The 144,179-nt window shown below is 46.4% G+C and overlaps 2 protein-coding genes and 2 pseudogenes across 2 annotated transcripts; 2 read left to right on the forward strand and 2 right to left on the reverse strand.

Annotated features, from left to right (window-relative positions):
• The first annotated feature begins 10,304 nt into the window (after positions 1-10,304).
• On the forward strand, positions 10,305-15,039 carry LOC109758852 (cytochrome P450 89A2-like; annotated as a pseudogene).
• LOC120967370 (uncharacterized) lies at positions 11,011-13,614 on the reverse strand. The gene is made up of 3 exons (XM_040393938.3): positions 12,357-13,614; positions 12,064-12,273; positions 11,011-11,974 (listed from the first exon to the last, which is right to left on the reverse strand). The coding sequence occupies exons 1-3, from the start codon at positions 12,819-12,821 to the stop codon at positions 11,774-11,776; spliced, it is 876 nt and encodes a 291-aa protein (XP_040249872.2). The 5' UTR covers positions 12,822-13,614; the 3' UTR covers positions 11,011-11,773.
• A 9,703-nt stretch (positions 15,040-24,742) lies between the features above and the next one.
• Positions 24,743-116,638, reverse strand: LOC109758851 (uncharacterized; annotated as a pseudogene).
• Positions 116,639-131,962: 15,324 nt separating this feature from the next.
• LOC109781675 (uncharacterized) lies at positions 131,963-132,436 on the forward strand. The gene has a single exon (XM_020340270.1). The coding sequence runs from the start codon at positions 131,963-131,965 to the stop codon at positions 132,434-132,436; it is 474 nt and encodes a 157-aa protein (XP_020195859.1).
• Positions 132,437-144,179: the final 11,743 nt, after the last annotated feature.

The raw sequence follows: 144,179 nt of genomic DNA on the forward strand, positions 1-144,179 counted from the left end.
TTGACAACAATTCCCATGTGTCCTCGGGAGCGCTTTGCTTTATATAAGAGTTCGTCCAGGCTTGTCCTTGGCTACAAAAAAGATTGGGCCACCTTGCTGCACCGTGTGTACTTTTTTTACTTGTTACCCGTTACGATTTATCTTATCACAAAACTATCTATTACCGATAATTTCAGTGCTTGCAGAGAATACCTTGCTGAAAACCGCTTGTCATTTCCTTCTGCTCCTCGTTGGGTTCGACACTCTTACTTATCGAAAGGACTACGACAGATCCCCTATACTTGTGGGTCATCAAGACTCTTTTCTAGCGCCATTGCCGGGGAGTGAAGCGCCTTTGGTAAGTGGAATTTGGTAAGGAAACATTTATATAGTGTGCTGAAATTACTGTCACTTGTTACTATGGAAAATAATCCTTTGAGGGGCTTGTTCAGGGTATCTTCACCTCGACCGGAAGATCAAAGAGTTGCTCCTCAACCTACAGCACCTACTAAAAATATTTATTATGAAATTCCTTCGGGTATGATAGAGAAACTGCTAGCTAATCCTTATGCAGGAGATGGAACATTACATCCCGATATGCACCTAATCTATGTGGATGAAGTTTGCGGATTATTTAAGCTTGTAGGTATGCCCGAGGATGTTGTCAAAAAGAAGGTCTTCCCTTTATCTTTGAAGGGAAAGGCATTGACATGGTATAGGCTATTGGATGATATTGGATCATGGAACTACAACCGATTGAAATTGGAATTTCATCACACGTTTTATCCTATGCATCTGGTTCATCGTGATCGGAATTATATATATAATTTTTGGTATATAATGTTTGGCCTGAAGGAGAAAGTATCGCTCAAGCTTGGGGGAGGCTTAAGTGAATGTTATATTCATGCCCCAATCATGAGCTCTCAAGAGAAATTATTATTCAAAAAATTTATGCTCGGCTTTCTCATAATGATCGATCCATGCTCGATACTGCTTGTATTGGTTCCTATATGACGAAGGATATTGAATTCAAATGGAATTTATTGGAAAGAATTATACGCAACTCTGAAGATTGGGAACTCGACGAAGGTAAGGAGTCAGGTATAAACCTTAAGTTTGATTGTGTTAAATCTTTTGTGGATACCGATGCCTTTCATGATTTTAGCACTAAATATGGACTTGACTCTGAGATGTTAGCTTCTTTCTGTGAATCTTTTGCTACTCATGTTGATCTTCCTAAGGAGAAGTGGTTTAAATATCATCCTCCCATTGAAGTTAAAGTAGTAGAACCTATTAAAGTTGAAGAAGAAACCATTGCTTATAATGTTGATCCTATTGTTCCTACTGCTTATATTGAGAAACCACCTTTTCCTGATAGAATAAAGGATCATGCTAAAGCTTCAACTGTGGTGCGTAAGAGTTTTACTAGAACACCTACACCCCCTGAACAAATTAAAGTCGAACCTAGTATTGCTATGGTTAAAGATCTTCTGGTTGATAATATTGATGGGCATGTTATTTATTTCTATGATGAAGCTGCTAGAATTGCTAAACCTGATATTAAAGATAAACATAGACCTGTTGTTGGCATGCCTATTGTTTTTTTTAAAATAGGAGATCATTGTTATCATGGCTTATGTGATGTGTGTGCTAGTGTGAGTGCAATTCCTTATACCTTATATAAAGAAATTATGAATGATATTGCACCTGCTGAGATAGAAGATATTGATGTTACTATTAAGCTTGCCAATAGAGATACCATATCACCAATTGGGATTGTTAGAGATGTTGAAGTCTTGTGTGGGAAAATTAAACATCCTACCAATTTTCTTGTTCTGGGTTCCCCACAAGATAATTTTTGTCCCATTATATTTGGTAGACCTTTCTTGAATAAAGTTAATTCTAAGATAGACTGCGAGAAAGATATTGTTACTATTGGTTTAGGAGATATGTCTCATGATTTTAATTTATCTAAATTTCGTAGACAACCCCATGATAAAGAATTGCCTAGTAAGGATGAAATTATTGGTCTTGCTTCTATTGTCGTACCTCCTACAGATCCCTTAGAACAATATTTGCTAGACCATGAAAATGATATGTTTATGAATGAAAGAAGGGAAATAGATGAAGTATTCTTTAATCAAGGGCCTATTTTGAAACACAATTTTCCTGGTGAAATCCTCGGAGATCCTCCTCCCCCCAAGGATGATCCCGTGTTTGAGCTTAAACAATTACCTGATACTATGAAATATGCTTATCTTGATGAAAAGAAGATATATCCTGTTATTATTAGCGCTAACCTTTCAGACCATGAAGAAAAGAAATTATTGAAAACTCTGAAGAAGCACCGTGTCGCTATTGGATATACTCTCGATGATCTTAAGGGCAATAGTCCCACTCTATGTCAGCACAAAATAAAATTGGAGAAAGATGCTAAACCAGTTGTTGATGATCAACCACGGTTAAATCCTAAGATGAAAGAAGTGGTAAGAAATGAAATACTAAAGCTTCTGGAGGCAGGTATAATTTATCCTATTGCTAATAGTCAATGGGTAAGCCCTGTTCATTGTGTCCCTCAGAAGGGAGGTATCACTATTGTTCCTATGATAAGAATGAATTGATTCCTCAAAGAATTGTTACAGGTTATAGAATGGTAATTGATTTTCGCAAATTGAATGAAGCTACTAGAAAAGATCATTACCCTCTACCTTTTATTGATCAAATGCTAGAAAGATTACCCAAGCATACGCATTTTTGCTTTCTAGATGGTTATTCTGGTTTCTCTCAAATACCTGTGTCAAAAGAGGATCAAGAGAAATCCACTTTTACTTGCCCTTTCGGTACCTTTGCGTATAGACGTATGCCTTTTGGTTTATGCAATGCACCTGCTACCTTTCAAAGATGTATGACTGCTATATTCTCTGACTTTTGTGAAAAGATTGTTGAGGTTTTCATGGATGATTTCTCCGTTTATGGAACTTCTTTTGATGATTGCTTAAGCAACCTTGATCGAGTTTTGCAGAGATGTGAAGAAACTAATCTTGTCTTGAATTGGGAGAAGTGCTACTTTATGGTTAATGAAGGTATTGTCCTGGGGCATAAAATTTCTGAAAGAGGTATTGAAGTTGATAAAGCCAAAGTAGATGCTATTGAAAAGAAGTCGTGTCCTGACCACAGACATGCTATGGGCCCTCTCGATAAGTAAGAGTGTTGAACCCAACAAGGAGCAGAAGGAAATGACAAGCGGTTTTCAGCAAGGTATTCTCTGCAAAGCACTGAAATTATCGCTAACAGATAGTTTTGTGATAAGATAAATTGTAACAAGTAACAAGTAATAAAAGTAAACAAAGTGCAGCAAGGTGGCCCAATCCTTTTTGTAGAAAAGGACAAGCCTGGACGAACACTTATATAAAGCAAAGCACTCCCGAGGACACGTGGGAATTGTTGTCAAGTTAGTTTTCATCATGCTCATTTGATTCGCGTTCCTTACTTTGATAATTTTTATATGTGGGTGGACCGGTGCTTGGGTGCTGCCCTTCCTTGGACAAGCCTCCCACTTATGATTAACCCCTCTCGCAAGCATCCGCAACTACGAAAGAAGAATTAAGGTAAACCTAACCATAGCATGAAACATATGGATCCAAATCAGCCCCTTACGAAGCAACGCATAAACTAGGGTTTAAGCTTCTGTCACTCTAGCAACCCATCATCTACTTATTACTTCCCAATGCCTTCCCCTAGGCCCAAATAATGGTGTAGTGTCATGTAGTCAACGTTCACATAACACCACTAGAGGAAAGACAACATACATCTCATCAAAATATCGAACGAATACCAAATTCACATGATTACTTATAACAAGACTTCTCTCATGTCCTCAGGAACAAACGTAACTACTCACAAAGCATATTCATAATCAAGATCAAAGGAGTATTTATTGTCATTAAGGATCTGAAAATATAATCTTCCACTGAATAAACCAACTAGCATCAACTACATGGAGTAATCAACACTACTAGCAACCTACAGGTACCAATCTGAGGTTTTGAGACAAAGATCGGATACAAGAGATGAACTAGGGTTTGAGAGGAGATGGTGCTGGTGAAGATGTTAATGGAGATTGACCCCCTCTCGATGAGAGGATCGATGGTGATAACGATGGCGATGATTTTCCCCTCCCGGAGGGATGTTTCCCCGGCAGAACAGCTCTGCCTGAGCCCCGGATTGGTTCTGCCCAGGTTCCGCCTTGAGACGGCGGAGCTTTGTCCCGAAAGCTTCCTTCTGATTTTTTCTAGGTCAAAACACACCATATAGCCAAAGATGGGCACCGGAGGCCCACAAGGACGGGGGGGCGCTCTCCACCCTTGTGGCTGGCTGGTGGCCCCCTCTGTATTTTCATCACCCAATATTTTTCATATATTCCAAAAAGATGCTCTGTGAAGTTTCAGGACTTTTGGAGTTGTGCAGAATAGGTCTCTAATATTTGCTCCTTTTCCAGTCCAGAATTCCAGCTGCCAGCGTTCTCCTTCTTCATGTAAACCTTATAAAATAAGAGAGAAAAGGCATAAGTATTGTGATATAATGTGTATAACAGCCCATAATGCAATAAATATCAATATAAAAGCATGATGCAAAATGGATGTATTAGACAGTGAAGCCGGTCACATCCTAGAGTGGGATCTTTGGGTATAAAACTTTTTCTTCGCGTGTGTCCCTTTGCGTTAAAACCATGGACAATCTTCATCATTTAACTAGATGTTCGGGTCAATATTCACTGTGAAGGGAGCAATTTCATGAAATTTTTCATAATCTTCTGACATGTCTGTCTTGTCCTCCGCTCCCACGATGTTTCTTTTCCCTGAAAGAACTATGTGGCGCTTTGGCTCATCGTATGATTTATTCGCTTCCTTATCTTTTCTTTTTCTCGGCTTCATAGACATGTCCTTCACATAGAAAACTTGCGCCACATCATTGGCTAGGACGAATGGTTCGTCTGCGTACGCAAGATTGTTGAGATCCACTGTTGTCATTCCGTACTGCGGGTCTTCCGTTGCCCGCCTCCTGTCAAATTGACCCATTTGCACCGAAACAAAGGGACCTTTAAATCACGTCCATAGTCAAGTTCCCATATCACCTCAATGTAACCATAATATGTGTCCTTTGTCCTATTGGTGTTTGCTGCATCAAAGCGGACGCCACTGTTTTGGTTGGTGCTCTTTTTATCTTGGGCGATTGTGTAAAATGTATTCCCATTTATCTCGTACCCTTTGAAAGTCAATATATTCGAAGATTGTAACTTGGACAGCAAGTACAACTCATCTTCAACAACGTCGTCATGCATGAGACGTGTCTACAACCAACCGGCGAAGGTCCGCGTTTGTTCACGTGTAATCCAGTCGTCAGACTGCTCCGGGTGTTTGGAGCGTAGAATATTCTTGTGTTCCTCGATATACGGAGTCACCAAGGAGGAATTTTGTAGAACTGTGTCATGTGCTTGAGTGAGAGAATGCACGTCCATACATATTATTGCTTTCGGTCCTAGCGTGCCTTTTCTATCCAGTTTGCCCTCATGCCGCGATTCAGGAACACCAATCGGCTTAAGGTCAGGAATAAAGTCAACACAAAACTCAATGACCTCCTCATTTTCATGGCCCTTGGAGATGCTTCCTTCTGGCCTAGCATGGTTGTGAACATATTTCTTTAAGACTCCCATGAACCTCTCAAAGGGGAACATATTGTGTAGAAATACATGACCCAGAATGGAAATCTCTTCGGCTAGGTGAACTAGGACGTGCATTGTGATATTGAAGAAGGATGGTGGGAACACCAACTCGAAACTGACAAGACATTGCACCAAATCATTCTCTAACCTTGGTATGATTTCTAGATCGATTACGTTCTGAGAGATTGGATTGAGGAATGCACATAGCTTCACAATAGCTAATTGAACGTTTTCCGGTAGAAGCCCCCTCAATGCAACCGGAAGCAGTTGCGTCATAATTAATCATGTGGCAGTCATGATACTTTAGGTTCTAGAACTTTTTCTCTGCCATATTTATTATTCCCTTTATATTCGACGAGAAGCCAGACGGGACCTTCATACTGAGCAGGCATTCAAGGAAGATTTCCTTCTCTTCTTTGGTAAGAGTGTAGCTGGCACGACCCTGATGTATGTCGTCTTTTCCGTTCATACGTTGTTGGTCCTCCCGTGCCTCCGGTATATCTTTTGTCTTCCCATACACGCCCAAGAAGCCTAGAAAGTTCGCATAAAGATTCTTCGTCACGTGCATCACATCGATTGCAGAGCAGACCTCTAGATCTTTCCAATAGGGTAGGTCCCAAAATATAGATTTCTTCTTCCACATGGGTGTGCGTCCGTCAGCGTCATTCGGAACAGATTGTCCGCCAGGACCCTTTCCAAAGATTAGTTTTAAATCCTTGACCATATCAAGTACATCATCACCAGTACGGTGGCGAGGCTTCTTCCGGTGATCTGCCTCACCTTTGAAATGATTGCCTTTCTTTCTTACGGGATGCCTGCTCGGAAGAAATTGACGATGTCCCAGTTACACATTCTTCTTACATTTATTGAAATATATATTGTCGGTATCATCTAAACAGTTCGTGCATGCGCGGTGTCCCTTGTTTGTCTGTCCTGAAAGGTTACTGAGAGCAGGCCACTCATTGATGGTCACAAACAGCAACGCATGTAGGTCAAATTCCTCTTGTCCGTGCTCATCCCACGCACGTACACCTTTTTCATTCCATGGCTGTAAGAGTTCTTCAACTAATGGCCTTAGGTACACATCAATGTTGTTGCCGGTTTTCTTAGGGCCTTGGATGAGCACTGGCATCATAATGAACTTCTGCTTCATGCACAACCAAGGAGGAAGGTTATACATACATAGAGTCATAGGCGAGGTGCTATGATTGCTGCTCTGCTCCCCAAAAGGATTAATGCCATCTGCGCTTAGACCAAACCATACGTTCCTTGCGTCATCTGCAAAGTCCCGCCACTTTCTCTCAATTTTTCTCCACTGCGACCCATCAGCGGGTACTCTCAACTTCCCATCTTTCTTACGGTCTTCTCTGTGCCATCGCATCAACTCGGCATGCTCTTTGTTTTGGAACAAACATTTCAATCGTGGTATTATAGGAGCATACCACATCACCTCGGTAGGAATCTTCTTCCCGGGGCGCTCACCCTCAACATCACCAGGGTCACCGCGGCTGATCTTATAGCACAATGCACCACATACTTGGCATGCATTCAAATCCTCGTACTCATTGCGATAGAGGATGCAGTCATTATGGCATGCATGTATCTTCTGCACCTCTAATCCTAGAGGGTAGACAGCCTTCTTTGCTTCGTACTTACTGTCGGGTAATTCGTTGTCCTTTGGAAGCATCTTCTTTAACATTATCAGCAACTTTTCAAATCCCTTGTCAGATACACCATTCTCTGCCTTCCATTACAACAATTCCAGTGTGGTGCCCAGCTTTTTCTTTTCCTCTTCGCAATTTGGGTACAACAATTTCTTGTGATCCTCTAACATGCGTTGCAACTTCAGCCTCTCCTTTTCACTTGTGCACTTTCTCTTTGCATCAGCAATGTCCCGACCAAGATCATCAGCGGGCTCATCTGATGCCTCTTCTTTAGCTTCTTCCCGCATTGCCGGCTCAGCTTCTTCCCCCATTGTTGTACCATCGTATTCAGGGAAACCATGGCTAGGATAGCTATCGTCATCCCCTTCTTCTTCGTTCTCTTCCATTAGGACCCCTCTTTCTCCGTGCTTGGTCCAACAGTTATAGCCGGACATGAAACCGAACTCAAACAAGTGGACGCGAATGGTTCTTGAGTTAGAGTAATTTCGATCATTCTTACAGTCAGCACATGGACAACACATAAAACCATCTGCCCGCTTGTTTGCCTCAGTTGTAAACAAAAAAGTATGCACACCCTTAATGAGCTGGGGAGAGCATCGGTCATCGTACATCCATTGTCGGCTCATCTTCATTACACAACACCGAAAAAACCAAATTAATATAAGTTCATACATAAAGTTCATACACACTTATTCTCATAAAACAACATACAAACTCTATAGCTAAAGCATTTAAATGCAACAACAAATGCGATCAAGATCACAACTAAGGTAACAATTGATCCAACATCATAATGATACCAAGCATCACTATCAATGGCATATTTTCAAATCATTCTAATCTTCAAGCGCATTGCATCCATCTTGACCTTGTGATCATCGACGACATCGGCAACATACAACTCCAGATTCATCTTCTCTTCTTCAATTCTATTCAATTTTTCTTTCAAATACTCATTTTCTTGTTCACCTAAATTTAACCTCTCGACAAGAGGGTCGGTTGGAATTTCCAGTTCACATACCTCCTAGATAAAAACATCTCTGTCACGTTGGTCGGCATAATTATCATAAACGTGAAATGCAACAAATAGTTATAAAAGAGAATATATACCACATCCGAATCATAAACCGGACGAGGGCCGACGGGGACGGATATCAAAACCATGCCACTATGTATAACAAACAACGTACGGGTAAGAAAATTATACAAGTAACTATAAATCTAAATCACACAAACATGATTTTTTTTATTAAAAAAATAAGAAAAAGAGGCTCACCAAGGTGGTGCCAGCGATGGGACGGTGCGGGCGATAGACGGTGGTTAGGACAGGGACGGGAAGGCACTAAGTAAACCACACCTAGATATGCAAACTAGGAGTTAATTTGAGCTCAAATTGCATACAAATTAATTAAACTACCACATATAATTACTACCAAAGTAAAACCCACAAATCACTATACTTATAGAGCATTGCAAGAGCTAATCTAGCAACGAGAGATAAAAGGACAAAGTTGCTAACCTTTGTGATCACTTGGATGGATGGGGGGCCTTCAAATCTTAAATTTTGGGCAAAATGAAGGATGAGCTCGAGCTTTGGGGAAGAACAGAGAGGAGAGGAAAGGGGAAGAACAGAGAGCTCGATCGTGGGCTGGACGAATGGTTTATGTAGGAAAACCTTTAGTCCCGGTTCATGACACAAACCGGGACTAAATGTGAGCTTCTAGTACCGGTTCGTGCCACGAACCGGAACTAAAAAGACCGTGGGGCCCAGCCTGACACCAGCCTGCCACCACCCCTTTAGTCCCGGTTCGTGTCACGAACCGGTACTATAGGTTCAACACGAACCGGGATTAATGATGCCCTCCCCCCTAGCCATTGGAACCGACACTAATGGTCACATTAGTGCCTGTCCGTTTACAAACCGGGACTAATGTATCTCACGTAAAGTAGTTTTTCAACTAGTGCATCCTTTCCTGGAGGGCGTCGGAGGTATCCATCCCCCACTCCCTTCCGCGTGCCGGGGGAAACCCTAGCACACGTCCGGGCAGCAGCATCTTCGGCGTCACATCCCTTCTTGGAGGTGCTTCTTGGTACGCGGTGGATTGGAGCCTTGGTCTGTGGTTGGTCGGTACCGAGGGCGCAGCGGTTGCGGGTCATCCGTGTTTTGTCGAGTTGTCGTTGTTGGCATTTGTTTCTTCTTCTTTGTTCTTTTCCTTTTCATTTGGGTTGGTTGTGCTACTCGCCTCAGCAATTGTTATGTGATCAGTGTTGGTTGCTTTGTAATACAAAGCGGGGAAACCCTTTTTGGGTGAAGGATCCAACCTCAAGACACACGAACTACGACCAGATCCGAGCAAATCCACCAAGGACAGATCCACCAAAGACATACCTCCACACGCCCAACGACGATGCTAGACACACCACGAGGATGGGGGCTTGACGAGGAGAACCTTATTCCATCTTCAGGGAGCCGCCGTCGTTTCTTCTTTCTGAGCAGGACACAAACCCTAACAAAACTCGAAGGAACACCTAAAAACAGAGCCCTTCCATCGGCAAGGGCAGGGATCCACCGCGCCGCCATGGCCCTAAGGCCACCGGAGATTAGGCGGAGAGATGGCAACGCCGGCGGGAGGCAGAGGAACCCTAAGCTTTTCTTAGGGGAGAAGGCGGCTGCGTGAGACGTGCCTGATTAATGCTAAAGCGCTAATCGTTGGGTTACACTGTAGTTAGTTTGGTGGTGATGTTACATATTGCACTGCGATTTGAATTATTGGTGACAAGACATGTCACCGTTGAATTATTGGTGGATGCCCCATCATACCGATCGACAAGGACAACTAAACTCCCGCCAAAACAAAAAAAGACAAGGACAACTAAACTGAAATTTTCTGTGCGTGCTGACATGTAGTGGCATATATAGACAAGAGGAAGTCGTAGCAGCTACAGGCCTACAGCTCAATTATATTCATCAAGCAACCATGCAAGGCCTACTCCTCTTGGCGCTCCCCTTGGTTCCTCTGGTCGTCCTCGCCGTGATCCGGCATGCAGGCCCGATCAAAACGCGCCTCGCCACCGTCATGTCGGCCCTAGCACCGAAGCTCCCCGCCGCCTGGAGGAAGCCAGTCTTCGTCAGCGACTGTGCCACGGCGTACCGCCTTCTCGTGCGCGGCAGCGCCAGCGGGTCCTTCTCCAACCGCCTGCCGTCCATGGCGCCCAGCGCCGTCCTGTCCGCCGGCCGGCACCACAACATCACCTCGGCGCCCCATGGCCCATTCTGGCGCGCCATCCGCCACAACCTCACCTCCAACCTCTTCCACCCGACGCGCCTCCACCGCTACGCCTTGGCGCGCCGCAATGCGCTCCGAGGTCTCGTGGCGGACCTCCGCGAGCAGCAGCAGCAGCAGCAGCACGGCGTGGTCCTCGCGGCGGAGAGCTTCCGTGACGCCATTTTCAACGTGGTCTGCACCATGTGTTTCGGCGACGGCGTTTACCCAGCCCTCGTACGCGCCATAGCCGATGCCCAGGACGACCTCGTCCACTACCGGAATCGCACCCTATGCCGACGGCCAGCCATGACAAGCCGTCGGGTCAGGCCTATGCCGACGGCCCCCGTCGGCATTGGGCCGTCGGCAAAATATCCGTCGGCGTAGCCAGGATGATCGTCGGCATAGAAAAGCCGTCGGCATAGACCCTATCCCGACGGTGGCCGTACATCTATGCCGACGGCCCTAGCCGTCGGCAACGTCATCGCCTAACGGTGGCCGCCGTCAAGTGCTGCCCAATGGCTTCTCGCCACGTGGCGAGACGCGGTTCAGCATGGGCGTGTCTATGCCGACGGCCTTGCCGTCGGCTTAGTTTGAAATTATGCCGACGGCTAGGCCATCGGCATAGACACGCCACGTGTCAGAAACTGGGCGCTCCTGGGGCAGGTCTATGCCGACGGCCTAGCCGTCGGCATAGTTTCAAACTAAGCCAACGGCTAGGCCGTCGGCATAGACGTGCCACGTGTCGGCCACTGGGAGCTCACGCCAGGCCTATGCCGACGGTCAAACTAAGCCGACGGCTAGGCCGTCGGCATAGACGTGCCACGTGTCGGCCACTGGGAGCTCACGCCAGGCCCAGGCCGTCGGCATAGATTCTGTCCAGTTTTTTTTTCTTTTTTCTGTTTCTTTTCAGCTCAATTCATTTGAATATATAACAAACAGCATATATAACAAACAGCATATACACAGCATCACACAACAAATTGGCATCGCTAAGAAGCATCGCAAAGCATCACACATATAAGTATCATCACCACAAAGCATATAAGAATCTCACAAACAACAATAAGATAAGAAACATCACAAGCATACAAGTATCATAGCATCGAGAACAAGCATACAAGTATCATAGCATCGAGAAAGGCTTAAGCGCCAGGACGTTGAGCACCGCGGAGGTCGTCACCGCCAAGACCGCCGAAGCCCAGGTCGTCACTGCTAGCGGCAGCGCTACCGCCAAGACCGCCTCCACGTCCGCCTCCGCCTCCGTCTCCGTGGATCGGAGTGGTCGGGCTCCGTGTCTCGGGAGTGTTGCGAAGACCACCGCCAACGGTAGATGCACCTGTTCCCTGGATGTTCAAAAGATATATTAACGGGATATAAGACTGTGTTGAAAGGCATGACATGCTTTGGGTGAATTGATTAGGGATGAACTAACCGGCGAGGGGCCAGCGTTCTGTGCCACAAACTCCTCAAAGGTCAGCAGCACTGGTTGTGCTGGAGGACCCTCTGCTGATGGCCATTGAGGACACCTGCCGGCCGCCATTTCCTGAAAAGTGTGCTGAATCTCGCGATCCCTCTGCTGATGGTATGCATGAAGGCGGTCGTGCCACGCCATGGTCTCCTGGCGTGTGTACTCCATGTAGGCCTACAGTATGACATGATGAGACTCATAAAACTACTAAATGCGGAAACAAAGGGAACAATGAAGATAAAAGGGAAAATACTTACAGTTTGCTGCTCCTGAAAGAGGGACAGTGACGGTGCACTGCTCATGCGCGTGCTCGTGCGCTGGCTCAGGGTCGGGTCGATCCGACGGAGCTGTGTGTAGGAGATAGACGGAGTGATCACAACATCGAGAACCACCACCCTTTCGTCCAGATCCGCCGCAATGGGGTCAGGTGTGTCAGGATGTAACGCCAGATACCCTTCGGAGTAGGCCTTCTTCCTCCCCACGGTCTTCTTGCCGTAGTACTTGGGCTCGCCAGGCTTGGGGTCCTTCCGCGTATGGGCGATCTCCCATGCCTGCATGTGTGAGAGCGGCCGCTTCAGTTTCTCCTCCTGCACCACCAAACAGAGGTTAGTCATACATAAGAAAGCAATGCCACCCGAGCGTCGCACCGGGCCCTCATACATGCGGGGTGGTGTGGTGGCATGTCCGAAGAGGCGGCACGCGTCTCCGGGGTGTGCCCCCATCCAAGTGACGGCGGCACTGCTTTGTGTGCAGGGGGCACACCGCGGAGCCCCAAGACGGGCGTCTACGCATGCCTGAACACTTTCACATATGCATTGGGACCCGTGCGATGTTTCGGTGACATAGCTACACCCCGAATCCCCCACCAACTAGAATTCCCTCCGTGTCGACCGTTTCCCCCCTCCGTGACACGGCGATAGCGACGTTCGTAACGGGGGGCAATCGATATACAATCAGGGTATGTTTTTTTAGATAAGGCATAATTATCTTATACAAAAACAAAAACTAAAATAAAGTAAAAATGAGAAAATAAAGTAAAAATAAAAAAATAGTATGCCGACGGCGAGGCCGTCGGCATACCTGTGCACACGCGGAGGTGCAGTCCCATGGATCGATGACGTGGCAGATGGGCCTATGCCGACGGCTATACCGTAGGCATATATTTGCCATAGGTAGTATAAAGCGAAATTTAAAATAAAACTAAATAAATGTATGCCGATGGCTAGGCCGTCGGCATATCTGTGCACACACGGAGGTGCAGTCCCACGGATCGATGACGTGGCATAGCACACGGATCGATGACGTGGCAGAGGGGTATGGGCCAGGTCTATGCCGACGGCACAGCCGTCGGCATAGGGCTGGCACGGGTGTGCCGACGGCCGCCGTTACGACCCGTCGGCGTAGGCTCAACGTCGTCAAACGGTCAGCGCTGACGGCAAGGGCTATGCCGACGGCCGCTCCTATGCCGACGGGCCCTGTAGGCGTACCTCGAGCGGTCCCGACGGCCTCATATATGCCGTCGGCCCCGTCGGCATATATGGATTTATGCCGATGGCTTTTCTACGCCTACGGCCTGCCCTTGGCCGTCGGCATAGCTGCATTTATGCCGACGGGTGCCGTCGACATAGATTTGGCCGTCGGCAAACGAAGTTTTTCTGGTAGTGACGTCGAGTCGTTGCCTGTGGTGCGCGTCTTCGTCTTCTCGGTGTTCCCGGTGACGGTGACCAGGCTAATCTACCGCAAGCAATGGAACGAGCTGGTCTCAGTACGGCAGAAGCAGGAGGATATGTATCTCCCGCTCATCGACGCATGTCGCCGCCGTTGCCGCTGCTCCGACGAGCCGCCGTGCTACGTCGACACGCTCCTCGACCTCGAGGTCCCGGTCAAAGACGACGACCAGGTGGCCTCTGTAGGTGTAGGCGGCTCTGGGTAGAACAAGAGGATCAGCGACGCAGAACTCGTAGGGCTGTGCTCGGAGTTCCTCGGTGCTGGGAGTGAAACCGTAGCCGCGGCAATCCAGTGGATCATGGCGAACCTGGTGAAGCGCCCAGACATACAGGAGGCTGTCTGTAGAGAGATCGACGATTCTATGGGCGCTGAGGCCGACGAGGTCGGCGAGGAGGTTCTTGAGAAGCTGGAGTACCTCAACGCTGTCGTCATGGAGGCTCTTCGGCTACATCCTACCACAGCTTTGGTGTTTAGGCAAGTAAGTGAAATCCTTAATACGGTACTCCCTCCGTTATAAGAAAGTAGTGATCTTATATTTCTTTACAGAGGGAGTAGTAGATAACAATTATTGCTACTCATGAGGTGCTTGAGAATCTAATTACTTTTCATTAACGAAGTCTAGCTAAGTTATCTTATGAAATATTTTGACTGCTGAGAAGGTAATGAAAGAAGATGACGTCGTTCTTGATGGCCGACGCATTGGAGTGGGCACCACGGTGATCTTTCCACTGGAGACTCTAGCGCGTGACAAGACGGTGTGGGCTGACCCCGATGTGTTCAAGCCGGAGAGATTCCTAGCTTCGGGAGGTGGAGAAACCATGAACCTCGTGGCAGCGGCAGGTAGCGCCCGGAAGATGAAGATGATGCCGTTTGGTGCCGGCCGGAGGATTTGCCCCGGCATGGGCGTCGCGATGCTCCACATAGGCTACTTTGTGGCAAATCTCGTGAGGGAGTTCGTGTGGAAGGAGGCAGAGGGTGAACACACCATTGATCTTCAGCCACACACCATCGTGTTGGTCACTGTCATGAAGCGGCCACTACGAGCTCATCTTTTGCAACGGCGATGGGACGCAAAAAATATAAGTTAATTATTTCTTGCAGGCGCTTTGCTAGGTGCAAGTTTGGTCTCTGAATGATTTCTATTTTGTACATAGTATAATGTACTTGTGTTGCTATGGGCTACATGCATATAAATGAATCGAATAAATGATTAAGGTCGTTGTTAAGGTCGAATCTCATTTTTTTGTCCAGGGTTCGGACATCAAACACGCGCCCACCACTACCGGACTCGGGCACTATGCCTATAGCCCAGGGCCGTCGGCATAGATCTATGCCTACGGCTGCCGTCGGCATATCCCCGTCGGCGTAGATCACGTCAGCGTAGTCTTGTCAGACCGTCGGCGTAGTATAGCCGTCGGCATAGGGGCCTATGCCGACGGCCGGGCGTCAGCCGTCGGCATAGTTTAGCCGTCGGCCGTGTTTTTCACCTGACGGCAACGGACGGCGCTGTCAAAAGCGCTAACGATTCACGGAATGCCACGTGGCAGAGGTATGCCGACGGCTTGGCTGTCGGCATACCTCTGCCACGTGGCACTCCCTGGTGCCTCCTGGTGGCAGGGCTATGCCTACGGCAAAGCAGTAGGCATAGATGAAATCTATGCCGACAGCTTTGCCGTAGGCATAGCCGTGCCACGTGTCATCCCCTGGTGTCTCCTGGCGGCAGAGCTATGCCTACGGCAAAGCCGTCGGCATAGATGCATAGCTGTGCCACGTGTCGTCCCCTGGTGCCTCCTAGCGGCAGAGCTATGCCTACGGCAAAGCCGTCGGCATAGATTTTTTTTGAAAAAAAATTTGAATTTATTTTTTGAATTTTTTTTATTTTCAAATTTCTGAATTATTTTAACCTCTAATCTCTAATCACCACCCCTCACCACTGCTCAATTTATCCTCTAATCTCTAATCACCCCTCATCATTCCAAATCATCTAACTTCCCGAACGGTCAACCATCCTCCCACTCCCCCAGCCTGAGCACGCTTAACTTCCGAATTCTATTCTCCCTCGTTTCCATGTCTGCACTTGTTGTTTTCCTGACAATAGTAAGACGTCAATCGTATTAACCCTCAGGAATTTAGCTTGAGCATGAAGTGACACATTTCACTGTTTGAGTTTGAAATTATTGTTTTAAAAAGCAATAATTATTTAGTAACACTAATATTTCTTGAATAATTAGTTTGACCACAGTTTGACCACAGTTTGACCACTGTTTGACCACTGTTTGACCACTGTTGACCAAAATTCAAAAAAAGTAAAATAATTATTTAGTAACACTAATATTCTAGAATAATTAGTTTGACCATAGTTTGACCAGACTGCACCACATTTTTTCCAAATATAAAGGGCAATCCGGGTAGAGGGAATTGTTCGGATACTTCTCCATCACCAAAAATTATGAAAAATTACCATCGTTCCTATAGCACATGTTCCCACGTCTTGTAAAAAACTCATGATTTTATCGCGGTCCGAATATTTAATAATATTCACGCCGCACCGTACCGCAGAACGTCTACTACTGTGTCATCGCCGTCCGTGAGGGGCGCCACACCCCGGAGACGCGTGCCGCCTCTTCGAACATGCCACAACACCACCCCCCATGTATGAGGGGCCGGTGCGACGCTCCGGTGGCATTGCTACCCCCCTAGGGCCCCCGTCCCGCCTAACCCTGGAGCGGTTGACCACGAGATCTAGCCCTTTGACTTCCCACGGGCGGGCTTTGACCAGTGGACCTCTCCACCCGGTTGTGTCAAGTCAGCACAGAGGGACACCTGGGAGCAACATCCGGGCCAAACCCACAGCTACATCCCCTCCGTGTAGACCCGACGCGTCCGTTTCCCCCCTTCAGGTGCCGGCGACGGCGCCGTCCGTGAGCTAGGAGGCCACGCCCCGGAGACGCGTGCCCGGCGTTTGCAACCGCCACAACACCTTCAGACTTGTGAGAAGCCGCGTACGCAAGATTGGCGGCATGCTAGCCCACGGAGGCCGCCGGCCACAGTCGTAGACATGCGAAGGGTAATCCGGGTAGAGGGAATTGTTCGGATACTTCTCCATAACCAAAAATTATGAAAAATTACCATCGTTCCTATAGCACATGTTCCCACGTCTTGTAAAAAAACTCATGATTTTATCGTGATCCGAATATTTAATAATATTCACGCCGCACCGTTAGCGCAGAACGTCTACTACTATGTCATCGCCGTCCGTGCGGGGGGCCACACCCCGGAGACGCGTGCCGCCTCTTCGGACATGCCACAACACCACCCGCCATGTATGAGGGGCCGGTGCGATGCTCCGGTGGCATTGCTACCCCCCTAGGGCCCCCGTCCCGCCTAACCCTAGAGCGGTTGACCACGAGATCTAGCCCTTTGACTTCCCACGGGCGGGCTTTGACCAGTGGACCTCTCCACCCGGTTGTGTCAGGTCAGCACAGAGGGACACCTGGGAGCAACATCCGGGCCAAACCCACAGCTACATCCCCTCCGTGTAGACCCGACGCGTCCGTTTCCCCCCTTCAGGTGCCGGCGACGGCGCCGTCCGTGCGCTGGGAGGCCACGCCCCAGAGACGCGTGCCGGGCGTTTGCAACCGCCACAACACCTTCAGACTTGTGAGAAGCCGCGTACGCAAGATTGGTGGCATGCTAGCCCACGGAGGCCGCCGCCACAGTCGTAGACATGCGAAGGGCAATCCGGGTAGAGGGAATTGTTCGGATACTTCTCCATGACCAAAAATTATGAAAAATTACCATCGTTCCTATAGCACATGTTCCCACGTCTTGTAAAAAACTCATGATTTTATCGCGATCCGAATATTTAATAATATTCACGCCGCACCGTTACCGCAGAACGTCTACTACTGTGTCATCGCCGTCCGTGAGGGGGGCACACCCCGGAGACCTCTCCACCCGGTTGTGTCAGGTCAGCACAGAGGGACACCTGGGAGCAACATCCGGGCCAAACCCACAGCTACATCACCTCCGGGTAGACCCGACGCGTCCGTTTCCCCCCTTCAGGTGCCGGCGACGGCGCCGTCCGTGAGCTGGGAGGCAAGGCCCCGGAGACGCGTGCCCGGCGTTTGCAACCGCCACAACACCTTCTGACTTGTGAGAAGCCGCGTACGCAAGATTGGCGGCATGTTAGCCCACGGAGGCCGGCGGCCACAGTCGTAGACATGCGAAGGGCAATCCGGGTAGAGGGAATTGTTCGGATACTTCTCCATAACCAAAAATTATGAAAAATTACCATCGTTCCTATAGCACATGTTCCCAAGTCTTGTAAAAAACTCATCATTTTATCGCGATCCGAATATTTAATAATATTCACGCCGCACCGTTACCGCAGAACGTCTACTACTGTGTCATCGCCGTCCGTGAGGGGGGCCACACCCCGGAGACGCGTGCCGCCTCTTCGGACATGCCACAACACCACCCCCCATGTATGAGGTGCCGGTGCGACGCTCCGGTGGCATTGCTACCCCCCTAGGGCCCCCGTCCCGCCTAACCCTGGAGCGATTGACCACGAGATCTAGCCCTTTGACTTACCACGGGCGGGCTTTGACCAGTGGACCTCTCCACCCGGTTGTGTCAGGTCAGCACAGAGGGACACCTGGGAGCAACATCCGGGCCAAACCCACAGCTACATCCCCTCCGTGTAGACCCGACGCGTTCGTTTCCCCCCTTCAGGTGCCGGCGTCGGCGCCGTCCGTGCGCTGGGAAGCCACGCCCCGGAGACGCGTGCCGGGCGTTTGCAACCGCCACAACACCTTCAGACTTGTGAGAAGCCGCGTACGCAAGATTGGCGGCATGCTAGCCCACGGAGGCCGCCGGCCACAGTCGTAGACATGCGAAGGGCAATCCAGGTAGAGGGAATTGTTCGGATACTTCTCCATGACCAAAAATTATGAAAAATTACCATCGTTCCTATAGCTCATGTTCCCACGTCTTGTAAAAAACTCATGATTTTATCGCGATCCGAATATTTAATAATATTCACGCCGCACCGTTACCGCAGAACGTCTACTACTGTGTCATCGCCGTCCATGAGGGGGGCCACACCCCGGAGACGCGTGCCGCCTCTTCGGACATGCCACAACACCACCCCCATGTATGAGGGGCCGGTGCGATGCTTCGGTGGCATTGCTACCCCCCAGGGCCCCCGTCCCGCCTAACCCTGGAGCGGTTGACCACGAGATCTAGCCCTTTGACTTCCCACGGGCGGGCTTTGACCAGTGGACCTCTCCACCCGGTTGTGTCAGGTCAGCACAGAGGGACACCTGGGAGCAACATCCGGGCCAAACCCACAGCTACATCCCCTCCGTGTAGACCCGACGCGTCCGTTTCCCCCCTTCAGGTGCCGGCGACGGCGCCGTCCGTGAGCTGGGAGGCCACGCCCCGGAGACGCGTGCCGGGCGTTTGCAACCGCCACAACACCTTCAAACTTGTGAGAAGCCGCGTATGCAAGATTGGCGGCATGCTAGCCCACGGAGGCCGCTGGCCACAGTCGTAGACAGGCGAAGGGCAATCCGGGTAGAGGGAAATTGTTCGGATACTTCTCCATAACCAAAAATTATGAAAAATTACCATCGTTCCTATAGCACATGTTCCCACGTCTTGTAAAAAACTCATGATTTTATCGCAATCTGAATATTTAATAATATTCACGCCGCACCGTTACCGCAGAACGTCTACTACTGTGTCATCGCCGTCCGTGAGGGGGGCCACACCCCGGAGACGCGTGCCGCCTCTTTGGACATGCCACAACACCACCCCCATGTATGAGGGGCCGGTGCGACGCTTCGGTGGCATTGCTACACCCCCAGGGCCCCCGTCCCGCCTAACCCTGGAGCGGTTGACCACGAGATCTATCCCTTTGACTTCCCACGGGCGGGCTTTGACCAGCGGACCTCTCCACCCGGTTGTGCCACAACACCACCCGGTTGTGGTAGGTCATCCCATAGAAACACTTGGGAGCAACGTCCCCTCCGTATAGACCCGATGCGGCTGTTTCCGCCCTCAGATGCCGGCGGCGGACCGTCCGTGAGGGGGGCACACCGCGGACGTGAGGGGGTCACACTCCGGAGACAGGTGCCGGGCGTTTGCAACCGCCAGAAAACTTCTGTCGGCATAGCTGTTTTTTATTTTAATAAAATATAAGGACCTATATTCAAAAGAACATGACGGCACATTATTAATGTGCTCGAAAAAAATTCAAACTATATATATATATATATTCATAATCTATGGAAAAAATTACAAACTACATATATATTCATATAATACATAAAAAAAGCATAAAAACATATGTAAAAAAAGCAGAAAAACAAATGTAAAAAAAACACATATAAAAAAATAACTATGCCGACGGCATTGCCGTCGGCATATCTACGCCGCGGATCGGTGACGTGGCATGCGGAGATATGTAAAAAAAGCAGAAAAACAAATGTAAAAAAACACATATAAAAAATAACTAGAGACGGCAGGGTTTTGGGTGGGCGCTGTGCCGCGGATCGGTGAGGTGGCGCCTATGCCAACGGCTGCCGTCGGCATATCTACGCCGCGGATCGGTGACGTGGCATGCGGAGATATGCCGACGGCCGCCCGTTCCGACCGTCGGCATAGGTTTGACGGCGTTAGCAGCTGGTCACGGGCGGCGTCGCCGGGCCCACAGGTATGCCGACGGCTGATTTATGCCGACGGCTGCTGTCGGCGTGTCTGCATCTAGGTCGACGGTCGTTCTGTGCCGACGGCTGCCGTCGGCGTAGATCGAGGTAGCCCGACGGCCAGGATAAGCCGACGGCCAGGACTAGGCTGTCGGCATAGCTCCAAGTATGCCGACGGCTGCCGTAGGCATAGTTTTGGCCGTCGGGGTAGGACCGTTTTTCGGTAGTGCACGGGCTCCTAAAATTCAACCGTCTAGACAGTTCGGGCTCCCCAAATCTATCTCATGCTATCTTCAACACGCGGTCCCAACACAAAAACCGCACCCCCATGACACACCCTACCATTTTTCTGACGGACCCTCCCTTCCCGCTTGGTTTCTTGCCGTAGGGCGACATTTCTCACTGGAGCCCTCTCCTTTAAAACCGTTTGATGCCCACCTCACATTCTCTATGGAGCCATCTCTCCTTCACATTGTACTTCCCCACTGGCCACCAAGGAGGAGTCCCTCGCCAACCACCCCGCTCCCCTCCTACGAGTTCATGCCAATCTGCCACCGCCATCAAAGGGGGATGTCATCCCTCTGTAACTTCTTTGTAGCCCCCCTAACCCCCCCCCCCCCATGTAAATCATGTTTGCAATCTTAATATATCGATGAGGCGTTGCTGTATTCGCCCCCGAAAACAATCAGATCAGGTCATAGGTCCGTTGGATGGTGAAATGGATATTGACACCGGCTACTACTTAATCAGAGCAAGTTGTTGATCAGCTGATATAATGGTCATTATTTCACGAGTGAGTTCCAGCTTTTACCCCTAAGTTTGACATTTTTGATGCTAATTACCCCATTTTAGAGAATTTTATCCATTATACCCCATTAAACAAAGGTGTTGCCACCCATAAAAAAAGTGTTGCCACAATTTATCCTTTCCTATTTTTGTGAGTGTTCTGATATATGGGCCCCGATTATCAGGTCCCCGTGGCGTGCCACATTGACGGGTTTTTCCTTGGCGATTTTTCTGCAGACTGAACCGGTTCGCCAGCTTCTGCCGACTGGACCTGGCCGATGGCAAGCACACGCAGGCGCAGGTCCTCACTGATTTACAGGTCGCTCGAGTCCGATGCACCACGATCCCTTCCAATCCTACCACGCATATCTCACCTGAGTCTGTTGCGCCACGCTCGCCTCCAATCGCGGCACGCATCGCTCACCCCCCAGTCCCATGCACGGTCGCCCATGTCTGGCCCACCCCACTCGTCCTTCGTTCAGAGAGGGCAGGACGAACGTAGGCGCGGAGCGGCAGGCGACACTTGTAGTTAATGTTGGTGATCGTTGGAGCCGGAAGCAGCAACTGGCATGGCAATCTCCTCCCCTCTCATGCATGCCCGAATTTTCTGATTTTCACATCCGGTGGTTAGGCTTTTAGTTCTCTTGCAGTTCGGGATGCATATTAGATGGGTTCAGGACTTCAGGTCACTTTTTCTTGTTTTGAAGATCTGCCATGAGATGGCTGTACTTGATCACTGTAGCATATTATCAATGTGGAGAAGGTTTTGTGGATATAATCCTGAAACATGTATGTTTTTTCTTCAGTATTATCATAAAGCGACCTAATTTTTTCTTCAGTATTATCATAAACCGACAGTAAATTATGTATACCTGGATGGATCGGATTAGAACAAATGTATATATACTACTTTACTACTAGACTTACTATATGGTATCTTATTACCTTGTCAGTGTGAACATTGTCATTCCCTCAAAAAACAAGTATGAACAATGTTACTGACCAGTGCTTGACTGCTTGTCTACTTACCTCCATTGTACTCCCTCCGTCCCATAATATAAAAACGTTTTTTACACTACACTAGTGTCAAAAAACATCTTATATACTCCCTCCGTCCCATAATGTAAGACGTTTTTTTGACACTAGTGTAGCGTCAAAAACACTTTTATATTATGGGACGGATGGAGTACTGATGTTAAAAGGAACTTGAACTTTTCTATATATAAAATCAGAGCATTAGATAACCATATATCCGGAGGTAATAACATGATGAAAACACACAGTAATAGGGAAACTGTCTATAATTTGTCTGTGTGTAGTTCTGGCTTCTACTGAGACCTGAGAGTCACAAACAAGATTGTGTTTTTTGTGTGGTATCCTTAATCACCGATCCGAGAAGAAAATGTTGAAGAGGTGGCCATTTAGTTATTGCGTGCGCGGTTAGGCGACCAGTGCGTGCTCTACAGGCAAGCGTGGTGCGGGTCGGGACAGGCGCCAGGAGTGTGGTGCGCCGGTGCCACCGTGCGTGTGATTCACATCAGGCAGTCCGGTCGGGCGCAGCGGCACGGCCTGGTTCACATGAGGAAAAAAACTCCAGGAAAAAACCGACGACATGGCACGCCACATGGACCTGGTAATCGGGGCCTATAGATCGGAACACTCACAAAAATAGAAAAGGGTAATTTATGGCAACACTTTTGTTAAATGGGGTATAATGGATGAAATTTTCTTAAATGAGGTAATTAGCGTCAAAAATGTCGAACTTAGGGGTAAAAACTGCAATTCACTCTTATTTCACATGGTGCCACTAATGCCACCGTTGCAAAATTGCACAAGTATACCTAATATAGAGGCTTACGGGTCAGAAATGGGACCCTGAAAACGAGCACTAGACAAGCCTATATCTATATAAGATGCACGTACATATGCATTGCTTGAGCAACAACAACTTGTGTACTACACACTCCTCTCTATATGTATGTGTGCAATACAAAGGTAAGAAACAGATGATAGAACTTATCTGTCGATTCATGGAACAGGGACGGCTAGTTGTAACAGCAAAGTGTTTTAAGTAGTTCACTCCATCCTTGATCCGGCAAGAGCATCTGAGCTTCCATATGTATGATCATATCTGCAATAGGAAAAGCTTCTTCCTGAATCAAGCTCATCTCTAGAGAGAAAATCTTCTCCGCGAAACAATGGCATGTGCAGCAGAAGAAGCTTCTTGCAGAGTCAATGCCGTGTGCAGCAGAAGAAGCTTCTTCGTCGGTATAAAGAGAGGGGCAGCCCAGCGACTGTCACAGCTCACAGGCAAGAAGAAGAACCAGAACCAATGGAGGGGAAGAAGGAGAAGAGAGTGAAGCCTGCGGCCGTCTGCGTGCTCCTCGTCATCCTGCTGTCGGCGCAGCAGCAGCCGGCGGCGAACGCGGCGTCGGCGTTCTGCAAATGCTACGTCAGCTGCTACTCCGACTGCAGGCTCAGGCACCCCCGGCTGTTCTGCAAGCCGCTCTGCGGCGTGGTGTGCGCCCTGGGCGGCGGGTGCCCAGGGGTATGCGTGGAGGCCTCGGGCTGCGTCGTCGACGGCGAGCCGGACGCTGCTGATGCTGATGCGGCGGCGACCTGCGTGGAGCACTGCCGCAAGCTCCGCAAGGCCTTGCACGGTTAAAGCCGCCGGCTTTGGGGTTCATGATGTCTTGTCTCTTGTGTGGTGGAATAAATAAGTTGATATGTGAGTGTTGGAGATGGCACAGCATATATGAGAATTTGGTTGGTTGTCACTCGGATCAGTGAAATTTACTGTGTTCTTTGTGAAATATTGTAGTACTACACTGAAGAAAGCTTCTTTTGAGATATGTGAGAACCAGCAAATAAAAAGATGACCAGGTTCAGAGTTGCTCGATTTCACCTGCGTGAAAGAGGCTCGAAATCTCAACCTCAGGATCACTCACGTTTAGCTATGAGACCTACGCGCTGGAAACTGCGCCACCACCCCCTTGTTGTATTAGGGAGCCAAACGGAGCCCTGTATATTAATCTCTTGGTTCAGATAACGCAAAGGACCACTAAACATGCGATCAGGCTGCCCAAATCGGCTGGTTCTTCCATCGTTAAACCTAGAGTTGAATAAATGGAGAAAGGAACTACAGAAATAAACTGTCCGTTTACTTGTGCACAAATAGCACATGATAGTACACGGATCAGATGGAAAATCAAGATGGAGAGATCTTCCACTAGACATCAAATGAGCTCCAAAAAAAAAAAGAAACTCAGTGCTTCTGTAGATACTGGTGAGCAACTCTGCATCAACCACAGGCATCAGAGTGTCCACAGCTCATACAATATGCTAACTGAAGATAACCTGAGCGTTGGGTCACTCATGCCACCGCATCAATCACGACAGATCCTAGCACCAAGCGGAAATAATCTAAGTCGCAACTTAATATCTTAATAACCAATTTGGTACAGCACTGAGCGACTGCGGCTCGTCTTTGCGCTGATACAGATAGAACTAACTGTGCGCTTACTGGCGCAGCAGCTATGTCCGGGCCAAATCTTCCGTAAACAAGAACAGAAATTGGCACTAGTAAACTAGTAGTAGGTAGATCAGGTAGGCACCATAACTACGGGTTTCCATACAGAACCAATGGTGTGATTACAAAATATCATCAACGGGCGACTGCAGTAGAACCCTTCACGTCGAACAGAGATCCCAGCGGAGCAATCAAGCCCAGGCTCTGCATGATCTTGATCTGGCGCGCGCTACGCTACTCCGATCCCCCCGTGCCCCTGCTCTGGTGGAGTTTGGTCAAATCAGTGTGCGGAATTCATTCAGACAATCGTATTCACGAGTGCGGAGCGTCTACTTACAGGAGAAGAGTTGGGATCCTTGGTCTCCGGCTTTGCCGCCTTCCCCTTTCTAGGTTTCTTCTTCGCAGCACGGCTCGAGTCAGCCTCCAGCCCACTAGCGGCTTGCTTGGTGCTTATTAGTCCACCCTCTGTTGTCTCAGTAGCAACAGCAGCACCATGAGTCGCCTTCGCCTCGGTGGCTTCACAGTTTCGGGTAAGATCAAAATTGGATGGCTTCCGATAGTCTCTAGTTGTTGTATATGGGGCAGCACAACCCGAACTTAAACCTGATTTTCTAGCTGACTTGGTGCGGATCTGTGGGGACGAGACTCTTCCAATCCTAGTCGGAGGGGATTTTAACATAATTCGAAGGAGAGATGAAAAGAACAATGATAACTTTGATGGACGTTGATCCATGATGTTTAACATGATTATTGAGAGTCTTAATTTGAGAGAAATTGAGCTTACCGGTAGACAGTTTACATGGGCCAATTAATTGCCCACTCCAACTTATGAGAAGTTGGATAGGGTGCTCGCTAGCGTGGAATGGGAACAAAAATACCCACTTGTGCCGGTACACGCGATGCAGAGGGCGATCTCAGATTGCACACCATTACTTGTAGACTCGGGTGAGGCTACACATATTGCAAACAAGAATGCTTTCTCTTTCAAACTTGGGTGGTTCGAGAGAGAAAAGTTTTTGGAGATTATTGCACGTGAATAGGCAAAGCCTGTTAGTGGACAAACTAGTATTGAGAGATGGCAAAATAAAATTAGACATATGAGGCAGTTCTTGCGAGGTTGGGCTAGAAATGAGAGTGGCAAACAAGGAAAAGAGCGACTCACCCAATTAATTGAAGATTTAGATTTAAAAGATGAAGTTAACCTTCTTTCGGTGGATGAGCAGCGCTCTAAGTCCAAAGCTGAGCAAGCCTTACGAGCCCTTCTTAGAGAAGAGGAGCTCAAGTGGGCTTTGCGTGCTAAAGTACTTAAGGTTGTCCAAGGGGATGACAATACACAATTCTTCCATATGATCGCGAATGGTAAACATAGGAAGAAGAAAATAATACAGCTTGAGCAAGACGAGGGGACAATAGTGGGATACGAGAATCTGAAAGAATATATCTCTAATTATTATAAACAACTTTCTGGGCCTCCAGAAGTAAGCACGGTGTCCGTAGATGAATTTGTTGTGGGAGATATCCCTCAGCTCCAGGTAGAGGAGAATGATATTCTATCTGCACCGTTTACTGAGAAAGAGGTTCTGGATGCAATCTTACAAATGAAACCGAATAAGGCACCGGGACCAGATGGGTTCCAGCTGAATTCTATAAGAAATGTTGGCATATTATTAAGGATGATCTTATGCCTATGTTTCATGATTTCTTTAACGGTCATTTAGAGCTGTTTCATCTCAACTTTGGTATGATTACTTGTTGCCAAAGAAAGAAGAGGCAGTTCGGATTGAATAATTTAGACCAATATGTCTTCTTAACGTGAGTTTCCAAATATTCACAAAGGTGGGTACCAATAGATTGACAAAGATTGCTCACTCGGTGGTGCAACCGAGCCAGACAACGTTCATGCCAGGGTGACACATACTTGCAGGGGTGGTCGTTCTGCATGAAACGTTACATGAAATTCATTCGAATAAGCTAGATGGGGTTATCTTCAAAGTGGATTTTGAGAAGGCCTATGATAAAAGTTAAGTGGTCTTTCCTTCAGCAGGCAATGCGTATGAAAGGATTTAGTGAGCACTGGCGGAACCAAGTGGATTCTCAAGTCCAGAAGGGTAGTGTCGGAATCAAGGTTAACGATGATATCGGCCATTACTTTCAGACACACAAGGGATTGAGACAAGGGGATTCCATGTCTCCTCTCTTGTTTAATATAGTGGCCGAAATGTTGACCATTCTTATTGGCAGGGCTCTGGCATGTGGGCATGGTCTGAAGGAAATATGGCCTAGAGGCAATAATAAAATTATTATTTATTTCTTATTTCATGATAAATGTTTATTATTCATGCTAGAATTGTATTAACCGGAAACATAATACATGTGTGAATACATAGAAAAACAGAGTGTCACTAGTATGCCTCTACTTGATTAGCTCGTTTATCAAAGATGGTTAAGTTTCCTAACCATAGGCATGAGTTATCATTTGATAAACAGGATCACATTATTAGGAGAATGATGTGATTGACTTGACCCATTCCGTTAGCTTAGCACTTGATCGTTTTAGTTTACTGTTATTGCTTTCTTCATGACTTATACATGTTCCTATGACTATGAGATTATGCAACTCCCGATTACCGGAGGAACACTTTGTGTTCTACCAAACGTCACAACGTAACTGGGTGATTATAAAGGTGCTCTACTGGTGTCTCCGATGGTACTTGTTGACTTGGCATAGATCGAGACTAGGATTTGTCACTCCGATTGTCGGAGAGGTATCTCTGGGCCCTCTCGGAATGCACATCACTATAAGCCTTGCAAGCAATGTGACTAATGAGTTAGTTGCGGGATGATGCATTATGGAACGAGTAAAGAGACTTTCCAGTAACGAGATTGAGCTAGGTATGAGGATACCGACGATCGAATCTCGAGCAAGTAACATACCGATGACAAAGGGAACAACGTATGTTGTTATGCGGTTTGACCGATAAAGATCTTCGTAGAATATGTAGGAACCAATATGGGCATCCAGGTTCCGCTATTGGTTATTGACCGGAGACGAGTCTCTTTCATGTCTACATAGTTCTCGAACCCGTAGGGTCCACACGCTTAATGTTCAGTGACGATCGGTATTATGAGTTTATGAGATTTGATGTACCGAAGGTAGTTCGGAGTCCCGGATGTGATCATGGACATGACGAGGAGTGTCGAAATTATCGAGACGTAAAGATTGATATATTTGATGGCTATATTCGGACACCGGAAGTGTTCCGAGTGGTTTCGGAGAAAACCGGAGTGCCGGAGGGGTTACGGGAAACCCCTGGGTAAGTATTGGGCCTTAGTGGGCCTGAGGGGAGAGAGAGGGCAGCAGCCCAGGAGGTGGCGCGCCCCCTCCCGTGAGGAGTCCGAATTGGACTAGGGGAGGGGGGCGCGGCCCCTCTTTCCCTCACCCTCTCCTTCTCTTTCCTTCCCCCTTCCCTCTTCCTTGTTGGACTAGGAAAGGGGAGTCCTACTCCTACTAGGAGAAGGACTCCCCCTCCTTGGCGCGCCCCAAGGGCCGGCCGGGCTTCCCCCTTGCTCCTTTATATACGGGGGCAGGGGGCACCCTAGAACACACAAGTTGATTGTTCCAAGCCGTGTGCGGTGCCCCCCTCCACCATAATCCACCTCGGTCATATCGTAGCGATGCTTAGGCGAAGCCCTGCGTCGGTAGCAACATCATCACTGTCATCACGCCGTCGTGCTGACGGAACTCTCCCGCAAAGCTCTGCTGGATCGGAGTTCGGACGTCATCGAGTTGTACGTGTGCTGAACTCGGAGGTGCCGTGCATTCGGTACTTGGATCGGTCGTATCGTGAAGACGTACGACTACATCAACCGCGTTGTTATAACGCTTCAGCTTTCGGTATACGAGGGTACGTGGACAACACTCTCCCCTCTCATTGCTATGCATCACCATGATCTTGCGCGTGCGTAGATTTTTTTTTTTGAAATTACTACGTTCCCCAACAGTGGCATCCGAGCCAGGTTTATGCGTAGATGTTATATGCACGAGTAGAACACAAGTGAGTTGTGGGTGATACTAGTCATACTGCTTACCAGCATGTCATACTTTGATTCGGCGGTATTGTTGGATGAAGCGGCCCGGACCGACATTACGCGTACACTTACGCGAGACTGGTTCTACCGACGTGCTTCGCACATAGGTGGCTGGCGGGTGTCAGTTTATCCAACTTTAGTTGAATCGAGTGTGGCTACGCCCGGTCCTTGTGAAGGTTAAACCAACACTAACTTGACGAAGTATCATTGTGGTTTTGATGCGTAGGTAAGAATGGTTCTTGCTCAGCCTGTAGCAGCCACGTAAAACTTGCAACAACGAAGTAGAGGACGTCTAACTTGTTTTTGTAGGGCATGTTGTGATGTGATATGGTCAAGACATGATGCTAAATTTTATTGTATGAGATGATCATGTTTTGTAACCGAGTTATCGGCAACTGGCAGGAGCCATATGGTTGTCGCTTTATTGTATGAAATGCAATCGCCATGTAATTGCTTTACTTTATCACTAAGCGGTAGCGATAGTCGTAGAAGCAATAGTTGGCGAGACGACAACGATTCTACGATGGAGATCAAGGTGTCGCGCCGGTGACAATGGTGATCATGACGGTGCTTTGGAGATGGAGATCGAAGGCACAAGATGATGATGGCCATATCATATCACTTATATTGATTGCATGTGACCTTTATCTTTTATGCATCTTATTCTGCTTTGATTGACGTTAGCATTATAAGATGACCTCTCACTAAATTTCAAGGTACAAGTGTTCTCCCTGAGTATGCACCATTGCCAAAGTTCGTCCTGCCGAGACACCACGTGATGATCGGGTGTGATAAGCTCTACGTTCATATACAACGGGTGCAAGCCAGTTTTGCACACGCAGAAATACTCAGGTTAAACTTGACGAGCCTAGCATATGCAGATATGGCCTCGGAACACTGAGACTGAAAGGTCGAGCGTGAATCATATAGTAGATATGATCAACATAGTGATGTTCACCATTGAAAACTACTCCATCTCACGTGATGATCGGACATGGTTTAGTTGATATGGATCACGTGATCACTTAGATGATTAGAGGGATGTCTATCTAACTGGGAGTTCTTAAGTAATTTGATTAATTGAACTTTAATTTATCATGAACTTAGTACCTGATAGTATTTTACATGTCTATGTTGTTGTAGATAGATGGCTCGTGCTGTTGTTCCATTAATTTTAATGCATTCCTTGAGAAAGCAAAGTTGAAAGATGATGGTAGCAATTACATGGACCGGGTCCGTAACTTGAGGATTATCCTCATTGCTGGATAGAAGAATTACGTCCTGGAAGCACCGCTAGGTGCCAAACCCGCTGCAGGAGCAACGCCAGATGTTATGAACGTCTGACAGAGCAAAGCTGATGACTACTCGATAGTTCAGTGTGGCATGCTTTACGGCTTAGAACCGGGACTTCAACGACGTTTTGAACGTCATGGAGCATATCAGATGTTCCAGGAGTTGAATTTAATATTTCAAGCAAATGCCCGGATTGAGAGATATGAAGTCTCCAATAAGTTCTACATCTTCAAGATGGAGGACAATAGTTCTGTCAGTGAGCATATACTCAAAATGTCTGGGTATAACAATCACTTGATTCAACTGGGAGGTAATCTTCGGGATGATAGTGTCATTGACAGAATTCTTCAATCACTGCCAGCAAGCTACAAAAGCTTCGTGATGAACTATAACATGCAAGGGATGGATAAGACAATTCCCGAGCTCTTCGCGATGCTAAAGGCTGCGGAGGTAGAAATCAAGAAGGAGCATCAAGTGTTGATGGTCAACAAGACCACCAGTTTCAAGAAAAAGGGTAAAGGGAAGAAGAAGGGGAACTTCAAGAAGAACGGCAAACAAGTTGCTGCTCAGGAGAAGAAACCCAAGTCTGGACCTAAGCCTGAGACTGAGTGCTTCTACTGCAAAGGGACTGGCCACTGGAAGCGAAACTGCCCCAAGTATTTGGCAGATAAGAAGGATGGCAAGATGAACGAAGGTATATGTGATATACATGTTATTGATGTGTACCTTACTAAAGCTCGCAGTAGCACCTGGGTATTTGATACTGGTTCTGTTGCTAATATTTGCAACTCGAAACAGGAACTACAGATTAAGCAAAGATTGGCTAAGGACGAGGCGACGATACGCGTGTGAAATGGTTCCAAAGTCGATGTGATCGCCGTCGGCACGCTACCTCTACATCCACCTTCGGGATTAGTTTTAGACCGGAATAATTGTTATTTGGTGCCAGCGTTGAGCATGAACATTATATCTGGATCTTGTTTAATGCGAGACGGTTATTCATTTAAATCTGAGAATAATGGTTGTTCTATTTATATGAGTAATATCTTTTATGGTCATGCACCCTTTAAGAGTGGTCTATTTTTGATGAATCTCGATAGTAGTAGTACACATATTCATAATGTTGAAGCCAAAAGATGCAGAGTTGATAATGATAGTGCAACTTACTTGTGGCACTGCCGTTTGGGTCATATTGGTGTAAAGCGCGTGAAGAAACTCCATTCTGATGGACTTTTGGAATCACTTGATTGTGAATCACTTGGTACTTGCGAACCATGCCTCATGGGCAAGATGACTAAAACGCCGTTCTCCTGAACAATGGAGCGAGCAACAGATTTGTTGGAAATCATACATACTGATGTATGTGGTCCAATGAATATTGAGGCTCGCGGCATGTATCGTTATTTTCTCACCTTCACAGATGATTTGAGCAGGTATGGGTATATCTACTTAATGAAACATAAGTCTGAAACATTTGAAAAGTTCAAAGAATTTCAGAGTGAAGTGGAAAATCATCGTAACAAGAAAATAAAGTTTCTACGATCTAATCATGGAGGAGAATATTTGAGTTATGAGTTTAGTCTTCATTTGAAACAGTGCGGAATAGTTTCCCAACTCACGCCACCCGGAACACCACAGCGTTTTGGTGTGTCCGAACGTCGTAATCGTACTTTACTAAATATGGTGCGATCTATGATGTCTCTTACTGATTTACCGCTATCGTTTTGGGGTTATGCTTTAGAGACGACTGCATTCACATTAAATAGGGCACCATCTAAATAGATTGAGAAGACGCCTTATGAACTATGGTTTGGCAAGAAACCAAAGTTGTTGTTTCTTAAAGTTTGGGGCTGCGATGCTTATGTGAAAAAGCTTCAACCTGATAAGCTCGAACCCAAATCGGAGAAATGTGTCTTCATAGGATACCCAAAGGAGACTGTTGGGTACACCTTCTATCACAAATCCGAAGGCAAGACATTCGTTGCTAAGAATGGATCCTTTCTAGAGAAGGAGTTTCCTTCGAACGAAGTGAGTGGGAGGAAAGTAGAACTTGATGAGGTAACTGTACCTACTCCCTTATTGGAAAGTAGTTCATCACAGAAAACTATTCATGTGACTCCTACACCAATTAGTGAGGAAGCTAATGATGATGATCATGTAACTTCAGATCAACTCACTACCGAACCTCGTAGGTCAACCAGAGTAAGATCCGCACCAGAGTGGTATGGTAATCCTGTTCTGAAGGTCATCTTACTTGACCATGACGAACCTACGAACTATGAGGAAGCGATGATGAGCCTAGATTCCGCAAAATGGCTTGAGGCCATGAAATCTGAGATGGGATCCATGTATGAGAACAAAGTGTGGACTTTGGTTGACTTGCCCGATGATCGGCAAGCCATCAAGAATAAATGGATCTTCAAGAAGAAGACTGACGCTGACAGTAATGTTACTGTCTACAAAGCTCGACTTGTTGCGAAAGGTTTTCGACAAGTTCAAGGAGTTGACTATGATGAGACATTCTCACCCGTAGCGATGCTTAAGTCCGTCTGAATCATGTTTGCAATTGCCGCATTTTATGATTATGAAATTTGGCAAATGGATGTAAAGACTGCATTCCTGAATGGATTTCTGGAAGAAGAGTTGTATATGATGCAACCTGAAGGTTTTATCAATCCAAAGGATGCTAACAAAGTGTACGAGCTCCAGCGATCCATCTATGGACTGGTGCAAGCATATCGGAGTTGGAATAAACGTTTTGATAGTGTGATCAAAGCATATGGTTTTATGCAGACTTTTGGAGAAGCCAGTATTTACAAGAAAGTGAGTGGGAGCTCTGTAGCATTTCTAATATTATATGTGGATGACATATTGTTGATTGGAAATGATATAGAATTTCTGGATAGCATAAAAGGATACTTGAATAAGAGTTTTTCGATGAAAGACCTCGGTGAAGCTGCTTATATATTGGGCATCAAGATCTATAGTGATAGATCAAGACGCTTAATTGGACTTTCACAAAGCACATACCTTGATAAAGTTTTGAAGAAGTTCAAAATGGATCAAAAAAGAAAGGGTTCTTGCCTGTATTACAAGGTGTGAAGTTGAGTCAGACTCAATTCCCGACCACTGCAGAAGATAGAGACAAGATGAAAGATGTTCCCTATGCTTCAGCCATAGGCTCTATCATGTATGCAATGCTGTGTACGAGACCTGATGTGTGCCTTGCTATTAGTTTAGCAGGGAGGTACCAAAGTAATCCAGGAGTGGATCACTGGACAGCGGTCAAGAACATCCTGAAATACCTGAAAAGGACTACGGATATGTTTCTCGTTTATGGAGGTGACAAAGAGCTCGTCGTAAATGGTTACGTCAATGCAAAGCTTTGAAACTAATCCGGACGATTCTAAATCGCAAACTGGATACGTGTTTTTATTGAACGGTGGAGCTGTCAGTTGGTGCAGTTCTATGCAAAGCGTCGTGGCGGGATCTACGTGTGAAGCGGAGTACATAGCTGCTTCGGAAGCAGCAAATGAAGGAGTCTGGATGAACGAGTTCATATCTGATCTAGGTGTCATACCTAGTGCATCGGGTCCAATGAAAATCTTTTGTGACAATACTAGTGCAATTGCCTTGGCAAAGGAATCCAGATTTCACAAGAGAACCAAGCACATCAAGAGATGCTTCAATTCCATCCGCGATCAAGTCCAGGTGGAAGACGTAGCGATTTGCAAGATACATACGGATCTGAATGTTGCAGACCCGTTGAGGGAGTCCTGGACTAACGGGTCCTCGGGCGTCCGACTTGTTATCTATTGAGCCGGACTGATGGGTTGTGAAGACCGAAGACTATACCCGTGTCCGGATTGGGCTCTCCTTGGCATGGAAGGCAAGCTAGGCGACCGACTATGAAGATTCCCTCTTATGTAACCGACCTCATGTAACCCTAGATCTCTCCGGTGTCTATATAAACCGGAGAGAATAGTCCGGATAGGACAGATTCATTACAATCTACTCATAGGCTAGACCTCTGGGGTTTAGCCATTACGCTCTCGTGGTAGATCAACTCTTGTAACACTCATATTCATCAAGATCAATCAAGCAGAAAGTAGGGTATTACCTCCATAGAGAGGGCCCGAACCTGGGGAAACATTGTGTCCCCCGTCTCCTGTTACCATCGATCCTAGACGCACAGTTCGGGACCCCCTACCCGAGATCCGCCGGTTTTGACACCGACATTGGTCCTTTCATTGAGAGTTCCACTGTGCCGTTGCCAGGAGGGTTAATGGCTCGCCTTGTTGTCAAGAATAATATCATCTCCGGAGGAGCCCTGGCCCCAGGTCAGACCCTCCGACTCGGCGGCTTCGTCATGACCGCCGGCTCGGCCATTAAGCCGACGATGACCTCTCAAGTCATCGAAAATCGCCTTCGCGTCGATCCCAAATACTCCGCTCGCATGGATCCAATGGAGTTATCATCGTTGAACGAACTCCTGGATCGCATGGCCGCCTTGGGGGTCGCTACAGACTACGATCGGGTCGGGCTTAAACCTGACCAGAGAGAAATTAAAACTCCACCGATCACCCATCAGATAGGGGTAGTCGAGGAGCGCAGCAACTCTTCCACTATATTGAAGACGAACTATGTTCGGATCGCCGATCTTGAAGAGCCAGATATTTTCCGGTAGAAAAGCTTGTCTCTTCCTCCGAACATAGAGTCGGATGACGAGCCTAAAAAATCAGTCGATATCCCGGAGCCCGAACTGTCAGGCCCGGTAGACCTCCAAATTCCGGATCCAAAATCGGGTCAGGGTTCGGATTCAATCCCACCCACCCACCTGGACATATATGCCCTCAGGAGCATCAAACAACAACCTCGGGAAACGGTCCACCACTTCTGGGCTAGATTCCTCCTTGTTAAAAACAAGGTAAAAGACTGCCGCGACAAAGACGCGATAGCAGCATTCTGCAACAACTGCGCGGACGAAGGTATCCTTAACGCCATCAATCGCTGCCGCATACTAAAGTCCGCTGACCTAGCAACTATCATACAAAAGTACAGCGCGATGGAAAGCGCCTAGAAAACTCAGGCAGCTTGCTGGGAACCGTCCCGGCTCCCCTTACAGGCGAAAAGGACGCGCCCCCGTGGCACGCCCAGATGAACAGTCAAAAAACATAAACCTGTTATGTTGCATGGCACCGTTCTGGAGGGATGGCTCAATGGCCCATGCAAAATACACACGACGCCGGATACCTTGGCAACCCACAGCCTTATAGCATGTTGGATACTCCGGCAGGTAGCCAAGAGCGGCGAGGATATCCTTACCAAAGACACCCTAGAACAACACCCTCCGCCAAACGACGACAATAGAATATTGGCAGTCTTCGAGACATTCGCTTCAAACAACAAGCGTAAAAGGGCCCTACGCGATCTCGCCGAAGTTTGCCAGGTCGCTACAATTGACCCCTAGAATGACACGGCCATAACCTTCAACGCCGGTGACGAACCTAAATACAGAACAGTCCGAGCGCCAGCTGCCCTAGTCCTCAGTCCCATCATGGACGGCTTTCAACTTACAAAAGTCCTCATGGACGGCGGCATCGGACTAAACCTCATTTACGAGGACACGCTCCACAAGATGGAAATAGATAGGAGCCGCATCGGTGAAAGCAACACAACCTTTCGATGTATCATTCCCAGCCGGGAAGCTCGGTGTGCAAGAAAAATTACACTTGATGTGGTGTTCGGCACGCCGGAGAATTATCGGTTCGAAGAAATAACCTTCTAGGTGGCCCCTTTCAACAGTGGGTACCACGCCCTGTTAGGGCGAGAGGCCTTCATGCGCTTTCAAGCCATACCTCATTATGGGTATATGAAGCTAAAAATGCCCGGGCCTAATGGAATAATCACCCTCGTCAGTGATCCGGACATAGCCCTCCGCGCCGAGAATAAAACCGCATCCTTGGCCATCGAGGCATTATCCGAGGCCCTTGCGGCCGAAGAACTAAGCGCACTACGCTCCACCGTGGATAAGGATGATGTGATCCTGGACAAACGACCCAAATCCACTTCCTTCAAGCCAGCAGAAGAAATAGTCAAATTTCAGGTCCATCCAACAGACCCGAAGAAGACAGTGTCCATCGGAGCACAACTCAGCCCTGCAGTCGAGCCGCACTTCGAGACTTCCTGCGCGAAAACTGGGATATATTCGCCTGGCATCCTTCCGATATGCGAGGAATCCCGCGCGAGTTGGCCGAACACAGCCTCAACATACTAAAGGGATATAAGCCGGTCAAGCAAACTCTGCGGCGCTTTTCCGAACCCAAACGACAAGCTACGGGGGAGGAGCTAGCCAAACTCATTGAGGCCGGATTCATCAAAGACATTAAACATCCGGACTGGCTGGCAAACTTGGTAATGGTACCAAAGAAGGTTAAATCCTAGCGCCCATGCGTCGATTTCAAAGACCTTAACAAGGCCTGCCCTAAGGATCCCTTCCCTCTTCCCCGCATTGATCAAATCATTGACGCTACCGAAGGTCACGACTCTCTATGCTTCCTTGATGCATATTCCGGATACCATCAAATCAAAATGAAGGAGATCAAGCGGCAACAACATTCATTACATCATACGGGCCGTTTTGCTTCAACACCATGCCTTTCGGGCTCAAGAACGACGGCGCCACCTACCAGCGCATGATCCAAACATGCCTCGAGAAACAGATCGGCAAAACAGTGGAGGCCTACGTGGACGACGTCATCATCAAAACCAGACACATCAAAACACTAATAGACGACTTGCGTCTCACATTCGACAACCTCCGTACATACGACATCAAGCTTAACCCGGAAAAGTGTGTCTTCGGTGTCCCCGCCGGTAAACTATTGGGCTTCATCGTCTCCAATAGAGGAATTGAAGCAAATCCAGCCAAAATCCAAGCTCTGTCACCACTGGCCATGCCAATCGAACTCAAACAGGTCCAAAAACTCGCTGGGTTCATGCTACCTCTTGAGCACTGCGGTGGTTTTCCCTTGAAGAGGAAAGGGTGATACAGTAAAAGCAACGTAAGTATTTCCCTCAGTTTTTGAGAACCAAGGTATCAATCCAATAGGAGGCCACGCACCAGTCCCTCGCACCTACAGAAACAAATAAATCCTCGCAACCAACGCAATAAAGGGGTTGTCAATCCCTTCATGGTCACTTACGAGAGTGAGATCTGATAGATATGATAAGATAATATTTTTGGTATTTTTATAATAAAGATGCAAAGTAAAATAAAAGGCAATAAAAATGGCTAAGTATTGGAAAATTAATATGATGGAAGATAGACCCGGGGGCCATAGGTTTCACTAGTGGCTTCTCCCGAGAGCATAAGTATTACGGTGGGTGAACGAATTACTGTTGATCAATTGACAGAATTGAGCATAGTTATGATAATATCTAGGTATGATCATATATATAGGCATCACATCCAAGACAAGTAGACCGACTCCTGCCTGCATCTACTACTATTACTCCACACATCGACCGCTATCCAGCATGCATCTAGAGTATTAAGTTCATGAGAACAGAGTAACGCTTTAAGTAAGATGACATGATGTAGAGGGATAAACTCATGCAATATGATATAAACCCCATCTTGTTATCCTCGACGGCAACAATACAATACGTGCCTTGCTGCCCCTACTGTCACTGGGAAAGGACACCGCAAGATTGAACCCAAAGCTAAGCACTTCTCCCATTGCAAGAAAGATCAATCTAGTAGGCCAAACCAAACTGATAATTCAAAGAGACTTGCAAAGATAACCAATCATACATAAAAGAATTAAGAGAAGATTCAAATATTGTTCATAGATAAACTTGATCATATACCCACAATTCATCGGTCTCAACATTCACACCGCAAAAGAAGATTACATCGAATAGATCTCCATGAGAATCGTGAAGAACTTTGTATTGAGATCCAAAGAGAGAGAAGAAGCCATCTAGCTAATAACTATTGACCCGAAGGTCTTAGGTAAACTACTCACACATCATCGGAGAGGCTATGGTGTTGATGTAGAAGCCCTCCGTGATCGATGCCCCCTCCGACGGAGCTCCGGAAAAGGCCCCAAGATGGGATCTCACGGGTACAGAAGGTTGCGGTGGTGGAATTAGGTTTTTGGCTCCGTATCTGGTAGTTTGGGGGTACATAGGTATATATAGGAGGAAGAAGTACGTCGGTGGAGCAACATGAGGCCCACCAGGGTGGAGGGCGCGCCCAGGGGGGGTAGGCGCGCCCCCCTACCTCGTGCCTTCCTGGTTGATGTCTTGACGTAGGGTCCAAGTCCTCTGGATCACGTTCATTCCGAAAATCACGTTCCCGAAGGTTTCATTCCGTTTGGACTCCGTTTGATATTCTTTTTCTGCGGAACTCTGAAATAGGCAAAAAACAGCAATTCTGGGCTGGGCCTCCGGTTAATAGGTTAGTCCCAAAAATAATATAAAAGTGTATAATAAATCCCAATAATGTCCAAAACAGAATATAATATAGCATGGAACAATCAAAAATTATAGATACGTTGGAGACGTATCAAGCATCCCCAAGCTTATTTCCTGCTCATCCTCGAGTAGGTAAATGATAAAAACAGAATTTTTGATGTTGAATGCTACTTAGCATAATTTCAATATAATTCTTCTTATTGTGGCACGAATGTTCAGATTTAATATGATTCAAGATAAAATTTTAATGTTGACATAAAAATAATAATACTTCAAGCATGTTAACCAAGCAATTATGTCTTATCAAAATAACATAGCCAAAGCAAGTTATCCCTATAAAATAATATAGTCTGGCTATGCTCCATCTTCCCCACACAAAATATTCATATCATGTACAATGCCGGTTTTAGCCAAGCAATTGGTTCATACTTTTTAACGCGCTTCAGCCTTTTCAACTCTTACGCAATACATGAGCGCAAGACATGGATATAGCACTATGGTGGAATAAGGTATAATGGTAGGGGTTATGTGGGAAGACAAAAAAGGAGAAAGTCTCACATCAATGAGGCTAATCAACGGGCTATGGAGATGCCCATCAATTGATGTCAATGCAAGGAGTAGGGATTGCCATGCAACGGATGCACTAGAGCTATAAGTGTATGAAAGCTCAAACAAAAGAAACTAAGTGGGTGTGCATCCAACTTGCTTGCTCACGAAGACCTCGGGCATTTTGAGGAAGCCCATCATTGGAATATACAAGCCAAGTTCTATAATGAAATTTCCCACTAGTATATGAAAGTGACAAAATGAGATACTCTCTATCATGAAGATCACGGTGCTACTTTGAAGCACAAGTGTGGTAAAAGGATAGTAACATTGTCCCTTCTCTCTTTTTCTCTCATTTTTGGGCCTTTTCTCTTCTTTTATGGCCTCTTTTTTTTATTTAGTCCGGAGTCTCATCCCGACTTGTGGGGAAATCATAGTCTCCATCATCCTTTCCTCACTTGGGACAATGCTCTAATAATGATGATCATCACACTTTTATTTACTTACAACTCATGAATTAAAACTCAATACTTAGAACAAGATATGACTCTATGTGAATGCCTCCAGCGGTGTACCGGGATATGCAATGAATCAAGAAGGACATGTATGAAAGAAATATGAATGGTGGCTTTGCCACAAATACGATGTCAACTACATGATCATGCAAAGCAATATGACAATGATGGAGGGTGTCATGATAAACGAAACGATGGAAAGTTGCGTGGCAATATATCTCTGAATGGCTATGGAAATGCCATAATAGGTAGGTATGGTGGCTGTTTTGAGGAGGATATAAGGAGGTTTATGTGTGATAGGGCGTATCATATCACGGGGTTTGGATGCACCGGCGAAGTTTGCACCAACTCTCAAGGTGAGAAAGGGCAATGCACGGTACCGAAGAGGCTAGAAAATTGCGGAAAGGTAAGTGTGCGTATAATCCATGGACTCACATTAGTCATAAAGAACTCATATACTTCTTGCAAGAATTTATTGGCCCTTGAAGCAAAGTACTACTAAGCATGCTCCCAGGGGAAGGGTTGGTAGGAGTTAACCATCACGCGATCCCGACCGCCACACAAAGGATGACAATCAATAAATACCTCATGCTCCGACTTCGTTACATAACGGTTCACCATATGTGCATGCTACGGGAATCACAAACTCCAACACAAGTATTTTTCAATTCCACAATTACTCAACTAGCACAACTATGATATTACCACCTTTATATCTCAAAACAATTATCTAGTATCAAATTTCTCATGATATTTAGTTAAAGAAAATTGCCATGTTATTTTATAGGAGTCTCAAAATGATATAAGTGAAGCATGACAGAACAATAGTTTCTATAAAACAAATCCACCGCCATGCTCTAAAAGATATAAGTGAAGCACTAGAGCAAAAACTATATAACTCAAAAAATATAAGTGAAGCACATAGAGTATTCTAACAATTTCCGAATCATGTGTGTCTCTCTCAAAAGGTGTGTATAGAAAGGATGATTGTGGTAAACTAAAATGTCACGACCGGTCTTCCAATAAAAATATTTATTGAGAAACCGATCCCTTTTACGGACCAGTAGAGAAGAATCCTCCTCACTGGTAGACAATTTCTTGATCGCAGAAGAAAAACCAGGAGTACTAAATATAATACAAGGTTGAGTGGAGACGGCTCAACAATTTATTACAAGCGCGCCGATAATACATAAAGGCGGATAGGGTGGCATAACTACTGACTCACAATAAAAACGGTGGTGGATATGTCACAGTGAAGTGGGTGACATGACTCCTGAATCTAACAGCTCTTCGAGCGTCGGAGTGAGGCTCGAGGATCCTTATTGTGGGTGGCGGAAGCGTATATAATACAAGTGACCAATATCCAGGATCGCACGGGGCTGACTGGGACTCCTCTAGGCGTCGGACTCACTATCAAACTCTTCATCCATGAGATCGCCTTCGTCAACATCTGGCCAAATCAACAAGCCAGGTGAGTACTATGAAAGTACTCGCAAGACAGTTTGGACATAAAATATAACAAATGCAAACATGATGCACATGAACAGATTAATAAAGCGCACTCAGATAATAAAATAACTATGCATGGGAAATAAAAAAGGAAGTCGGGCGGTAGTCCTCCCGAAATCCCAAAGTAATGCTGAAGGCCAATCGAGTGTCTGAATGACTCCTCGGAAGGGTACAAATGAAATAACAATGCCGCAGTCGGGCGTCAAGGCGACACCACATCAAGGGCTTATAATAGAATATAAATGACAGTGCGTGCCACAGTCGGACGTCTGAGCGACATCACGTAAAGGGCTTATATCAAAAGTAAATAACGAGCGTGCCACAGTCGGACGTCGGAGCGACATCACATAAAGGGCTTATATCAAAAGTAAATGACAAGAGTGCCACAGTCGGACATCCGAGCGACATCACATAAAGGGCTTATATTTCATAACTTGATATTTCAGTAGCTCATGAATTTAAATAATTTCAAGGGAATATTCAGGTACGAGATAAATAAAAGGGGTTAGTCCATCCACAGGAATAACGTTCAACTGGGTTTACCACTCAAGCTTGTTCACCGGGGATTTCCACGAAAACTGACACAGGGACTGACATGGATATAGATATGCTGGCCACGGTCTTTGACCATGGACACGATGACTTGGAGGGATTTGACTCTGCAGAGTTTGTACTCTTAACCACAGCCAACGGATTTCAGTAGTCACAAGGGACTAGTTCCGTTTACGGTATTTTAGGAGAAACACATCTAACCAGTACACACCCATTCAACATTCCGATGCCAGGAATCACCCTCGGCAATGTTCAAGAAAAACCTTGAGACGGGGAGGCTACAACCTCGCGTAGCATGGGATCAAATTTATACCGCGCGCTCTAAGGGGTGCCCCCCTCTCGGTCCCAACCGGAAACACCCATGCCCCCTGACCGGATGACTGGCTTTAATCCAGGGCCATGGAACCCTCATCCCGGCCCCTCTATTTGGTGTGTACAAGGAAAGAGGTTAGCAACTTACTAAATCGTATTCTTTGCAGAAAACATGTGGCAGCACGAAAAGGGGGAAGAACAGTAACGTGGCTCAGTCCACGTTAACGTCGGAGTTTATCGGATGACGTAAGACTGGCATGCTACAACAATACCATCTTACTACCTTTCATGTCACCACATGATCAGGTCATCTCTCATCAAAGATCACAGTAACTTCGAAGCACACGGTTTGTTGCCTTGCATGCAACGTATTACTCACCGATGCTCATATGCCATGCACAAACCATTCAAGCATACATGCAAAACACCTATCATATCAAAGGTTCAAACATGCTTGCCTGGTTCGGAGAAGTCGGAGTCTAGCTCGGCGAAGTTTGCGGCTCCGTCACCTCCTCCGGAACCTACGGTATAACGAAACCGTATACTAACGTGAAAATCGTTGCGTGCATAAAAATTGTTCCAAATTTTTTCCAAATAAATACTATAAAAAACTAGACAAAAATACAAGACTGACACAAAAATAATCAATCAAAAAGCATCTTTTATTAAAAAAGATATAAGGGTTTTAGTCCAAGGACTAATCTTTAATGAAACAGAAAAGATCCAGGGGCTTGTTTGAGAAAACAGAAAACGGTTCGGTAGGAAATACGCCAGCCCAGAGAGAAAACACGTTTTGCCCGAAGGCGTTTTCAGAAAACGGTTCGAGGGAGAGAGGAGAGAGGCTGACGGGGGGTCCCACCCGTCAGGTTCAAAACTCCCAACGGAGTTCGCCGGTGCCCGAAGGCTGCGGTGGTCGCCGGCGTTGAACCACGGCGAGGCAGAGTGATCGGAGGGTACCTATAGGTTCAGGGGGTTCTTCCGCGTCGGTGGGTGGTGGACTTGGCCGTCGGAGAGCACCACGTCGACGACGACACTATCTCTGGCGGACGGTGGTTCGGGCGATGGTGGAACTCTCCGGTGGGTGCTGCAAGCTTCAAATTGATGCGTGGGTCAGAGATGTGGATGCCCTAGGAGGCTACTGAGAAGAGTTGAGAGGTAGGGGTGCACGCACGGGGGTGAAACGAGCTGGGTCTCGAAGTGGGCCGAGGCGGCCGGAGTTGGGGAAGAAGTCTCCCTCGGGGCTCTTCCAGTGGCTTGGCGTGGTACTGGTGGTGTGCAGAGGTGGTGTGGGTTCGAGTTCGAGCTCGGGGTCTCCTTTTATAGGCGATCCGCGGGGGTGGCCGTGAACGGGATAGCTCCGGCGAGCAATTACGGTGAGGCAGGGGTTGGGCAGGGGGTTTAGGTGGCTAGGCATCACCGTGGTGGATCACTGGCACCGTTCCTCCGCTAAACCTCGGTCCGGCTTGGTGTAATACGCCAGTCCTCGACGGAGCGGCCGTACGGCCACGGCGGCGGCAGGGAGCGCGCTCCGCGCCTACCAGTTCACGACGACGGACGCAAGCGTGCACGGGTGAGTGGATGGCCACGCGGCGGCCTCTGGTGGCTTGAGCGGCGCTGGACGGTGCCGTCCAACACTGCGCCTCTCTGGCAGCCGCAAAGGGCGCTGCTGCCGTCGCTCACGGGGTGGCGCACCTCCACCAGCTCGTCGCCGATGCCCGCAAGCTTCCAGGCGAACGTGCGGCGCAGGGATAAGAAGGAGGCACAGGGCACACTGCGCCACCGCGGCTACTGGCGAGATCCAGAAGGGGTTCTGAAGAAAACGACATCGGCCACTGAAACTACACCTCTGAATTTCTGAACTTGACAGTAACAGTGTCCTTCAGGTGTTCGACGAAATGATTTGGCATGAAGAATTTTTTTTTCTGCAGCCGGGACTTGGTGAGGTGACCTCTCAATGCATCCAGAGGCTGCGTGAATTTTCTCAGATTTTTAGGAAGAGAAAACAAATGAATTTCATCAAATTTGGCAAATATGGTCCAAACTTGCAGCAAGTTCAATTTGAAATATTTGAACTGGAGACCAGTGGTTCATCATGGATCTTGGTTGAGGGCTCTAAGGACTAGCCAGGGAAATTGGTTTGGAGGCAAAACTCAAAGGAAAAAAGGTAGCTCCTTTGTAAATCTCCAAGAGCCAAGGTAGAAGGCAGAAAATATTTTTGATTAGAAATAAATGGAGGAAAAATCATGGGGAGGTTCAACTAGCTGGATTTGAAGTATATCTTGACACAAAGGTGGGGAATGGCTTTTGGGAGGGAAATTCCACTCATGTCATGGCAAGAGGAGTTTTTGGAAGGGAAAAAGGATCACTCCAAATGCCATAGGCTATTTTAAAAAGATTATCAAAAACTTTTCCAAATGAAAAACATTTGTGATGAGCCAACATGAGATGGAAAAACCTCCAAGACCAAAGATCAAGTCTTGGGTAAATCCCAACAAAACACTTGTCATAAAAGAAATTTTTTGAGAGGGAGAGTTCTTTAGAAGAAAATTTTAAAAACCCTCCTTCAAGTAAAATAAAGATTTTGATAAAAAACCAAAAATAAAATTTTTGGGTGTCACATAAAAGCAAAGACTCAAATCATACAAGACGCTCCAAGCAAAACACACATCATGTGGTGAATAAAAATATAGCTCCAAGTAAATTTACCGATGGAAGTATACAAAAGAGGGGATGCCTTCCGGGGCATCCCCAAGCTTTGGCTTTTAGGTGTCCTTAGATTATCTTGGGGTGCCATGGGAATCCCCAAGATTAGGCTCTTGCCACTCCTTGTTCCATAATCCATCAAATCTTTCACCCAAAACTTGAAAACTTCACAACACAAAACTCAGCAGAAAATCTCGTGAGCTCCGTTAGCGAAAGAAAACAAAACACCACTTCAAGGTACTGTAATGAACTCATTATTGATTTATATTGGTGTTAAACCTACTGTATTACAACTTCTATATGGTTTATAAACTATTTTACTAGCCATAGATTCATCAAAATAAGCAAACAACACACGAAAAACAGAATCTGTCAAAAACAGAACAGTCTGTAGTAATCTGTAACTAACGCAAACTTCTGGAACTCCAAAAATTCAGCCAAAATAGTAAGACCTAGGAAATTTGTTTATTGATCAGCAGAAATTGGAATCAATATTTTATCACGTTCTAGTGATTTTTAACAATTGTTTTCGTGAACAGAAAGTTTCTGGAATTTTCAGCAAGATCAAATGACTATCATCCAAGAAGATCCTATGGGTTTAACTTGGCACAAACACTAATTAAAACATAAAAGCACATCTAACCAGAGGCTAGATCAAATATTTATTCCTAAACAGAAGCAAAAAGCAAAAAAAACTAAAACTAAAATTGGGTTGCCTCTCAACAAGCGCTATCGTTTAACGCCCCTAGCAAGGCATAAAAGCAAGGATAGATCTAGGTATTGCCATCTTTGGTAGGCAATCCATATGTGGCTCTCATAATAGATTCATAAGGTAATTTTATTTTCTTTCTAGGGAAGTGTTCCATGCCTTTCCTTAACGGAAATTGGAATCTAATATTCCCTTCCTTCATATCAATAATTGCACCAATCGTTCTAAGGAAAGGTCTACCATGAATAATACGACATGAAGGATTGCAATCTATATCAAGAACAATAAAATCTACGGGCACATAATTACTATTTGCAACAATAAGAACATCATTAATTTGTCCCATAGGTTTCTTAATGGTGGAATTCGCAAGGTGCAAGTTTAGAGAGCAATCATCAAAATCACGGAAACCTAGCAAATCGCACAAAGTTTTTGGGATCGTGGAAACACCAAATCACACAAAGCATAGCATTCATGATCTTTAATTTTAATTTTAATAGTAGGTTCCCACTCATCATAAAGTTTTCTAGGGATAGAAACTTCCAACTCAAGTTTTTCTTCATAAGATTGCATCAAAGCATCAACGATATGTTTAGTAAAACCTTTATTTTGGCTATAAGCATGAGGAGAATTTAGCACGGATTGCAACAAGGAAATACAATCTATCAAAGAGCAATTATCATAATTAAATTCCTTGAAATCAAAAATAGTGGGTTCATTAATATCTAGAGCTTTGATCTCTTCAATCCCACTTTTACCAATTTTTGCATCAAGATCTAAAAACTCAGAATTTTTTGAACGCCTTCTAGGTAAAGGTGGATCATATTCAGTCCCATCATTATCAAGATTCATATTGCAAAACAAAGATTTAATAGGGGACACATCAATAACTTTTAGATCTTCATCTTTATTTTCATAGAAATTAGAAGAACACGCTTTCACAAAGCAATCTTTCTTAGGACGCATCCTAGCGGTTCTTTCTTTGCACTCATGAATGGAAATTCTCATGGCTTTGAGAGACTCATTGATATCATGCTTAGGTGGAATAGATCTAAGTTTCAAGGAATCAACATCAAGAGAAATTCTATCAACGTTCCTAGCCAATTCATCAAGTTTAAGCAATTTTTCTTCAAGCAAAGCATTGAAATTCTTTTGCGAATTCATAAACTCCTTAACACTAGTCTCAAATTCAGAGGGCATCTTATTAAAATTTCCATAAGAATTGTTGTAGGAATTACCATAATTATTAGAGGAATTACTAGGATACGGCCTAGGATTAAAGTTTCCTCTATACGCGTTGTTACCAAAATTATTCCTACCAACAAAATTCACATCCATAGATTCATTATTATTCTCAATCAAAGTAGACAAAGGCATATCATTAGGATCAGAAGAAACACTTTTATTAGCAAATAATTTCATAAGTTCATTCATCTTTCCACTCAAAACAATAATTTCTTCTATCGCATGCACTTTCTTATTAGTAGATCTTTCAGTGTGCCATTGAGAATAATTAACCATAGTATTATCTAGGAGTTTAGTAGCTTCTCCTAAAGTGATTTCCATAAAAGTGCCTCTTGCGGCCGAATCTAAAAGATTTCTAGAAGCAAAATTCAATACGGCATAAATTTTTTGTATAATCATCCATAAATTCAAACCATGCGTAGGCAATTACTTATCATTAATTTCATCCTCTCCCAAGCTTGTGCAACATGTTCATGATCAAGTTGCTTAAAATTCATGATATCGTTTCTAAGAGAGATGATCTTAGCGGGAGGAAAATACTGAGAGATAAAAGCATCTTTGCACTTATTCCAAGAATCAATACTATTTTTAGGCGAAGATGAAAACCAAGCTTTAGCACGATCTCTAAGCGAAAAAGGAAATAGCTTCAATTTAACAATATCATTGTCCACATCTTTCTTCTTTTGCATATCACACAAATCAACGAAGCTATTTAGATGAGTAGCGGCATCTTCACTAGGAAGGCTGGCGAATTGATCTTTCATGACAAGATTCAACAAAGCAGCATTAATTTCACAAGATTCAGTATTGGTAAGAGGAGCAATCGGAGTGCTAAGGAAATCATAGTTGTTGGTATTGGTAAAGTCACACAATTTAGTATTATCTTGAGCCATCGCGACAAGCAAGCAATCCAACACACGAGCAAACAAGAAGCAAGCGAAAAAGTGGTGAACGGAAGAGAGAGGGCGAATAAAACGACAAGGGTGAAGTGGGGGAGAGGAAAACGAGATGCAAATGGAAAATAATGTAATGTGGGAGATAAGGGTTTGTGATGGGTACTTGGTATGTTGACTTTTGCGTAGACTCCCCGGCAACGTCGCCAGAAATCCTTCTTGCTACCTCTTGAGCACTGTGTTGGTTTTCCCTTGAAGAGGAAAGGGTGATGCAGTAAAACCAGCGTAAGTATTTCCCTCAGTTTTCGAGAACCAAGGTATCAATCCAGTAGGAGGCCATGCACGAGTCCCTCGCACCTACACAAATAAATAAATCCTCGCAACCAACACAATAAAGGGGTTGTCAATCCCTTCACGGTCACTTACGAGAGTGAGATCTGATAGATATGATAAGATAATATTTTTGGTATTTTTATGATAAAGATGCAAAGTAAAATAAAAGGCAATAAAAATGGCTAAGTATTGGAAAATTAATATGATGGAAGATAGACCCGGGGGCCATAGGTTTCACTAGTGGCTTCTCCCGAGAGCATAAGTATTACGGTGGGTGAACGAATTACTGTTGATCAATTGACAGAATTGAGCATAGTTATGATAATATCTAGGTATGATCATATATATAGGCATCACGTCCAAGACAAGTAGACCGACTCCTTCCTGCATCTACTACTATTACTCCACACATCGACCGCTATCCAGCATGCATCTAGAGTATTAAGTTCATGAGAACAGAGTAACGCTTTAAGTAAGATGACATGATGTAGAGGGATAAACTCATGCAATATGATATAAACCCCATCTTGTTATCCTCGATGTCAACAATACAATATGTGCCTTGCTGCCCCTACTATCACTGGGAAGGGACACCGCAAGATTGCACCCAAAGTTAAGCACTTCTCCCATTGCAAGAAAGATCAATCTATTAGGCCAAACCAAACTGATAATTCAAAGAGACTTGCAAAGATAACCAATCATACATAAAAGAATTCAGAGAAGATTCAAATATTGTTCATAGATAAACTTGATCATATACCCACAATTCATCGGTCTCAACATTCACACCGCAAAAGAAGATTACATCGAATAGATCTCCATGAGAATCGTGAAGAACTTTGTATTGAGATCCAAAGAGAGAGAAGAAGCCATCTAGCTAATAACTATGGACCCGAAGGTCTGAGGTAAACTACTCACACATCATCGAAGAGGCTATGGTGTTGATGTAGAAGCCCTCCGTGATCGATGCCCCCTCTGGCGGAGCTTCGGAAAAGGCCCCAAGATGGGATCTCACGGGTACAGAAGGTTGCGGCGGTGGTATTAGGTTGTTGGCTCCGTATCTGGTAGTTTGGGGGTACGTAGGTATATATAGGAGGAAGAAGTACGTCGGTGGAGCAACATGGGGCCCTCGAGGGTGGAGGGCGCGCCCGGGGGGTGGGCGCGCCCCCTACCTCGTGCCTTCCTGGTTGATGTCTTGACGTAGGGTCCAAGTCCTCTGGATCACGTTCGTTCCAAAAATCACGTTCCCGAAGGTTTCATTCCGTTTGGACTCCGTTTGATATTCTTTTTCTGCGAAACTCTGAAATAGGCAAAAAACAGCAATTCTGGGCTGGGCCTCCGGTTAACAGGTTAGTCCCAAAAATAATATAAAAGTGTATAATAAATCCCAATAATGTCCAAAACAGAATATAATATAGCATGGAAGAATAAAAATTTTTAGATACGTTGGAGACGTATCAGTGAGTGGCAGCTTTAAGCCGCTTGATCTCCAGGTTGGGAGAAAAGGCGCTGCCGCACTATTGCCTTCTACGGCGCACCGACAACTTCGAGTGGACCGACGTGGCGACAACTGGATTGGAAGAAATAAATGCCCTTCTGGCAACCAACCCAATCCTGGCCGCGCCAAACGCCGGCGAACCAATGCTCTTATACATATCGGCAACACACCATGTGGTGAGCGCTGTACTCGTCGTCGAATGAGAATAGGAGGGACACAAATTCCCGCTCCAGAAGCCGGTATACTACGTATCCACCGTCCTCACACCTTGCAAATCCCGGTACCCTCATTATCAAAAAATAGCATATGCAGTCTTCATGGCATCCCGAAAATTGCGACACTACTTTCATGACTGCTTTATCACGGTGGCCTCCGAAGTGCCCCTCAATGATATAATTAACAACCGGGATGCAACGGACCGGATTGCCAAATGGGCCATTGAGCTCCTGCCATTCGACATCACATACAAACCACGTAGAGCCATCAAATCCCAGGTACTAGCCGAGTTCGTCGCCGAATGGACAGAAGCTGAACTCCCTAAAGAGTATGGCGTGTACTCCAACTGGGTGATGCATTTTGACGGCTCCAAGATGTTGGCAGGGCTAGGGGCGGGCGTCGTTTTTACGTCCCCCACAGGAGACATGATCCAGTACGTACTCCAAATATTATACACAGACTCCAACAACGCAGCGAATACGAGGCCTTGCTACATGTCCTCCGGATGGCCGTATCAATGGGAATACAATGCCTGGAGGTGCGCGGGGACTCAAACCTCACAATATCCCAAATCAATGGAGACTTTGATGCCAAGGATCCAAAGATTCCAGCTTATCGCAATGCCGTTTTGAAGATGTCGGCTCGGTTCGAGGGACTCGAATTTCATCACATCGCCCGCGAAAGTAACCATGCGACAGACGTCCTTTCTCGCATCGGCGCTAAGCGTGACCCCATCCCACCTAACATCTTCCTCGAAAGGCTCTTTAACCAATCCGTGGTATGGCAAGGGGGAGACAGCAACGACAGTCCCGTTCCGAACACAAACACAGATATTGTCGTGGAATTGTCACGGCAGATGTCCTAGTGTGAGGACTTAGTCGCGAGGCCAACGCATCTATGCGGTAGCTTGAGAGGGGTTGGGCGGAATCAAGAGACGCAACACAAGACAAGGATTTAGACAGCTTCGGGCCCCGGGAAACATCATCCGGTAATAACCCTACATGTTGTGTGTGGCTAGGTCTCATTATGATCATGAGTGAGTCGCCGGCTTGGCCGGCTCTTTGTGTCTAGCCCTAGAGATTGTTTCTAGTTCCTTTTTGGGGTGCCCTGCCCCTCCTTATATAAGTTAGAGGGGCGGGTTACATGCGGAGTCCTAGTAGGACTAGGACTAGTCTATCTTTTCTTACAAGTTGAATACAAGTCCGGGTCTTGCTCCCTCGTAAAGGAAATATTCGTCATCCCTTTCTCCTTAAGCTGGCCCACCAGAGTATAAGCCAGCCTGCTGGGCCTTGGGCCTTGTCGTCCGTCTGATCCGCCCGCCGGGTCTCCAGTGAGTCACAATGTCCAGGCGGGTTACGTGTGATCGCCATGTTCGGGCGGATCACCAGTGAGTCGCCAAGCTCTAGCCAGGTCCCTGGTGAGTCGCCAAGTCTGGCCAGGTCATACCGCGGGGTATATCCACGACATTAGCCCCCAGTTTAATTTGGATTTATCCATGTTGAACTGATCCTGCAAAATAACTCAAGAACAAATTTGACAGGTTGTGCTCTGGGTTAAATATTCTTGTAAGCCGGCACCTGATCATCCTTCAGTCCTTGACATTTTCTCCTGGAATATCCGGGTCAATAGGCCAGCTTCATAATCCGTTTGCTGATATTGGCTCTTGTAAAGAAATATTATAAGAAATAATCCATTTGAGTCGGCCTTCAATACTCTGATTTGACAGAAATATTGTTCTTGAAATATTCAACTGATATTCAGCTGGCTTAAAGATGTAGATCTTGCTGATTTATGATTGCCAAAATTGCCGTGTTATAAATAAATAAATGATGCCAGGTCATGATTGTTGTCATGCTTGCAGCAACCTGGGACTTGTAATTGCCTTATGCTCATGAAAACTTCAACCAGTGTAGCTCCCAAGGGCCGGGTCAATATGCAATAATGAGCAGGGACTTTGTAGATATAACCATGTAAACTTGAATAGCAACGTGTAGCCCCCAAGGGCCGGGTCAGTAAGATAATACTGAGCTGGGACTTTGTATATAATTTATTGATAATAACATCATATAATATAATCTCTACCATGGGGCTTGAACCCACGTCCACAAGGTTAAGAGCTTTGTACTCTACCAACTGAGTAGTGGACCGTTCAATATAATGGATTAATGCTTGTGTACCTTGAATGTTTGACAGGAGCAATTGGTAGCTCCCAAGGGCCGGCTCATTACAATGTGATGAGTCGGGTCTTCAATAAGTTGAGCAAAAAATGACTTTGCATTAGCCCCCAAGTGCCATGGTGCATGCTGGCAGTGACATGGGACTTGCCTATTTGATGTAACCTCAACTTGAATAATATAGCCTCCAAGTACCGGATCGTAAGCCTGCAGCGACTCGGGATTATTCCCTCCATTGTAAAATAAATCATATACCTTGATAAAATAATAGCCATTGCGCTGAAGCGACTTTAAAGACCTCCATCATAATATTGATAATCATAATAAAAATCCAGCCATGTTGGCTATTCAATATTTGAATAATATAGTCTTATCGGTTGACAAGTAGATCCGAAGTTCAAATACTCGGCGGCTCTTGGCCGATGGCGACTTAATGCGCATTCATTGTAAGCCAGAATTTCATAACCCGGCGGCTTATAGCCTTTGAGAAAATCAAGAATTGATAACCCTTTTGAGACACCAATTTCAATCTTTGATGATGGGCTTGAACTTAATCATTTATGTAAGTCATAGCTCTGTAAATCCTGCACAGAGCTTAAACAACATATGCCCTGGCGACTTAACGTCAAAAGCCAGGGCGGGTAACCATCGAAATGTAGTCTTATCCTGCACACAAGTAGATCACAAGAACCCTGTGATATTGAATTTTCACTACCGGTTTATGTGACTTGTGCAGTAAGGGTGATAACCCAATCTTTAGAAATCAAGATTTCCAAATGTTTATGATTGTCATGTGATGGCGACTTATCGTCCAAAGTCAAGCCGGGTTAATCGAAGCCACATATATGCTTCAGATATGAACAAAAAGGGTCTCAAGACAAAATCAAAGATCGCTTTCAAAAAACTTAAGCCAAATAGAAAGAAAAATTGAGGCTTCTGATTCGAATACGATCAGTAAACCGTTCCAAAGGGCTTAAGCTAGGATTCGAATACGATCATGTAGCCCCCAGTGGCTTTGGCGTTGCGCCGATCAAGAAGGTACCGACAGCTATGTTCTCTTTGGTTCGAATATGACCTATGTTTGAACAGGAAGCTCCCTAATGATCTTGAGAGTTTTTTAACGACTCTGATTCGAATACGATCAAAGTCGGTTCCCAAAAGGGGTTGATCTCTGATTCGAATACGATCAAGAAGCCCCCTAGTGACCTCGGCAGTGTGCCGATCAAGAGGGTACCGACAGCTATGTTCTCTTTGGTTCGAATACGACCTATGTTTGAACAGGAAGCCCTCTAGTGATCATGAGAATATTTAACGACTCTGATTCGAATACGATCAGGGTCACATCAAAAGGGTTAAGCTAAATTCGAATACGATCAGCTCCCAATGGTCATTAAAGCAGGGTACCTATGTTTGGGTTGTGCTTTGTAACAGACTCCTTTTGGTCCCTTTAATTTTTCCTGAGAACTCGAACTTTTGCGAGAGATAAATTCTTTTTGAACCGGAAAAACCGGATATTGAGAGTTTTAAAGTTTTGTGATAAACAAATTTACCTTGAACCGGATTTTGAACCGGATTTGAGAGCTTCAAAACTTTGTGGCAGATAAATTTCCCTTGAACCGCATTTTAAACCGGATATTTAAGAGCTTCAGTGCTTTGTGGGAGATGTCAAGTCTCTTGAGCCGGATCTAAACCGGAATCCTTCTTTTTAAGCCGGAAATTTTCGAACGGCTTTTAAACTTTTCACCAATACGGCGGTAGCCTCCGGGACCGGGTTATTTTTCCCTCCATTTACCCAGAGTTCTTGAATGCATTGAAACTGACCAATGCTGCCGAGTCATATCATTGTAGCCCCCGAGTCTCAAGATGACTCGAGGAGTTGGCTTTGAGATTCTCCATATTGACCATAGCATAAGGTGTATATCATTGGTGTTGATAGCGCGATGTGAATCCACAGAAGGTTGAAGTGACTGCGGCGGGTTATAAATGATCCTGTATGAGTCGTGCCAGCAACTCGGCCAATGGTCCCTTCCAACTGGCTGTTTGAAGTTAACCAAACTGTAGTGGCGGCGACTTGTACGCCTGCCCATTTGAACCATCCAGCGCAGACGGCGGCTGATAATACATGATAATTTGCCTCCAATTTTGTTGGAAGAAAAACCGGGCTTCCCAAGCAGTGACAGATGAGTTGGTCACGACGTTGTAAACCGGTGTGGTCGGGCGAGTTAATTGCCGGCGCGGTAAGCCGCGCGGATGGGCGAATCAACCACGTCGTGTTGATGTAGTGAACAATTGTCCTACACCAAAAACATTGCAAGCCAGAGTAATTGCTCTTTTTTAAAGAAAACAATATATAATATATAATAATTTACTGGATTGATTTCACCTGATATGTTAGGCCAGAAAATATCCACCGCTGAGTTGATCATGACCACGGTGAAGCTGAAATCAATCACGTCTGAGTCGGCCGCGGGAACAGACAGACGGGCCGGCCGCGGCGTTGTAAGCCGGTGCGGTCGGGCGAGTCAATTGCAGGAGCGATAAGCCACGCGGACACTGAGTCGGCCGCGGGGGCGGACGGGTAAGTTGTCCGTCTCATTGCAAAGCGGCACGTTGATGTAGACCGGACCACAGGGGCAGTGGCTTGCGCCCACCCGTTGACCAGTAAGCGGTCGCAGATGCCGTTGCATGATGATGCTACCGCACACTCCATGGATACGGCATTACACCATCTTTATGATGAATCATTGTCCTGCACATAAAGGTGTACATAGCAAAGCGATTGTTTTTGACAAAAAACAATATGCGCTTAATAAAATAACCTTAGACGGATATCACCTGATTTGTTCGGATGACCGATGGATATCACCGGAGTCGGAGGCCACGGCGACCGGGCTGAAGCCGATTCAAAGCAGTTCGGGGCACGACGGGTCTCAGCTCACGGCGGGTTGAGGTGTGGCGGTTCAAAGTCACAGCGGGGGGACTCGCAGGCTCAGGCGAGGCCGTTTTGAAGATGGTTGGCAGCGGCACGGTGACTCGGCACGGTGCGCCGGAACAGCAGCAGCGCAGTGGGAGAAACAGCCGGTCTGTTGATTTTGACCGTGATGTGAAGCTCGCGGGGCGGCCACGAAGGCGCTGGGACGGCGTGGTTCCGATGTACAAGACGCGCCACCACAAGGACGCACGTAGGAGAAGACCAGAGGGGCATCGAAGTCGGGTCCGCGGCGGCTCTGGAGATGGCGAGTGTGCGGGAGGTAAGGCCGTGCTGGCCAGCAGAAAACGGCGAGGTGCGGGCGACTTAGCGTAAAGTGCGGAGGACTAGCGTAAAACCGCGGGTCAGAGGCGGCTTGGAGTTGAGTTCATGTCCTGCCTCTGGTCGTTGTTGGTTTGACAATTCCCTTTGAGTGCTCCTTTAAAATTTCCTTCATCCCACGTGGTGTCGTGCCAGGCAACAGCATGGCCAGACTGAAAATCCACTAGACTTTGATTTTTAATACTCCTGTAGATCTTGGGGACTGCGTGTGAGCTGACTATTAAAGCCTTCAAATTCATGCACGTACAGTGGCTGTACTAGTTGATGCTACGTGCAGAAGGTAAGGTAATCTATCAGGCTTTGTTTTTTGCGTTGATCAGCACTTGGACCCTTGATCAACAGTTGGGTTGATTCGGAGACTTCACAGGGCTAAAGCAAACTGTCTTGATCACCGCTGTACCAACAGATGGCGCTCGTGACGAGTGTTTGGCTGTCTTTGATCACCTCGGACTTGGACAGCTATACATGGACCAGCAGAAGCGATCTGGCGGATCGGACACGGCGGCTAAATTTGACAGCAGCACAGCAGAAATTTGAGTCGGCCTCGGTGTACTGCTGCAGCAGAAACTAACCCGGACTCGACGGATCATCTATTTGTTGCGGCGCTCACCATGCAACCCTAATCTTTCTTGAATTCAGACCTCGTACGAGTATTAGATCTTACTGCTCGCTTTGGAGACAATGTAAATCCTTCCGCGACGATTCTTCTTCATCTGAAGAAATTGCCAACTTCTCAACCCCTGAAAAAGATCCCTCCAAGAACTCATCACCACCGTGCGCAAGCCCCACGGTGGGCGCCAACTGTCGTGGAATTGTCATGACAGATGTCCTAGTGTGAGGACTTAGTGGCGAGGCCAACGCATCTATGCGGTAGCTTGAGAGGGGTTGGGCGGAATCGAGAGATGCAACACAAGACAAGGATTTAGACAGCTTCGGGCCCCGGGAAACATCATCCGGTAATAACCCTACATGCTGTTTGTGGCTAGGTCTCATTATGATCATGAGTGAGTCGCCGGCTTGGCCGGCTCTTTGTGTCTAGCCCTAGAGATTGTTTCTTGTTCCTTTTTGGGGTGCCCTGCCCCTCCTTATATAAGTTAGAGGGGCGGGTTACATGCGGAGTCCTAGTAGGACGAGGACTAGTCTATCTTTTCTTACAAGTTGAATACAAGTCCGGGTCTTGCTCCCTCGTAAAGGAAATATTTGTCATCCCTTTCTCCTTAAGCCGGCCCACCAGAGTATAAGCCAGCCTGCTGGGCCTTGGGCCTTGTCGTCCGTCTGATCCGCCCGCCGGGTCTCCAGTGAGTCACAATGTCCAGGCGGGTTACGTGTGATCGCCATGTTCGGGCGGATCACCAGTGAGTCGGCAAGCTCTAGCCAGGTCTCTGGTGAGTCGCCAAGTCTGGCTGGGTCATACCGCAGGGTATATCCCTAACAGATATCGAACACGCCGATATCATTGGAGGCTCAACCACCGAAGTCACACCATCTGCCCACCTCATCATCGCAGTAATTGCCCCGTGGACCAAACCATTCTTGGCCTACTTTAATAGGAAGGAGCTCCCAGAAGATTAGAACGAGGCTTGCCGCATAGTCCGGCATTCGAAGGCCTATAATGTTCACGAAGGAGAGCTCTACAAGAAAAGCACTACAGGAGTCCTTCAAAGGTGTATCTCCGAGGAGGAGGGGCGGCAACTCTTGGCAGAAATTCACGCCGGTCTCGGCGGACACCACGCCGCAGCCCGGGCACTTGTCAGCAAGGCCTTCCGTATAGGATTTTACTGGCCCACGGCCCGGGCAGACGCATAGGACCTCGTCCAATGCTGTATCGGATGCCAACTCTTCGCCAACCAAAGCCATATGCCCCAACCGCTCTACAAACAATCCCCATTACATGGCCCTTTGCGGTCTGGGGCTTGGACATGGTGGGACCCGTTCAAGGGGAAAGCCATAAGAAAAAATATCTGTTGGTCATGCTGGACAAATTCACCAAGTGGATAGAGCCTAGACCAGTTAAAACGGCCGAGTCCGGACCGGTGATTGCATTTATATCCGATGTGGTGCACCGTTACGGTGTACCGCACAGCATCATCACCGATAACAGTTTGAATTTCACAGCCGATGAGGTGAAAACCTGGTGCGCTAATCTGGGCATTAAGCTCAATTATGCCTCTGTCTACCACCCGCAAACAAACGGTCAAGTCGAGCGAGCTAATGGTCTTATTATGAGCGGCATCAAGCCCAGACTAGTGCGTTCTTTGAAAGAATCAGACAAGTACTAGGTCGGGGAGCTCGACTCCGTACTCTGGGGGCTGCGGACTACGCCCAACCGTACTACCGGATACACACCTTTCTTCATGGTGTACGGTGCAGAGGCTGTATTGCCCTGCGATATTATACATGACTCACCTCGAGTGCGTATGTACGAGGAGAAAGAGGCCGAGTTGGATCGACAGGATAGCCTAGATGCCCTGGAGGAAGAGCGCGACGTCGCCAAAGCCCGTTCAGCATTTTATCAACAACAGGCTCGAAGATATCAAAGCAGAGAAGTACGGGCCAAGACTTACAACGTTGGCGAACTCGTTCTACGCTTGCCGAAGAAGAAAAAGGACAAACTCAAGCCCAAATGGGAGGGTCCCTTCATAATTGACGAAGTTCTTAACCGAGGAGCGTACCGTCTTCTTGACGCATCAGACAATCTCCTAGAGCCGAACCCCTGGAATGCGGCCAGACTCCGAAGGTTCTCTGCCTAGCACCAAACCCTTTGTTAGTCTCCTTCTCCCCCACAATTTCCATACTTTCCCCCCTTGCTTTTTACACAATTTCTTCGCTTTAAAGCTCTCATTCAGCTTGACCGAGTACTACTGACGTACACGTTCTTACAAACGTACGCCCATTATACCTGGGGGCTTCTTTTAACAGAAGCTTGTTAATATTACCTGCAGAGCATTAAGCTCATCACACATACGCGTCTTTCCCGTATGTCTTTCCTTCACCATTATATGCATCTATATGACTTAAGTTTTGGCCAAGCTGGGTTGCCTGGCTCCTGTGCTTACCCCTACGTTCCCGATTGTTCGGCTAGGTGGTAAAGGGAGCACCTCTACGATTGTTACTGCCGGGTCATCCGGATGTGTACCTCAGACTGGGTGAAGCCGAAAGTTAGCGTTCTTAAGGGAATATTCGGTCGGTGGATCAAAACTATTTATTGTACTCACTCTATTGTGAACCCCCCCAGAAGCTATATACACTTTGATTCTCACATCACAACTCGGACATGTCTACTAATGCATGCACACCCAGGGAAAGGAACCTTTAACGGAACTATTCTCCCTGGAAGATGTTTCTTACAATCTCAATGTAATATAACATAACTAGCCGGATACAACTTGTCTGTTCAAGCAACTATGACCCCTACGCTTAGTTTTCCACGCATACCCCGCCTATTCGGCCGTGATGGTATTCGGAAACACTTCGCCCTTTGGGTCCAGAGGTTGAAGCGAAAAGGTCTGCCATGACAAATGATATACAATTCAGCTAGAATTACACATGGTGAGGAAAGTACATAGTCACTTGGACTCAAACACTTCCTCCTCTATACAGTCCAACAGGCGATCTAACTTACAATCCTGTTGGGAATATTTGGCGGCCACCTCTACTTGGTCATACACTAAACTAATGGGAATTTCTTCCCCATTCGACCCTACCGGTCCGACCCGAGCCATGTGATTAGGATCAAGCTTGGTATACCGAGTCTTCACCATGGCCCAAGCCTCTCGCGCACCCTCTCGACAGGCCCATATCTTCCATAGCCGGATACGCCGCTGTGCTCCTTTGAACCGCTCTACAAGCTCCTCCAATATTCCTGGAGGGGAGGCGGATGGCCATAGAGCCTTGGCAACACTCCGCATCGCCAGCCGCGCCTGTTCGTGCACTTGCGATAGTCTTTGCAGCAGGTCACTTGCTGATTCGGACACCTCCTCTTCAGGACGGCCCGTCAATATACCTGCAAGCATAGCTATATCAGTTCCATTTATCTCCGAACTATTAAATAACAAAAAGTTTGGAAACATACTGAACATGCCGCCCCGCAGCTTCTTGTTCTCCTTTACGGAGTCGGCTAGCTGGGCCTGCACATCTTTCAACTCTTCACCCAACTTAGTGTTGGAATCCTGTAGCTTGTTTTTCTCGTCCCTGACGCGGGTCAGCACACGCTCGCCTGCGGCGTGTTGCCTCCTTGCCTCTCTTTCTCCCTCTTGGGCGATCTTCAACTTCTTCTCAAGTTGATCAGGCCACCCTATTATGCGATCAGTGGCAATATTCGCATAGTTGGTATACATTTACTGTTCCTCGATGGAGGGGAACGTTACCAGTGGACAACTTCTTCAAATTTTCCAGTTTGGTGGTAGCAGCATTTAGCTGCGCCCGACACTGTTCCAGCTCTTGGGTTAGCAGGTTGTTCTTCTCTGTAAGAACCTGGTGATACAATAGTCCTTAAATCAGTTGTACCAACTGCTTTCAGTCCCGGGGGCTACTAGCATATGGCTATCCTATACGGACAAAGAAAACTTACCCGCACATATGTTCAATGCTGCTTGGTGGCTCTACTAAGCCCGTTTCGTGCGGCCCGGATGTACGCATCAGCCGAACAGAAGGCATGGAATGCTTCTTCTAAGAACTTCAGGTCTCGTAAAATAGCCCTACAGCGCCGATGATTCATGGCGCTCTCCACTTCCGAGTTGGTAACGGATATATTCTCCGAACCCTCGGCCGATGGACAGTCCAGCACGGTTCCTATATCGGCTTCCGCCTCTACGACGGGGTCTAAAACCCGGACGCAGGGAGTACGGCTGGTCGGACCCTCGGGCTTAGTCCGGTGAACCTTTTTCCTGGTACCCAAAAAACGTACAAGTTACAATTGGATGTGACTGCTAAAGTATACCTTCAAATCCTTAGCTCTTTGACGGGAGACCAGTCGTGTCTTCACCGACCTTCCTTTTGGAAGCCTTGCTCGGCGCCGGAGCCGCTCTTTTTGGAGCCTCCCTCGGAGTAACATGACGCGCCGAACGCCTCCCCTGTGAAGCACGAGACAGTGTGATGGGTGAGGCAGTGCGAGGAAGCTCTCGCGTGTGAGATTTTCTCTTAATAATTACGTGGGAATCAGGAAGAAGACCAGGGTAATCGGCGATAATGGCCACTTCCGTGCCATCGTAGCTCGCCTGGTAAAACACCCCTTCCGCAAGTACCACGAATATATCCAGGTCCTCTTCAAATTCGGGATCCAGCTCCCGGTTGTGGTTCTCAGGCTGTGGAGCGGGGCTACAAAACCCCTCGGTGATTTTTCGCCAATGCTATTATAAACAGATCAGGAATTTATCAAAGGAAATCCGGGAAGCGGAATGAGTAAAGGGATTGGAGCTTCCCAATTGGGAGGATTGTACATAGAGTATCAATCTCTGCGTTTGATGCGGAGAAATTCCTCTTCCGCCCCTTTGAAGAGCTCGGCCAGTATTTTGGCTAGAGTGGCGGGGGTGTCCGGACCTTTCCGACCGCAGCGGGAGGCGTCCTCCTCCCCGTTGTAGTGCCACATTGGGAGCCCTCTATATTGAAGTGGCTGAACCCCTCGCGCTATGGAGGTCGCCATTACCTCAACCATTGGTAGTCCGGACTGAGCAAGCGTCTTTATCTCGCACATGAGCTGACGAACCTCCGCGCTATCATCCTCCTCAAGGCTCTAGGGACACCAACTATTGCGTTTCTTTAACGGAATGCTTGCAAATTCAGGGAGACCCTTTCGGACCGGGTCGGGAAGAGCGACGTCCTCGATGTAGAACCATTCGGAAGGCCATTCTTTGGATGCCTTCCTTGGGGTGCCGGACAGGTATCCGGTGTCGGCGATGCGCCACACTTCGGCTCCGCCCACTTCAAATATTCACCCCTTGTGGTTATGCGGGACAAGATAGAACAATTTTCTCCACAGTTCAAAATGGGCTTCAACACCCAGGAATAGCTCGCATAAAGCAACATAACCTGTGATGTGCGGGATAGAGGCGGGAGTGAAGTTGTGCAGCTGGAGGCCGTAATATTCCAGAAGCCCTTGGAGGAACGGATGGACTGGAAATCCGACGCCCCTCAGCAGATAGTGGATGAAGCACACTCACTCCCCTCCTGATAGATTGGGGAAGTCCTCCGCCTGAGTCACGCCATTGAAGGAGGCCGACCCTGCTCGGACAGGGACCAGATCCGCGGGAGGAAGAAATCCTTGCATTTGCGACTTTGCTAGTTGACTATGAGTCACAGAACACTTCTCCCACTCGCTTCTCTTTGGGCTGGAGCGGGAGGAAGAGCTGGGAATGCTAGCCATGAAGGAATGGCTTCTCCTGGCAGTTTCCGGGGATTTTCTCAGCACGGTATCGCCTGGATCTAAGATCCAATTTCATTAAATAGGCGTTCTGCCTTGCGTGGACGAGGTGTTATTTGCAAAAATGCCCTGGCTTTCCGCATTCGCTCGACACGTGGAAGACGAAGTTATTGGCGCACAGAAGCCGAGGGGAACGATATTGAGTCAACAACCGAATACATTACTTGAAGAAGGGAACCCGCCTTGCAATGCCGAAGACAATCCGAACGGCGAACACATCGTCATGGAAGCCTGGTTCGGGGGCTACTGAGGGAGTCCTGGACTAAGGGGTCCTCGGGCATCCGGCTTGTTATCTATTGGGCCGGACTGATGGGCTATGAAGACCGAAGACTATACCCGTGTCCGGATTGGGCTCTCCTTGGCGTGGAAGGCAAGCTAGGCGACCGACTATGAAGATTCCCTCTTATGTAACCGACCTCATGTATCCCTAGATCTCTCCGGTGTCTATATAAACCAGAGAGAATAGTCCAGATAGGACAGATTCATTACCATATACTCATAGGCTAGACCTCTAGGGTTTAGCCATTACGATCTCATGGTAGATCAACTCTTGTAACACTCATATTCATCAAGATTAATCAAGTAGGAAGTAGGGTATTACCTCCATAGAGAGGGCCCGAACCTGGGTAAACATTGTGTCCCCCGTCTCCTGTTACCATCGATCCTAGACGCACAGTTCGGGACCCCCTACCCGAGATCCGCCGGTTTTGACACCGACACCTGTTGACTAAGCCTCTCTCACGAGCAAAACATGATCAGCACCAGACTCCATGGGTGTTAGAATCATTACTGTGTAATCTAGATTATTGACTCTAGTGCAAGTGGGAGACTGAAGGGAATATGCCCTAGAGGCAATAATAAAGTTATTATTTATTTCCTTATTTCATGATAAATGTTTATTATTCATGCTAGAATTGTATTAACCAGAAACATAATACATGGGTGAATACATAGACAAACAGAGTGTCACTAGTATGCCTCTACTTGACTAGCTCGTTTATCAAAGATGGTTAAGTTTCCTAACCATAGACATGAGTTGTCATTTGATAAATAGGATCACATTATTAGGAGAACGATGTGATTGACTTGACCCATTCCGCTAGTTAGCACTTGATCATTTTAGTTTACTGCTATTGCTTTCTTCATGACTTATACATATTCCTATGACTATGAGATTATGCAACTCCCGATTACCGGAGGAACACTTTGTATTCTACCAAACGTCACAACGTAACTGGGTGATTATAAAGGTGCTCTACAGGTGTCTCCGATGGTACTTCTTGACTTGGCATAGATCGAGACTAGGATTTGTCACTCCGATTGTCGGAGAGGTATCTCTGGGCCCTCTCGGTAATGCACATCACTATAAGCCTTGCAAGCAATGTGACTAATGAGTTAGTTGCGGGATGATGTATTATGGAACGAGTAAAGAGACTTGCCGGTAATGAGATTGAGCTAGGTATGAGGATACCGACGATCGAATATCGGGCAAGTAACATACCGATGACAAAGGGAACAACGTATGTTGTTATGCGGTTTGACCGATAAAGATCTTCGTAGAATATGTAGGAACCAATATGAGCATCTAGGTTCCGCTATTGGTTATTGACCGGAGACGAGTCTTGTTCATGTCTACATAGTTCTCGAACCCGTAGGGTCCGCACGCTTAACGTTCGGTGACGATCGATATTATGAGTTTATGTGATTTGATGTACCGAAGGTAGTTCGGAGTCCCGGATGTGATCACGGACATGACGAGGATTCTCGAAATGGTCGAGACGTAAATATTGATATATTGGACGGCTATATTCGGACACCGGAAGTGTTCCGGGTGATTTTGGAGAAAACCGGAGTGCCGGAAGGGTTACTAGAAACCCCCGGGGAAGTATTGGGCCTTAATGGGCCTGAGGGGAGAGAGAGGGCAGCAGCCAAGGAGGTGGCTTGCCCCCTCGCATGAGGAGTCCGAATTGGACTAGGGGAGGGGGCGCGACCCCTCTTTCCCTCTCCCTCTCCCTCTCTTTCCTTCCCCCTTCCCTCTTCCTAGTTGGACTAGGAAAGGGGAGTCCTACTCCTACTAGGAGGAGGACTCCCCCCTCCTTGGCGCGCCCCAAGGGCCGGCCGGCCTTCCCCCTTGCTCCTTTATATACGGGGGCAGGGGGCACCCTAGAACACACAAGTTGATTGTTCCAAGCCGTGTGCGGTGCCCCCCTCCACCATAATCCACCTCGGTCAAATCATAGCGGTGCTTAGGCGAAGCCCTGCGTCGGTAGCAACATCATCACCGTCATCACGCCGTCGTGCTGATGGAACTCTCCCGCAAAGCTCTGCTGGATCGGAGTTCGTGGGACGTCATCGAGCTGAACATGTGGTGAACTCGGAGGTGCCGTGCGTTCGGTACTTGGATCGGTCGGATCGTGAAGACGTACGACTACATCAACCGCGTTGTTATAACGCTTCCGCTTTCAGTCTACGAGGGTATGTGAACAACACTCTCCCCTCTCGTTTGTAATGCCCCGGATGTAACTTTCCATATTTGTAACTCCAACTCTTGCCATTTTCGGCTATGTGTTATGATATTCCCTTCGTGGTCGGGTTTTGTCTTTCGTTTTGCATTTTGTTCTTGTCATGCATCTCATATCACATCATCATGTGCATCTCATTTGCATACGTGTTCGTCTCATGCGTCCGAGCATTTTCCCCGTTGTCCGTTTTGCAATCCGACACTCCCACTTGCACCGGCACACCCCTCTTGTCTCTTTTCGTGAGCGGGTGTTAAACATTCTCGGAATGGACCGAGGTTTGCCAAGTGGCCTTACTACACCACCGGTCGGCCACCTGTCAAGTTTCGCTCCATTTGAAGGTCGTTTGATGCTCCAACGGTTAACCGGGTAACCGCAAAGGCCTTTCGTGTGTTATAGCCAAACACCCCTCCAAACAGCCCAATAACTCATCTAAGCCCCCTCCATGCTCTCGGTCGTTCGATCACGATCGTGTGGGTGAAACCCTAGCCTCGCATCTCCATTTGGAGTCTCCTAGCTCCCTCTACCTATAAATAGGTGATCCCCCCGGATTTTTCGCGCAGACGAAACCCTAGCCTCACCCCTCTTCGCCGCCGGACACGTCCGGTCCGAGCCGGACGAAGTCGCCGCCGCCTCCGCACCACTCACGCCCCGCCACGTGGCGCCCCGCCGCCCGCGCTGCGCCAGCCCGCCGAAGCCCGTTGCCGGCCCCCGCGGCCCAGTCCCCGCCACCTCCCGCGCCCCGCCGCCCGAGTCCAGCGCCTCGCCGCCTCCTCGTCGCCGGTGCGCCGCCTCGTCGCCGGGCCGCCGCCCACCGCGCCGAGCTCGTGGCCGCCCGCGCCGTCCGGCCCCGCCTCCGCCTCCGCCGGCGCCGGATCCGGCCAGATCCGGCCGTCCCCGTCCGCACCGCGCCCTCTCCGACCCTCTCCGGCCGCCACCGTTCCATTCTCCGGCGAGAGCTCCGGCCCCGCCTCGGTTCGCGTGCCCGGAACCCTAGATCGAGGTTGACTTTCCCCCCTCTGTTTTCTGCCAAGTCCAAAATTTATCACTTTATGTTGCTCTATTCTTCGTGTCATATCTCATGGCATACTGCTCTGTTTTGCGTGCATGATATATCCAAATGTTCATCAGGAGATGCTCTTCATTTTGTTCCATTGTGACCTGCTCATTTGAGTTCATCTTGATGCCTAAATCATCGTTGCAAGAGTGCTATATGTTGTTTACTGCTGTTACTTATCAGAACTTGATGTTTTGTTATTTTTGTTGCATTTGATGTGTGCATCTTATGAGCATGAGCTCTACATGTGTTTTGATCTACGCCATGCCATCTTTACAGAGGTGCTTTCCATGTATTTTTGTGATCTATGTGGTGACTAGCACAAGCATGCAAACTAGGCTTCGTGATGTTTCTGTTTTCAGGGACTTTGGATTTTGCCAAGTCTTTTCCTGCTGTTATTTTTATGCCATGTAAACTTGATGGTACAGTGAGATCCATGCTTATTTTGAGATAATTCAGTAAGGATGTTTTGAACATATGGTTATGGTCTATCCATCCAAACTAGGGCCCTTTGCAGTACCACCTCGGGGAAACATGAGGCCTGGTTTTAGTTGTACGGACTGCTCATCCGGTGTGCCCTGAGAACGAGATATGTGCAGCTCCTATCAGGATTTGTCGGCACATTCGGGCGGCTGTGCTGGTCTTGTTTTACCATTGTCGAAATGTCTTGTAAACCGGGATTCGGAGACTAATCGGGTCTTCCCGGGAGAAGGAATATCCTTTGTTGACCCTGAGAGCTTATAATGGGCTAAGTTGGGACACCCCTGCAGGGTATTATCTTTCGAAAGCCATGCCCGCGGTTATGTGGCAGATGGGAATTTGTTAATGTCCGGTTGTAGAGAACTTGTCACTTGACTAAATTAAAATACATCAACCGTGTGTGTAGCCGTGATGGTCTCTTTTCGGCGGAGTCCGGGAAGTGAACACGGTTCGGGTTATGTATGAACGTAAGTAGTTTTAGGATCACTTCTTGATCATTTCTAGTTTCGCGACCGTTGCGTTGCTCCTCTTCTCGCTCTTATTTGTGTATGTTAGCCACCATATGTGCTTAGTGCTTGCTGCAGCTCCACCTCATTACCCCATCCTTCCTACAAGCTTATATAGTCTTGATCTCGCGGGTGTGAGATTGCTGAGTCCTCGTGACTCACAGATTCTACCAACACAGTTGCAGGTGCCGACGATACCAGTGCAGGCGACGCAACCGAGCTCAAGTGGGAGTTCGACGAGGAACGTGGTCGTTACTATGTTTCGTTTCCTGATGATCAGTAGTGGAGCCCAGTTGGGACTATCGGGGATCTAGCATTTGGGGTTATCTTCCTTTCATTTGGATTTGACCGTAGTCGGTCTATGTATGGATTTTGGATGACGTATGAATTAATTTATGTATTGTGTGAAGTGGCGATTGTAAGCCAACTCTCTTTATCCCATTCTTGTTCATTACATGGGATTGTGTGAAGATGACCCTTCTTGCGACAATACCTACAATGCGGTTATGCCTCTAAGTCATGCCTCGACACGTGGGAGATATAGCCGCATCGTGGGTGTTACAAGTTGGTAATCAGAGCCATCCCCGACTTAGGATCCCCCTGCTTGATCGAATCGCTGGCGTTGTTGAGTCTAGAACAAAAATGTTTTGAGTCTTAGGATTATATATATCGGAGTGTAGGATTCTTTTTACTCCTCAGTCCCTTCGTCGCTCTGGTGAGGTCTCCTGATGTAGAAGTTTTGACTCTTCTGTCCTCAAATTTCACTAAAAACAATTTTTAGGATCACGCGGGTATCTTGGAATCATTTCGATGGTTTTGTGACGAGAACATTGTTCTTGGTGCCTCCTGACATTTAGGGGTTGTGGCAGTGTCCCGGCGAGTTGAGCTCCTAGGTGTTGTCGTCACAATTTTATCGTTGCAGTTCTGGAATACCTGAGTTTCACCGACATCGAAAATCTCTTTATGTAGTTGCTGGTGTGATCACCTCGACGCTAGTACTAGGGCGGGATTTCAGGAGTATTCCCATAACTCGTATAAGGGATGCTTTTCGAAGGTTGAGGTACACGATTTCCGAAAGTTTCTTGGTTATGTGTTGACGGATGGATATAGCTGGATCTAGGGATTGCCAGTTTGGGTGATATATTTTGTGTCCCCTATATCCCCAACACCAGATTGCATAAACAGAAAGTTTCGGGAGTTTATAGGTGGGATTCAAGTAGCTCTTAGCATTTCTTCCCGCAGATATTTGGTTTGTGATTGGGTAATCCTTACCACTTATTTGTTCCAGTTGCACCTTGTTATTTCATTCATCAATTTCTTATCAAGTGGCTTCTCACCTTATGGAAGTTTGATGATTTACTATGGAATTCATTCGTTCATCCTCATTCGAGTGTTTATTGTGAAGACTATATGTTGCAATTTCTATCCGTTGATTCAACTTGTCTATCTGTCTATCAAGATGCTAACGGATGTCACCCTCTTCAGGATGGCTCCGCCAACGCGTCAGAATCCAGAACGCAATGATGGGAGTCAAGCAAACCCTCCGCCACCACCTCCGCCTCCGGAGGCATCGCAAGCTATCATGGCAGCCACCAACGCCAATGCTCAGATGATTTTGCAACTCTTGCAAGAGCGCACCCAAGGGCAAGGCAACCAAGGAAATCAAGGCCAAGGCAACAATCAGCCTCACTTTGCTACCCTCAACCAGTTCCTCGCAAATCAGCCGAAGTCTTTCAGCTACTGTGTCGAGGCCACAGACGCCGATGATTGGCTCGTGGACATCAACAAGCATTTTGAATGTAGCAATGTCAGGCCTGAGGACTTTGTCAAGTTCGCTTCTTTTCAACTCAAGGATCAAGCTACCGAGTGGTATCAACAATACAAAGATTCCAGAGGAGGTCGTGTGATTACCTGGGATGATTTCCGCCGAGACTTCAAAGCTCACCACATTCCACAAAGTGTTGTTGAGAGCAAGCGTGAGGAGTTCCGCAATCTCAAGCAAGGCAACTTGTCCGTGTATCAATACAATACCCAGTTTCAGAAACTCGCTCGCTTCGCTAAGCAAGACGTTCCTGATGAAAAGAGTATGATCTATCAATTCAGAGGTGGCCTTAGAGAAGATCTGCAATTACCTCTCGTGCTTTTTGAGTCGACCAAGTATGATGATTTCTACAACATGGCACTGAAACAAGAGGCTGCTCAGCTCAAGTGTGAGGCTTCTAAGAAGAGAGTCAGGGACGCAGTTAAGTCTTCTTCTTCCTCACTAGTGGCTACTAAGCAACATAAGTTCTGGTTGCCTCCTCCTCCTCCGTTTCGTCAGCCTTTCCAGTAGAAGAACAAAGGTGGCCATGGATCTTCCCACCCACCCAACCCTGGCTATCAGAACAAGTCTCAGAATCAAGCTCCAAAGTCGAATGCTCCTTATCATCGTCCGCTCTCAGAGGTGACTTGCAACAAATGTCAGCAGAAAGGTCACTATGCTAACAAGTGCTTCAACCAAAGGCGCCTTCCGCCTCCTCCTCCTGTGAGATCTTCCAGCAATGCAATGGTCAAGCATAATCCCAAGTCTACAAAGGTGAACATGATGAATGCAGCTCAAGCGGAGGAATCTACTGATGTGATAATGGGTAATCTCTCAGTTAATGATATTCCTACAAAAGTCTTATTTGATACTGGTGCATCGCATTCTTTCATTTCAAGACCTTTTGTGGCCATGCATGATTTGGTTACTCAAGTATTGTCAATTCCATTGTCTATTGTTTCCCCGGCTCAGCAATTGACTTCTCGAGTATTCGTTCAGGATTCCGTTATCAAGATGGGCGACTATAAATTTCTGTCTTCTCCAATTGTCCTTGGTGACTCGGATATTGATCTAATTCTCGGGATGGACTGGCTTTCTAAGCACAAGGCTCAACTTGATTGTGCTGCCAGGGAAATTCAATTGACACACTCTTCTGAGGATGTGATCATCTATGACGCTCGTGACGAGACCATACGGTTATTCTCTCTCAATGAGAAGGGCGAGCTAGACGCAATCTCTCAGATTCCAGTCGTTTGTGAGTACCAAGATGTCTTTCCAGAAGAGCTTTCGGGTATGCCTCCTCACCGGCCAGTCGAATTCGTTATCGATCTTGAGCCTGGTACCGAACCCGTTTGCAAGCGTCCTTACAAGGTTGGACCCAAGGAGCTGAAAGAATTGAAGAAACAGCTCGATGAACAAGAGCGTCTAGGTCTGATCAGACCGAGTTCATCTCCATGGGGTTGTGGTGTTCTTTTTGTCCAGAAGAAGGATGGCACGGACCGACTTTGTGTCGACTACCGTCCATTGAACAAGAAGACAATTAAGAACAAGTATCCACTTCCCAACATCAGTGAGCTATTCGAGCAACTTAAAGGTGCTAAAGTCTTCTCCAAGCTTGACCTCCGGATGGGGTATCATCAGATTCACATTCGTGAAGAAGATATTCCCAAGAGAGCATTCAAAACAAGCTTTGGTTCTTATGAATATACTGTCATGTCTTTCGGCCTTGTCAATGCTCCTCCAACATTCTCTCGAATGATGAACTTCAACCTCAACCCCTATACCAATGAATTCATGCTGGTGTATCTCGATGATATCTTGGTCTTCTCCAAGAATAAGAAGGATCATGCCAAACATTTGCGATTGGTGCTCGACAAGCTCAGAGAGTATCAATTCTATGTGAAGTTTTCCAAATGTGAGTTTTGGCTTGATGAAGTTCTTTACCTTGGTCATATCATCTCTGCCAAGGGCATCGCTGTTAATCCCGAGAAGGTGTCTGCAATTGTGAATTGAGAACCTCCTCAGAATGTCAAGCAGCTCCGCAGTTTCCTTGGTCTTGCAAGCTATTGCCGAAGATTCATTGAGAATTTCTCTAAGATTGCAAAGCCCCTTTCCAACCTCCTCCAGAAGCATGTGAAGTATGTCTGGACTCCTGAGTGTGACGTTTCTTTCAACACTCTCAAAGAGAAACTCGTCACAGCTCCTGTCTTAACTCCTCCTGACGAATCCAAGCCATTCGAAGTTTTCTGTGATGCTTCTCTTCAAGGTCTCGGTACTGTGTTAATGCAAGAGAAGAAAGTTGTGGCCTATACCTCTCGTCAGTTGAAGCCCAATGAAAAGAACTACCCCACTCACGATCTTGAGTTGGTGGCAGTTGTTCATGCATTAATAACATGGAGACATCTCTTGTTGGGAAGGAAAGTGGACATATTCACCGATCACAAGAGTCTCAAGTACATCTTCACTCAGCCCAACCTCAACCTCAGGCAAACTCAATGGGTCGAGATGATTCAAGAGTATAATCCGAGTATTGAATATTCTCCAGGCAAGGCCAATGTCATTGTAGATGATTTGAGCAGGAAGGCTTATTGCAGCAGTTTAATTCTCAAGCCATTCCAACCGGACCTTTGCGAAGCTTTCCAGCAAACTCAATCTCCAAGTTCTTCCTCAAGGCTTTCTTGCCAATCTCCAAGTCTCTCCTATTTTGGAAGATCAAATTCGTGAGGCACAACTCCTGGATACCATGGTGAAGAAGGTGAAATGTGGTATTGACAAGGGTCTTTCCGAATACAAGTGCTATCGCATTGATGACAGAGACACTTTATTCTTCGAGGACTGGATTTTGGTTCCTAAAGGTGATCTAAGGAAAGTCATAATGAACGAGGCGCACAATTCTCTTCTTTCCATTCATCATGGAAGTACGAAGATGTACCATGACATCAAGCAGTCGTATTGGTGGGCTCGAATGAAGCGAGAAATCGCTCAATTCGTGAACGAATGTGATGTCTGTCGAAGGGTGAAAGCAGAACACCAACGACTAGCTGGTCTACTCCAACCTCTTGCTATTCCAGAATGGAAGTTTGATCATATCGAAATGGACTTTGTGACTGGATTTCCTATGTCCAAGCGTGGAAATGATGCTATCTTCGTTGTCATCGACAAGCTTACAAAAGTGGCTCATTTCCTTCCAATCAAAGAATCTATCACAGCAGCTCAGTTGGCAGAACTATACACCTCCAGGATTGTCTCCTTGCACGGCATTCCACTATTGATTTCTTCAGATCGTGGAAGCATCTTCACTTCTAAGTTCTGGGACTCCTTCCAGAAGGCCATGGGCACCAACATTCGCTTCAGCACAGCTTTCCATCCTCAAACTAGTGGCCAAGTTGAGCGAGTCAATCAAATACTTGAAGATATGCTCAGGGCTTGTGTCATTTCTTTCGGTATGAAGTGGGAAGATTGCCTCCCATATGCCGAGTTCTCCTACAACAATAGCTTCCAAGCGAGTTCGGGCAAGGCCACATTCGAGATTCTCTATGGCAGGAAGTGCCGTACTCCTCTCAATTGGTCAGAGACTGGTGAACGCCAACTTCTTGGCAATGACTTAATCATAGAGGCTGAAGAAATGTGTAAAGTCATCCGTGAAAATCTCAAAGCCGCGCAATCGCGCCAGAAGAGTTACTATGATAGCAAGCACCGTGACTTGGCTTTCGAGATCAGAGACCATGTCTACCTCCGCGTCTCTCCAATGAAAGGAACTCGTTGTTTCGGTATCAAAGGGAAGCTTGCCCCTAGATACGTGGGTCATTTCAAGATCATTGGCAAAAGAGGCGACCTCGCCTATCAACTTGAGCTTCCCTCCAACTTCGCGAACGTGCACAATGTGTTCCACGTGTCACAACTTCGCAAGTGCTTCACGACGCCTGAGCGTACCATCAAATTCGAAGAGATTGACCTCCAAGAAGATCTGTCTTATCATGAGCACCCCGTTGCTATTTTTGAAGAAACTGAGCGCAAGACTCGCAACAAGTCAATCAAATTCCTAAAAGTGAACTCGTCGCACCATTCCGACCGAGAAGCCACCTGGGAACGCGAGGACTACCTCCGTTCCGAATATTCGGAGTTCTTTCAGTCCTAGATCTCGGGACGAGATCCTCTTGTAGTGGTGGAGTGTTGTAACGCCCCGGATGTAACTTTCCATATTTGTAACTCCAACTCTTGCCATTTTCGGCTATGTGTTATGATATTCCCTTCGTGGTCGGGTTTTGTCTTTTGTTTTGCATTTTGTTCATGTAATGCATCTCATATCACGTCATCATGTGCATCTCATTTGCATACGTGTTCGTCTCATGCGTCCGAGCATTTTCCCCGTTGTCCGTTTTGCAATCCGACACTCCCACTTGCAGCGGCGCACCCCTCTCGTCTCTTTTCGTGAGCGGGTGTTAAACGTTCTCGGAATGGACCGAGGTTTGCCAAGAGGCCTTGGTACACCACCGGTAGGCCACCTGTCAAGTTTCGCTCCATTCGAAGGTCGTTTGATGCTCCAACGGTTAACTGGGTAACCGCAAAGGCCTTTCGTGTGTTGCAGCCAAACAACCCTCCAAACAGCCCAATAACACATCTAAGCCCCATCCATACTCTCGGTCGTTCGATCACGATCGTGTGGGCGAAAACCGCACTCCATTTGGAGTCTCCTAGCTCCTTCTACCTATAAATAGGTGACCCCCCCCCCCCCCCGGATTTTTCGCGCAGACGAAACCCTAGCCTCACCCCTCTCCGCCGCCGGACACGTCCGGTCCGAGCCGGACGAAGTCGCCGCCGCCTCCGCACCACTCACGCCCCGCCACGTGGCGCCCCGCGGCCCACGCCGCGCCAGCCCGCCGAAGCCCGTCGCCGGCCCCCGCGGCCCAGTCCCCGCCTCCGACCGCGCCTCCCGCGGGCTCCCGCGCCCCGCAGCCCGAGCCCAGCGCCTCGCCACCTCCTCGTCACCGGTGCGCCGCCTCGTCGCCGGGCCGCCGCCCACCGCGGCGAGCTCGTGGCCGCCCGCGCCGTCCGGCCCCGCCTCCGCCTCCGCCGGTGACGGATCCGGCCAGATCCGGCCGTCCCCGTCCGCACGACGCCCTCTCTGACCCTCTCCGGACGCCACCGTTCCATTCTCCGGCGAGAGCTCCGGCCCCGCCTCGGTTCGCGTGCCCGGAACCCTAGATCGAGGTTGACTTTCCCCCCTCTGTTTTCTGCTGTCCCGAATTTATCACTTTATGTTGCTCTGTTCTTCGTGCCATATCTCATGGCATACTGGTCCGTTTTGCGTGCATGATATATCGAAATGTTCATCAGGAGATGCTCTTCATTTTGTTCCATTGTGACCTGCTCGTTTGAGTTCATCTTGATGCCTAAATCGTCATTGCAAGAGTGCTATATGTTGTTTACTGCTGTTACTTATCAGAACTTGATGTTTTGTTATTTTTGTTGCATTTGATGTGTGCATCTTATGAGCATGAGCTCTACATGTGTTTTGATCTATGCCATGCCATCTTTATAGAGGTGCTTTCCATGTATTTTTGTGATCTATGTGGTGACTAGCACAAGCATGCAAATTAGGCTTCGTGATGTTTCTGTTTTCTGGGACACTGGATTTTGCCAAGTCTTTTCCTGCTGTTATTTTTATGCCATGTAAACTTGATGCTACAGCGAGATCCATGCTTATTTTGAGATACTTCGCTAAGGATGTTTTGAACATATGGTTATGATCTATCCATCCATGCCCCTGTTTGCAATTATGGAGTGCCCTAGCGTGTCTCAATCTTCCTCTACGTTTTCTATAAAATGTTCCTGGCAGAATGTTAACATGCTATTCAATTTTGCCAAGGTTGTTGTAGTTGATCCATACATGCTATGAACTTGCTCTTGCCATGATTAGCTTCATGAACATGTACTCTTGCTGTAGGTATGCTTGTTTTGTCATGAATTGCTTTGTGATGAGTGAATCGATCTCACAAAGATGCCTTCATAATTCTGTTAATGCCATGCTCTGTTCTCTGCTAAGTCTGAAACCTGTTAACGAAACTAGCTATGTTTACATGGCTGCCATCATATCTTCTGTGCCTCTTTGGCTCATGATCAGTAAGGAACTTTTGTTCTATGCATTTAGTGGATTCATGCCATGCCTTGGTTTGCTATGACAAGTCCCAGTAGCATGTGTTTGGCTTGCTCTGAACATTGTTACCTGATGCTGTTTCAGCCATGTTCAGTATTTTCACCAAGTCTGTGAAGCTGATGTTTTTTGCACTTTTGCCATGCTTGTTTGAACCTGTTATTGTGTGATCTAGCCGTAGCTCAGTGTTCATCTTTTGTCAAGAATCTCTTGTAGATCACTGCCATATGCTTTGTTGCTATGTTGGGGTGCTGTAGCATAGTTAATTGATGTATTCTAAGTGGCATCGTGCTGTTAATCGCAGAATTGTGTCATTCTTGTTTTGCTTGCCATTTGCAAACCGTGCATCCGTTTCCGGTGATCTTTATATCGATTTCGACCGAAATCATATCATATTTCCAGTGGCATACTTGGTTTGCCAAGTTGATGCCTTGTTCATATTTTCCCGTCCGGAGCACGCATATGCATCGCATATCACATCCCGCATATCATGCATGTATTGCATCATGTTGCTTGTGCATTTCCTGTGATTGATTGTTAGTTCTTTTGATTGTGTTCTTGCTGTGGGTAGAGCCGGGAGACCAGTACGCTTATGAGGAACCTGTTGAGAACGCTTACGAGGATCAAGCTTTCGACAACTCTGAGAACCTTGCAGGCAAGATGACCATACCCTCGAAATCATTCCTATCTTTGCTTTGCTAGTTGTTCGCTCTATTGCTATGCTACGCTACTTACCACTTGCTATATCATGAATCCCATATTGCTATGTCAAGCCTCTAACCATCCTTTCCTAGCAAACCGTTGTTTGGCTAAGTTACCGGTTTTGCTCAGCCCTTCTTATAGCGTTGCTAGTTGCAGGTGAAGTTGAAGTTGGTTCCATGTTGGAACATGGATATTTTGGGATATCACAATATCTTTTATTTATTTAATGCATCTATATATTTGGTAAAGGGTGGAAGGCCCGGCCTTATGCCTGGTGTTTTGTTCCACTCTTGCCGCCCTAGTTTCCGTCATACCGGTGTTATGTTCCTTGATTTTGCGTTCCTTACGCGGTTGGGTGATTTATGGGACCCCCTTGATAGTTCGCCTTGAATAAAACTACTCCAGCAAGGCCCAGCCTTGGTTTTACAGTTGCCTACCTAAGCCTTTTTCCCTTGGGTTTTCGCGAGCCCGAGGGTCATCTTTATTTTAACCCCCCCGGGCCAGTGCTCCTCTGAGCGCTGGTCCAAACTAGGGCCCTTGGCAGCGCCACCTCGGGGAAACTTGAGGCCTGGTTTTAGTTGTACGGATTGCTCATCCGGTGTGCCCTGAGAACGAGATATGTGCAGCTCCTATCGGGATTTGTCGGCACATTCGGGCGGCTTTGCTGGTCTTGTTTTACCATTGTCGAAATGTCTTGTAAACCGGGATTCCGAGACTGATCGGGTCTTCCCGGGAGAAGGAATATCCTTCGTTGACCGTGAGAGCTTATAATGGGCTAAGTTGGGACACCCCTGCAGGGTATTATCTTTCGAAAGCCGTGCCCGCGGTTATGTGGCAGATGGGAATTTGTTAATGTCCGGTTGTAGAGAACTTGTCACTTGACTAAATTAAAATACATCAACCGTGTGTGTAGCCGTGATGGTCTCTTTTCGGCGGAGTCCGGGAAGTGAACACGGTTCGGGTTATGTATGAACGTAAGTAGTTTCAGGATCACTTCTTGATCATTTCTAGTTTCGCGACCGTTGCGTTGCTCCTCTTCTCGCTCTTATTTGCGTGTTTCAGCCACCATATGTGCTTAGTGCTTGCTGCAGCTCCACCTCATTACCCCATCCTTCCTACAAGCTTATATAGTCTTGATCTCGCGGGTGTGAGATTGCTGAGTCCTCGTGACTCACAGATTCTACCAACACAGTTGCAGGTGCCGACGATACCAGTGCAGGCGACGCAACCGAGCTCAAGTGGGAGTTCGACGAGGAACGTGGTCGTTACTATGTTTCGTTTCTTGATGATCAGTAGTGGAGCCCAGTTGGGACGATCGGGGATCTAGCATTTGGGGTTATCTTCCTTTCATTTGGATTTGACCGTAGTCGGTCTGTGTGTGGATTTTGGATGATGTATGAATTAATTTATGTATTGTGTGAAGTGGCGATTGTAAGCCAACTCTTTTTATCCCATTCTTGTTCATTACATGGGATTGTGTGAAGATGACCCTTCTTGCGAAAATACCTACAATGCGGTTATGCCTCTAAGTCGTGCCTCGACACGTGGGAGATATAGCCGCATCGTGGGCGTTACATCGTTGCTATGCATCACCATGATCTTGCATGTGCGTAGGATTTTTTTTGAAATTACTACGTTCCCCAACATGGTCAGGTGGAGGGGTTCGGGCTCCACAATCTGTGCCCACATGCCTTCAGGCTAACATGTTAGAGACAGAGCCCGAAGGCATGTGGGCACCGATTTTGCGCAATAAGTATTTGCAGTCAAAAACGCTCGCCCAGGTTACCATGAGACCAACTGACTCGCCATTCTGGAAGGGCCTTATGAGAACGAAGGACTTGTTCCTTCGTAGGGTCAAATTCTTGGTTGGCAATGGGATGTCAACAAGATTTTGGGAGGATGCGTGGTTAGGAGAGACACCCCTGACCATACAATATCCCACCCTTTATAACATTGTGCAATGTAAGTAGGATTACGTAGGCAGAGTTTTCTAAACGATTCCATTGAATATTCAATTCAGACGTGCGTTAGTTGGTGAACGATGGACTGCCTGGATGCACTTGGTTCGGAGATTGATAGATGTTCAACTATCCGACCAGCCGAATTGGACGCACTGGAAATTAGCTAGAAATGGGATATTTACGGTAAAATCTTTCTATATGGGTTTGATTAATTCTGGCCCAATCTCAAGATCATTGCATATTTGGAAGGTTAAGGTTCCCTTACATATTAAGATTTTTATGTGGTTCGTCCACAAGCAAGTAATACTCACCAAGGATAACCTAATCAAGGGGCGATGGGTAGGTAGTTCACATTGTTGTTTTTGTGATCATGATGAAACAATACAACATCTATTTCTTGAATGCCCACTCGCCAAACTTCTTTGGAGAACGATTCATATAGCAGTTAACATTAACCCTCCAGTTGACATTGAGTCGTTGTTTGGAACGTGGTTAGCTGGGCTTGAGCATACTACTGCGGCTCGTATTTGGATTGGAATATGCGCGCTTCTGTGGCTATATGGAACTGTAGGAATGAGATAATTTTTAACAGACAACATACTTTAACTTTCTTGCAGGTCATCTACAGAGCTACCGCATGGATCCGTACGTGGTCCTTACTCACTCCTGTGGAATCCAGGGAGCATTTGGTTACTGGGTGCAACCAGTGGGAGATGGTAGCACGGGCTATATTTAACCGGTTTGGATGGCGGTCGCATAACAGGATAGGAGTCTAGAGCGCCTATCCTTCACATTGCCTTACCAGTTGCGATTCCAAGCATGTACTTTTCTTTTTTGTTTCGCTTCGCTTGCGAGCTGTAATACTTTTATGACTTTGTGCTACTTCGTGGATTTTTAATAAGATGGTTTCATGCATCATTATGATGCAGAGGCCGAGGGCATGCCTCCATTTCCAAGAAAACTTCATCCACATATGCCATTTCAGAAGCGAGCTACCTGTCTATGACGTCCCCCAACAGTATATCCCTGACCATAGCTTTTATCTTCCGGTTGGTTCCTTCGACCATCGAACCAGTTTTATGCTGACTTCGATTCACTGATGTCATGTCTCTTGCTTCAGCTGCATTTTCACTTGCGCTTGTATCATGGAGCTGTGACGTGCCGTCGTCGACCACATCTGAATATTCCTTCACACTGGTACGACCCGACCGCCTTGAGGATCCATCCTTTTTGGCCACCGATATTCCTGATGATGCCTTCTTACCACTCTTTTTATCTCGCACAACAGAAGCTTGCTTGGGTGTCTTATCTCTTAAACCTTCAGCAGAATCTATACTCAAAGCTTTTTTTGAGCAACCTCTATACTCAAAGCTTTGTCGAGAACACTTGCTTTGTTGAAATATTAGGGTGGGCCTAGGGCGTATTTAATTTTTTTTGAAAATCTCTAAGGGCCCATGTTGGTTTATTGGCACTAGGTGTAGTGGGAAGTTTAGTCCCACCCCGAAAGTTGGAGAGGAGTTGGACCTCCTTATAAGGGTTTGTCTTTCACATGCTATTGGAGCTTGAGAAGAAAACAGGCCCTCACGCACTCCTGATACGTCTCCAACGTATCTATAATTTTGTTTGTTCCATGCTGTTATATTATCAATCTTGGATGTTTTATAATCATTTTATAGTCATTTTATATCATTTTTTGGTACTAACCTATTGACATAGTGCCAAGTGCCAGTTGTTGTTTTCTGCATGTTTTTTACATCGCAGGCAATCAATATCAAACGGAGTCCAAACGCAACGAAACTTTACGGAGATTATTTTTGTACCATAAGGAACATAATGGGCCCTGGTTGCGCCTGGGGGGTGCTCCGAGGAGAGAACAACCCACCAGGGCGCACCAGGAGGCCCAGGCGCGCCCTCGTGGGTTGTGCCCACCTCGGGTGCCCCCCGGACCGCCTCTTTGCTGTACAAATACCACAATATTCCAGAAACCCTAGGAACGTCGACGAAATATTGATCCAGCCGCTGTAGAGTCTAGAACCACCAGATCCAATCTAGGCACCATCTCGGATTGGGTTCACCACCTCCATTGGTGCCTCTCCGATGATGAGTGAATAGTTCTTTGTAGACCTTCTGGTCTGTAGTTAGTAGCTAGATGGCTTTCTCTCTCTCGCTGGATTCTCAATACAATGGTCTCTTGGAGATCCATATGATGTAACTCTTGCGGTGTGTTTGTTGGGATCGATGAACTTTGAGTTTATGATCAGATCTATCTTTTTATATCCATGAAAGTTATTTGAGTTTCTTTGATCTCTTATATGCATGATTGCTTATAGCCTCGTATTTTTCTCCGATATTTGGGTTTTTTTTGGCCAACTTGATCATTTATCTTGCAATGGGAAGAGGTGCTTTGTAGTGGGTTCGATCTTACGGTGCTTGATCCCAGTGATAGAAGGGGAACCGACATGTATGTATCGTTGCTACTAAGGATAAAACGATGGGGTCTATCTCTACATATATAGATCGTGTCTACATCATGTCATCGTTCTTATTGCATTACTCCGTTTTTCCATGAACTTAATACACTAGATGCATGCTGGATAGCGGTCGATGTGTGGAGTAATAGTAGTACATGCAGGCAGGAGTCGGTCTACTAATCTTGGACGTGATGCCTATATAATGATCATTGCCTGGATATCGTCATGATTATTTGAAGTTGTATCAATTGCTCAACAGTAATTTGTTCACCCACCGTTTGCTATTTTTCTCAAGAAAAGCCACTAGTGAAACCTACGGCCCCCGGGTCTCTTTCTCATATTATTTGCCTTTGCGATCCACTTTTCCTTTGCATTTATTTTTAGATCTATTAAACCGAAAATACAAAAATACCTTGCTGCAATTTATTCTTATTTATTTTATTTGGCGTTCGATCTATCAATCTACTACATTTTTATCTCACGTCCGTTTTCCTATCTTGAGGCGTCGTAGCCGGAAGGGATTAACACCCCCTTTAATAACCCGTGTTGCGAGGATTTGTTATCTGTGTGCAGGGGTTGTTTACGTTGTGTTGCTTGGTTCTCCTACTGGTTCGATAACCTTGGTTTCATATCTGATGGAAATACCTACCGCCGATGTGCTGCATCATCCCTTCCTCTTTGGTGAAATACCGACGTAGCTTCAAGCGACATCAAAAGGAATTTCTGGCGCCGTTGCCGGGGAGGATCTTCAACATATACCAGGTTCCTATTCACAAATCTCATCTCCTTGCAATTTACATTATTTGCCATTTGCCTCTCGTTTTCGTCTCCCCCACTTCACAAAAATTTGCCGTTTTATTCGCCCCTCTTTTTCGTTCGCCGTTTTCTTGCCGGATCTGTTTTTGAGTGCAATCTTGTTGTGTGGTCATCATGACTCAAGAGAACACCAAGTTATGTAATTTCTCAAATACTAACAACAATGATTTTATTGGCACTTCGATTGCTCCTCCCGCCACTAGTGCGGAATCTTGTGATATTAATACCGCTTTGCTGAATCTTCTTATGAAAGATCAATTTTCCGGTACTCCTAATGAGGATGTTGCATCCCATCCTAATACCTTCGTGGAATTATGCGATATGCAAAAGAAAAAAGATGTGGACAATGATGTGGTGATGATGAAATTATTTCTGTTTTCTTTGCGTGATTCTGCAAAAATTTGGTTCTCTTCTTTGGCTTGCAATAGTATCGATTCTTGGAACAAATGCAAAGATGCTTTTATCACTAAGTATTTTCTGCCCGCAAAAATTATTTCCCTTAGAACCCAGATCATGAATTTCAAGCAACTTGAACATGAGCATGTTGCACAATCATGGGAAAGGATGAAAATGATGCTAAGGAATTGCCCAACTCATGGGTTAAATCATTGGATGATCATACTATTTTTTTATGTGGGGTTGAATTTTGTTTCTCGTAATCTTTTAGATTCCGCCACGGGTGGTACTTTTATGGAAATTACTTTGGGTGAAGCCACCAAATTGCTTGATAATATCATGGCAAATTATTCACAATGGCATACTGAAAGAGCTCCTACTAGTAAAAAAGTTAATTCAGTTGAATAAATTTCTTCTTTGAGTGAAAAAGTTGATGCTCTTATGAAATTAGTTGCCAGTAGAAGTGCTCCTATTGATTTGAATGATATTCCTTTGTCTACTTTGATTGAGCAAAATAGTGATGCCATAGATGTGAATTTTATCTCTCGAAATAATTTCAACAACAATGCTTATAGAGGTAATTTTAATCCTAGGCATTTTCCTAGTAATTCCTCTAATAATTATGGTAATTCCTCTGGAAATCAATCTTATAATAATAATAGGAACACCACTGATCTTGAGAACAATATTAAAGAATTTATCAACGTGCAAAAAGTTTTCAACACTTTCATAGAAGAAAAGTTGAGTAAGATTGATGATTTGTCTAGAAGTGTTGATATAATTGCTCATGATGTGGAATATCTCAAGATGAAATTTTTTGTGCCTAAAGTAGATGAATCAATTAATGCTCTTTATGTTTCTATTGATGACATTAAGAAAAGAACCGCTATGCTTAGAGCTAAAAGAGAATTTTTAGAAAAAGAGTTTTCTAGTGATTTCTTTCACAAAAGTGACAAAGATCTTAAAATGATTGGTGTTTCTTCTATTGATTCCTTGTTTAGTAAAGTTAAGATTGATGAAAGAGGGACTGGAGAAGAGTCAACTTTAGGTATAAGGCGTCCCAATATTTCGGAGGGTGAAAATCTTGTTGAGAAAATTGATGAAAGTGGGTTTGAATAGGTCAAAACTTTAACTAGTGATGTGCCCACTCTTTTGGATTACAAAGACTTTAATTATGATAGTTGATCTTTGATTGATTGTATTTATTTGTTTCAATACGATAAATTCACCCCATGCTTATGAACAAAATAAAGCTTTTACTAAAGATATTGTTGATGCTATGATTAAAGCTTTTGAAGAAAAATTGGAATTAGAAGTATGAATTTCTAGAAAATTGCGTGATGACTGGGAACCTACTATCAAAGTCAAGATTAAAAATTATGAATGTTTTGCTTTATGTGACTTGGGTGCTAGTGTTTCTACAGTTCCGAAATCTTTATGTGATGTGCTTGGTTTTACCGATCTTGAAGATTGTTCTTTAAATTTGCAGTTGGTAGATTCTACTATTAAAAAGCCTATGGGAAGAATTAATGATGTTCTTATTCTTGCAAATAGGAATTATGTGCCCATAGATTTTATTGTTCATGATATTGATTGCAATCCGTCTTGTCCTATTATTCTTGGTAGACCGTTTTTATGCACTATCGGTGCCGTGATTGATATGAAAGAAGGCAATATTAAATTCCAATTTCCTTTGAGGAAGGGTATGGAACTATTCCATAGAACAAGAATTAGGCCACCATATGAATCAACCAGGAGGGCATCTTATGGATCTCGAACCAAAGATGACAAAACTTAGATCCTTGCTTTATGCCTAGCTAAGGGCGTAAAACTATAGCGCTTGTTGGGAGGCAACCCAATGAATAAAATTTATTTTTGCTTTTTGCTTTCTGTTCTTGTGTGTTTGCACAATTATGCTACTGTTATGATTGTGTTTTTATGTTTTAATTGGTGTTTGTGCCAAGTAAAGCCTTTAGGATCTTCTTCGGTAATAGTTGTTTGATCTTGCTGGAAAAAACAGAAACTTTTTGTGCTGACGAAAATAATTATCATTTTTTACCAGAGCGTGATAAAATACCAATTCTTTTGCAGAAGATTAACTTACAAATTTCTCAGGTCGTCCTAATTTTTCAGAATTTTTGGAGTTCCAGAAGTTTTCAAAATAGTCAGATTGCTATAGAGTGTTCTGTTTTGACAGATTCTGTTTTCTTTGTGTTGTGTGCTTATTTTGATGGCTCTATAGTTTTATTTGATGAGTTTTTGCCATAAAAAGGTTGGAATACAGTAGATATAATGCAAAAGTAAAATATGAATTGGTTTGGTACAGTACTTATAGTAGTGATTTGCTTTCTTACACTAACGAATCTCACGAAGGTTTTGTTGAGTTTTGTGTGATTGAAGTTTTCATGTTTTGGGTTATCTTAGGATGGATGAAGGAATAAGGAGTAGAAGAGCCTAAGCTTGGGGATGCCCCGGCATCCCAAGATATTATCCAAGAATGAGCAACCAACTAAGCTTGGGGATGCCCCCGAGTGGCATCCCCTCTTTCTTCTAACGACCATCGGTATTTTACTCGAAGCTATATTTTTATTTGTCAGATACTATGTGTTTTGCTTGGAGCGTCTTGTATGATATGAGTCTTTGGTTGTTTTATTTTGTGTTGTAAGTCTTGATCCCTTGCTCGAAACACCTATCTGAGAGAGCCAAAATTATGTCATGACTTGTTACAATTGCTCTCTATGCTTCACTTAAATTTTTATGAGCTATGGACTTGCTCTAGTGCTTCACTTCTATCTTTTTGAGCATGGTGTGCTTTAGTATTTTTGAAGAAATGCTCTCTTGCTTAACTTAGATTTATTTGAGAGTTAGTAATTTTTTTAAGAAATTCTCTCTTGCTTCTCTTAAATTAATTTGAGAGAAAGAAAAATTTATGCTCACGATCTTCACTTATATTTGTTTGAGCTTATGAAAAGCAACACATAGATATTAGTCCCAAAGTGATAGATATCCAAGAAGGATATAATAAAAACTGTCTTGAAGATCACTGGGTAAAATAAACTTGATTCTTAGTAATAGTTTTGAGATATGATGATGTGATATGTGAGTTATGTTGATGAGTAATTATGCTTTAGTAAGAATATTGGTGTTAAGGTTTGTGATTCCCTATGCAAGCACGAAAGTCAATAATCATGCAATGAAATTATATCCTACTTGTGGTGCATTATTCGGTGTTAATTATGCTTAATGCTCGCTTATGAGATTATCCATTTCTTTGTTGGTCGCTTCACAATCTTTTGCTAGCCTTGATTTTGCACTAAGTATGATCTCTAATTGTGCATCCAAAAATCATTTAAACCAGTTTTGCTACATGAGTCCACTATATCTACCTATATGCGGTATTCTTTTGCCGTTCTAAGCAAATTTGTATGTGCCATCTCTAATATTCAATATAAACTTCTCTTTTGTGTGTTCGTTTCACTCGCGGAGCGGTGAGGGGTGGCTAATATTTTCCATGCTAGATGTGTCATTCTCATGATGAGTGTTTATTCACTTGTCATTGCATGAGAGTAAGGTCAAGGTATTAGGGATGCCCAGTCCCGAAATGAAAAAATGAATTTACTTTATGTTTTCAAATAATAAATTCCTTGGAAAGTGTTGGTATGGAAGGCAACTATGGATACGGCTAGCCATGGAAAGTGAAAGTATGGTGGAAAAAGGAATAAACTTTATTTTCTGTTTGGGAACCGCCTATGATATATCTAGCATGGAAAGTGTTGGGAACTCTAAGTCGTTTTCGTTGGTGGGATGGATACACCTCCCAAAATGTTTTTATCTCTCAATTTTCTCTTTTAGCTCTGGCACCTCTACAAATCCCTACTTCCCTCTGTGAAGGGCCTTTCTTTTACTTTATGCAATTTTTATTTTTGAATTTGACTCTCCATCTTCTCTTATAGAAGCACCAACTAGGAGGCAGTATGATCGTACTTGAGTATTGGGTGTAGCTAATATGCGAGTGTGTTTCATGAATGGATCAATGGTTGAGCATGATGGGTTAGGGATAACTTATTTTAGCGTTGATATTTTGAAAGACATGGTTGCTTGTTGATATGCTTGAGTATTTAAATTATCATGTCAAAACTAGAATATATATTTGAAAAATATAAAAGTCCAAATGTCCATGCTACAAAGAAAGAAATATGATATCACATGATAGGCAGCATTCCACATCAAAAATTCTATTTTTATCAATTCCCTACTCAAGGACGAGTAGGGGTTAAGCTTGGGGATGCTGATACGTCTCCAACGTATCTATAATTTTTGATTGTTCCATGCTGTTATATTATCAATCTTGGATGTTTTATAATCATTTTATATCATTTTTTGGTACTAACCTGTTGACATAGTGCCAAGTGCCAGTTGCTGTTTTCTGCATATTTTTTACATCGCAGGAAATCAATATCAAATGGAGTCCAAAGGCAACAAAACTTTACGGAGATTTTTTTGGACCAGAAGGAACATAATGGGCTCTGGCTGCACCTGGGGGGTGCTTCGAGGAGAGCACAACCCACCAGGGCGCGCCAGGAGGCCCAGGCGCGCCCTGGTGGGTTGTGCCTACCTCGGGTGCTCCCCGGACCGCCTCTTTGCTGTATAAATACCACAAAATTCCAGAAACCCTAAGAACATCGACAAAATATTGATCCAGCCGCCGCAGAGTCCAGAACCACCAGATCCAATCTAGACACCATCTCGAATGGGGTTCACCACCTCCATTGGTGCATCTCTGATGATGCGTGTGTAGTTCTTTGTAGACCTCCGGGTATGTAGTTAGTAGCTAGATAGCTTTCTCTCTCTCTCTCGCTGAATTCTCAATACAATGGTCTCTTGGAGATCCATATGATGTAACTCTTTTGCGGTGTGTTTGTTGGGATCGATGAACTTTGAATTATGATCAAATCTATCTTTTAATATCCATGAAATTTATTTGAATTTCTTTGATCTCTTATATGCATGATTGCTTATAGCCTCGCATTTCTTCTCTGATATTTGGGTTTTGTTTGGCCAACTTGATCTATTTATCTTGCAATGGAAAGAGGTGCTTTGTAGTCGGTTTGATCTTACGGTGCTTGATCCCAGTGACAGAAGTGGAACAGACACGTATGTATCATTGCTACTAAGGATAAAATGATGGGGTCTATCTCTACATAGATAGATCTTGTCTACATCATGTCATCGTTCTTATTGCATTACTCCATTTTTCCATGAACTTAATACACTAGATGCATACTGGATAGTGGTCGATGTGTGGAGTAATAGTAGTAGATGCAGGCAGGAGTCGGTCTACTAATCTTGGACGTGATGCCTATATAATGATCATTGCCTAGATATCGTCATGATTATTTGAAGTTCTATCAATTTCCCAACAGTAATTTGTTCACCCACCGTTTGCTATTTTTCTCGAGAGAAGCCACTAGTGAAACCTACAGTCCCCGGGTCTCTTTCTCATATTATTTGCCTTTGCGATCTACTTTTCCAGTGCATTTATTTTTAAATCCATTAAACCAAAAATACAAAAATACCTTGCTGCAATTTATTGTTATTTATTTGGCCTTCGATCTATCAATCTACTACAATTTTATCTCACGTCCGTTTGCCTATCTTCAGTCGCCGTACCATGAAGGGATTGACAACCCCTTTAACACGTTGGGTTGCGAGGATTTGTTATCTGTGTCAAGTGGCTGTTTACGTTGTGTTGCTTGGTTCTCCTACTGGTTCGATAACCTTGGTTTCATATCTGAGGGAAATACCTACCGCCGCTGTGCTCCATCATCCCTTCCTCTTAGGGGAAATACCGACGTAGCTTCAAGCGACATCAATTCCTCCTCCGCCGCCCGCCTCGCCACGACGCGACGCGGGCTGCGGGAATGAGCCGAGCCTCGCCTCCGATCCACTATGTCCGAGGACGAGAAGGCAGCCGAGGATGCCGCCACGGCCTCTACATGGCTGTAACATCCCAAATTTTCAATTTGGTATGTTATACATAGATCATCATTGCATATCATGTTTTATTGCATTTTGACAAAATCCACGATAAATCCTAAGCAACTCAAGGACCCTCGGAGAGAGTTGGGGATTTTCTCGTATTTTTATATTTGATTTTATCAAATGATAAGACGAGGATTTTGGTTTTAATTATTTTTCTCTCCGGAAAAATATTTCATTTTAAATAAACGAGAGGAGAAAATATGACTTCTCCAAAACAATTGAAATCCTGGAGGAAAAATGTTAAAATCATTATTTGGAATTTATTTGGATTTTATTTGCAATTTTTATTGCATTAAACATATTGCATGTTTTCAAAAATATTTATTTTGATTTAAAAAAATGTTCACCCTATTCTAGATTTTCTAACTAGACGGGGAAAACTTATTTCATATTTTTCCGATTTTTATTTATTTTTCTACGTATTATTTCCCGTGGAACTTATTTTAAAAAAACGCCCGCGCGCCGACTTGGCCAAAGGCCCAGCCGACGGCCCGCCTCGCGCCTCTCCTCTTCCCGCACGGGAGCCGCCGTCGCCGTGTCCGCCATGGCCACGAGCCGCCCCGCTCGGCTTGCCCCTTCCCCAAGCCGCCGACCCCCCTCCCTCCTATATATACCCCCCCTCTCTCTTTCCTCCCAAGTCGCCGGAGCCGCCGCCGCACTCATCGCCGCCGCCGCCCGCACTTGCCGCCGCCGCCGCCGCACGGGAAGCCGCCGGAGCCGCCGCCCCTCGCCCCCCCGACCCCGCACCCCGCCGCCAAGCCCCGCGCCCGCCGGAGCCCTCGCCGGAGTCCGCCCGTCGAGGTACTGCCGCTGCCATTCGTCGTTGCCGGTTTTCGTTTTAAAAAAAACCCTTCGTTTAAAAAAAACCCTAGATCGGTTTTTTTCGGTTTTATTATTTTGCGAGCGTTCACCGAACCGTTCGTTTTAACGAACGCGTTCGTTGGTTTTCTCTGATTAACGTTCGTCCGTTTTTCTTTTCGTCGGATTTTCTCGTTATTTTCTCAGATTCGATTTCTGATCGAATCTTCGATTCTGTTTAACTTCTCGCTCGTTTATCGGAATCAGGCGATTCAAGCGCCTAGAGTTTCGTCTCGAAATTCTCTTTCCGTTTAACCTACTCAAACAAGTTTTTGCTACAGTAAAATTTGACCTAGATCCAGATTAGCAAACGAAGTTTCTTTCTTTCGCCGTTTGACTTTCGTTGCTTCTTCCGAGTTGATTCTTTTTGCAAACCGGAGTTCTTAAGTTGAACTTTCTGGTTGGAGCTTTCATTCTAGTTTTACCTGTGCATTAGATGAGTACTGATTGTATGCTTGTTTGTTTGCGATAGAGTACCCGGAGTGTGCCGCTTGTTACTTCGACTCGCTAGGTTTTGCGGATCATCAGCAAGGCAAGTAACACTTTGATCATATATCTTCCATACCCAGTTTTATTGCATTAGATCTGTTTTCCTCAAACACTTGCATGATTAGGATCTAATTAAATTGTGGGAACTGGGAAGTAGTTGAGGTAGTACCTATTACCTGTTTTACTTTATCAAACCCTTGGGAGTTACCTCTACATTGCTTTTATTATTGCCATGCTATGCTCGTAGACGTGGATTGGGTTTGAGTGATATTCCATGACAGATGTGAGATGTTTATTAATGGTTCAACTTAAGGTGGCAACTAAAACTCACATCTCGGTGGATTGAGGCACCTGGAGAACCCAGTGTTGTCTGTATGTATAAGGTCCGCCACCCAGGCTCAAAGGGATCATAAGATTATTCATGCTAGAAACTTCCGTGTGCAGCCACAAGCTATTATGGGCTCTAGCATAGCTGAGTAGGTTACAGGATCTCTTGAAGAGGTGGACTAGCAGATGTAGGGGAAAGTAGGTGTACCGGTCCATCCAGAGTAAAGAGTGATTGTTTCTGAAAGACTGTGTCTCGGTCATTCGTTTCTCAAACACCATGCAGTGCGAGAAATAAAACGGAGGCGATCGAGTCTTGTGGGGAAAAGTGCGCAAACCTCTGCAGAGTGTACAAACTAATCATGATTAGCCGTGTCACCGGTTATGGACAACTTGAGTATCTAGTACCTGGATTATCATTTGAATCTCATCACCGTGATACTTATAACTAATTTTGTTGGGTTAATGATGATACTTAATTGGCATTGAGTTGGACGTACCTTCTCAATGTTTCAACCACCATGATAGTTAAATAAAATTTATTCCTTTTGTAGTAGGATAAAATTGGCTTTTCGCAAAAACTGTAACCATAGAGCTTTCCACCAGCCATATATGCATATAGTATAGCATTATTATTGTTCATTGCTCTCTATGTGTTACTTTGCCAGCATATTCTATGTGCTGACCCGTTTTCGGGCTGCAACGTTTCATGTTGCAGACTTTTCAGACGACGAGTAAGGTGCTTTAGGTCGTGGTCTTATACTCAGTGATGCCGCTGGAGTGATGGACTCACTTATCTTCCAAGTCTTCCGCTGTTATCGTTGTTAGATGGCCTTAAGCCATGTTTACCATACTTAAACTCTTTGGAGTTATTCGATTTAATAAGTGTGTGATTGCTACTCTGTTATAAATCCTCCGTTTGTACTATGCGTGTCAGCATTACTGATCCAGGGATGACACTGGTGCACAGCAGCACAGGCCATTTGAGGTCTGGTCGCTACAAAGTTGGTATCAGAGCACACGCTGACTATAGGACACGACCACTAAGCTTAAGCCCTAGAAAGTTTCTCTCTTCTCATTTCTGACCCCTCTCCACTTTCTACTCTTTTAGGAATGGCGAATGCAAGGAGCAAGTTCATGCAACCAGATTAAGACACGCCGTTTGGTCGACACTTGAAGGAAGTCACCAAGTACTTGAACATAGGAATACCAAGCATCACCGGAACCTACAACGCCACATTACCTGAAGAGGAGAGCTGGAAAATTCAAGTTATCATTCCAGGAAGGATGTTTAGTGCCATGAGATTGGTTTTCGAAGCACCAACTTGGAGTTTAGGGAAGAGCATGGCCGCACACATCGCCATGGGACGCATTGGAGAAGTCTATCACCAGGAACTTAAGGATACAATTTACCAAATTTGTGGACGTCGAGACGCGCAATGGGAGATGATCAAGACCAAGAAGGATGGATCAATTGCAGCTTTCATCCAGGAGCAGAACCAACATATTCGTCGCCAGGAGAACCAGATGTGCACGGACAAGGAAGAACTGAAGAAGGCATTAACAAAGATCAAGGAACTCCAAGAAGAACTCAAGGCTACACGCGAAGATTACTTGGAGGAAATCAACGCACTAGTAGGGAAGATTGACGACCTGGAGAATAAGATTGGAGCATTCGTGGGAAATCCAGTGCCAAAAGCAGAAGATGACGAATGCACTTGTCCGGATAACTACATCATCATCGACGACACCGACTCGAAACCAAGTGAAGACGAATGGATTGATGAAGCTGGAGCAGACATCATGGAGTCTTCAACGGATCAGAATTTCTAGTAGACCACCATATCAGTAGTAGTTTTCCCCCATTTAATAGTATAGTTCAAGCACTTTGTAACGCTAGTTAGATCGATTGTTTTTCCTTGTTTGGATTGATTGAGTGATATTGATTGAATTTGTCTCATGAGCATATGGGTAGTGTTTTCTCTCTAGACCTCATTCTATTCTTCACTCTCATCTTTTCTAAACCTATCAGATGCCTCCGAGACGCGACACCGGATCTGTTTTTCCGCCAGAGATCACCCAGTTGATTCAGCAACAGAATGCCCTGATGCAAGTGTTAGTTCAGAACCAAGGCAACAACAACAACAACCCACCGCCACCTCAACCTGTTGATCACTTAGCCCGTTTCTTAAGGCTAAACCCGCCGGTGCTTTCCAGTAGCACCGAGCCGATTGTTGCAGATGATTGGCTCCGCAAAGTTGGAAGGGAGTTGACCACTGCAGGATGCACATATGCGGAAAGAGTGCGTTTTGCCGCACATCAGCTCGATGGACCCGCAGCATCATGGTGGGAGAATTATACAGCCACGCACCCTATTGACACTGTCACATGGGACCAGTTTCAGCAAGCTTTCCGTACAGCTCATGTTTCAGCAGGAGCTATGGCTATGAAGAAGCGTGAGTTTCGCAACCTACGCCAAGGAGGACGCACCGTAGGCCAGTATGTGGAGGATTTCAGTAAGTTAGCACGTTATGCACCAGATGACGTTGCTACAGATGCAACCAAGCAGGAGAAGTTTTTGGAAGGATTGAATGATGAGCTGAGTATGCAGTTGATGGTAGCAACCTTCAACAACTACCAGGAGCTGGTAGATAGAGCTCTCATGATTGAAGGGAAGCAACAGCAGATTGAAAACCGCAAGAGGAAGTATGGACAAGGGAAGTACAATTCTGGAGCCCAGCAGAAGCCCCGTTTTACCCCGAAGCCGGGAGGACAGTTTCAGCATACCCATGGAGGAGGTAGTTCGCACCACCATAATGGCCCCAAGAATGGTAATGGGAATGGAGGAAGCAACGGACAGAACCGCACCAACCCATCTACCCCAACCAAGAGGGATCTAAGTCACATTACTTGTTTCAAGTGCCAGAAGACGGGACATTATGCTACTGATTGTCCCGAAGCCCAAAATGGAAATGGCAATGGAAGCTCTGGGAAGAAGCCGAACCCGTTCAACAAAGGGCATGTGAACCACGTGAGCGTGGAGGAGGTTGAAGCTCAGCCTGATGTAGTAATAGGTAAGTTTTTGGTTAAGTCATTTACTGCAACCGTTCTTTTCGATACTGGTGCATCGCATTCATACATATCAAGGGGATTCGTAAACAAGTTTAAGATGTCCACCCAAGTTCTCAAAAGCCCTATGTTAGTAACCTCGCCAGGAGCAGAGTATATGGCCACCCAAGGATGTTTTCAGATACCGTTGGCCATTGGTAGGCATGTTTTCCCCTCAGACCTCATTGTTTTGGAATCGCAAGGTTTGGATGTGATTTTGGGAATGGATTGGCTATCGTTGTATGGAGGAAACATCGATTGTGCCAGCAAGACGATTCTGCTTACCACCCCAGAAGGAAAAAGGATCAAGTATGTATCCCGGCATATGCCGAAGAGGACTCAAGTGAATTCCTTATCAGGAGTTGTACAGGAGGAAGTACCAGTGGTGAAAGATTATCCGGATGTATTTCCAGAAGAGTTGCCAGGCATGCCACCAGATAGAGACATTGAGTTTTTGATTGAACTTTTGCCAGGCACAGGGCCAATATCTAAGAGACCGTACAGGATGCCCGCAAAGGATTTGGAGGAAATTAAGAAGCAGATCAAGGAGTTACTGGATAAAGGCTATATTCGCCCAAGTTCGTCACCTTGGGGATCACCAGTACTTCTAGTGGAGAAGAAAGATGGATCGCTGAGGATGGTTGTTGATTACCGAGGATTGAATGAAGTGACCATCAAAAACAAGTACCCACTGCCGATGATCAATGATTTGTTTGACCGCTTGCAAGGAGCTAAAGTATTTTCCAAGATCGATCTACGATCAGGATACCATCAGTTAAAGATTCGAGAGCAGGATATACCCAAGACGGCATTTACCACCAGATATGGATTGTATGAGTATACCGTTATGTCATTTGGACTGACTAACGCACCTGCCTATTTCATGAACCTGATGAACAAAGAGTTTATGGAGTTTTTGGATAAGTTCATCGTAGTGTTCATTGATGATATTTTAATCTTTTCCAAGGAGAAGATGAGCAAAGGAAAAGCCAAGGGATTTCGTGAGGATGAGCACGATACCTTATGGTTCGAGGACCGTGTATATGTGCCAAACGATCCGGAGATCAGGAAGTTGATTTTGCAGGAAGCCCATGATTCACCGTACTCGATTCACCCAGGGAATACCAAGATGTATTTGGATATGAAGAATACTTTCTGGTGGACCGGAATGAAGAAGGATATTGCGGAGTATGTAGCAGTTTGTGATGTATGTCAGGGAGTGAAGGCAGAGCATCAGAAGCCAGCAGGATTGCTACAGCCATTGCCGGTACCCGAATGGAAGTGGGATAAAATAGGCATGGATTTTATCACAGGATTACCCAGGACTCGTTCAGGCTATGACTCGATATGGGTTGTAGTCGACCGATTGACGAAAGTGGCTCATTTCATTCTAGTGAAGACCACTTACACCAGTGCTAAGTTGGCAAAGATATGCATGACCAGGATAGTATGTTTGCATGGAGTTCCGAGGACCATTGTATCAGACAAAGGAACCCAATTTACCTCCAAATTTTGGAAGCAGCTACATGAAACATTGGGAACCAGGCTGGAATTTAGTACAGCATTTCACCCGCAGACAGATGGACAGACCGAGAGAGTCAACCAGATTTTGGAGGACATGTTGAGAGCATGTGCACTAGATTATGGATCTAGTTGGGACGACAATTTGCCATATGCGGAGTTTTCATATAACAACAGTTATCAAACCAGTTTGAAGATGGCCCCTTTAGAAGCCTTGTACGGAAGGAGGTGTAGAACACCGTTGTTGTGGGACGAAGTTGGAGACCGTCAATTGTTTGGACCAGATTTGATTAAGGAGTCTGAACAGAAAGTGAGGTTGATTCGCGATAGGCTCAAGGTAGCCCAGTCCAGACAAAAGAGTTATGCTGATTCTAAACGAAAGGAGACAGTTCACGAAGTCGGAGACAGAGTGTATCTTCGAGTATCACCCCTTCGAGGAGTGAAGCGCTTTGGAGTTAAGGGAAAGTTAGCGCCCCGTTTTATCGGACCATACAGAGTGTTGGAACGTATGGGAGAAGTTGCATACAAGTTGGAATTGCCCGAAGGATTGTCTGGAGTACATGATGTATTTCACGTTTCGCAGTTGAAGAAGTGCCACGCAGAGATGGCTGAGATACCACTGAGAGATACTGTGCCACTAGAAGCGATACAATTGGAAAGTGATTTGACTTATGAGGAGAAACCAGTTAAGATTCTCGAGTATGCCAGCCGAGTTACCCGCAGCAAGGTTATCAAGTTTTGCAAAGTTCAGTGGAGCCACCACACAGAAGATGAAGCCACCTGGGAGCGAGAGGAAGATCTACGGAAAGACCACTCCCACCTGTTTTCTAGCCAACCCGAATCTCGAGGGCGAGATTCATCTTAAGGGGGGTAGGTTTGTAACATCCCAAATTTTTAATTTGGTATGTTATACATAGATCATCATTGCATATCATGTTTTATTGCATTTTGACAAAATTCTCGATAAATCCTAAGCAACTCAAGGACCCTCGGAGAGAGTTGGGGATTTTCTCGTATTTTTATATTTGATTTTATCAAATGATAAGACGAGGATTTTGGTTTTAATTATTTTTCTCTCCGGAAAAATATTTCATTTTAAATAAATGAGAGGAGAAAATATGACTTCTCCAAAACAATTGAAATCCTGGAGGAAAAATGTTAAAATCATTATTTGGAATTTATTTGGATTTTATTTGCAATTTTTATTGCATTAAAAATATTGCATGTTTTCAAAAATATTTATTTTGATTTAAAAAATGTTCACCCTATTCTAGATTTTCTAACTAGACGGGGAAAACTTATTTCATATTTTTCTGATTTTTATTTATTTTTCTACGTATTATTTCTCGCGGAACTTATTTAAAAAAAAACACCCGCGCGCCGACTGGGCCAAAGGCCCAGCCGACGGCCCGCCTCGCGCCTCTCCTCTTCCCGCACGGGAGCCGCCGTCGCCATGTCCGCCATGGCCACGAGCCGCCCCGCTCGGCTTGCCCCTTCCCCAAGCCGCCGACCCCCCCTCCCTCCTATATATACCCCCCCCATCTCTCTTTCCTCCCAAGTCGCCGGAGCCGCCGGCGCACTCATCGCCGCCGCCGCCCGCACTTGCCGCCGCCGCCGCACGGGAAGCCGCCGGAGCCGCCGCCCCTCGCCGCCCCTCGCCCCCCGACCCCGCACCCCGCCGCCAAGCCCCGCGCCCGCCGGAGACCTCGCTGGAGTCCGCCCGTCGAGGTACTGCCGCTGCCGTTCGTCGTTGCCGGTTTTCGTTTAAAAAAAACCCTTCGTTTAAAAAAAACACTAGATCGGTTTTTTTTCGGTTTTATTATTTTGTGAGCGTTCACCGAACCGTTCGTTTTAACGAACGCGTTCGTCGGTTTTCTCTGATTAACGAACGTCCGTTATTTAACCGTTCGTCCGTTTTTCTTTTCGTCGGATTTTCTCGTTATTTTCTCAGATTCGATTTCTGATCGAATCTTCGATTCTGTTTAACTTCTCGCTCGTTTATCGGAATCAGGCGATTCAAGCGCCTAGAGTTTTGTCTCGAAATTCTCTTTCCGTTTAACCTACTCAAACAAGTTTTTGCTATAGTAAAATTTGACCTAGATCCAGATTAGCAAACGAAGTTTCTTTCTTTCGCCGTTTGACTTTCGTTGCTTCTTCTGAGTTGGTTCTTTTTGCAAACCGGAGTTCTTAAGTTGAACTTTCTGGTTGGAGCTTTCATTCCAGTTTTACCTGTGCATTAGATGAGTACTGATTGTATGCTTGTTTGTTTGCGATAGAGTACCCGGAGTGTGCCGCTTGTTACTTCGACACGCTAGGTTTTGCGGATCATCAGCAAGGCAAGTAACACTTTGATCATATATCTTCCATACCCAGTTTTATTGCATTAGATCTGTTTTCCTCAAACACTTGCATGATTAGGATCTAATTAAATTGTGGGAACTGGGAAGTAGTTGAGGTAGTACCAATTACCTGTTTTACTTTATCAAACCCTTGGGAGTTACCTCTACGTTGCTTTTATTATTGCCATGCTATGCTCGTAGACGTGGATTGGGTTTGAGTGATATTCCATGACAGATGTGAGATGTTTATTAATGGTTCAACTTAAGGTGGCAACTGAAACTCACATCTGGGTGGATTGAGGCACCTGGAGAACCCAGTGTTGTCTGTATGTATAAGGTCCGCCACCCAGGCTCAAAGGGATCATAAGATTATTCATGCTAGAAACTTCCGTGTGCAGCCACAAGCTATTATGGGCTCTAGCATAGCTGAGTAGGTTACAGGATCTCTTGAAGAGGTGGACTAGCAGATGTAGGGGAAAGTAGGTGTACCGGTCCATCCAGAGTAAAGAGTGATTGTTTCTGAAAGACTGTGTCTCGGTCATTCATTTCTCAAACACCATGCAGTGCGAGAAATAAAAGGGAGTCGATCGAGTCTTGTGGGGAAAAGTGCGCAAACCTCTGCAGAGTGTACAAACTAATCATGATTAGCCGTGTCCCCGGTTATGGACAACTTGAGTATCTAGTACCTCGATTATCATTTGAATCTCATCACCATGATACTTATAACTAATTTTGTTGGGTTAATGATGATACTTAATTGGGATTGAGTTGGAGGTACCTTCTCAATGTTTCAACCACCATGATAGTTAAATAAAATTTATTCCTTTCGTAGTAGGATAAAATTGGCTTTTCGCAAAAACTGTAACCATAGAGCTTTCCACCAGCCATATATGCATATAGTATAGCATTATTATTGTTCATTGCTCTCTATGTGTTACTTTGCCAGCATATTCTATGTGCTGACCCGTTTTCGGGCTGCAACGTTTCATGTTGCAGACTTTTCAGACGACGAGTAAGGTGCTTTAGGTCGTGGTCTTATACTCAGTGATGCCGCTGGAGTGATGGACTCACTTATCTTCCAAGTCTTCCGCTGTTATCGTTGTTAGATGGCCTTAAGCCATGTTTACCATACTTAAACTCTTCGGAGTTATTCGATGTAATAAGTGTGTGATTGCTACTCTGTTATAAATCCTCTGTTTGTACTGTGCGTGTCAGCATTACTGATCCAGGGATGACACTGGTGCACAGCAGCACAGGCCATTTGAGGTCTGGTCGCTACAATGGCTTACTGGAGGGTATAACACGTTTACCCCGTCTCCGAAACCCTGTCTATGTGGATCCTGTACGGAGAGGGGGAATAGGTTTTTGGGAAGCGACTGCTCGCCTTCGATCCGCTACGTCCGAGGACGAGAAGGCAGCCGAGGCTGCCGCCGTGGCCTCTACATGGCCTACTAGAGGGTATAACATGTTTATCCCGCTCCTACTATTTTCTGTTATAGTCATGCTGGCGTTATACTTATTAATGGATTAAATTAGTAAAAAAATTGCCTATTTACTCAACAATCCAAAACCTATTATGTGTAGGATTTTTTCAGCAAGTGGCTTTACTGCTGCACTGAAATCGGATAACTTTACCGGTACATACTTTAAGCATTGGCAGACTAAGACCACTTTATGGCTCACGGCTATGAACATGTTTGGTTTCCGAAACCCCGCCTCTCTGGATCCTGTACAGGAGAGGAGTGGATAGGTTTTTGGGAAGCGAATGCTCGCCTCCGATCCGCTACGTCCAAGGACATGAAGGCAATCGACGATGCCTCCGCGACCTCTGCATTGCCTACTGGAGGGTATAACACGTTTATCCCGCTCCTACTATTTTCTATTATAGTCATGCCAGCGTTATACTTATTTATGGATTAAATTAGTCAAATAATTGCCTATTTACTCAAGAATCCAAAACCAATTATGTGTAGGCATTTTTCGGCAAGTGGCTTTGCCGCTGCATTGAAATCGGATATGTTTACCGGTACGTACTTTAAGCATTGGCAGACTAAGACCACTTTATGGCTCAGGGCTATGAACATGTTTGGTCTCCGAAACCCCGCCTCTCTGGATCCTATACGGGAGAGGGGCGAATAGGTTTTTGGGAAGCGACTGCTCGCCTCCGATCCGCTATGTCCGAGGACAAGAAGGTAGCCACCGCCGCCGCCGCGGCCTCTGCATGGCCTACTAGAGGGTATAACATGTTTATCCCGCTCCTACTCTTTTCTGTTATAGTCATGCTGGCGTTATACTTATTTATGGATTAAATTAGTCAAAAAATTGCCTATTTACTCAACAATCCAAAACCTATTATGTGTAGGAATTTTTCGGCAAGTGGCTTTGCCGCTGCACTGAAATCAGATAAGTTTACCGGTATGTATTTTAAGCATTGGCAGACTAAGACCACTTTATGGCTCATGGCTATAACGTGTTCTGGGTAACCGGTGTCTCCACGGGAGCAATTCCTCTTGAACAGGAGAAGGCGTTCTGGGAGGCCACTATCGTATTTCTTAGAGCAGTTCTTAGCGTGATAGGAGATAAATTGGTCGACGCATATTTACATGTGCGTGTCGCCAAGGACTTGTGGGAGGCGCTCGAATCTAAATTCGGGGCCACCGATGTTGGGAGCGAAATGTATATTATAGAGCAGTTCCACGATTACAAGATGGTTAAAAACCGTCCTGTACCAGAGCAGGCTCATGAGATAATATGCATCATTAAGGAGCTTGAGCTTCTTAAGTGCTATTTACCGGGCAAGTTTGTCGCCGGCTGCATAATCGCTAAGCTCCCTAATTCCTGGAGGAACTTTTCCACCACTCTGAAACATCAGAGGCATGAATTCTCAGTGGAGGATGTCATTGGCTATCTAAGTGTTGAAAAGAATTCGAGGGCAAAGGACTCGCATGAAAAAGGGGGCGAGGGGACTTCTGTCGCCAACATGGTGAACCACAGGAACTTCAACTCCCACCAGCCTAAAGGAAAGAACGGTGTCCAACACAATACCGACTTTAAGAAGAAGTGTAAGAAGACCTTGAAGAAGAACAAGAAGGATGAGGGTTGCTTTACTTGTGGTTCGCTTGAACATTGGGTCAACAAGTGCCCAAACAAATTTAAGAAGTCAGGACAGGACTCCAAGTCTGTCAACATGATTATGGGCAACAATGAGAATGGTGCATCTTGGTACGGTAATTTATTTACTATTTTTTCAGTGTTTCAGCCCATCGATTGGTGGGTGGACACAGGTGCAGTTGTTCATGTGTGTGCTGACATTTCATTGTTCACTTCTTACCAGGTCACAGTCCACGGGTCCGTACTGATGGGGAATGGCGCGGGTGCTTCTGTTCGTGGTGTTGGCACGGACGATCTGAAGTTTACCTCGGGAAGAATCATGCAGCTGAAGAACGTGCAGCATGTCCCCGCCATCAAGAAGAACCTCGTTAGTGGCTCCCTTCTATGTAGAGAAGGGTTTAAGTTGGTCTTCGAGTCTAATAAATTAGTTGTTACTAAATATGGACTATTTGTTGGAAAAGGTTATGTGGGCGGAGGGATGTTTCGCCTTTCCCTCGCAAATTTTTGTAATAAAGGTGTGAACCATATTCATTCGAGTGTTAATGACTTTGAGGTTCGGAATTCACGTCTTTGTCACATTAGTTTTGGTGTTATGACGCGACTAGCTAAGTTGGATTTAATCTCGCTTTTCACTTTAGCCAAAGGTTCTAAGTGCCTTTCATGTGTGTAAGCTAAGCAACCTCGCAAGCCTCACAAGGCTGCGGAGGAGAGACACTTGGCACCATTAGAACTCATACATTATGATGTTTGTGAGATGAATGGTGTGTTGACTAAAGGTGGGAATAAATACATCATGACATTGATCAATGATTCCACTAGATATTTCTATGTGTACCTGTTAAATACTAAAGACGAGGCTCTACACTACTTCAAAATCTATGAGGTAGAAGTTGAGAATCAACTTGAAAAGAAAATTAAACGAGTCTGATCAGATCATGGTGGAGAGTAGTTCTCGAGTGAGTTTGATTCTTTTTGTGCAGAACATGGCATTATTCATGAGAGGACGCCTCCTTATCCACTCCAGTCAAACGGGGTTGCCGAGCGGAAAAAACGTTCAAACTGATTTGGTTAACGCCATGTTAGATACATTCGGTTTATCGGGGGAGGCTATATTGGCGGCATGTCATGTCCTGAATAAAGTTCCGACAAAGGCTAATGACATCACAACCTATGAGAAATGGGTCAAGAGAAGGACAACACTCTCGTACTTGCATACTTGGGTTTGTTTGGCGAAAGTCAATGTGCCTATCCCCAAAAAGCGCAAGCTTGGACCAAAGACTGTGGACTGCGTTTATTTGGGATACGCTAAGAATAGCATTGGCTATAGATTTCTAGTAGTGAAATCTTAGGTACCTGACGAGAAGGTCGGTACAATTATGGAGCCTAAGGATGCTAAATTCTTCGAGGATATTTTTCCTATGAGAGATATGCAAAGCACTTCTAGACAGGAATCTGAGGAGACTCCTGAGCCTGCCATTACTATAGAATATTATGAACAAACACAAGATGAAAATCCTGAGGAGGATGACGAGGAAACCCTCTGCAGGGCCAAGAGACAAAGGACTGCAAAGACCTTTGGTGATGATTTCTTCGTGTACCTCGTGATGATACTCCCACTTCTATTTCAGAAGCGTATGCCTCTCTAGAAGCTGACTACTGGAAGGATGCGGTCCGTAGCAAGATGGATTACATCATGGCTAACGGGACATGGGAGATCAGTGGACATCCCTATGATTGCACATAATTGGGATGTAAGTGGGTGTTCAAAAAGAAGCTTAGGCCCGATGGTACGATTGAAAAGTATAAGGCTAGCCTTCTGGCGAAGGGTTATGACCAGAAAGAAGAGGAAGATTTCTTCGATACTTATTCACCTTTGGCCAGACTGACCACCATTCAAGTATGAGTCTCATTGGTGGCCTCACATGGTCTTCATGTCCACCATATGGATGTTAAGATGGCTGAATGGAGAGCTAAATGAGGAAATCCACATGCAACAGCGAGATGGCATTGTGATAGATGGTTAGGAAAAAAGGTGTGTAGGTTGCTGAAATCTTTATATGGCCTGAAACAAGCACCTAAGGAATGGCATGACAAGTTTAATACAACTCTGACATCTGTTGGCTTCGTTGTTAATGAAGCTGATAAATATGTATGCTATCGCCATGGTGGGGGCGAGGAGTTATACTGTGCTTGTATGTTGATGACATATTGATATTCGGAACCAACCTCAAAGTCATTGAGGAGGTCAAGTCGTTTCTGTCTAAGAACTTTGAGATGAAGGTCCTTGGTGTGGCTGGTGTTATCTTGAACATCAAGCTACTGAGAGATAATGACGGTGGAATTACCCTTCTGTGATCCCATTATGTTGAGAAGGTGTTGAGTGTTTTGGATGTTCGGACTGCACACCATCTCAAACACCATATGATCCTAGCGTGTTGATTCAAAAGTTCGAAGGCACGGCTAAAGATCAATTGAGATACTCTCAAATCATTGGTTCACTCATGAACCTACCGAGCGCAACGAGGCCTGACATAGCATTTGTTGTGAGCAAACTGAGCCGATTTGTTTTCAAACCGGGTGATGTATACTGGCGTGCTGTTGAAAGAGTTATGCGCTATTTGAAAGGTACTATGTACTATAGACTTCACTATACCGGATACGCATCGGTACTTGAAGGGTATAGTGATGCGAATTGGATCGCTGATGCTGACGAGATGAAGGCCACAACTAGGTATATGTTTACTCTTTGAGGTGGTGTTGTTTCCTGGAAGTCTTGCAAGCAAACGATCTTAACGAGATCGACAATGGAAGCAGAATTAACAGCATTAGACACATCTGGTGTTGAAGCAGGATGGCTTCGAGATCTTTTGATGGACTTGCCATTGGCTGATAAACCAGTTCCGGCTATCCTTATGAACCATGACAACCAGATTGTCATCACCAAGGTGAAGAGTTCATAGGACAACATGAATTCCAATAAACACATAAGAATGAGATTAAAAGTTGTCAGAAAATTAAGAAACTCCGGAGTGATAGCATTGGATTATGTCCATACGGCTAAGAATCTGGCAGATCCCTTTACAAAAGGGCTATCACGTGTTGTGATAGATAGTGCATCGAGGGAGATGGGTATGAGACCCACATGAGTTGCCAGGGTGGTAACCAACCTATGTGATCAGAGATCACGTGAAGTAGGACCTGGAAAAGCAAGCCAGTGGTGAACTGAGGAGAGTAACTATACTAACCCACTCCGTTGGATATGCAATACTCTCAATACTGTATGGTAGGATGACTATTGTCTTAATGTGTTCCAAAGCTTATGTAAGCAAGATGCTATCCTACAGAGCGATCTTTGGAGGAACACACCTATATGAGCCCGACTGCTGGTCACAGTCTATGAGATTGGGGTGATCTCTAGTAAGCTCATGAATAGGCCAGGAGTGTGACTTATATGCTCCACCCGAGGGGTCAGCCTTCGGTAGCCTAGTACTAGTAAGACATGTGGTGAAGCTTCCTTACGCCAAACTGACAATTCAAGGCTTAGTCTATTGTCCAGTTGTGAAGGTGTGTAGCTACTTGCTCTAGGTGAAGTTCAACCTTAAAAGGTCTTTACTGCAACACTGGTATATCAAAACAACAATTGGAACAGAGGACACAATGGGCCCTCGAGATCTGGTGGGGGATTGTTGAAATATTAGGGTGGGCCTAGGGCCCTTCTAACTATTTCTGAAAATCTCTAAGGGCCCATGTGGGTTTATTGGCACTAGGTGTAGTGGGAAGTTTAGTCCCACCCCGGAAGTTGGACCTCCTTATATGGGTTTCTCTACCACATGCTATTGGAGCTTGAGAAGAGAAGAGGCCCTCGCATACTCCTCCTCCGCCGCCTGCTATGCCTCATCACGACGCGTCGTGTCGCGGGTTGTGGGAATGAGCCGAGCCGAGCTCATACCTATGCGCTTATTTTTGCCAGTGAGTAACGCAGAGTTTTCTGACAGCTGGGACACGATCTGAGACGTCGGATCATGGGCTATCATCGACATGGACATGGGTCGAGCCCACATCTCTCCATGCGGCTGCGCCTATATAACTGTGAGGTGTCTCCTAATCCTAGCTGCCACAAACATATCATATTGCTACATCTTGAGTTTGTGTTGGTTTTTCCTTGAAGAGGAACGGGTGATGCAGCAAAGTAGAGATAAGTATTTCCCTTAGTTTGAGAACCAAGGTATCAATCCAGTAGGAGACAACGCACAAATAAACAATACCTGCACAAACCATCAAACAACTTGCACTCAACGCGATAAAGGGGTTGTCAATCCCTTCACGGTTACTTGCAAAAGTGAGATATGATAGAGATAGATGAAACTAAACAAAAGATAAAGTATATATTTTTGGTTTATATATCAGAAAGTAAAAGATTGCAAAATAGTAGGTCGGAAACTTATATGACGGAAAATATACCCCGGTGCCATAGATTTCACTGGAGGCTTCTCTCAAGGTAGCAAATAATACGATGGGTGAACAAATTACTTTCGAGCAATCGATAGAAAAGCACAAAGTTATGACGATATCTAAGGCAATGATTATGAAATATAGGCATCCCATCCATGTCAAGTAGTCCGAAACGATTTTGCATCTACTACTATTACTCCACACATTGACCGACTCCTACCTACATCTAGAGTATTAATTTCATGAAGAACACAGTAACACATTAAGTAAGATGACATGATGTAGAGGAATAAACTCAAGCAATATGATGTAAACCCCATGTTTTTATCCTCGATGGAAACAATACAATACGTGCCTTGCTGCCCCTACTATCACTGGGAAAGGACACCACAAGATTGAACCCAAAGCTAAGCACTTCTCCCATTGCAAGAAAAACCAATCTAGTTGGTCAAACCAAACCGATAGTTCGAAGAGAATTACAAAGATATCAAATCATGCATAAAATAATTAGGAGAAGATTCAAATAATATTCATAGATAAGCCGATCATAAATCCACAATTCATTGGACCTCGACAAACACACCGCAAAAGAAGATTACATCGGATAGATCTCCAAGAACATCAAGGAGAACATGGTATTGAGAATCAAAGAGAGAGTAGAAGCCATCTAGCTACTAGCTATGGACCCGTAGGTCTGTGGTAAACTACTCACGCTTCATCGGAAGGGCAATAGAGTTGATGTAGAAGCACTCCGTGATCGAATCCCCCTCCGGCAGGATGCCGGAAGGGCCCCTAGATGGGATCTCACACGTACAGAAGGTTGCGGCGGTGAAAAGTGTTTTCGTGGATACTTCTGGTGGTTTGGGAATATTTGTGAATATATAGGCCCAAGAATTAGGTCAGGGTAGTCACGAGGGGCCCACAAGGCAGGGGCTCGCCCTCCCCCCTTGTGGTCGTCTCGTGGTTCTTCCGACTTGATCTCCAAGTCTCTAGTGTGTCTTCTAGTCCAAGAAAAATCATCGTGAAGGTTTTATTCCGTTTGGTATTCCTTTTCTGCGAAACACAAAAGCAAGGGGGAAAACAGAAACTGGCACTGGGCTCTAGGTTAATAGGTTAGTCCCAAAAATAAAATAATTAGCATATTAATGCATATAAAACATCCAAAACAGATAATATAATAGCATGGAACAATAAAAAATTATAGATACGTTGGATACGTATCACATATCTGCTCCACGCGCACCGCCCACCATCGTTCCTTTGTTGATGCTGCCGCTGGTGACTCCTTCCCGTCCGCCGCGTACACGGGCGATGGGGGAGCAGGTCTCCGGATGCTATACCGGAGAGGGGCGAATATGTTTTTGGGAAGCGACTGCTCGCCTCCGATCCGCTACTTCCTCTACGTCCGAGTCGTCTTTGTCAACGCCATGTCTCAGACCGAAGCCGACCATCTCGCCGCCGAGAAGCTCGAGGCTGACAAGAAGGCAGCCCAGGACGCCGTTGCTGCCATCGTCGCCGCGGCCTCTGCATGGCCTACTGGAGGGTATAACATGTTTATCCCGCTCCTACTGTTTTCTGTTATAGCCTGATGTCTACTACACAACTTTACTCTTGTAGACATGTGTTGGGCCTCTAAGCGCAGTGTTTTGTAGTGCAGTAGCAAATTTTCCCTCAAGTGGTTGACCTAAGGTTTATCAATCCATGAGAGGTGTAGGATGAAGATGGTCTGTCTCAAACGACCCTGCAACCAAATACAAGAAATCTCTTGTGTCCCCAACACACCCAATACAATGGCAAATTGTATAGGTGCACTAGTTCGGCGAAGAGATGGTGATAAAAGTGTAATATGGATGGTAGAAATATATTTTATAATTTGAATAAATAAAAACAGCAAGGTAGCAAATAGTAAACGGGCAAAAAATGGTATTTTAATGCTTGAAAACAAGGCCTAGGGTCCGTACTATCACTAGTGCAATCTCTCAACAATGCTAATATAATTGGATCAAATAACTATCCCTCAACGTGCGATAAAGAATCACTCACAAGTTCCTATCTAGCGGAGAACATTAGAAGAAATCGTTTGTAGGGTACGAAACCACCTCAAAGCTATTCTTTCCGATCAATCTATCCTAGAGTTCGTACTAAAATAACACGAAGCTATTCTTTCTAGTCGATATAACCAAGAGTTTATACTAAAATAACACCAAAGCAAATTCAGATTCATAATATTCAATCCAACACGAAGAACCTGGAAGAGTGCCCCAAGATTTCTAGCGGAGAAACAAAGACAAGAATGTGCATCAACCCCTATGCATAGATTACCCCACTGTCACCCCAGGAATCCGCAAGTTGAGTGCCAAAACATATAGCAAGTGAATCAATATGATACCCCATTATCACCATGAGTATTCATATGCAAGACATACATCAAGTGTTCTCAAATCCATAAAAGTATTCAATCCAATAACAACAAAATCTCAAAGGGAAAAACTCAATTCATCACAACAAGATAGAGAGGGGAAAACACGATATGATCTGACTATTTTAACAAAGCCCGCGATACATCAAGATCGTGACATCTCAAGAACACGAGAGAGAGAGAGATATTAAACACATAGCTACTGGTACAAACCCTCAGGCCCGAGGGTGGACTACTCCCTCCTCATCATGGTGGTCGCCGAGATGATGAAGATGGCCACCGTAGATGATTCCCCCCTCCGGCAGGGTGCGAAAATGGGGTCTAGATTGGTTTTTGGTGGCTAGAGAGGCCTGCGGCCGCGGAACTTCTGATCTAGGTTAACCCCGAGGGTTTTCGGAATATTTGGGAATTATATTAGGTAAAGAGGGGGTACGGGAGGACACCGAGGTGGGCACAACCCACCTGGGCGCGCCTGGTGAGGGAGTCCTGGATTATGGGATCCTCGGACAGCCGGACTATATCCTTTGGCCGGACTGTTGGACTATGAAGATACAAGATTGAAGACTCCGTCCCGTGTCCGGATGGGACTCTCCTTGGCGTGGAAGGCAAGTTTGGCAATACGGATATGTAGATCTCCTCCTTTGTAACCGACTCTGTGTAACCCTAGCCCCCTCCGGTGTCTATATAAACCGGAGGGTTTTAGTCCGTAGGACAACAACAATCATACCATTGGCTAGCTTCTAGGGTTTAGCCTCTACGATCTCTTGGTAAATCAACTCTTGTAATACTCATATCAACAAGATCAATCAAGCAGGAAGTAGGGTATTACCTCCATCGAGAGGGCCCGAACCTGGGTAAACATCGTGTCCCCCGCCTCCTGTTACCATCCGCCTTAGACGTATAGTTCGGAACCCCCTACCCGAGATCCGCCGGTTTTGAAACCGACATTGGTGCTTTCATTGAGAGTTCCACTGTGCCGTCATCATAAGGCTGGATGGCTCGTCTTGTTGTAAAGGACAACATCACCTCTGGGGGAGCCCTGGCTGTAGGCCAAACTCTCCGGCTAGGCGGTTTCGTCATGACCGCCCGTTCGGCCGCTGCATCGACGATGACTTCTCGGGTCATCGAAAACAGCCTCCACGTCGGCTCGAAATTCGCCGAGCAGTTGGATCCAATGGAGCTCTCTTCCTTGAACGAGCTCTTGGATCGCATCGCCGCCTTGGGAGTTGCTACGGACTATGATCAGATCGGGCTTAAACCCGACCAACGGGAGATTAACTCCCCGCCGGTCACCCATCAGACAGCGGTGGTGGAGGAGCAATGCAACAATTCTTCCTCTATCTTGAGGACAAACTATGTCCGGATTCCCGAGCTCTCCGAGCTGGATACCCGTCTACGGGAGGACATGGCCCAAGCCTTGAACCTAGAATCAGGCTGCGGGCCAGACCTATTGGGAAACATCCCGGAGCCCGAACTTCCAACATCGGAAACTCCTCCGCCCCTGGGTCTCAGATCGGGTCAGGGTTCGGACTTAATTCCACCCACCCACCCAGATATAAGCGATCTTTCCCACATTAGACAAGAGCCCCAAGAGACAGTACATCACTATTGGGCCAGATTCCTCCTTGCAATGAACAAGGTCAAGGACTGTCGCGAGGAAGACACCATTTCATTCTTTTGCAATAATTGCACAGACAAGGGAATCCTCAATGCCATAAGTCTCCGTGACATAGCACACTTCGCTGACTTGGCGGCCATAGTACGGAAGTACTGTGCGATGGAAAGCACCTGGAAAACCCAAACAAAATTTTGGGATCCTCCGACTGTCACAAAACCCCCCGTCCGAACTAAAAGGGTGTACTCTCGTAAGTCACCCGATCCAATTACAAAGAAACAAAAGCCCACTACAGGGCGCGGAACCGTATTGGAGGGATGGCTTAATGGGCCATGCAAAATTCACAGTACATCGGATACCATGCCAACACACTGCCTTAGAGCATGTTGGGTACTCCGACAGGTGGCCAAGAGCGGTGAGGATCTCCTCATCAACAATACCGTAGAGCACCATCCCGCGGAAAACAGCAATACAGTATTGACAGTCTTCGAGACCTTCGCCTCAAATAATAGGCGTAAGCGAGCACTCCGCAGCCTTGCCGAAGTCTGCCACATGGTAGCAATAAATCCATGGAGTGATATGGCTATCACCCTCAATGCAAGTGACGAACCTAAATTTCGAACAGCCCGAGCTCCAGCCGCCTTCGTCCTTAGTCCAATTGTGGACGGCTTCCGGCTTACTAATGTGCTCATGGACGGCGATAGTGGATTAAACCTCATCTACAAGGAGACTCTTTGAAAAATGGAAATAGACAAAAGCCGCATTGCGCAAAGCAGCACGACCTTCAGAGGAATCATCCCTAGTCGGGAGGCACGATGCGCTGGGAAAGTCACACTAGATGTGGTATTCGCCACGCCGGAGAATTATAGGTCTGAAGAAATCACATTCCAAGTGGCCCCGATCAATAGCGGATACCACACCCTTCTAGGGCGGGAGGCATTCACGATCATCCAAGCTATACCCCATTACGGGTACATGAAGCTCAAAATGCCCGGGCCCAATGGAATCATCACTCTAGCTAGTGATCCGGACATAGCACTCCGCGCCAAAAATAAAACAGCCGCACTGGCCCTCGAGGCGTTATCCGAAGCCCTCGCGGCCGAAGAATTAACTGCGCTACGCTCCAAAGTGGACAGGGACGACGTGATACTCGACAAAAGATCTGAGTCCACCTCTTTTAAACTAGCGGATGAAATAGTCAAATTCCAGGTCCATCCAACGGACCCTACAAAAACAGCATCCATCAGGGTACAGTTAATCCCCACAGTAGACGCCGCGCTACGGGAGTTCTTGCTAGGAATCTTCGCCTGGCATCCTTCAGACATGCCAGGAATCCCATGCAGGATGGCCGAGCATAGCCTTAACATTCTAAAGGGTTTCAAGCCAGTCAAGCAAACTCTTCGGCGCTTCTCCGAGCCTAAGCGACAAGCCATGGGAGAGGAGCTAGCCAAGTTACTAGAGGCCGGATTCATTCGAGAAATAAAACATCCGGACTGGCTAGCAAACCTGGTGATGGTACCAAAGAAGGAAAAATCCTGGCGCCTATGTGTCGACTTCAAGGACCTTAACAAGGCTTGCCCCAAGGATCCCTTCCCCCTCCCTCGCATCGATCAAATTATCAACGCTACCGCAGGACACGACTCATTGTGTTTCCTCGACGCATACTCCGGATACCATCAAATTAAGATGGCGGAGTCCGATCAAGCCGCAACGACATTTATCACTCCATACGGCCCCTTCTGTTTTAATACCATGCCTTTTGGGCTCAAAAACGCCGGTGCAACCTATCAATGCATGATTCAGACATGCTTGGAGACACAGATCGGCAAAACAGTGGAGGCATACGTAGACGATGTGGTCATTAAAACCAGACACGTCGAATCCTTAATAGACGACTTGAGGCTCACGTTCGACAATCTCCGAACATACGACACTAAGCTCAATCTTGGAAAAATGCGTCTTCGGCATGCCCGCCGAAAAGCTCTTAGGCTTCATCGTCTCCAATAGAGGAATCGAAGCAAATCCGGCTAAAATCCGAGCTCTGTCACAGTTGGCCATCCCAACAGACCTCAAGTAGATCCAGAAATTAACTGGATGCGTGGCTGCTTTAAGCCGCTTTATCTCCCGATTAGGAGAAATGGCACTGCCTCTTTATCGCCTTCTTCGACGCACCGAACACTTCGAGTGGACGGATGCGGCCACGGCCAGATTATAAGAAATAAAAGCCGTTTTGGCCACAAACCCAATCTTGGCCGCGCCAAATGTCGGCGAACCAATGCTGTTATATATAGCGGCAACACACCAAGTTGTAAACGCAGTGCTCGTCGTCGAACGAGAGACGGACGGACATAATTTCCCGCTTCAAAAGCCGGTATACTACGTATCCACTGTCCTCACTCCATGCAAATCACGGTACCCACATTATCAAAAGATAGCATACGCGGTCTTCATGGCATCCCGGAAACTACGACACTACTTTCAAGAGTGTTCAATTACGGTGGCCTCTGAAGTACCACTCAATGACATAATAAACAACCGCGAGGCCACAGGCCGGATTCCTAAATGGGCTATTGAGCTCCTCCCATTCGACATAATATACAAACCACAGCGAGCCATTAAGTCACAAGTACTAGCTGATTTCGTCACCGAATGGACAGAAGCCGAACTCCCTAAAGAGTACGGCGCGTACTCCAATTGGATCATGCACTTTGACGGCTCTAAAATGCTTGCTGGTTTGGGGGCTGGCGTCGTCCTGACATCCCCCACCGGAGATACAGTCCAATACGTACTCCAAATACTATACACAGACTCCAACAACGCATCAGAATATGAGGCCCTGTTACATGGTCTCCGGATGGCAGTCTCCATGGGCATTCAACGCCTGGAGGTGCGTGGGGACTCGAACCTCGCAATATCTCAAATAAATGGAGACTTCGATGCCAATGATCCAGAAATGGCGGCTTATCGCAACACAGTCCTCAAAATGTCAGCTCGGTTCGAGGGGCTTGAATCCTCGCCCGCATCGGCGCTAAGCGCGACCCTGTCCCACCTAATATCTTCTTGGAAAGGCTGTTTAAGCCATCCGTGATATGGGAAGGAGAGACCGGTAACAATAGTCCGGACCCGGCCACAACGCCAGACACTGAACACTCTGACGTAATCGGAGGCTCTGCCACCGAAATAACACCTTCGGCCCACGGTATTATGGCCGTCATCGCCCCATAGACAGAACCCTTCTTGTCTTACCTAACTAGGCAGGAACTACCTGAGGACCCAAACGAGGCACGTTGCATTGTGCGACGGTCTAAAGCCTACAAGGTCCACGAGGGCGAGCTTCATAAGAAAAGAGCTACCGGAGTCCTTCAAAGGTGCATCTCCGAAGAGGAAAGACGGCAACTTTTGGTAGAAATTCATGCTGGACTTGGCGGCCACCACGCCGCAGCTCGAGCCCTTGTAAGCAAGGCCTTCTGTACAGGTTTTTATTGGCCGACAGCCCGGGCAGACGCACAGGACCTCGTTCAACATTGTGTCGGTTGCCAGCTTTTCGCAAACCAAAGCCATATGCCACCTACCGCTCTCCAAACAATCCCCATCACTTGGGCCTTTGCGGTCTGGGGGCTTGATATGGTCGGACCCCTTAAAGGGGGAAGCCATAATAAAAAATACCTATTGGTCATGGTGGACAAATTCACCAAATGGATAGAAGCCAAACCAGTTAAAAAGGCCGAATCCGGACCAGTGATAGACTTCATATCCGGGGTTGTACACCGTTATGGCGTTCCCCACAGCATCATCACCGATAACGGCTCGAACTTTACAACCGACGAGGTAAAACTTTGGTGCAGCAAAATGGGCATCAAGCTCGATTATGCTTCTGTCGATCACCCGCAAACTTACGGCAAGTCGAGCGAGCAAATGGTCTTATCATGAGCGGCATTAAACCCAGATTAGTGCGATCCCTGAAGGAATCAGATATGCACTGGGTAGAGGAGCTCGACTCCATACTATGGGGGCTGCGGACCACGCCGAATCGCACTACCGGCCGGATACACACCGTTTTTTATATTGTACGGCGCAGAGGCGGTACTGCCCTGCGACATAATTCATTACTCACCTCGAGTGCGCATGTACAAAGAGAAAGAAGCTGAGCTCGATCAACAGGACTTGGACGCCCTGGAGGAGGAGCGTGACGTGGCAAAAGCCCGTTCCGCATTTTATTAGCAACAGGCTCGAAGGTATCAAAGCAGGGAAGTATGGGCGAAAACTTATAACGTCGGCGAACTCGTTCTACGCCTACCGGAGAAGAAAAAGAACAAGCTCAAGCCCAAATGGGAAGGTCCCTTCGTTATTGACCAAGTTCTGACCGGTAGAGCGTACCGTCTGTGGGATGCATCGGACAATCGACTCGAGCCAAACCCATGGAACGCAGCCAGACTCCGAAGGTTCTACGCCTAGTGTCGGACTCTATGTTCGTCTCCTTACCTCCGTCAATTTTTTATATATCCATTATCTATCTCTTCTTTCTTTCTTTCTTCCCTTTTTCTTCAAGGCCTTAAAAGGCTAAAATGTGTCTTGACTACACAATCTTGACGCGCTAGGCGTGCTCATTATACCTGGGGGCTTCTTATACATAAGCTTAATATAACTATTTTCCGGGCTCTATGCCCCACACATGTGTTATTCTTCCACATGTACCTTTTTCACCATTATATGCATCGATATGACTTAAGTTTTGGCCAAGATGGGTTGCCTGGCTCGTGTTTATGCCCTACGTTCCCATTAATTCGGCTAGAGAATAAGGGGAGCACCTCTGTGATTGTTACTGCCGGGTCAGCCGGATGTGTACCTCAGACTGGGTGAAGTCGAAAGCTAGCGTTCTTAAGGGAATATTCGGTCGGTGAACAAAAGATGACCTTTATTTATTGTAATACATGCCCCCAGATGTTTATATCCTGCGTCTGTTTTCGCAGTTCGGCGTTGCACATTAATGCATGCGTACCCAGGGAAAGGAACCCTTAACGGAACTATTCTCCCTGGAAGATGTTTCTTACTATCCATGTAATATAACATAGCTAGTTGGGTACTTGTCTGTTCAAGCACTTATGACCCCTACGTCTGGTTTCCATGCGTACCCCGGTTTTTACATAATTGAGCGGGTATTCGGATACACTCCGGACTGTCGGGTCCAGAGGTCAAAGCGAAAAGGTCCGCCATGACAAATGATTTACAATCCGGCTAGGGACAATACATGTCACTTGAAGTGCACAGTCACTTAGACTGACTAAATTCTTCTTCTATACCATCCAACAGGCTGTCTAGCCTACAATCCTGTTGGGAATACTTTGCGGCTAATTCTACTTGGTCATACACAAAACTGACGGGGATCTCTTTCCCATCGGACCCCACAGGTCCGACCTCGGCCATGTGGTTCGGGTCAGCCTTGGTATATCGCGTCTTCACCATGGCCCAGGCTTCCCTTGCACCTTGTCGGCAGGCTGATATCTTCCATAATCGGAAGCGCCGCCGCGCTCCCCTGAGCTTCTCTACAAGCTCCCCATGCCTCCTGGCAGGGAGGCGGATGGCCACAAGGCTTGGGCAATGCCCTGCATAACCTGCCGAACTTGTTCGTGCACTTGTGAGAGCTCTGGCAGAAGATCACCCGCAGACCCGGGCATCTCCTCCGCGGGACGACCCGTCAGCATACCTGCAGACATAACTCTGTTAGCTGGTTTCTTCGCCGAACTCTTTAAAAGTTCGTTCAAGCACTTACTGAAAATGTCGCATCGAAGCCTCTTATTCTCCTTTACGGAGTCAGCAAGCTGGGCTCGAACATCTTTCAGTTCAATGCCCAACCGGGTATTGGCGTCTTGGAGATTGTTTTTCTCCCGCCTAACCCGTGTAAGCACGCGCTCGCCAGCCTTTAGCTGTGGTTGAGCATGTTGCTCATCCCCTCGCACGACCTCCGGATTCACTCCGGAGTCATCTGCAGAATCTATTGTTAGATTTGGATGCATGCCGCATACTACCTAGTACATGTCATTCTTTGCAATAGAAATAAGTGTTACCAGATGGGGCCTTCTCGGACTCCTTCACCGCGGCAACTGCGGCCTGAAGCTGGGCTTTGCACTCCTCCAGCTCTTGAGACAACCGGGTATTCTTCTCCGTAAGAACCTATGCAAACAATGATCCTTAAATCAGTTGTGCCAACTGTTTCAAGTCTCAGGGGCTACTGATATACATAATTATTAGATTTTCTTACCCGTATAGCCTTTACATACTGGTCCGTGGCTCTGGCAAGACCATTTTGAGCAGCTCGGATGTATGCGTCTCCTGAGTTAAAGGCATCGAACGCCTCTTGGGAGAACCAAGCATCGCGGAGTACGGCCCGGCGACGCCTGTGATTCATGGCACTCTCCACTTCGGAATTCATAGCGGACAGCCTATCCGCATCCTCTGTAGGAGGAACATCCGGCATTGGCCCCATGTTAGCATCTGCCTCTAAGTCCGGCTCTGGAGCCCGGCTGGTGGAGGCGTGGCCGGCAACCTCTCCGGATATAGTCCGGCGAGCGTTTTTCCTACTAGGAAACATGGACGTTATTATATTTTAAAAGACGACAACCACGGAGCGGGGTTCTTTTTCATACCTCTGCGACGGTGTCTCAGTCCTGACCGCCTTCCTTTTAAGCATACCGGGCTTCGGTTCCCCTTGTTGGTGAGTCACTGCGGGTTCGGCATGGCGTCCCGACGGCCTTCCCTGTGAGACACCATATGTGTGCGGTAGGTGAAGTGCAGAAAAAGGGATCCTTCTCGGAAGTTGAGACTCCGGTTTTACTTACATGCGATGCAGGGAGCAGTCCAGGATAATCGGCTATGATGGCCACCATGGCATCGCCGCGGCTCAATTGATAGAACGTCCTGTCAATAGGCTCCCCAAATGTGTCTGGATCTTCTTCGAGTCCGGGGTCGAGGGCCCGGTCAGGGTCCTCTGGTTGTGGAGGCGGGCTGTGGACCTCCCTCACAGCTTTTTGTAGTTCCTCCTATGAAATAGCGAGGTAAATATTTATGACAAAGAATGCGGGAAGGTCTGGAGTAAAAAGTAGCAGCTCACCTAGTTTGGGGGGTTGTACATGGAGAATCCATCCTGTGGCTTGATACGGATGAACTCCTCTTCCTCTCCTTTATATAAATCGGACAGTATTTTCGCTAGGGCAGCGACGGAGTTCGGACCTTTACGACCACAGTGGGTGGCATCGTCTTCTTCATTGAAGTGCCACATGGGTTGTCCCCGATGTTGAAGTGGCTGCACCCCCCGCATTATACATATTGACATAACCTCAATTATTGTCAATCCTGATTTGGCCAGCGTTTGTATCCGGCCCAATAAGGTAAATGACCTCTCTGTTATCTTCCTCCTGGGGGCTCCGAGGGTGCCAGCTGCGGCGTTTCTTCAAAGGGGCGTTATTGAACTCAGGAAGGCCCATCCGAACAGGGTCCGGAAGGGGGACGTCCTCCATATAAAACCACTTCGAAGGCCAGTCTTCGGATGTCTTCTTCGGAGTACCGGACTGGTATCCGGTCCCGGCGATGCGCCATATCTCGGCTCCGCCCACTTGATATATTGACCCCTCCTGTGTACGGGGTACGAGGCAGAATAGCCTCTTCCATAGCTCGAAATGAGCTTCACAGCCCAAAAACAGCTCGCAAAGGGCGACATAGCCTGCGATGTGTAATATGGAGGCAGGAGTAAAATTATGCAGCTGGAGGCCGTAGAACTCCAGGAGCCCGCGGAGGAACGGATGGATTGGAAACCCAAGTCCCCTTAACAAATACGGGACAAGGCATACCCGCTCCCCCATAGACGGGTTGGGAAAGCTCTCCGCTTGTTCCCCACCATTGTAAGTGGCTACTCCAGCTCAGACGGGGACCATATACGCAGGAGGAAGAAACCCCTGGGTCTGTAACTCTACTAACTATCTGTGGGAAACGGAACACTTCTTCCAGTTGCCTGGCTTAGGGCTACGGGAGCGAGAGGAGGAGCTGCGACGACCGGCCATGATAGGATGGATTTTTCCGGGCGCGCTCCGATGGATACTCGCTGAGGGAGGATGGTGTGATCTGGATCTGAGGATCCCCGGTCCCTTAAATAGACGATTTACTCACATGGTTAGGGTGGCAAGTGCAAAAATGCCCCGACTTCTCGCATTCGCTTGACACGTGGAGGATAGCCATTATTGGGCGCAGAAGCCGAAGAATGCAACATTTATGGGAAGCCGGACACTACTCGACTGGTACTCAGAATTTGGAGAAGAACCCGCCTTGCAATGCCGAAGACAATCATTGAAGCCTGGTTCGGGGGCTACTGAGGGAGTCCTGGATTAGGGGGTCCTTGGACAGCCGGACTATATCCTTTGGCCGGACTGTTGGACTATGAAGATACAAGATTGAAGACTCCGTCCCGTGTCCGGATGGGACTCTCCTTGGCGTGGAAGGCAAGCTTGGCAATACGGATATGTAGATCTCCTCCTTTGTGACCGACTCTGTGTAACCCTAGCCCCCTCCGGTGTCTATATAAACCGGAGGGTTTTAGTCCGTAGGACAACAACAATCATACCATAGGCTAGCTTCTAGGGTTTAGCCTCTACGATCTCGTGGTAGATCAACTCTTGTAATACTCATATCATCAAGATCAATCAAGCAGGAAGTAGGGTATTACCTCCATCGAGAGGGCCCGAACCTGGGTAAACATCGTGTCCCCCGCCTCCTGTTACCATCCACCTTTGACGTACAGTTCGGGACCCCCTACCCGAGATCCGCCGGTTTTGACACCGACACCTGGGCCCCCTGGCGCGCCTTGGTGGATTGTGCCCCCCTCGGGGCACCCCCTAGTGCTTCACTGGCCCATCCTGGGTGTTCTGGTCCATAAATAATCTCCAAAAAGTTTCACGGTGTTTGGACTCCGTTTGATATTGATTTGCTGTGATGTAAAAAACAAGCAAAAAATAGCAACTGGCACTGGGCACTGGGTCAAATGATATAAAGTTGCTATAAAATGATTGTAAAACATCAAAGAATGATAATACAACAGCATGAATACTTCATAAATTATAGATACGTTGGAGACGTATCATAGCCATGCTAGCGTTATACGTAGATGTGTCTGCCATTACATAGTACGTGCTTGTGTGATTCGATATCAGCATGTCATTAATTCTGTAATGCCATGCTACTGCTTTATTTATGGATTAAATTAGTCGAAAATTACCTATTTACTCAACATGCTTGTCTCGCACCTTTCTGCTTTTTTCCTTTCTGAACAGCACCTCCACCTTTTGCATTGCTACGAACTTCTTGCACCTACTCTAAGCCATCTTGCTTTCTGACTTTCTTAGTAGACGTCTTGGCTGTGTAGACCACATGAAAAATAGAGAATTAGATGCGTAGAAATTAAAGGAAAATATATTTGTATCATTGATAGCAAGGCGGTTTAAAACTTGATCAGGGAAATAAAACCGCACAGGTGATAATTTAGCAATAATGACACTGATACTGCTCCTAGAACATGTTTCCTAATCACACCATTGTGAAAAGATTCATAAACGGTAACATATCACTGTTAACATAAAACCACTAATGATGAGGCATAACATCTCACTGTCATTGTTCAATTTAAGCTGATGTGCAATGCAACAAGCATATTCACTGGCATCTACAATTATTTTAGAACCATACTGGCATCGAGTGCAGCAACAAAATGGTTCAACTTGTTGGGGTAATCTAAATTTTTGATCCTTTGCAAAGCAAAGGTAAGTGCTCAGAAGGTGTATGCATCATACCTGGGCTGGCCACCATGAGGAGCCATCATGCTTAACCCATGTTATATCTCCGAAACGGAAATTCTTCCTTGGGTTATTTTCTGAGAGTTCAGAACTTGATGTGCATGCATCCATACCACCATAACTTTTCTCTGCACTTTTCCTCACCATAATGACCAATTCAGACCTGCAACAACATTAAACAAGAAATGTTAGTATTGATATTGCCCACTCTGACTGTTTTTTAGCTTGACAGAAAGCTATTCGACCAAAAGATCAAATTAAATCCACTGTAATAAAAACCAAGCACGTAGCCTGACTAAGTGTTAGGCTTCAACAACCGGTCGCATGGCACCTAGCACCTGAAATCATCCGCAAGGAGTAGTATGGCAGGTGTAATAACCCACCTAACACTAGAAATCTTGCACTCGAAGATGAAGAAGAGGAAGAGTACTTGTGGTTGTAGTCTTCATTTCTTTTTGTAGTGTTCTTATGCTTTTGTAATTTTCTTTTCCTTTTGTAACCTAGAGTGTGGCTTTGTACTCTTTTACTTCCCAGGATGGAAGGTTTTAATGAGGTAGCCACTAATAAAGCTCAAATTTATCCCACATGGTGATACTTTTCCTCAATTTTTATTTTTTGTGTTTATTCTCCTATTTCCATTTTTTTGAAAATACATTTTTTTACTTTTTGGAATTAATAAACGTGATGTGCAACCAAATTTGCATGCAGCACGAACATGCACGAGTGTCGTGCTCCTCGAACCTTATTTTTTAGACAATTCGCTTGAGCCTCGTGTCACGCATGAGCGCATGGAACGTCCAAACGGGTTGGGAGCTCCTATTCAGCGCTTCAAGCGCCAGGGAAGTGAAGGAAACATTCCCTAGAGGCAATAATAAAGTTGTTATTTTATATTTCCTTATATCATGGTAAATGTTTCTTATTCATGCTAGAATTTTACTCCCTCCGTCCCAAAATAAGTGACTCAACTTTGTACTAACTTCAGTACAAAGTTAGTGTAAATTTGAGTCACTTATTTTGGGACGGAGGGAGTATTAACCTGATACATGTGTGGATACATAGACAAAACACCGTGTCCCTAGTAAAGCCTCTACTAGACTAGCTCTTAATCAAAGATGGTTAAGTTTCCTAACCATGGACATGTGTTGTCATTTGATGAACGGGATCACATCATTAGGAGAATGATGTGATGGACAAGACCCGTCCGTTAGCTTAGCATAATGATCGTTAAGTTTTATTGCTATTGCTTTCTTCATGTCATTGATACGTCTCCAATGTATCTATAATTTATGAAGTATTCATGCCATGTTTACAATAGTTTTATATGATTTTGGTATGATTAGATTAGAACTAACCCGGACTGACGCTGTTTTCAGCAGAACTACCGTGGTGGTGTTTTTGTGCAGAAATAAAAGTTGTCGGAATGCGATGAAAATCAATGGAGAATTTTTCTGAAAAATATAAAAAATACTGGAACAAAAATCTACCGGAGGGGAGTCCCATGGGCCCCATGAGGGTGGGGGCGCGCCCCCCTATCTCGTGGCCGCTTCGGGGACCCCCCTGACTTGTTCTCGACGCCATCCTCTCCTATAAATAGAGAAACCTTCAGAAAATAACCTCGATTGGAAGTTCCACCGCCGCAAGCCTCTGTAGCCACGAGAAATCAATGTAGGCCCTCTCTGGCACCCTGCCGGAGGGGCCATCATCACCGGAGGCCATGGAGGAGGATCCCGGAGGGGCCATCATCGCCATGAAGGCCAAGGGCCAGAGGGAGAACCTCTCCCCATCCAAGGGGGAGGCCATGGAGGAGGAAGCACAAGGGGGAGAACCTCTCCTCCTCTCTCGTGGTGGCGTCGGAGTGCCATCGGGAGGGGAATCATCGCCGCGGTGATCGTCTTCATCAACATCACCATCATCATGACCATCCTTATCTCTTTTACGCGGTCCACTCTACCGCACCCCTCTGTAATCCCTACTTGAACATGGTGCTTTATGCCACATATTATGATCCAATGATGTGTTGCCATCGTATGATGTTTTTAGTAGATATCCTTTGTCTTTTGGTTGATTGATGATCTAGATTGGTATGAGTTGTATGTTCTATTTTGGTGCTGTCCTATTGTGCCCTCCATGTCGCGCAAGCGTGAGGGATTCCCGCAGTAGGGTGTAGCAATACGTTCATGATTCGCTTATAGTGGGTTGCTTGAGTGACAGAAGCATGAACCCGAGTAAGAGGGTTATTGCGTATGGGATAAAGGGGACTTGATGCTTTAATGCTATGGTTGGGTTTTACCTTAATGATCTTTAGTAGTTGCGGATGCTTGCTAGAGTTCCAATCATAAGTGCATATGATCCAAGAAGAGAAAGTATGTTAGCTTATGCCTCTCCCTCATATGAAATTGTAATAGTGATTACCGGTCTTGTTAACAATTGCCTAAGATAATTCGGCACATCAACCCATCATTATTCCACACTCGCTATTTATAATATTTAGTAATATATTCTAACTTTATGATAACAACACCTACTTTTATGTTTTAGCTCTCCGATATCATGCAAAGTTATCCTCTTCATACCCACAACGTAGTTTTATTTCTCGTTTCTAGTTGGAAGCAAACGTTCCGTGTACGTAGAGTCGTATCAGTGGCAGATAGGACTCGAGAGAATATTGATCTTACCTTTAGCTCCTTGTGGGTTCGACACTCCATACTTATCACTTCCACCTTTTGGAATTGCTACGATGATTCCTTGCACTTGGGGATTATCAAGCTCTTTTGTGGCGCCGTTGCCGGGGAGCAATAGCGTGGGGTTGGTATTCTCATGTGTGCTTGTTTGCTTTCTTCACTAAGTAGATTTTGTTTTTCCTTTTTGTTTCTGTTTAGTTGTGGGTGAAACATACAACTTTTTTTTAAGAATGAAAATACAAAAAAAAATTACTTGCCTCTCATGCCTAAAAAGTTTTTTCAATAAGAGAAGTGATTGGAAGATTATGCATTGAAGAAGTGAGGGTCGACCTTGAGCACTTGTGTTCATGCTCATGGAAACAATGTAAAAAATTTCATGGAAGCTTCTCTGAAAATAAGTATCCCCTTGTATATATCCATTGTATTATAAAAATAATGTGCCAAGCTTTGGTTTTAGGATGATTAGATTGCTTGTTTACTATGTGCAGTACAAAAACAGAAACTTTGGCTGTATTGCGTGAATTTACATTTTTTACTGGAAAGTCAAATTGGTCTGAAACTTTTTGCACATTACTTCTGTACAAATTGTTTAAATTTTCATGTTTTTTAGAATTATTTGGAGTTACAGAAGTTTACTAAACGTCCAGATTACTACAGACTGTCATGTTTTTGACAGATTCTGTTTTCTATTTGTTGTTCGCTTATTTTGATGAATCTATGGGTAGTATCGGGGAGTATGGACCATGGTGTAGTTGGAATATAGTAGATATAGTTCTAATATGAAATTGGAATAAGTTTGCAACAGTACCTAAAGGTAGTGATTTGCTTTATTATACTAACAGATCTCACAAAGTTTTTGGTAAAGTCTTGGGTGGATGAAGTGTTCGAAGATCGAGGAGCTATCAATATGAGAAGAATAAAGAGAGGCAAGAATTCAAGCTTGGGGATGCCCAAGGCACCCCAAGTAAATATTCCAAGGATACTCAAGCATCTAAGCTTGGGGATGCCCCGGTTGGCATCCCATCTTTCTTCTTCAACAATTATCTGTATACCTTGGTTTTTGTTTTGTTCACATGATTTGTGTCCTTTGTGTTTTCCTTTTTCTTTAAGAGCCATGCTAGTATGAGATGTCCCTTCATCGATTTATAGAATGATTCATGTGCTTCACTTATATCTTTTGAGTATGACCTTATAGAATGCTCTTTGTGCTTTACTTAAATCTTTTGAGTATGGTTTTATAGAATGGTTCGTGTGCTTCACTTATATATTTTGAGCTTGGATATTGGTTAGACTATATTAATTGTAGAATGCTCCATGAACTTAACTTATATCTTTTGGAGTATGAATAATACTATCATCTAAAGCGGGTTTGGAAGAGTGTCAACTTTAGGAATTAGTGTTCCCACTATTCCGAATGAGAAGAATTTTGCTTATGTGGAGAGTAGTAGAATTTCTGTGCTTGTAGATCATGAAAAGAATGCTTTATGTGATGGTTATATTGTTGAACTCATTCATGATGCTACTGAAAATTATTATGAGGGAGGAATATATGCTTGTAGGAGTTGCAATAATATCAAGTTCCCTCTCTATGTGCTTAAAGTTTTGAAGTTATACTTGTTTTGCCTTCCTATGCTAGTTGGTTCTTGTTCCTATAAATTATGTGCTCAAAAAATCCCTAGGCATAGGAAGTGCGTTATATTTAAATGTGCTAGTCATATTCTTCATGATGCTCTCTTTATGAAGTTGCAATAGTGATTACCGGTCTTGTTAAAAATTGCCTAAGATAATTCCGCACACCGACCCATCATTATTCCACACTCACTATTTATAATATTTAGTAATATATTCTAACTTTATGATAACATCACCTACCTTTATGTTTTAGCTCTCCGATATCATGCGAAATTATCCTCTTCATACCCACAAGGTAGTTTTATTTCTCGTTTCTAGTTGGAAGCAAACGTTCGGTGTACGTAGAGTCGTATAAGTGGCAGATAGGACTTGAGAGAATATTGATCTTACCTTTAGCTCCTTGTGGGTTCGACACTCCATACTTATCACTTCCACCTTTGGGAATTGCTACGATGATTCCCTGCACTTGGGGGTTATCAGTCATATACATATTCCTTTGACTATGAGATTATGCAACTCCCGGATAGTGGAGAAATACCATGTGTGCTATCAAACGTCACAACGTAACTGGGTGATTATAAAGATGCTCTACAGGTATCTCCGAAGGTGTTTGTTGGGTTGGCACAGATCGAGATTAGGATTTGTCACTCCGAGTATCGGAGAGGTATCTCTGGGCCCTCTCGGTAATGCACATCATAATAAGCCTTGCAAGCAATGTGAATAATGAGTTAGTTGCGGGATGATGTATTACAGAACGAGTAAAGAGACTTGCCAGTAACGAGATTGGGTATGAAGATACCGACGATAGAATCTTGGGCAAATAACATACCGATGACAAAGGGAATAACGTATGTTGTCATTACGGTACAACCGATAAAGATCTTCGTAGAATATGTAGGAACCAATATGAGCATCCAGGTTCCGCTGTTGGTTATTGACCAGAGAGGTGTCTCGGTCATGTCTACATAGTTCTCGAACCCGTAGGGTCCGCATGCTTAACGTTCGATGACGATTTTGTATTATATGAGTTATGTGATTTGGTGATCGAATGTTGTCCTCGATGAGATCACGGACATGACGAGGAGTCTCGAAATAGTCGAGAGGTAAAGATTCATATATAGGACGATGATATTCGGACACGGGAAGTGTTCTGGGGGTACCGGGTACATACCGGGTCATTGGAAGGGGGGTTCCGGGCAACCCCCCGGCAACTTTATGGGCCTAATGGGCCAAGAGGGGAAACACAGCAGCCAACATGGGCTACTGCGCCCCCCATATAGGCTGAACCTGGAGGGGAAAGAAAGAGGGGAAGAGAGGAAGGAAGGGGAGGATTCGGCCTCCCCTTCCTTCCCTCCTCCCTCCTCCTTCCTTCCCCATCCGGGAAATATGGTAAGGGGGGCGAATAGGACTAGGGCCCCAAGTACGATTCCTCCTACTTGGGCGCCCCCTTGGCTGCTCCCTCTCCCTCCCACCTATATATATGAGGGGGGAGGCGCCTAGAACACAAAACAACATCTGTTAGCCGTGTGCGGTGCCTCCCTCCACAGATTACACCTCCGGTCATATCTTCGTAGTACTTAGGCGAAGCCCTGCGCGGATTACTTCACCATCACCATCTCCATGTGATGTCGCTTGAAGCTACGTCGGTATTTCCCCAAAGAGGAAGGGATGATGCAGCATAGCGGCGGTAGGTATTTCCCTCAGATATGAAACCAAGGTTATCGAACCAGTAGGATAACCAAGCAACAAACGTAAACAGCCCCTGCACACAGATAACAAATCCTCACAGCCCAACGTGTAAAAGGGGTTGTCAATCCCTTTCGGGTACGGCACCTCAAGATAGGCAAACGGGCGTGAGATAAAATTGTAGTAGATTGATAGATCGAACGCCAAATAAAATAAGTAATAATTTGCAGCAAGATATTTTTTGTATTTTTGGTTTAATAGATCTGAAAATAAATGCAAAGGAAAAGTAGATCGCAAAGGCAAATAATATGAGAAAGAGACCCGGGGGCCGTAGGTTTGACTAGTGGCTTCTCTCGAGAAAAATAGGAAACGGTGGGTGAACAAATTACTGTTGGGCAATTGATAGAACTTCAAATACTCGTGACGATATCCAGGCAATGATCATTATATAGGCATCACGTCCAAGATTAGTAGACCAACTCCTGCCTGCATCTACTACTATTACTCCACACATCGACCGCTATCCAACATGCATCTGGTGTATTAAGTTCATGCAAAAATGGAGTAATGCAATAAGAACGATGACATGATGTAGACAAGGTCTATCTATGTAGAGATAGACCCCATCGTTTTATCCTTAGTAGCAACTATACATACGTGTCGATTCCCCTTCTGTCACTGGGATCAAGCACCGTAAGATCAAACCCACTACAAAGCACCTCTTCCCATTGCAAGATAAATAGATCAAGTTGGCCAAACAAAACCCAAATACTGGAAAAGAAATACGAGGCTATAAGAGATCATGCATAAAAGAGATCAAAGAAACTCAAATACTTTCATGGATATAAAAAGATAGATATGATCATAAACTCAAAGTTCATCGATCCCAACAAACACACCGCAAAAGAGATACATCATATGGATCTCCAAGATACCATTGTATTGTGAATTCAGCGAAAGAGAGAAAGCCATCTAGCTACTAACTATGGACCCGAAGGTCTACAAAGAACTACTCACGCATCATCGGAGAGGCACCAATGGAGGTGGTGAACCTCATCCGAGAAGGTGTCTAGATTCGATCTGGTGGTTCTGGACTCTGCGGCGGCTGGATGGATATTTCATCGATGCCTCTAGGGTTTCTGGAATATTGGGGTATTTATAGAGCAAAGAGGCGGTCCTTGGAGCACCCGAGGTTGGCAAACCCACCAGAGCGCGCCTGGGCCTCCTGGATTGATAATGTAACAACATGGAACAATCAAAAATTATAGATACGTTGGAGACGTATCACCATGCCGTCGTGCTAACGGAACTCTCCCTCGACACTTTGCTGGATCAAGAGTTTGAGGGACGTCATCGAGCTGAACGTGTGCAGAACACGGAGGTGCCATACGTTCGGTACTTGATCGGTCGGAACGAGAAGACGTTCGACTACATCAACCGTGTTGTCAAACGCCTACGCTTTCGTTCTACAAGGGTACATGGACACACTCTCCCCTCTCGTTGCTATGCATCTCCTAGATAGATCTTGAGTGAGCGTAGGAATTTTTTTGAAATTGCATGCTACGTTTCCCAACAGTGGCATCCGAGCTACGTCTATACGTAGATGATTTGCGCGAGTAGAACACAAAGAGTTGTGGGCGGTGATAGTTATACTGCTTACCACCAATGACTTATTTTGATTCGGCGGTATTGTTGGATGAAGCGGCCCGGACCAACCTTACATGACCACGTTCATGAGACCGGTTTCACCGACAGACATGCAACTAGTTTTGCATAAAGGTGACTGGCGGGTATCTGTTTCTCCAACTTTAGTTGAATCGATTTTGACTGCGGCCGGTCCTTGTTGAAGGTTAAAACAACAAACTTGATAAATCACCATTGTGGTTTTTGATGCGTAGGTAAGAACGGTCTTGCTAAAAGCCCGTAGCAGCCACGTAAAACTTGCAACTACAAAGTAGAGGACGTCTAACTTTTATTGCAGGGCATGTTGTGATGTGATATGGTCAAGACATGATGTGATATACGTTATTGTATGAGATGATCATGTTTTGTAAAAGTTATCAGCAACTAGCAGGAGCCTTATGGTTGTCGCTTTATTGTATGAAATGCAAATGCCATGTAATTGCTTTACTTTATCGCTGTGCGTTAGCGATAGTTGTAGAAGCAATAGTTGGCGAGATGACGACAACGCTACGATGGAGATCAAGGTGTCAAGCCGGTGATGATGGAGATCATGACGGTGCTTTGGAGATGGAGATCAAAGGCACAAGATGATGATGGCCAGATCATGTCACATATTTTGATTACATGTGATGTTTATCTTTTATGCATCTTATTTTGCTTAGTATGGCGGTAGCATTATAAGATGATCCCTTAACTAAAATTTCAAGGTATAAGTGTTCTCCGTGAGTATGCACCGTTGCGACAGTTCTTCGTGCTGAGACACCACCTGATGATCGGGTGTGATAAGCTCTACGTTCACATACAACGGGTGCAAGATAATTTTGCACATGCGGAATACTTAGATTAAACTTGACGAGCCTAGCATGTACAGACATGGCCTCGGAACACTGGAGACTGAAAGGTCGAACGTGAATCATATAGTAGATATGATCAACATAGAGATGTTCACCATTGAAGACTACTCCATCTCACGTGATGATCGGACATGGTTTAGTTAATTTGGATCATGTAATCATTTAGATGACTCAAGGGATGTCAATCTAAGTGGGAGTTCTTAAGTAATATGATTAATTGAACTTGATTTATCATGAACTTAGTCCTGGTACTTTTTGCATATCTATGTTGTAGATCGATGACCCGTGCTACCGTTCCCTTGAATTTTAATGCATTCCTAGAGAAAGCTAAGTTGAAAGATGATGGTAGCAACTACATGGACTGTGTCCATAACTTGAGGATTATCATCATTGTTGCACAAAAAATTATGTCCTTGATGCACCGCTAGGTATTCCACCCCCTCCGGCAACTGCAGACGTTATGAACGCCTGGCAGTCGCGTGTTGATGACTACTCTATAGTTCAGTGTGCCATGCTTTACGGCTTAGAATCGGGACTTTAAAGATGTTTTGAACGTCATGGACCATATGAGATGTTCCAGGAGTTGAAGTTAATATTTCAAGCAAATGCCCGAGTTGAGAGATATGAAGTCTCCAACAAGTTCTATAGCTACAAGATGGAGGAGAACAGTTCTGTCAGTGAACACATACTCAGAATGTCTGGATATCATAACCACTTGACTCAGCTGGGAATTAATCTTCCAGATGATAGTGTTATTGACAGAGTTCTTCAATCACTGCCACCAAGCTACAAAGGCTTCGTGATGAAATATAATATGCAAGGGATGGATAAGACAATTCCCGAGCTCTTCGCCGTGCTCAAAGCTGCAGAGGTAGAAATCAAGAAGGAGCACCAAGTGTTGATGGTTAACAAGACCACTAGTTTCAAGAAAAAGGGCAAAGGAAAGAAGGTGAACTTCAAGAACAATGGCAAGCAAGTTGCCACTATTGGGAAGAAGCCCATGTCTGGACCTAAGCCTGAAACTGACTGCTTCTACTACAAAGAGATTGGTCACTGGAAGCGGAACTGCTCCATGTATTTGGCAGATAAGAAGGATGGAAAAGTGAACAAAGGTATATTTGAAATACATGTTATTGATGTGTACCTTACTAATGCTCGTAGTAGTGCCTGGGTATTTGATACTGGTTCAGTTGCTCATATTTGTAACTCGAAACAGGGCCTACGGATTAAACGAAGATTGGCTGAGGACAAGGTGACGATACGCGTCGGGAATGGTTCCAAGGTCGATGTGATCGCCGTCGACACGCTACCTCTACATCCACCTTCGGGGTTAGTTTTAGACCTGAATAATTGTTATTTGGTGCCAGTGCTGAGCATGAACATTATATCCGGATCTTGTTTAATGCGAGACGGTTATTCATTTAAATCAGAGAATAATGGTTGTTCTATTTATATGAGTAATATGTTTTATGGTCATGCACCCTTGAAGAGTGGTCTATTTTTGTTGAATCTCGATCGTGGTGATACACATATTCATAATATTGATGCCAAAAGATGCAAAGTTAATAATGATATTGCAAAATGTTTGTGGCACTGCCGTTTAGGTCATATTGGTGTAAAGCGCATGAAGAAACTCTATGTGGATGGACTTTTGGAATCACTTGATTATGAATCATTTGAATCTTGCGAACCATGCCTCGTGGGCAAGATGACTAAGACTCCGTTCTCCGGAACAATGGAGCGACCCACTGACTTATTGGAAATAATACATACCGATGTATGCGGTCCGATGAGTGTTGAGGCTCGCGGCGGGTATCGTTATTTTCTGACATTCATGGATGATTTGAGCAGATATGGGTATATCTACTTGATGAAACCCAAGTCTAAAACATTTGAAAAGTTCATAGAATTTCAGAGTGAAGTGGAGAATCATCGGAACAAGAAAATAAAGTTTCTACGATTTGATCACGGAGGCGAATATTTGAGTTAGGAGTTTGGACTTCATTTAAAACAATGTGGAATAGTTTCACAACTCACGCCACCTAGAACACCACAGCGTAATGGTGTGTCCGAACGTCCTAACCGTACTTTATTAGATATGGTGCGATCTATGATGTCTGTCGGGGGGATGAACCCCGGGCACACAACGGAACCCGGATCCTTTTCAAAAACAACGGGGCCAGCATTGCCCCTTAATCCGGTTCGCGCTTGGCCGGGTCGCTCGACCCGGCCAAGCCCCTCGACCCGGCCTGATCCTCGACCCGGCCGGACTCCTCAACTCCCCCAACAACCAGCTCAAGACAGTCAAGCCCGGCGCACCAAGACTTCTCCAACAAGCCAGCTCCCCCCTTGGCATGTTCTCCAACCCGGCCAAGGGTCAGCGGTCGTCCCATCCCAGCCGTATGATGGGACGAGTTTCCACCAACTGATGACCAAAGTCACAGTGCGCCGCCCATGCCTCTGGTCAGCCGGGCGAGGCAAATGTGCCCCCACCTACCCGCTGATCAGGGCCGGTGTGCAACAGAGCACCCATCATCACCCCTGACGCCAGCAAGCGGCGACCTGACGGAGCGCCACTGTAGCCGACTCAACCCGGCCACTCCCTGAAGTTCGACAAGACAGCGCACAGTGCCCCTAGGCGCGCGGGGCCCACGCCCGGGGAACCCGGCGAGACCTGGTACCCGGCGGATGCCAGCACCGGGTTCTTGGACGCTGACAACCCGGCCCTACGGCCTTAAAACATTACCATTGTACCCCTGGGGGGTTGACCTATAAAACCCCCAGGAGCCCTCATGCATACGGGCAACTCTTTCACTCGCACATGCGATCACTCACACACACACACACACACACCTAGCAAGTAACACCCGAGGAGAGGGAGCCGCCTAAGCCTTGGCCAGCCTTCCTTCTTCCCCCGTACAGCTCTAGGAGCAACCCTGTACTGTTACATATAAACCACACTCGGCAGGACTAGGGGTATTATCTCTCCGGAGAGCCCCGAACTTGGGTTTGTCTTGCGTCCCACGCTCGCTCATGCCGACCTCGCCTCTGGAGCCTACCAGTGCCCTCGAGCCTCCTCCTCTCTTTAGCCATCCCTTGGCATCTGCCGTGCGCCCACCACGACAGTTGGCGCCCACCGTGGGGCAGCTCGAGGTCCTAGCCGGGAGCATGCTTCAGAGGGGGCTCCTCTCCGACACCGACGAGCCCGTCATGCTGGCGGACGACGTCATCAACGCACTCGCCACCTCCTTCGCCGCGCTGCGCATCTCCGACGCGCCTGCGGCCGACGAGTACCCCAGCGAGGTACATGACTTTTCTGACTCCCCCTTTCCCTCGGCGGCGGCACTCCCGCAAGGGCGATGGACCTCTGCGTGGAGGTTTTCATCACCGACACCGGCGCCGCTTCCTCGTCTAGCACGGCGAGGAAGGCCGCCGAAGCCAGGGCCGCAGCGGAGCGGGCCAGCCCGCCCAACCCACTGCGTGCCATGATGTAGAGCCTTCGCGTCCCCATCGGCACCGACATCGACGCCTCCGACATCGCCGAGGCCCGGACTCGCCTCGACGAGGACCGCTAGCGCCTGCTGGACCTCACCGAGATGCTCGCTGCCATGCAGCGCCGCCTCGACTCTGCTCACCTGGAGCGCAACGCCACCTAAGGCTTCACGCCGGATGCGCCCGAGCCAAGCTGGGTCGCCGACGTGCGGGCCCGCGGTGGCACGATCAGGCGCGCCTTCGGCGCCATCCCTCCGGTCTACGAGACTCCCGTGAAGAACATGCGCGCTGCCCACGCGGCCGCGGTCGGCTTGGACCAGCTCGCAGGCGAAGAGTTGCAGGACCGCCTCAAGAGGGTGAACGACCTCCTCGCTGCGGCCAACACACAGCAGGACCACCTCAACCAACTCGCCAAGCCGGCTGGATCCGGCTCCGCCCGCGTCGCTGGACCCGGCGACATCCAGCACACGGCAACCACGCCACCCGGCGAGGCGCACTCCGGCCGCACCCAGACCCAGCGCAACCCCGCTCTAACGACTGCCGGCGGCTTGGGCGAGGAGCCGGCCTCGGAGGTCCGATGCCGACTCGACCCTCTGCTCCAACCCAGCCGACATCCGATTGGAGGCGACCCGGCCCCCCGCGGCGCGGTCACCGACCGGCTGGGCCCGTGCGCCATCGACGACACCGACGCCTGTCACCGCCTCGACCGACTCGCCCTCTCCCAAGAGCTAGAGGAGACCGGCCCGGTCAGACCGGCGTACTTCGGGCCACGCATCCGGGGTGAGCCCTTTACTAAAGGGTTCACGCTCCCCCGCGACACCCCCAAGTACAACGGCACCGTGAAGCCGGAGGACTGGCTCACCGACTATACCACCGCCATCGGCATCGCCGGCGGTAACCGCCGCGTCGCTATGCGCTACACGCCTCTCATGCTCCAGGGGTCGGCCCGCACCTGGTTGAACAGTCTGCTGGAGGGCAGCATCAACGCATGGGTCAATTTCGAGCAGGCCTTCGTGCACAACTTCACCGGCACGTACAAGCGACCCGGCCACCCTAGTCAGCTCGCCATGTGCGTGCAAGGGCCGGCGGAGACCGGCCGCGAGTACCTCGCACTCTGGACTGAGCTCCGGAATAGCTGCGAGGGCGTCCACGAAGTCCAAGCAATCCAATACTTCGTCAACGGGTGCCGGGACGGCACCCTCCTCATGCACAAGCTCTTTGCGCTCCGAGCCGGCCACCATGGGCGCGCTCATGGTGACGGCAGGCAAGTACGCCAACGCCGACTCCGCCATGAGGATCCAGGTGGCGCTGGACGGAGCCGGCAAAGCTAAGCCGGTCGCGCCCCCCCCCCCCCCCGAAGCCGGCCGGCGAAGCCTTCCGGCAATTGCACAACCAACAGAACAACAAGCGCAAGGCCGATCAGTCGGCCCAGCGCTACAACAACCGGCTCGTCGCGGCCGCCGAGCAGGCGCCCGCGGCCGACCCGACCGCCAAGTGCCGGTAGACCGGCAAGACGACGTGGCAACCCGCCAGGAGTTTCGAGGAGATGCTCGACGCTCCCTGCAAGCACCACAGCGGCTCGAGGCCGTCCACGCACACGCTTCTGCAGTGCGCCATCACCAAGCGCATCCAAAGGGGCGGCATCCCGTCTCACCCGGCCACGGCTCCAGGAGCGGGATAGCCGCCTCCGCCCCTCCGCCGCGGCCGGCTGGCGGTGCGATGCGCGACGACGCCTACCCAGCCCAGAACGCGACCTATGTCGTCTTCACCAGCCTCGGTGACGACAAGCGCAGCGAGCGTCTCCTCCGGCAGGAGGTGAACACCGTCATCCCGGCCAAGACGGAATACATGCACTGGTCGGAGCGCCCGGTCACCTGGACTCGGGAGGACCACCCGGCCGTCATGCCGAACCCTGGTGGTTACGACCTCGTCCTCGACCCCACCATCGTCGCGCCTCGGTGCACGTGCAAGTTTTCCCGGGTTCTCATCAACGGTGGCAGCAGCATCAACATCCTCTACCGCGACACCATGACCAAGCTCGCCCTCGAGGCCAAGGACCTGGAGCCAACCCGGACGATCTTCCACGGCATCGTTCCCGGCCTCTCCTGCTCCCCAATCGGCCAGATCCGGCTCGACGTCCTATTCGGCGACAGCAGCCACTTCCGACACGAGCCGATCAGGTTCGAGGTGGTGGACCTGTCCAGCGTGTACCATGCGCTGCTGGGCCGACCCGCACTTGCCAAATTCATGGCGGTTCCCCACTATGCCTACATGAAGATAAAGCTGCCGGGTCCGAAGGGCCTCATCACCGTCACCGGCGACTACCGCAAGTCCATAGAGTGCGCCCGAGACGGCGCCAAGCTGGCCGTGTCGCTGGTCGTAGCCGAGGAGCAGCACCAGCTCGACCGGATCGTCGCCTTGGCCCAAGAAGCGTCAGCCGCACCGATCCCGGCCGAGGACCCGGCTGACGAGGCCTTGTTCAAGCCCTCCAAGGAGACCAAGAAAGTGGACCCGGCCGACGAGGCCTTGTTCAAGCCCTCCAAGGAGACCAAGAAAGTGAAGCTGAACCCGGAAGACCATCCTCTACGAGCCCCGCACTATGATCAAGTCCCAAGCTTTCGCCAACTTCCTCGTCGACCAAACCGAGACCCAGTACTTGCTGCCGCCACCGGACTCGACGCACTGGCGCATGCACTTCGATGGCTCGAAGATGCAACTCGGTCTAGGGGCCGGCATCGTGCTGTCCTCCCCCAAGTGCGACCGACTCAAGTACGCACTGCAGATCCACTTCGCCGCCTGCAACAATGTCACCGAATACGAAGCCCTTGTGCACGGCCTCCGGCTTGCCAAGGAACTCGGCATTCGGCACATCCTGAGCTATGGCCATTGGACCTAGTGGTGCAGCAGTGCTCCGGCGAGTGGGACGCCCACGACTCCAACATGGCAAGCTACCGCTTCCTCGTCGAAAGGCTGTCTGGATTCTTCGAGGGTTGCGAGTTCCTCCATGTCCCGCGTGCAGAGAATGAGGCGGCTAACCCACTCGCCAAGATCGCCTCGTCCCGACAGGCCATTCCGTCCGGCGTCTCCCTCGAGCATCTGCACAAACCGTCCGTCAAGCCGTCTCCGGACTCCGAGCCCATCCACGTCCCAGCCGACCCGGCCGCATGTCAAACTGGCCTGGGGACTGCTCCACCCAACCCGGCCGCACCTCAACCCGGCCCGGGAACTGTCGAACCTGGCTAGGGGACTGCCGAACCCGGCCCGGGGGCTGCTGAACCCGGCTCGGGGGCTGCCGCCCAAGAGCCCGAAATGGTAGCCGTCTTCGCCATAGTGACGGCACCATCCTGGGCCCTCCCCATCTCGGAGTTCCTGGAGAACGGGGTCCTCCCCATGGACGAGACTGAAGCTCGGCAAGTGCAGCACCGAGCGTCCGCCTACAACATCATCAGCAACGAGCTCGTCAAGCGTAGCTCCACCGGCGTATTCCAGCGCTGCATCGAGCAAGACAAGGGCATTGAGATCCTCCTCGACATACACCAGGGCGAGTGCGGGCACCATGCCGGCTCACGGTCCCTGGTAGCCAAGGCTTTCCGCCACGGTTTCTACTGGCCCACGGCCCTCGAAGACGCAGAGTCACTCGTCCTCAAGTGCAAGGTATGCCAGCGCTTCAGCAAGCGCAGCCACCAGCCGGTGTCGGCACTCCGGACCATCCCGATCGCGTGGCCATTAGCGGTCTGGGGACTCGACATGGTGGGGCCCTTCAAGACGCTTGAGGCGGCATGACGCATTTGCTGGTGGCAGTGGATAACTTCACCAAATAGATCAAAGCGAGGCCAATCAAGAAGCTGGACGGGCCAATGGCCGTCCGATTCGTCAAGGACATCGCGGTGCGCTACGGCATGCCGAACCAGATCATCACGAACAACGGCACCAACTTCGCCAAGGGCGCGCTCGCACAGTACTGCTCCATCTCTGGCATCCGCCTAGACCTGGCTTCCATCGTATCCGCAGTCCAACAGCCAGGTCGACCGATCCAACGGCCTCATCCTATTCGGCATCAAACCGCGACTCGTCGAGCCGCTCATCCGTTCGCCCGGCAGTTGGCTTGACGAGTTGCCGGCCGTCCTCTGGAGTCTCCGCACCATGCCAAACCGGTCGACCGGGTTCACCCCATTCTTCCTCATCTATGGAGCAGAAGCCGTCATCCCGACCGACGTCCAGTTCGACTCACCGCGCGTCACGATGTACACGGAAGCCGAAGCCAAGGAAGCCTGCGAAGGCGGCGTCGACCTGCTCGAAGAAGCACATATCCTATTGCTCAGTCGCTCAGTCATCTACCAGCAAGGCCTGAGGCATTACCACAGCAAGAAGATCAAGCCCCTCGCTTTCCGGGAGGGAGACCTTGTCCTCCGGCTCGTCCAAGAGCAAACCGGCCAACACAAGCTGTCCTCCCCATAGGAGGGCCCCTGATGTCTACTACGCAACCTTCTTCTTGTAGACGTTCTTGGGCCTCCAAGTGCAGAGGTTTGTAGGACAGTAGCAAATTTCCCTCAAGTGGATGACCTAAGGTTTATCAATCCGTGGGAGGCGTAGGATAAAGATGGTCTCTCTGAAACAACCCTGCAACCAAATAACACAGAGTCTCTTGTGTCCCCAACACACCCAATAAAATGGTAAATTGTATAGGTGCACTAGTTTGGCGAAGAGATGGTGATAAAAGTGCAATATGGACGGTAGATATAGGTTTTTGTAATCTAAAAATATAAAAACAGCAAGGTAACTAATGGTAAAAGTGAGCACAAACGGTGTTGCAATGCTAGGAAACAAGGCCTAGGGTTCATACTTTCACTAGTGCAAGTTATCTCAACAATAATAACATAATTGGATCATATAACTATCCCTCAACATGCAACAAAGAGTCACTCCAAAGTCACTAATAGCGGAGAACAAACGAAGAGATTATGGTAGGGTACAAAACCACCTCAAAGTTATCCTTTCTGATCGATCTATTCAAGAGTCCGCAGTAAAATAACACGAAGCTATTCTTTCCGTTCGATCTATCATAGAGTTCGTACTAGAATAACACCTTAAGACACAAATCAACCAAAACCCTAATGTCACCTAGATACTCCAATGTCACCTCAAGTATCCATGGGTATGATTATACGATATGCATCACACAATCTCAGATTCATCTATTCAAACCAACACAAAGTACTTCAAAGAGTACCCCAAAGTTTCTACCGGAGAGTCAAGACGAAAACGTGTGCCAACCCCTGTGCATAAGTTCACGAGGTCACGAACCCGCTAGTTGATCACAAAAACATACATCAAGTAGATCACGTGATATCCCATTGTCACCACAGATAAGCACATGCAATACATACATCAAGTGTTCTCAAATCCAATAAGATAACTTCAATGGGAAAACTCAATCCATTACAAGGGAGTAGAGGGGGAGAAACATCATAAGATCCAACTATAATAGCAAAGCTCGCGGTACATCAAGATCGTACCACCTCAAGAACACGAGAGAGAGAGAGAGAGAGAGAGAGAGAGAGATCAAACACATAGCTACTGGTACATACCCTCAGCCCCGAGGGTGAACTACTCCCTCCTCGTCATGGAGAGCACCGGGATGAAGAAGATGGCCACCGCAGAGGGATTCCCCCCTCCGGCAGGGTGCCGAAACGGGTCTAGATTGGTTTTCGGTGGCTACAGAGGCTTGCGGTGGCGGAGCTCCCGATCTAGGTTTCTTTCTGGAAGTTTGGGGTTATATAAGAGGTGTTGGAGTCGGGAACTAGTCAGGGGGTCCCCAAGGCGGCCACGAGGCAGGGGGCGCACCCAGGGGGGTAGGGCGCGCCCCCACCCTCGTGGTGGCCTCGGAAGTCTTATGGCCCACCTCCGGTACTGCGTGGGCTTCTTCTGGTCCAAAAATGATCTCCATCAAATTTCAGCTCAATTGGACTCCGTTTGGTTTTCCTTTTCTGCAAGACTCAAAAACAAGGAAAAAACAGAAACTGGCACTGGGCTCTAGGTTAATAGGTTAGTCCCAAAAATCATATAAAATGGCATATAAATGCATATAAAACATCCTAGATGGATAATAAAATAGCATGGAACAATCAAAAATTATAGATACGTTGGAGACGTATCAGCCCCTTCATCGTCAGCAAGGCCTTGTGCGATCGCAACACGTACTACCTCATCGATGCCCGCAAGTCAAACAAGCGCAAGAGGGACACCGCCGGTGAAGAAACAACCCGGCCATGGAATGCAGAGATCCTCCGCATGTTTTACTGTTAGCCGTGTGCACGTATGTATCGCTGCCTTTTGTAATCATCTGAAAACCATGGGATCCCCGAACGACGCTCGGGGACTGCCCTTTTGTGACCAAGCTGTTGTGTCTCCTACATTTGTGCATTACTTTCCCCTTAAACCAACTCGACCACCGGGTCGACTCGCTCGACCCGGGGGCTCGGGGGCTGGCCGGCTTGGTGATACGTCTCCAACGTATCTATAATTTATGAAGTATTCATGCTATTATATTATCCATCTTGGATGTTTTATGGGCTTTACTATGCACTTTTATATTATTTTTGGGACTAACCTATTGACCCAGAGCCCAGTGCCAGTTCCTGTTTTTTTCCTTGTTTCAGTGTTTCGAAGAAAAGGAATATCAAACGGAGTCGAAATGGAATGAAACCTTCTGTAGAAGTTATTTTTGGAAAGAAAGCAACCCGGGAGACTTGGAGTCCACATCAAGAAAGCAACAAGGAAGGCACGAGGCAGGGGGGTGCACCCACCCCCCTGGGTGCGCCCTCCACCCTCGTAGGCCCCTCGTGGCTCCCCTGACGTATTTCTTCCGCCTATATATATCCATATACCCTAAAACGATCGGGGAACATAATAGAACGGGAGTTCCGCTGCCGCAAGCCTCTGTAGCCACCAAAAACCAATCGAGACCCTGTTCTGGCACCCTGCCGTAGGGGGGATCCATCACCGGTGGCCACTTCATCATCCCGGTGCTCTCCATGACGAGGAGGGAGTAGTTCACCCTCGGGGCTGAGGGTATGTACCAGTAGCTATGTGTTTGATCTCTCTCTCTCTCTCTCGTGTTCTTGAGGTGATACGATCTTGATGTATCGCGAGCTTTCCTATTATAGTTGGATCTTATGTTTCTTCTCCCCCTCTACTCTCTTGTAATGGATTGAGTTTTCCCTTTGAAGTTATCTTATCGGATTGAGTCTTTAATGATTTGAGAACACTTGATGTATGTCTTGCCGTGCGTATCTATGGTGACAATGGGATATCACGTGACTCACTTGATGTATGTTTTGGTGATCAACTTGCGGGTTCCGCCCATGAACCTATGCATAGGGGTTGGCAGACGTTTTCGTCTTGACTCTCTGGTAGAAACTTTGGGGCACTCTTTGAGGTTCTATGTGTTGGTTGAATAGATGAATCTGAGATTGTGTGATGCATATCGTATAATCATACCCACGGATACTTGAGGTGACATTGGAGTATCTAGGTGACATTAGGGTTTTGGTTGATTTGTGTCTTAAGGTGTTATTCTAGTACGAACTCTAGGGCTGTTTGTGACACTTATACGAATAGCCCAATGGATTGATTGGAAAGAATAAGTTTGAGGTGGTTTCGTACCCTACGATAATCTCTTCGTTTGTTCTCCGCTATTAGTGACTTTGGAGTGACTCTTTGTTGCATGTTGAGGGATAGGTATATGATCCAATTATGTCATTATTGTTGAGAGAACTTGCACTAGTGAAAGTATGAACCATAGGCCTTGTTTCCTAGCATTGCAATACCGTTTGTGCTCACTTTTATCATTAGTTACCTTGCTGTTTTTATAATTTCAGATTACAAAAACCTAAATCTACCATCCATATTGCACTTGTATCACCATCTCTTCGCCGAACTAGTGCACCTATACAATTTACCATTGTATTGGGTGTGTTGGGGACACAAGAGACTCTTTGTTATTTGGTTGCAAGGTTGTTTGAGAGAGACAATCTTCAACCTATGCCTCCCACGGATTGATAAACCTTAGGTCATCCACTTGAGGGAAATTTGCTACTGTCCTACAAACCTCTGCACTTGGAGGCCCAACAACGTCTACAAGGAGAAGGTTGCGTAGTAGACATCAAGCAGTTTCTGGCGCCGTTGCCGGGGAGGTGAGTGCTTGAAGGTATATCTTTAGATCTTGCAATCGAATCTTTTTGTTTCTTGTTTTATCACTAGTTTCGTCTATAAAAGAAAACTACAAAAAGATGGAATTGAGGGTGCCTCATATGCTTCATCTTTTTAATATCTTCCGTGAAAATAAGGATTCCGATAATTTTGCTCAATTGCTAGAGGAAGAATGCATTAGAATGTTTGGCACTAAATCTTTGAATGATGAGCATGATTGCAATTTTGTTAGTATGAATTCTTTGAATACCCATGATGCTAATGATATGCAAAGCCACAAGCTTGGGGAAGCTATGTTTGATGAAGATGATATTTTTTGTCCCCCAAGCATTGATGAGCAAATTTACTATGATAAAAGCACGCCTCCTATCTATGATGATTATTGTGATGACTCGTATGCTATAAAGAATAATGATAACCATGAAACTTGTCATCTTGATCTTAATTTTCAATCACATGATAGTTATTTTGTTGAGTTTGCTCCCACTACTATTGATGAGAATAAATTTGCTTATGTAGAGAGTAGTGAAAATTCTATGCTTGCAGATCATGAAAAGAATGCTTTAGGTGCTGGTTATATTGTTTAATTCATTCATGATGCTACTGAAAATTATTATGAGAGAGGATCATATGCTTCTACATATTGCAATAATATCAAGTTTCCTCTCTATGTGTTGAAAATCTTGAAGATTTGCTTGTTTTGCCTTCCTATGCTAGTTGATTATTTTTCCCATAAATTGTTTGCTCACAAAATCCCTATGCATAGGAAGTGGGTTAGACTTAAATGTTCTTGCCATGTGTTTCATGATGCTCTCTTTATGTTTCAATTCTTATCTCTTATGTGAGCATCATTGAAATCATCATGCCTAGCTAGGGGCGTTAAACGTTAGCGCTTGTTGGGAGGCAACCCAATTTTATTTTTGTTTCTCGATTTTTTTGCTCTGTTTAGGAATAAATAATCCATCTATCTTCTGTTTAGATGTGGTTTTGTGTTTTAATTAGTGTTTGTGCCAAGTAGAACCTTTGGGAAGACTTGGGTGAAGTCTTTATGATCATGTTGTAAAAAACAGAAACTTTAGCGCTCACGAGATTAGCTAAAACTTTTTACTGGAGAGTGATATTTAGTTGATTATTTTTGCAGATGATTACTAGACAAATTCCTCATGTCCACAAATTTAGTTAGAATTTTTGGAGTTCCAGAAGTATACGTTTGATACAGATTACTACAGACTGTTCTGTTTTTGACAGATTCTGTTTTTTCGTGTGTTGTTTGCTTATTTTGATGAATCTATGGCTAGTAAAATAGTTTACAAACCATAGAGAAGTTGGAATACAGTAGGTTTAACACCAATACAAAATAAAGAATGAGTTCATTACAGTACCTTGAAGTGGTGTTTTGTTTTCTTTCGCTAACGGAGCTCACGAGTTTTCTGTTAAGTTTTGTGTTGTGAAGTTTTCAAGTTTTGGGTAAAGATTCGATGGACTATGGAATAAGGAGTGGAAAGGGCCTAAGCTTGGGGATCCCAAGGCACCCCAAGGTAATATTCAAGGACAACGAAGAGCCTAAGCTTGGGGATGCCCCGGAAGGCATCCCCTCTTTCGTGTTCGTCTATCGGTAACTTTACTTGGTGCTATATTTTTATTCACCACATGATATGTGTTTTGCTTGGAGCATCATTTTATTTTGCTAGGATTTGCTTGCTGTTATTTAGAATAATGTTTTGCATCTTTATTTTAAATAAAAATGTCAAGGATAGCTTTTACCATGCTTATTTTGCAAGTATACATGTTGCTGTTTCAAAACAGAAAGTTTACCGCTGTTGCAAAAATTCCCTAGAAATGTCAGAATGTGATAAAATGTTGAAACCTATTGCATAAGAAGCTCTGATAAATTTACTACAGTGGGTATTTTATTTCATAATTTTTGGAGATAGGGAAGTATGGTGAATCTTGCATTCTTTACACACTGTACTGTTTTGGCAGATTGCTGTTATGTTTGCATTGTTTGCATATATTTGGTTGTTTAATGATTCTATTTGAGGATAGGACTATTAAATATGCAGAGACATTTAGTATGCAATTTTGAATAATAATTTTTGTGATTTGCTACAGTATAGAATGATAAGGTTTTTGCATTAGTTTATACTAACTTATCTCACGAGTTCTTGTTGAGTTTGGTGTGGATGAAGCTTTCGAGATTTAGGAAACCGTGATATAAAAGGAACTAAGGAGACACAAAAGCTCAAGCTTGGGGATGCCAAAGGCACCCCAATATAATATTTCAAGAATTCTCAAGCATCTAAGCTTGGGGATGCCCCGGTAGGCATCCCACCTTTCTTCTTCAACAATTATCGGTTAGTATCGGTTGAACCTAAGTTTTTGCTTCTTCACATGATGTGTGATATCCTTGAAATGTCATTTTATTTTGTTTTGCTTGCTGCTTGAATAAAATACCAAGATCTTAAATTCTTAAATGTTAGAGAGTCTTCACATAGCTACATAATTATTTAACTACTCATTGATCTTCACTTATATCTTTTTGGAGTAGTTTGTCAATTACTCGTGTGCTTCACTTATATCCTATGAGTAAATGGTTGAATGATTTGAATGTCATAAATCTGAAATTATATATGTTTCATATGCTTATCCCATGGGGAGTAATGACTTTACATCTAAGAAGTAGAGGTGGTAAATTTATTGAAGGTTAGCAAACATTGTATTGGTCACTTGAATAATTCATGAAAGAATATTGAAGGAAGGGAGATTTCACATATAAATATACTATCTTGGACATCTTCTATGATTGTGAGCCCCATTAATTATTTTCAAACCTGAGCAAATTAGTTGAAGTTGGACAAGGAAGACAACATAATGAGTTATGCTTGGGTATATTTGTATAGAAGTTATGTTGTTATGGATCCTCTAACATGTGGTGCTTGCTATTTAGAATCCTTTGCTAGCCAAAATATCTGTACAAAGCGGGAATACTGCTTGTGCATCCAAATCCCTTGAACCAAGTTTCTTCCATGAGTGTCCACCATATCTACCTATATGCGGTATTTACCTGCCGTTCCATGTAAATTTGCATGTGCCAAACTCTAAACCTTCAAATAAAAATCTGTTTTGTATGCCCGAATCGCTCATGTAGCGACTACGGGTTAGCAGTATCTTCCATGCTAGGTGGGTTATTCTCACGATGAGTGGACTCCGCTCATCATTCACGAGAAAATGGCTGGTAACTGGGATGCCCAGTCCCATGATCAAAAGATCAAAATCAAATCAAAAATAATTGCAAAAAAAACTCCCCCAGGTTTGATGTTAGTTGGAGGCACCCGTTGTTTCGGGCAAGCCATGGATTGATGATTGTTGGTGGAGGGCGAGTAAAAATCTTTACCTTTCTGTTTGGGAACCGCCTATAATGTATGTAGTATGGAAGATATTGGGAACTCTTGGTCGTTATGTTGACAATGAAAACATACCTCTCAAAATTATTTTCATCTCTGTTTTTGCTTCGGGCTTTGGCACCTCTGCAAATCCCTGCTTCCCTCTGCGAAGGGCCTATCTTTTACTTTTATGCAAGAGTCAGTAGTATTCCTTCTCATTCCAACCTACTCTTTAGTTGGCAAGCATCATGTGATGGAAAGATCTAAGCATATATGGCCATTCAAATATATTTGAGCATGAATTATTACTGTTGACATTACCCTTGAGGTAAAAGGTTGGGAGGCGAAACATTAAGCCCCTATCTTTTTCTGTGTTCGATGAATACTATTTGTTCTAAAAATATGCTTTGAGTAGTAGAAATCATGGAAGACTAAATGATAGTTGAGTATGTGAAGTTTGCGGAATCAAAGCTCTGACATAGACTCTTCCTGGAAATAAGATGAATTGTAATTGTTTGATGACTAATAACACGGTTTGATAGTTTTCAAGAAAGTTTGTGATCTATACTTTAACAAGTGAATAGTTTGTTACTTGATCATGAAAAGTTCTATGAGTTGAGCTACTGTTATGACATATAATGATGCTAGAAAAGGTGATTGCAATTATCATTGATCAAACTTATGCACCTGCTAGCATTCACACTTCATAAATTATTTCTTTTATCATTTACCTACTCGAGGACGAGCAGGAATTAAGCTTGGGGATGCTGATACGTCTCCAACGTATCTATAATTTATGAAGTATTCATGCTATTATATTATCCATATTGGATGTTTTGTGGGCTTTACTATGCACTTTTATATTATTTTTGGGACTAACCTATTGACCCAGAGCCTAGTGCCAGTTCCTGTTTTCTTTCCTTGTTTCAGTGTTTCGAAGAAAAGGAATATCAAACGCAGTCGAAACGGAATGAAACCTTCTGGAGAAGTTATTTTTGGAAAGAAAGCAACCCGGGAGACTTGGAGTCCACGTCAAGAAAGCAACGAGGAAGGCACGAAGCAGGGGGCGCGTCCACCCCCATGAGCGCGCCCTCCACCCTCGTGGGCCCTCGTGGCTCCCCTGACGTATTTCTTCCACCTATATATATATATCCATATACCCTAAAACGATCGGGGAACAGAATAGATCGGGAGTTCCGCCGCCGCAAGCCTCTGTAGCCACCAAAAACCAATCGTGACCCTGTTCCGGCACCCTGCCGGAGGGGGGATCCCTCACCGGTGGCCATCTTCATCATCCCGGCGCTCTCCATGATGAGGAGGGAGTAGTTCACCCTCGGGGCTGAGGGTATGTACCAGTAGCTATGTGTTTGATCTCTCTCTCTCTCTCGTGTTCTTGAGGTGATACGATCTTGATGTATCGCGAGCTTTGCTATTATAGTTGGATCTTATGTTTCTTCTCCCCCTCTACTCTCTTGTAATGGATTGAGTTTTCCCTTTGAAGTTATCTTATCGGATTGAGTCTTTAATGATTTGGGAACATTTGATGTATGTCTTGCCGTGCGTATCTGTGGTGACAATGGGATATCCCATGACTCACTTGATGTATGTTTTGGTGATCAGCTTGCGGGTTCCGCCCATAAACCTATGCATAGGGGTTGGCACACGTTTTCGTCTTGACTCTCCGGTAGAATCTTTGGGGCACTCTTTGAGGTTCTATGTGTTGGTTGAATAGATGAATCTGAGATTGTGTGATGCATATCGTATAATCATACCCACGGATACTTGAGGTGACATTGGAGTACCTAGGTGACATTAGAGTTTTGGTTGATTTGTGTCTTAAGGTGTTATTCTAGTACGAACTCTAGGGCTGTTTGTGACACTTATAGGAATAGCCCAACAGATTGATTGGAAAGAATAACTTTGAGGTGGTTTCATACCCTACGATAATCTCTTCATTTGTTCTCCACTATTCGTGACTTTGGAGTGACTCTTTGTTGCATGTTGAGGGATAGTTATATGATCCAATTATGTTATTATTGTTGAGAGAACTTGCACTAGTGAAAGTATGAACCCTAGGCCTTGTTTCCTAGCATTGCAATACCGTTTGTGCTCACTTTTATCATTAGTTACCTTGCTGTTTTTATATTTTCAGATTACAAAAACCTATATCTGCCATCCATATTGCACTTGTATCACCATCTCTTCGCCGAACTAGTGCACCTATACAATTTACCATTGTATTGGGTGTGTTGGGGACACAAGAGACTCTTTGTTATTTGGTTGCAGGGTTGTTTGAGAGAGATCATCTTCAACCTACGCCTCCCACGGATTGATAAACCTTAGATCATCCACTTGAGGGGAATTTGCTACTGTCCTACAAACCTTTGCACTTGGAGGCCCCACAACGTCTACAAGGAGAAGGTTGCGTAGTAGACATCACTTGGCCACCCGCCGTTCTCCTTAGCAACTCCTGACGCGTTGGATTGCCACGGCCTCTCACTTCGCCCTAAGCCGCAGAACCGGCTTCGGTCGTTGGCTGGCAAGCACATGAGACCAAAAGCACCAGTGCGCCACGAAGACTAAGTCAAGAACCGCTGGGTCGCCCAACCCGGTCTCGCCACTTTAAGTTGCTGAACGACCGGCTGCTCGCCAACCCGGCCCTGCCAGATTGCCGCCAGCCGGCCCTGTGGGTGTTTCGCTCGCGCTCAACGTTTTGAAAGCCTAAGTGCCGCACGCTCCTCTCAAAGGCCGAACCCCTTGTCATGGACCGGAGCCTCGGCCGTCAGACTCGCGGGGGGGAAACCAAAGGGGGAAAGTTGCGAGAAAACGGCTCCAGAGACGGAAAGGAAGAACGCAGGCATCCACGAAGTTTCTGCATACCGCCGGGTCGCTCAACCCGGCCTCGCCACTTTAAGTTGCCGCACGATCGGCTGCTCGCCAACCGGGCCCCGCCAGATTGCCGCTAGCCGGCCAAGTGGGTGTTTCTCTCGCGCTCAACGTTGCGAAAGCCTAAGTACTACACGCTCTTCTCAAAGACCGAACCCCTTGTCACGGACCGGAGCCTCGGCCGTCAGACTCGCGGGGGAGAAGCCCAGGAGGGGAGAGTGCAGGAAAAGGGCTTGAAAAAACGAAAAGCAAAAGCGCAAACATTCACAAAGCTCATATATCATAAATTCAGAAACAGGCCCAAGGCCAGAGTTCATTACACGTAGTTAACCCCCAGTGGGTGGGTGGACCTGCTACCTAACATAAATTTTTACTAAGTTAAAAATCAGGCATTCCCGCCGCAGGATTGCGCAGCTCTCGGGTCCGCTGAGGTGCTAGTATCCTCCTCCCCAGCGTCCGTGTCGCGGTAGACGTCCGTCTCCTCAGAGCTGCCCTCCGGGCCGTTCGGAAGCAGGTCGTAGTCGTCAGCAGGCACGACTCCGCCATCCTCCGCCCACTCCGGCTGGAACTCTTCATGGAAGGCGAACCTGACGATGTAGCTATCCCGGGCGGGATCCGTCCGGCCTCCGCCTGCAGCTGCCTCTCCGAGCTGGCTCGCTAGCCCATCAACGCATCCAGCGCCAGGTCCGGATGCCAAGACACCACGAACTTGAGCGCCATCTTGGTGCCGGCACGAGCGGCGGAAACCCGCCACTCATGAAGCTGGTCCGGGCCCGCCTCCAACCACCGCACCAGTCGCGTGAAGCTGGTCGGCGCGCGCGATGGCACCCGGCCAGAGGGCCGCCGTCATCGCCACTCCGGCCTCCGAGAGCCGCCCCATCTGCTCGCTCAGGACTCGCAGACGGGCCTCGACGGCAGTCACGATCTCCGGGAAGGTCCAGGCCATCCGCGGGTCAGTCCCGGAGCCGACGATCCTCTGCGGGTCGCGCTGAAAGTGGACCGCCTCCTCCGCCAGCTGGCGCGTCTCCGGGAAGGCCCCTGTCGAA

This window comes from Aegilops tauschii, chromosome 6 (genome assembly GCF_002575655.3).
Source record: "Aegilops tauschii subsp. strangulata cultivar AL8/78 chromosome 6, Aet v6.0, whole genome shotgun sequence".
NCBI classification, from domain to species: domain Eukaryota; kingdom Viridiplantae; phylum Streptophyta; class Magnoliopsida; order Poales; family Poaceae; genus Aegilops; species Aegilops tauschii.

What these genes read in the sequence shown, in the direction of transcription:
- LOC120967370 (XM_040393938.3), bottom strand. Translation starts at nt 12,821, where the DNA reads ATGGGGGCACACCCCGGAGACGCGTGCCGCCTCTTCGGACATGCCACC. An exon ending in TCTTTCAGGAGCAGCAAACT is followed by an intron (nt 12,274 to 12,356) that starts GTAAGTATTTTC and finishes GTCATACTGTAG; the next exon opens with GCCTACATGGAGTACACACG. An exon ending in AGAACGCTGGCCCCTCGCCG is followed by an intron (nt 11,975 to 12,063) that starts GTTAGTTCATCC and finishes TTGAACATCCAG; the next exon opens with GGAACAGGTGCATCTACCGT.
- LOC109781675 (XM_020340270.1), top strand. Translation starts at nt 131,963, where the DNA reads ATGGTAGCCGTCTTCGCCATAGTGACGGCACCATCCTGGGCCCTCCCC.